The 121896-nt window shown below is 42.4% G+C and overlaps 2 protein-coding genes across 2 annotated transcripts in view; one reads left to right on the top strand and one right to left on the bottom strand.

Moving 5' to 3' along the window:
- Nucleotides 1-8981, top strand: part of EFCAB6 (EF-hand calcium binding domain 6) — a 193973-nt gene extending 184992 nt beyond the window's left edge. The window contains 3 exon segments of the mRNA XM_074983707.1: nt 1-13; nt 3920-4069; nt 8510-8981. The exon segment at nt 1-13 is cut by the window's left edge and continues 172 nt beyond it. Of these exon segments, the coding sequence (XP_074839808.1) occupies nt 1-13; nt 3920-4069; nt 8510-8632 (286 nt within the window). The 3' untranslated portion in view covers nt 8633-8981.
- A 33409-nt stretch (nt 8982-42390) lies between these two features.
- Nucleotides 42391-118555, bottom strand: MPPED1 (metallophosphoesterase domain containing 1). Its single transcript, XM_074983708.1, has 6 exons — nt 118404-118555; nt 113424-113605; nt 97508-97733; nt 54233-54348; nt 46589-46702; nt 42391-42590 (listed from the first exon to the last, which is right to left on the bottom strand). Exons 1-6 carry the CDS (start codon nt 118553-118555, stop codon nt 42472-42474), a joined length of 909 nt encoding a protein of 302 aa, XP_074839809.1. The 3' UTR covers nt 42391-42471.
- Between the last annotated feature and the right edge of the window lie 3341 nt (nt 118556-121896).

Here is a 121896-nt window from a genome sequence, read left to right on the forward strand (position 1 = left end):
GCCTCGAATATCGGTACATTCAGGGGTTTGTCTAGCTCTTTGTGGATCATTTCTGATGTGGAAACAGGGTATTTTAGGGCCTGATCATGTAGTCATTTTATGCATAAAATCCCAGTGTCTTTCCATGGAGTCTGGTGATTTCCACAGACTTGTTTTAATCATGTGTTTGAATACCTACCTATCTCAGAACTGCAAGGAACCTTGAGAGGTCATCAAGTCCAGTCCCCTGAAATCACTGCAGGACTTATCACCATCCCTGGCAGATTTTTTTTCCTTGCCCCAGACCTCTAAATGGCCCCCTTAAGGATTGGGCTTTCAACCTTGGGTTTACAAGGCCAGTACTCAAACCACTGAGCTATCCCTCCCCTGCTATTTACTTCAGTCAGAGCATCTCCACGCTGGGGTCCTGCATGTCCAGTTCAGAATACAGTACAACCTGAATTCAATTTGATTAACTATCAGCAACTGAACAGCTATTTTACCTTAAAAACATGTTGGGCCTATAGAAAAGCGCAAAGGTAGACAGTTTGAGCTGATGTGTTTCAGGATGAATGTCTATCTGAAAGGTAATAAGAGTGGGTGGAGGATTCTGTCAGGAAACTGGTTACTCCCAGAGTCTCTGCTTCGGCCCTAGCCCCACACAGTAAGGACAAGTCAGGGAGCCACTTTAATCTGTGCCTCTTGTCAATAGTCTTTTAAGGACAATCTGCCAGATGGGGATAGGCAGTGTGCACTGTACTCTGGCTACTCTTCCTGACCTGCATCCTGCCTTTCTCACACATGCCTCCTATATGCTCCCTGTACCAGATGCAGGGAAGAGAGATTCATAGAACCTAACTTTTCCCAGCTGGGCATCCTTAGCAAGGACACTACTGGCAGCTTACCCTTCAGTGGTACCCCCTTGGGATAGCTGTCGTCTTAGGAACTATCAATTATTCATTGTCAGCATGGAAACTAAGGCAAAACTATTATGTTTTTGCTTCAGAGTGTTTCTGATTTTTCACACGACGTTCCCTTTGCACACAGATGAGACACTGTAAAATTCTGTGTCATGACTTGGGATGGACAGAGCCATTTAAGCCCTTGTCTTGTTATTCATTTAGGTGTACAAAATTTAGTGAAGTGCCCGTCTGATGTTTTGTGCACCTGTACAGAATGTAAGTTTCACAATGTTGTACTAGAGTATTCCTCTCACTTCACCATATACAAGTTCACACCCATGAGCATAAGAAAAATAAAATAAATCCCTCTCCATGACAGGAGAAATAATAAAACTATCCCGTGACTCTCAGCCCCTTCATTTACTCAAAAGCCAAATAAAATTTGTAGGCAACACAGAGACTCTGGGAGTGTAAAAAGAAGGGTAAGTCTCTAATACAGAATAGTGCAAATTGGTTGGTAAACCGGGCGTAAGCACACCATAGCTGCGTCTACACGTGCACGCTACTTCGAAGTAGCGGCAGTAACTTCGAAATAGCGCCCGTCACGTCTACACGTGTTGGGCGCTATTTCGAAGTTGAAATCGACGTTAGGCGGCGAGACGTCGAAGTCGCTAACCCCATGAGGGGATGGGAATAGCGCCCTACTTCGACGTTCAACATCGAAGTAGGGACGTGTAGACAATCCGCGTCCCGCAACATCGAAATAGCGGGGTCCTCCATGGCGGCCATCAGCTGGGGGGTTGAGAGATACTCTCTCTCCAGCCCTTGCGGGGCTCTGTGGTCACCGTGGGCAGCAGCCCTTAGCCCAGGGCTTCTGGCTGCTGCTGCTGCAGCTGGGGGTCCGTGCTGCATATACAGGGTCTGCAACTAGTTGTTGGCTCTGTGTATCTTGCACTGTTTAATGAAAGTGTGTCTGGGAGGGGCCCTTTAAGGGAGCGACTTGCTGTTGAGTCCGCCCCGTGACCCTGTCTGCAGCTGTGCCTGGCTCCCTTATTTCGATGTGTGCTACTTTGACGTGTAGACGTTCCCTCGCTGCGCCTATTTCGATGTTGGGCTGAGCAACGTCGAAGTTGAACATCGACATTGCCGGCCCTGGAGGACGTGTAGACGTTATTCATCGAAATAGACTATTTCGATGTCGCAACATCGAAATAAGCTATTTCGATGTTGGCTGCACGTGTAGACGTAGCCCATCTGTTTAATAAGGCTACATACATGCATGCATTGAGGAACAATTGGGGAGTGGAGCTCATGTTTTCAAGATAAGGGACTCTGTTCTCAGAAGCAGTTACTCTGGAAGAGATTTGGGGTTGTGGTGTACAATCAGTTAAAAATGAGCTCTTAGTGCAGTGGCCAAGAGGACTAATGCAGTCCTTGGATGCGTAAACTGCAGAATATCACGTAGGAGTAAAAGAAGTAAATTAGCTAGAATTTGGCACTGGTGTGATTAGGGCTAGAATACCGTGTCCGGGTGCAGTGTCCACCATTCAGGAAGCATATTGATATATTGGAGAGGGTTCAGAGTAAAGCAGTGAGAAAGAATAAAGGGTTTGGAAACATGCCTTAAAATAATAGACTCAAGGAATCCACTCTCTTTAGTTTAAGAAAAAAGAACCTACGTGGGGAATAAATATTTTATAATACGTTCTGCAGCCTCGCTGAGAAAGGCCTGATATTGTCCAGTGGCTGAAAGCTGAAACTAGATAACTTCAAACTAGAAAAGAAGATGTGAATTCTTACATACTGGTAATTAGCCAAGGGAGCAATTTATAAAGATTGTGGTGGGTATCACATCATTAGTACTTTTAAAGTCACCAGTGCATTTTTTTAAAACAATAAGATGAGGTGTAGTTCACAAGGAATGATTTTGGGGGAAGTTCTACTGCCTTTGTTATACAGGAGCTCAGATGTAGGAGTAGCTGGGCCTTGAGACATGCACACTAGCTCCAGAGAGCAGGCTGGGTCCCTACAACCAGGGTAAAGCACTCCCTTTATGCTGTAAAAAGTCCCCTGGGAACTTCATGCTAGTTGACAGAAGTTTGCACTAGGCAGCTGAGCTAGTCATGCTTGGATAGCAAGCCCTCCCCGAGATAACAGTAAATTTCACTCTGGATGATCAGGGCATTGTGCCAGCTGCCCACACCACTTGAGCCCAAACAGCAGCTGTACAGTGCTTTCTGTGCACTGACAGGATGCTCTGATGTAACTGGAATTTCCAGTATCCTGTACAACATGTTTAAAGAAACTGTGGTTCCCCAGTGCTACTCACTCGCTGGGTGGGGTGCAAACAGCAGCCCCTATGAAAATAAAAACAACTTGTTCCAAAACAGCAAGGGGCAATACTTTCGCAGTTATAGCTACATTAGAGTTTGCCTGTTCTGCACCAGCTTTTTCAGATATCAAACTGTTGAAAGCCTGTATATAATGGGGCCTTTATTTTTTTACACTCCTCCTGGACACATCTAATTAACTGTCTGATGATTTAGCCATCACAGTCAAAATCTGAACATGACAACTTCCAGACTGAAGAGTGAATTTCCAAAGAGTCACAAATAACTGAAAACAGCAGTTTGGAAGGAGAGCAGTTGGGTAACTTTAATTGCTGGTGCTCTGTAACATGTATAAAAGCACTGAGGCCTTTGGGGTTTTGGGGGGTTTTTGTTTTGTTTTGTTTTGTTTTTTTAAAAAAAAAACTACATATACCTGATAAACAATTGCATTAATTTGACAAGCACATCACAGTAACACAAATTCGCAGTCTTGACAGAGCTTACGTGTTTCAGCTTCACTTTCTGAAGAATATTAAAAGGTAAAGTGAATCTAATAGCATTTACCCTGCACCAGTCAAGGTTATACTCTGTGTCTGTGGTACAATCAGAATTTCTCTGTATCACTTTTATATTTTAGTACATGACTACAGTTACCTACCATGCTCTTTCTAGTAAAAACTGCCCATTTTTTCCCCTCGACTTTGCTAGAGGAGTCCTGGACCACAGAGCCTGACATTTTTCAATGCAATGCTTAGAATCCAACCCCAGATCTTGCACTGCTGGAGACCAATGAGACGAACTTTCAAATCCTATGATGAAAGTGGGAGTGGGCTGTTAAGCGTTCAGGATTTCAGGCAGGTAAATTACCTTTACTAATCTAAAACTAACAGACTGAAAACCAAAGACTCGAAATTACTTTACAAAAACAGTTTCTGAAATCATGACAACTGTATGTTTGCAGAGTTACTTGCTGTGACATTGATATTGGTGCTAATTATACTGGTAATCACCCTCTTTCCCATTCATATGCAAGCACACCTCTTCTTTCACACCAGAGTGGAGAAGAGTGGGCTTCACATGCGTAGGAGGGCGAAATTCTTTCTACCAGGCCTCTCTACAGTCACTACAACAGGATCAGGATTCAGTGAAGCGCCAGCTGGTATGTTCTCTTCTGAAGGGGGAAGAACCTTGTGTACTCCTCCTTATCATAAGGCAGCCCAAGCTGGCATGCCCTCCTATTGCAGGCCACAGTTTCCCAGGAATACCTGTCTCACTTTCCCCTTCAAGTCCTAGTAAACAGTGCAGGTGGTCTTTCTTAGTGCTGATGGCCCTTGTGAGTACCAGGACCACTCACCATGTCCCAACTCTCCAGGATAGCCTTTTCTGGCCTTTCGGCTATGGTCCTCTGGCTCCAAGAGCATTTATGTATCACCCTCTACTGCTTTTAACCTTCATCCCTCTCCAGCCTTCCCTTGCTTAGGACAGACAGTTAGGTAGGAACTCTACTCGCTTCCTGGCCCTTAGCCCTTGTCAGGTCTCCTGAAACTGTCTCTGTCTTGAAAGTGGGTCTGCAGGTTAGTCTCTCTAGTAGCTTCCTCATAATTCTTCTTTCTGTTCCAGTTGTGCCTACTGAGAGTCTTCCACTCTCTACATCTTTTCTTAGAAAATACCTTCACCAGTCTCTTCCCTTCTTCTCACTCACTACCTTTCTTAATGATCTTTTGTTGCTCCCTTGAATTGGCCAAACCGGGGACAGCTGCTCTGGCACAAGGCCACTGGTTCTGCTTCACTCACAGGGACCACACCCCCTGAGACACACTCCTTGACAGGAGGAATGGCTCTGTCTTCTCTTTCTGCCCCACCCTTGCTAGTGCAACACAGATCTGTGGTACCTAGGAAACCCTCGCCTCCGCACAGGCTGCTTAGATCCAGCACCTTACCAAAGAGTAGACCCACCCCAATGTCAGTGTCTGTGAGACTGCTCCCCACCTGCAGTGCATTAGACCACTGTGAGACCAGGGATTAGTGCTGTGCTCATGGATTCACGCCACTGGGGAGTTTGATTGCTGCTTAGCATACATTTTACTTGTTGTTTCAAGATCCTTGACATTTCTGTAACTAGAAATCAGAATCATAATATGAACTATTGTCACTGTATATTTACCAGTCAAGTTGCTAGGATAGAAAAAAAATGATGCATGAAGCTGTTTAATTAACATGAAGTCCAAATGGGATATCAGTGACCTTCTCCACATGGTATCTCTGCCACTTAAAATATCTAATAAAATAATGGGCCAGTGCTCAACTGAGCCATCATTCTGCACTCAGATTCCTCAGGCTGCCAGGAGCCCTGGTGTAACTTAAAGCAATCTGAAGACCTAAGGGAAGAGGTCCCGCAGAAACTGCTTAATGCTCTGGGATCAGGTAGTGCAAGGTGTGGTCCCACCTCACCACAGATACGCTCTTCAGACGTTCCCCTTTATGAAGGTAGGAGAGTGAAATACCTAAAGCTAGATCAGCTTTTTGTCTGAGGTTCCCCACCACCATCCCATACGAGAGGAACTTTCTGGCTGCTTTGTACTATCTCAGAAGTGGAGAGCCCCTAGAGTTGGGCAGGAATCTGGCCCACTGTAATTTTTAAAACTTCTTATGTAACACCAAGTTTATTTGTCAAACATTTCGTAATAACTTTGTAACTCAAGCCGCTCTATCCCTAGCAAATAAATTAAAAGAAAAATGAAACCAATCCAGTTGTGTGATAGGAGAATATATTAGGTAAGTTCATTTTTTCCCCTGCAATGCTTAAGTGGTACTCTAAAAATTTCCTTAAGGTATTACTGACAAAAAATTAACTAATTACATAAAAAACGGTGTACTTGGCAAGCCAAATGGCTTCAGCAGCTCCTTAGCTTTCACTTGATTTCACAAGGTCAGGAATTAACTGCAGCATAAGCAATAAAGTGCATTTATGCATATTAAACAATACCCATTGAGAATTATGTGCCAATCAAGGGTTGTTGTTGGTACAGTTAAATAAGCCCACAAAGGAAGGAGAAATCAGAAAAGGGGTTGCAATGAGGTGTGTTTGAAGTGAGATGTGGTAAGGAGGCTGCGAGAGATATTTTGATAACTTATAGTAGGAAAAGCTCTCTGCTGTCAGCGCTCTCAGCTTTCAAGGCTGGGATATATGGGAAAGGGAGGAGTAAACAAACTGACCACTACTGATACCAGTGCTCTGCATAAGCACTTCAGCTGATGAACATACATATATGTGGCTACTGTAGCACCAGCACTACAGCGATTTCAGGTACTGGGGGGCTCAGACTTAACTGAGTGTCACATAAAATCAGTGGCAACCAGTAAAGTAGAAAACAGGGCAATCAGATCAGAAGGTGTCAGACACTGGTGGAGATCCTTTTGGACAACAAACTATCACAGAGCCAGTGGATGACACTTAGAGGTACCCTGCAAGAGGTTCGCTTGTAAGACGCATCTTAAACTAAAAGAAATACTCAAAACCAGGGCTGGATTAACAGTTGAGTCGCTGGGGATATTTGATTTTGTGGGGCTCCCCAGGATCCAGGGTGAGGCCAAAAACAAGAGGATCAGAGAGGGAAAGGGGGCTGCAGGCTGAGGCAGGAGGGCGGGTTCTGAGAGGGCTCCATTTAGGGGATATGGGCTCTGGGGTGTGGCAGGGGCAAAAGGGTTTGGTGTGTGGAAGCAGGCTCAGGACAGGAGGATGGGGTGAGAATGCAGGGTCTGGGCAGTGGTTAGTGTGCTGGAGAAGGTTCCAGGTTGGGGTGTGGGGTCTAGGAGGGAGTTAGGGACTTAGGGTGCAGGAGAGGGCTCCAGAAAGAGGTTGGGATACAGAGTGCCGTGGCTGGGTGGTGGGCACTTACCTGAAGCAGCTTCCCTTCAGTGAGGAGGGAGCAGATGGCTCAGCATGCTGCCCTGCACTGGCCTACAGTCACCGCCTTCACAGCTCCCATTGCCTGGGAATTAGGGCCAATGGGAGCAGTGGGAGCAGAGCCTGCAGGCAAGCACAGGGCAGTGCAGGGACAGAACTTCCTCTGGCACTCCTGGCAACATAGCTCCAGTCCAGAGGGGACAACAGCATGTGCAGCCACACGTACCGCAAGGCCAAATAATGTGCCGGGTGTTCAGAGTCCGGAGCCCAGTTCCCTGGGGTAAAGGGGCTTCACCATAAGATCTGATTAGGACTCCCTTAGCCTGGGGCCAGGGGTTGCAGCACCTAAAGCCCCTTTCTTAATCTGGACCTGCTCAGAAATGAACATTTCATTCACCTTGGTGTCAAAGGCTCCAAGGACCAGATATTTAAAGGTATTTAGGAGTCTAAGGATACAGAGACATGCCTAGCTGGGTTTTCAGATCACCTAGGCACATAACCATCATTGAATGCAGTGGAAATTAGGCACCTAAATTCTTCTGAAAATCCCACTGTGCACCTGCCTGTGTTTTGCCCGCACCCCCATAGCTTTAAAAATCTGTCCCTTCATGTCTGTAGCATCCAGAACCACCTGATCAGTAGTACTCTCAGTAAGGGTTAAGGAAAGGTCGCTTGAATTTGCTCTTAGGAGTATTAAATTACTGAGTACCCCTTCAGAAGAGCCTATCATCACATACAGATGGGGTCTCACAGGTGGAGTGAGCAGATACTTTGGACTAGATCGTTCCTTCTGCTTCTACTGGAGGGGACCCAGAAGGGAGGTGCAAGGAAGAAGCCACCGCTGGTTAGCAATATCTCCTCCTGTGTCCTGTGGTGGGGTGTTATGTGTACAACCTCCCCCAAGTGGGGAGAACAACTAGTGGCTGCTAGCTGTTCTCAAAGGGACCATCACTTGGATCCCTGTAGGGCATCCAGGAGCTGCTGTTGTTTGGGCCAGTGTGCAATAAATCACTACCCAAAGCAGGATACAGGAGCAGCAGCCTGTGAAGGGAGGCAATAGTAAGGTTCTGGTCTTCAACGATTTTTATGAAATTCAGAACTATGGGGCTGAGCCTTCAGGCAGTTTTTCAAAGACCTTGTGAGACTTACATGCTGGCATTGTGCAAGCCCTGTGCCCACTCTTGGCTCCTAACTTCAGGTGAGCAATGCTGGTGCTGAGAGGTTATAAAATCCCCTTTGATGGAGGTTTATAAGTACAGACAAACACCTGTTGGGGATGGTCTACACATACTTCATCCCGTCTGAGCCAGCCGGGTGGAAAACTAGGTGACTTTTTGGGTTCTGTCAAGCCTACGGCTCTTTGATTTTATGACATTCTGTGTACTTTGCAGGTTCTGCGTCAGTATCACATCAACCTGACTGAGGAGGAATTTTTTCACATTTTGGAATTTTACGATAAATCATTATCTTCAAAAATTTCCTATAATGATTTCCTACGGGCATTCCTGCAGTAGGAAATAGAAGGTGTCATCAGATGCAAGCAACTATAGATAACAGCTAATGACTGATTTATAACTTCTGATTAATAACTTAACCACCTACAGCCTTTTGACATCAGCAGTCTCATAATACTTACAATTTTGACAAATGTGGTGGTCACAGGTTGTAAAGCAAATCTACATGGCAGGACTATTAATGTTCCAATAATCCATTTATCTGAAAAAAATGCTATCAATTAAAGTTGTTATAGTGATGATTCTTAAGACCTTACAGGTACTTTAATAGCAATATATTTAACAAAATCTTTCTTATAATTAAAGATTTTTATTAATTAAAATCTCTTCTCAATTTCAATAAAAAGGTCTGAAAGGCATACTATTCACGTTTATCAAATATAATAGAAATAATACGCTTAGAAAATTGTATTATTCTTCATTATTAGAAAATTGTCTGCTTTACAATTTGCCTTTTGCCTTACTTAATCATTCAGTGACATATTTATATCCTCCAGTAGCTTTATGTATTGACATGGAACAGCTACTATACTCTGAACAAACTACCTGTGCCTTAGTAACAGAGAGAAAGCTGTGCTAATCTATATACTATCAAAACAAAAAAGCAGTAAAGTAGTACTTCAAAGACTAACAAAATAATTTATTAGGTGAGCTGTCGTGGGACAGACCCGCTTCTTCAGACCATAGCCATACCAGAACAGACTCAGTATTTAAAGCACAGAGAACCAAAATAGCAATCAAGGTTGACAAATCAGAAAAACATTATCAAGGTGGGTAAATCAGAGAGTACAGGGATGGGCGGGGGAGTCAAGAATACGTATCCCCCGAATAGATATGTAGACAAAGCTGGCAGTGGGCTTTGTTGCAAGGAAAAGTTGCAGGACTGGTGTTCCTGTGGTATAGACTGTGGCTGTTGGTGAGAATCCTCATGAGGTTGGGAGCTTGTCCACATATCTATTTTGGGGATACCATCACTAGACCTAACCCAGTTAGTCACAGAATCATGGGCACATTCTCATGTTCCTCAACTAACATTGTATATGCCATCATGTGCCAGCAATGCCCAGATGCTTTGTATATTGGACAGACTTCAAACTCTCTTCAACAAAGAGTTAATGGGCACAAAATAGACATAAAAACACTGCTGATCCAGAAACCGGTCAGCCAACATTTTAATGGAGTGGGCCATTCTGTTAATGACTTAAGAGTTTGTGTGTTACTGAAGAGGAATTTTCACACTACTTTGGAAAGAGAGTCTGCTGAACTCTCTTTTATATTCAAATTCGACACATTAACATGTGGTTTGAACCAGGATGTGAATTTTCTGGGTCATTATAGGGGCTCTTTTGCAAACTTGGCTTAATCTAATTATTGACTCTCCCCCCCGCCAACCCCTCTACTCTCTGATTTGCTCACCTTGATAATATTTTTCTGATTTGTCAACCTTGATTACTATTTTTGGTTCTCTATGCCTTAGATATTGAGTCTGTTCTGGTATGGCTATGATCTGAAGAAGTAGGTCTGCTCACCTAATTATTTTGTTTGTCTTTAAAGTGCTACTTTACTGCTTTAAATTATTTCGGTAGTCTTTAAAGTGCTACTTTACAGCTTTTTTGTTTTGATACCTGTGCCTTAATGTATCATTTTTTCCACTGTAGCCTTTTCCCATAATTTTCCCATATTTTAACTTGCAAATGGAAGTTAAATATAACATTGGAAGAAGCTAATTCACATTGTATTTTTCACTGCAAATGTGGACATGTACACCACCAACTTGTAGCTCCTCATCATATTAACCCTGAGCCTCATTTTTAAGGAAACACTATTTTTGTAAAAAGTAGTGTACTAAAAGTGAAAAATCCAGTTAGATGTATTGGTTTTGCAAATGTGAATAACTTGAATACCTATTAGAAAATTATGGGGTAAGGTTGCAATAGAAAAAGATGACGTGTTGAGAAAGGCTGGCATGGGTATGTCATATGTACATCTTAAAAGAGAAATTAAAAGATAATTATTTTGACTGACAGTTTCTTTGGTAGGCAATGAACTTACGATCACTGGGTTCTGTTTTCTGGGCTTATATCAATAATCAAACTGGGGCATTTTCTCATTAACTATTAGGTCGGTACATCTCTTTGTGGCAACTTGTATATATTTTCTGCCACCCTGTCATTTTAACTGATCTACTAAAGAGCTGTGGTTGCTTTCTAGGTTCTTTGCTTTCCTTCAATCAAGTGTAAAATTATCATTTTTAAAAAGGGAAAGAAACATCTCAAAGCACAAACTCTACATTTATAAGTGAGTGTCTTCACAGTCACTATACTGAAACTGAGCAGTGTCAGGATAGGTAAATGAAGGCATTAAAGATGCAAACGTGTTCCTTACCTCACATTTTTATTTCATTTATGGAAACATCTTAAAAAGAGTTGGTACCAAAGATTTCAATGCAAAGCAAAGTAACTCCTAACTGGGGATGCACATCCAAAATCCCTGGTTTTATTGCTGGTGAACTTGCCAGCCATTACTATGGGTTTGAGCCGAAGACCATTGAAGTCAGCTGAAAGCTTCCCGTTAACTTTAATGGACTTTGAAACAGGCCTTACCTGAGAGAATACTTCATCTCAGTTGAAACATCAAAGATGTTTAACAGCAACGAAGGGTCCTGTGGCACCTTATAGACTAACAGAAAAGTTTTAGTCTATAAGGTGCCACAGGACCCTTCGTTGCTGTTACAGATCCAGACTAACACGGCTACCCCTCCAATACTTGACAAAGATGTTTAGTGCACTTTAAATGAAGAGAATTAAACAAACTTGAGATTGTTTGTCTTTGATGATTTTGGTTATTGATTTTGGATATCAGTATGGTCTGTATTTTGTTTATCTTACTCATTTTGGGACACTTGTTATACATACAAGAAAGTTTACTTGAAAATTGATACACTTGAAAGAGTAACACAAATATGTTGTTACATTTTCTTTGCAAAGTATTTGCTACTTGTAGATCCATAGATCAGAACTGCATTTAGTACTTAAATAAATAACTACAGGTTGGATCTCCCATGTCTGGCACCTTCAGGAACAGAGTGGTCCAAACAAGAGGATTTGCTGGACCAGGGCAGGTCCCCTGCCACTGGCACCCAGCCCACCTCCACTCAGATTCCAGCCCCTCTATTTCCAGCCTCAGTGCTGGCTATCATCAGCCTTGGCTCAGCCGCACTGCCACCAGCCATGAGCTCTGCTGCTAAGGGCTCTGGCCCCAGCCCCCCAAAGGGCTCTGGCCTGGCCGTGAGCCCAATGCCCCCACTGAAGGCTCTGGCTCTGACCACCTCTGCCACCACAGAGGGCCCTGGACCTATTAGCTCTGCTGCAGGTGCAGCTTGCTGAGGGGTCCCAGATGTACAGCTGTGGAGCAGGTGAGGTATCTGGCTCCCAGCCCCTCTGCCTCAGGGTGCAGGGCAGGGAACTCTGCTCCTGGACATGCTACTGTGGGACAGGCAGGTCTCCTGCAAGGGACCCAGCACCAGCCCACTACTCTCTTGTCGTGGAACATCCAGATAATGACAGACAAGGGAGTACCGGATATGAGAGGTGCAACCTATAGAATGAAGTAAGGGGTTCTCCTGTACTAACCCAATGTGCAAAAATTCCAAGTTCCATTCACAGGTAATTCACATAAATAAAATAATCTAAAATGCATTCCACATTTGTTGTGTTTAACTCTGTTCTGAAAACTGCTCTCAAGATACACTTTTTTAGGAAGGTTTTCCACACTTAATGCACATGAGTCAATGAAATTTAAATGCAGTATGCCTATGCTTAGTTCTGTTATTTCTATGCTGTTTGCAGTTATAAAGGAATTGATTTTTACCAGATTTCACATTTGGCTTAAAATTAAATAAAGTATAATAAAAACAAAACCTTGGGGTAATTCTTCTGGCAATTGGGATATCTATCTACGTATACATATTACTCTCAATAAAAACAAAACAAAACTAGAATTTCAGTAAATTTTCTTTTCATTTCCTATGATGGGGGTGTGATAATTTGGTCCGATTTTAGATTAAAGACAATACAAACATTTCCATCTCTGTGCTGCATTATGGCATGTAGCACAGCTACTGTGATTCATGTTCGATACAGGAGTCATCTCCTTGCTTCCAGTCATCTCAGGATCTATGCTGTCTTTGGGAGAAATGGCTCCGGGAGGAGGCAGCTCAGGATTTCTTGACACTTCATGCCACTGTATTTTTCATTAGAGCTACTGGCAGGAGAATCAGACTCAACAGCTCCAAAGGGATTAAAGAACAATCTTTTTGCTGTAAAAACAAATCAAATCATGCTGTTTTTTTTAACTGAGTTTTTAAAGGCTTGGATGGCTTTTGCCAACTGTTTATCCAACCTCAAAACAAACTAAATTTCCACTGCCAGCATTTTGAAATAACCTGGATAATTTTTCATATTAGGATTGCCAACTGCTACATACATAAACTTTTCAATAGATGAGAGTTTGTGCATTTTGGTGGGTTATTTTTTTTTTTGGTAGCTGTTATCAGTAAACAATGGTCCGTCATGCAGGAATGATTGTTTTCAGTAGGCAATAGATAATGTCAATGGAATTGAACATTATTCTATGATAATGGTCTCCTGCTGCTATATGTAGATGCTGGGGTAAAGACAAAACAGGTACAAAAATAGATGGTAAGGTGAAGCTCAGAAATTTATTTTCAAAGTGGAAAACATTGATTCTGTGACTATTACAAGAGGTTTGCTTCTTTTATGCCATCGGCTGTCACGCTAACAGTACCAGTATCAGCCTGATAATGCTACACCAATTGCTCCCTGTTCTATTATTGGCCTGCTGTATTGACTTGCTGTGGTACGTTTCAGCTAGCCAATATATGTTGTCCAGTGCAATGAATTTTTTTAAAGTATACCTCTCTAAAATACAAACTCCTCTGTAGACTGAAGTTTTAGGGATTGAGTCTGGTTGTAGCAGACCCTCAGATGCCCTCTACTACAAAATTCCAGCCCTATTCCTACACAAGTCTTTGGTGGATAGTAAGTTGCTGATGGCCTATACCAGGGATTGGCAACCAAAATAGCAAGAGACGTTTTTTCCAATTCAATAAGAAAACTCAATAATTCAAGAACCACAATGCATGTGAATACAAGATGGTCCTTAATAAATAACATCAAACCATCCTTTTTGTAACCCCTATTTTGAGAACAGCACACACGCAATGATTTGTATTGCGATACATGTTTACTGCAGGATGTTCACAAACTGTTTACATATTCTGTTTCCTCGTACTTTACGTGTAGGTGTTTGTACCAATGTCTTCCTGACTTTGACACCTGAACTTTCTTTCTCTGGCTATGTCTACACTCGGAGATAACTTGGAAATGGCCATGCTAATGGCCAAATTGAAGAACACTAATGAGGCACTGAAATGAATATTCAGTGCTCATTAGCATGCTGCTGGCCGTGGCACTTCAAAAGTACCGCATTTCACTCACATGTGGCTCAGCTGATAGGAATAAGGGGATTTCAACGTTTCCGGGGTCCTTTTGAAAAGGACCCCCACGTAGAAGAGCCGCACGCAAGCAGAATGCGGCACTTTCGAAGTGCCGCAACTGGCAGCATGGTAATGAGGCACTCAATATTCATTTCAGTGCCTCATTAATATTCTCTGATTTGGCCATTAGCATCGCCCTTTCGAAATTTTGGCCAAATTCAGACACAGTTTCTCTGGTAGATGCTAGTGGGAGTTATCCAATGTTTTGCGATCCCATATTGTTTGCTGTTTAGATATAAGTTGCTCATTTTTGGACTTTTAGACATTCAAGCTATGTCTACACTAGCCAAAAACTTCAAAATGGCCATGCAAATGGCCATTTCGAAGTTTACTAATGAAGCACTGAAATACATATTCAGCGCTTCATTAGCATGCAGGCAGCGGCAACACTTCGAAATTGACGTGGCTCGCTACCGCGTGGCTCGTCCAGACGGGGCTCCTTTTCGAAAGGACTCCAGCTACTTCAAAGTCCCCTTATTCCTATGAGCAGATGGGAATAAGGGGACTTTGCAGTAGCTGGGGTCCTTTCGAAAAGGAGCCCCATCTGGACGAGCCATGCGGCGGCGAGCCACGTCAATTTCGAAGTGCCGCGGTCGCCGACATGCTAATGAGGCGCTGAATATGTATTTCAGCACTTCATTAGTAAACTTCGAAATGGCCATTTGTGTGGCCATTTCGAAGTTTTTGGCTAGTGTAGACACGGCCTCACTGTTTATCAAAAATAACCAGGAGGGGTTTTGTTTTTGTTTTGTTTTATTTTTACTTTGTAATTATAGCACCAGGAGCCACAAAGAAGTCTGTAAAGAGCCATACACAGCTGTGGAGCCACTCGTTGCAGGCCCCTGGCCTTTACCAATGGTAATAGGTTGAAATTCTCTTATGGAGCACCCTCAGGATGGGTGGCAGCTGAGAGAATTTTCTGAACCATGGAAGGTCAATATTGTCTACCAATATTAACAACACTTCCAGGGCTTACTGGGCTCTTAGAAGACATTAGGGGTAAATTACAACTAAATAACAGCACAGAACACTGAGAGCCAGGACTGGTGTCTGGAAACAAACTTTATGGGGCCACAGGAATCTTGGCCACACCCATGATATGTGGTTGTCCGGCTAACTTAAATCGTGCTGGATGTTGCTGGATGAGAGTGTTCCAGATGAGAGAGGTTTAACCTGTACCTCCTTTCTTGCTCTCTCTGTTGCACCACTCACTCTGGTGAGAGACTGGGAGGTGCAGAGGAACAGCTCTACCCATTTTCTTTCCCTCCCATTTTGCCTTCTCTGCTGAAGGAATAAGGTGAGTAGCTATGTGTACACTCACCTAGGTAATCTGCATGGCTGTGGTAGTGTGCTTATTCATACTGGCTTTCACACATTGTCCAAGTCACAGCCCAGCCCTTTATGTTTACCTTCCAGTGGACAGCCATCCAGCAGCTGACTGGTCTAATGTTCTAGGCACTCTGCTGTGCTTACAGTAAGTCAAAGGTGCTCATTTCAATTAGTGGGGCTGGCATGCTCTTTGACAGCCCTTTTCTGACTTGTGTGCTCAGGGCCTTTTTGGAAATCGCCCACCATTGCTGATGCAGCTCCATCTGTGGCAGCAAACGCGGAGATGTTAATGTAGCCCAAGTACTGGCAGCTGCTGGTGTTTTTGTCACCATAACCTCTTGTTAGAGAGTAGGCTAAAGAATCGTTTGTGTATGTGTGAGAATGTGTTAACCCCCACTAGAAGAAGCAAATCCATTCCTCCACTTCAGGATCTATTGCATGCGGGTTATCCTAGAAGGTTACCTCCCTTTTCCTTAATCCAATAATGAGGAGTCAAAAGCATGATTCAAAACAAAATTAAGTGTATTAAGGATAAACTTGCAATATTAGGAGAAAATCATTCATAATCAGTAATCGGTGAAATAAATATATAACTGTGGAACAGTGACCTTCTCGATAGGCACGAAGCCCAGACCCAGCACAGTTACTTTGGATAAGCAATGTGGTAAACATACCTGAATATAGAGACCTGATCTTGTAGACCAGTATGTGGCTTCCATCAGAAGGGGGGTGCTCAGGTCCTATGATCTTTAGACTCCATGGAGTCCTCAGGGAGGATCACTGAGGAGTCCCTTGTTGGTGGATCTACTGAAGGAGGGCAGCTGATGGTAGGATCTTGCATGTATGCAGATGGTATGTGGAGTGATGAACAGGTGGGATGATGATCTTCTTCTCCGTCCTTCGCAAGCAGCAGACAGACAGAGATGGATAGACAATATGCTTCTGCAGTGGATTGTGATGGACAGCCCACCTTGTGACATAAGTCACAGTCTTTTATAAACTCTTAGGCAGGAAAACTGCCTTGTGATCCCTTGGTGAGGAAACAGTTCTGTGTAAATGGAATGTTTGGAGGAAAAGTGCAGGAACAACCAGCTACTTCTGGTTCCCAGCCATCAGTGACTGACAGATCTGGAAGGCTGAACTCAACATGGAGTCTTAGTTAGGTAGTATGACTCCATTTTGAATATAACAGCATCACATGTATTATTCTTGCCATGTCCGTCTGTGTGGGCAAGGTTCTACCATGTTCCCACTCCTGCACTGTGCTGGCCCCAGCTCCTCCCCTGGCCAGTGCGAGGCCCAGTCCAGACCCCCAACACAGCACCCCTCCCAGCACTGTGTCAGCCTCAGCCCCTTCCCGGTCAGCGTGAGGCCCCGCCCTATGCTCCCCTCCCCCACACACCGTGCCAGGCCTTCCTCCACCCAGTTCAGGGCCTGGCCCAGCCCCCAACGGAGCTTCTCCCCCATCCAGTGCAGGGCCCACACTATAAGTTTCTTTCTAGCACTTTCAAGCAGAGCTGCAACAGGGCCTCCTGCAGTGACTAACTACAGAATAGGTGTTTTACATATGTCTTAAAGCAACCTCTGTCACACCAGCCTTGCTCAGATAGACCTAGCTGACACAACAGCTGCCTGTACTAATACTGCACCACGGCTGGGGCAAGGGCATTTGACTGTCAAAAAATGAAGGGCTGGATTGGAGGGTACCTTTGGGTTTTCGTTTTTCTTATCTCATAAACTGGCTGAAGGACAATGAAGTGACTGAAATCAGTACCAGTGCAAAGAAGAGCCATCCCATTGTCAGATGGCTCATCTATCCCAGCCTGTCCCCACTTGTCCTACCTACGGGCTCTAGTTAACGGCCGTGTCTACACGTGCCCCAAACTTCGAAATGGCCACGCAAATGGCCATTTCGAAGTTTACTAATGAAGCGCTGAAATGCATATTCAGCGCTTCATTAGCATGCAGGCGGCAGCGACGCTTCAAAATTGACGCGGCTCGCCGCCGCGCGTCTTGTCCAGACGGGGCTCCTTTTCGAAAGGACCCCCCCTACTTCGAAGTCCCCTTATTCCCACGAGCTCATGGGAATAAGGGGACTTCGAAGTAGGCAGGGTCCTTTAGAAAAGGAGCCCTGTCGGGACGAGATGCGCGGCAGCGAGGCGCGTCAATTTCGAAGTGCCGCAGCCGCCCGCATGCTAATGAAGCACTGAATATGCATTTCAGCGCTTCATTAGTAAACTTCGAAATGGCCATTTGCGTGGCCATTTCGAAGTTTGGGGCACGTGTAGACGTAGCCAACGTTAAGTACAGGCTGAGGCATGGAATGCAGAGAAAGGACTCACACATCGAAGAGGCTGAAGGGAATTTCTCCCTGCCTATTCAAGACTACGGCACAGAAGGAGAAGGTATTTCAATACCCTTTTCTAAAAAAGCCCAGAAATAGACTGCAAGGCTAAGCATGCTCAGTAATCAGCTGCTCTTATAAGGGAAAATTCACCCTTGTGCTGGCACATGCCGCAAGGAGTCAGATTCTCAGCTGGTGTGTATCACTATTGTGCTATTGAAGTCAATGGAGTTACACCAGTGCACACAAAATGGGCATTTTTAAAGCCTATGCAGCTTTAAGTGGGAACATAGCCATCCTCTGCCTAGTGGTGAATTTCACACACAGTAAAGAGTCCATGGGACCTGGCCTTTTATCACCCTCAGCCAGGTTTCCCTGCTAGGCTGGGCTTTGCATTCTCTGGGCTTCTGCTTTTCTTAACTCTAGGCAGCTTTTAAATCCAGAATTTAACTGTAAACAGCTGTTGCTCATTAGCACTTCCTCAAGTTCACCAGCACTGCTCTGCTTCTTTATAAACCCTGACCCCAGGCTAGGTGGCTGTTGTTATAGGTAGGGGTCTGAGTAGTAAGGAAATTATTTTAATGTCTGTTAGTTACAGTTTCTGAGTCCTTTTGGAACAGCACCTTAGTAAAAGCTGGACAGGCTGCCTTGAGGAAAATATAGGCAGACAGGGAATGTTCTCTGGCCTAAGAGAGAGGGATAGATGGGAAACAGAAGATTAAGAAGGGAGAAGAAGCTGGAGAGACAACTTCATGGAATCCATGCTCATCAGCCATTTCTCTCTTGGGTTATTAGCTTTTAGTTAATCTTAATGCTAAGAGTTTAGCATAAAGCCTTCCTTATAAGGACAGAAAAGAAGCTGTAGCTTTTTAAAGTGTTGTACCTGGTATGAAGCCATTTCAATTCTGTTTGACTAAATTACTGATATGTGCATATTAGCTCCCAATTACTGTTTTTGTCTCAATGCCATACATTGGGTCACAAGTTGTAAGGGAAGCTCCAAATGCTGCAGAGAAAATAAAATCAAAAATCGTTTTTTTAAAAGAACATCTTTTAAGTTTCTAATTTTTTCCTAAGCCAAGAGCTGCCATGCAATAGAAATAGCATTAAGCTGTGAAAAAGAGACATAAAGGGAATTTTGTATTATATCAATACTTAAAATATGCAAATATGATGTCTTCACAACTTCCCAAAATTATGCTTGGCATGAATTTTTAGTAACAATACAAATATCATCATCTTCAAATAAGCAGGTAGATCAAGCTGCTCAAGTAGCTGTAAAAACAACCTAATCACCGTTCCAGAAGCACCCGCTCACTATTAGCATTGCTGTAGCAGATTTCATCCTTTGATGCAGCTAGTTGTAAGTAAGAATAGAAAGGCAAAGCAAAAATCCTTTTATATCAACAAGGATTGAGGTCAGCTTTTAATGGAACTGCTGCATATTTAATTTCCATTAGAAAGCAAGGGACTAAGATGAGAATTGTCTTTATTGCAAAGAGGAGCTGGGTCTCTCATTGTCCAATAATGGATTACCATTTGTTCATAACTTAAATGGACGGCTTTGCTACTTGGTGAAATCCTCTTGCAGTATTGTTGTTCCTGTGCAAGGTACCCAGAGTATTTTAAATACTACATAGAAGGGTCTGAGTAACTACTGCATTGCTTCGGTTTGACTTTCCCAATGAGAGAGCCTGTTTGCAACATCAGCCACTCGGGGGCTGCTGGGGATAGACCCATAGTACTAATGCTCTATTAGCTAACGGCAATGTGGTCAAACTCAGAGGCCCACAGGAGAAAAGAACTCAAAATAAACACAAGACTTTTAGTATTTCCCATCTGAATTACAAATAAAGCCTGTTCCCAGTGTGCTCCCTGTCCCAACAGTGGGAGCCAGGGTTCCTGAAAAGAACAAGAAACTTTCAAGAAAACATATCAGGGACTGAGTACTGCAGACTTTCATTTTCCCCTGAGCCAGCGCCTTGGTACAGCAGCCTTGGCTGTCCTATGGCAGAGCTCTCTGGTTTTTCAAGCTGTGTTTGTAAGCGGACAGATCACTTTTCACACATAAAAAGCACGTGCTCTGGGATGTTTTTAATGCATTAATTCTTGTTGCCACAGTAAGCACCACTGCTCAACTGGGATGTGCACCTATACGTCCGCACAGACTGGTACCATGGCCCTACAGTATCAAAAGAATTTCTAAATGGAAAATGATTTGCCTGTAAAGACAGTTTCTGAGTTTTGGAGCCAAGATTAGCCAATCGGCCTGTTTTAGGCTATCAGCTGTGCAGCAGGGGATTAGGGAGAGCAGGGGATTTTTGCCATCATGCATCTCTTGCAACTGGCCTTCCTATGTGCCACTTCCCTCTCTACCAAGAAGCAGAGAGCTAGTCTGTGTGTTGCAGTCACAGAACTTAGTAAACAGGGAACAGCCTCATTTGCTTACAGGTGGGGGTCACACCCTCAGGGAGTTCCATTTTAAGGACAGAGCTGCCATAAGGCCTCTTAAAGCAAACAGTGGGAAATGCGTATTTGCTATTGCTGGTACTTGAGAAAGTGGAAATTGGTGGCACCTCCACTAATGGCTGACAAAGCTAACCATCTCACCTTCATCTGAAAAATGCATACAGAGTGCGAGGGAGAGATTCACTGCTGACGTGACGCTGGCCAAATTCATCCCTGAAGTGATTCCTCTGAACTCAGTAGTGTCATGGCAATGGTGAATTTGTCTGTGTGTCAAAAACTTCAGCTTTATGACAGTGACAACCATCTAGCCCCTGGTTCCTGTTGGTTTTAAGCCTTACCTCTGTCTTGAACTTTCATTTTAGTCTCATTTTGTCATGGCTTAATAGCTGTCAGTGGCCTTGTTCTTTCTTGTTTTGATGTAGCATTGTCAGTTCTGGAGGTTAAGGTCTGGCTATACAGACAATGTATCCAGTGGCTGCAGTCCAATGTGTGTTGTGAGGTTTTTTTGGTTTAGTTGGTACAAGTTGAACCTTTTTCGTCCAGCACCCTCAGGACATGCCTGGTGCCAAATGAGATAATTTGCTGATCCAGGAGAGGTCAATATTGTTAAGCACATTGCCAACACTTCCACTGCTTACTGGGCTCGTGGAAGACATTTGGGGTAAATTACAGCTTAATAACAGCACAGAACGCTGAGAGCCAGGACTGGTGGCTGGAAACAAACTTTATGGGACCACAAGAAACTTGACCATGGTAAGAGGTTGTCCAGCTAACTAAAATCATGCTGGGTTAGGGATGGTGCCAGACTAGAGAGGTTCATTCTGTATCTGCCTTATTACTGTATGACACTTAGGGATTGGTTATAGTAAAAAATAAAATAAGAGAAACTAGGATAACATGACACTCTCATAGTGATGTAAATATCCTTTCATGTCCACTTTCAGTGAAAATATGTTTTAGGGGCCTTATTCTCATCTCATTCAAATGTCAAAGTACTATAATGCTATTGACTTCCATGGATTTACTCCAGTGTACATGAGATTGGAATCAGGCCCACAAATTTTATTTTCTTTCTGTTGAAATTAGTTCCTGCAAAAGTAGCCATTCTTTCTACTCAGACAAGTGCAAAACGGGAAAGTTGATTTTGCCCTGAGAACAATGGCTCTTTCTCTGTACCCTATATTCAATTTCCATCCTTTTAATCTTGTACATCAGAATAGATGTTGAAACTGGTCTAATTACCATTTTAAATTTGCATTTTAATTGCTTGTCAGGGTGTAAAATGACATGGCTGGGTAAGAGAACATTTTCCTTAGTGGTTTGAAGCACACTCAGTGGGTCAGGGGAATAGGTTGATTTGCAGTAGTCGTCCTTAAAAATGCCAGTTTTGTCTTTGGCAAGTAAGCAACTGATGCAAAGCCCAGTGCAGTAAGTTAAGCAATGCCAATTAACTTTAAAGGGCTTTAAATCAGACTTTTGCTAAGTTTATTTTAGTATGCAATATTTCCTATACTTAGTGTCCATGGCGAATAGTGCAGGTTGAAGTCACTGTATTACTTATCAAACTCAATCATTTACTTTAATGGAATCATCCCATAACTTCGAAAACAGAATTCTACTCAAAAGACTGAATCTTTTTGCTTGTTACACAGCTAGTGTCTGAACACTGATGTCACTTGTTTTCCAGGAAAGCCTAGTTAAAAATGCCACTGTTGAACCAAACAAACCCCAACATCCAATTTTCATACAATTCTCATACAAAGACAAAATTTCATTTTCTTGACTAACATGTGGATTGTTGTCTGGGCCATGCTGCAGAGCTGATGTTTCACTTTGAAGAGCTGTTCCTTTGGATGGGTAAAATGCCCCCTGGAAAACAGCAACAAAAATTAAAGCTAGCAGGGAGTGTATCTTCAGGCATAATGAGACAGAATCTTTCATTAAAAAATGATCAGAGTATTTTCTTCTGGAAAGAAAGCTATTTCCCAGCTTTGCCAGGCAAAATGATGTTCCAGCATGTCAAACGTCTCTCAAGTGATCCAACCACAACTAGAAAATAAAAGTTTGCTGAGAGAACCAAAGCTATTACTGAAAAGTTGCTAAGAGCTGCTTAAACTTCTGTCTGAAAAGCCAGCGCTGTGGCTGAGTATGCACAGCCTATTATATTCAGGGCCTAAAGGACCACATCATATATATTTAGGCACTTGACTCCCATTAAATCAATGGAAACTAAGTGCTTAGATACCTCTGAAGATCTGAGCCAAAGTCCTTGGGCAAAATTTCCACTGACTTCAGCAGGGCCAAGATTTCACAGAGTGTACTTTTTTGTTGCAGTAGGATTGATTCTGCTTTCACACACCTGATGTGCATTGCCAGTCTCTCCATTGACATCCATTGAGTTACACTGGTCTAAGCCAGAGGAGAAGCAGGCTCAGGGGTGAAAGTGAAATACAGAGTGAACCTTTAGGTTGTCACAACATTTGTGTAAACTTAGGCTATAAAACTAGCAATCAGCAAGAGCCAAACCTTGCAGCTCCACTGACAGGAGTGGTCCTTACTCATGGGAATAGTTTTGTAACTGGCAACAGGACAACTCCTGAGTGCAGGACACAGGGCAAGATACTGAAGCTAAATATTGGTTATCCTTAAAAAAACTTTGTAGTGTCTAGAAAAGTGGATGCCTTTTGAAGCTAAAAAGAATTTTTTCCAGTAGAATTGCTTTTTTCCCCATTTATTAACAAAAAACACTTCAGCTTCTTATTTTTGACTGTGTGTGGGATGTGATTTCTCTGATTAACTGAGTGAGACAATTTTAGAGGCCAGCACCACACAATTACAGAACACAACCACTGTTAATAATGTGGATGTGGTGACTATCAAGACAACAGCAAATTTAAAAGGACACTAACATTAGTGGTTTAGAAACAGAAATGGAGCCAAGAAGCAGAAAACAATGTAATAGTCACTTCTGGCAAGTCATTTGGTTTATATACTTGGCTAGTCTTGGAACTGGGTTTTTTTGAAATTATTAATGTTACAGTAAAAGTCTTGTTATTCAGCATGTTGGAGGAATGGGGGTGGGGTGCCAGTTAGTCAAAACTTCTCGTTAACTGAGAGTTATGCTCACCTATGAAATACCAGTTTTCCAAGAATTAGAGCACAATAAAATGAATAAAATGTAAAATAGTGTATAGGTACTCACCAACCCAGCACAGGTTGAACCTCTCTAATCTGGAACTCTCTCACCTGGCGCCATCTGTAAACCGGCTTGATTTTAATTAGCTAGATGAGGACTTATCATGGGTGTGGCCAAGTTTCCTGTGGTCCCATAAAACTTGTTTCTAGATACCATTCCTGGCTCGTGTTTTGTGCTGTTATTTAGCTGTAATTTGCCCCTAAATGTCTTCCTAGAGCCAATAAGCTGTGTAAGTGTTGGTAATGCATTAGACAATATTGACCGTCCATGGTTTGGCAAACTCTCTTGTTTGGCACCGGTCAAGTCCCAATGGTGCCAGGCAAGAGAGGTACACTTGAGGGTCTTTCAGCACCTCAGGGTTTTCATTATCAACATCAGTTATCACTGTAGATATAGAAGGCATAGGAGGTTGGGCTGAATCTGTAATGATCCCACAACATACTGCGGAAGCTGCTTTTTTGAATAAATCCTTGAGATTCATGTGCTTAGCTGTCCCTTACCTCTTTTGCTTTGAAATACGATGCATCATGTGCAACTGCAGAGCCTCCTAGATAGCACACTAGTCCCGGCTGCTTGACAAGATTTGTATTGGAGGTATCAGAAATGCCAGTTAACAGAGCTTTCTGGCTGTTAACGTGCCAGGTAACCCAGCCTTTACTGTACTAATATATGGAACCCACATTTGGAAGCTTCTTTTTTTTATAACCCAATTTGTCATTTTTTTCATAAGCAAATGTTGTCTTTGAGCAGGATTTAATGTGGCTGCTTTCACTTAACACAAACTTTCCACAGGCTTTAGTCCCAGAACGATCTGATTGCTGGTGCCACTGGTGCAGGGTTGCACTTCAGCACAACTGCAGGAATTGCTTCATTAGCTTTTGCTGCTGGTCAGACTTTTGAAAGTTGGGTCACCCGCTTTCCCCCTTAACCTATGAAGCCAATTGCATGAGCCCTGCCACCTTTTCACTAAAAACCTACCCAGCTGTTGGAATTGGAGGGAAATGTATCCTTAAATGTCTGAGGCTGTGTCTACACTAGCTCCCAACTTCGAAGGGAGCATGGTGAGTAGGGTGTTGGGAGTTTATTAATGAAGTGCTGCGGTGCATTTGCAGCACTTCTTTAAGCTAATTCTCCCCCACGGCAACTCTGAAGCGTTAAACTTTGAAGTGCCGGCTTGCATGTAGCCGCGGCTCACCTGCCAGTACTTCAAAGTGCCTGTGCTACTTCAAAGTCCCTTTACTCCTCAAAATGCTGTGTAGCTGTGTCTACACGCGAGCCAGCACTTCAAAGTTTAACATTTCAAAGTTCCTGCGCGGGAGAATTAGCTTAATGAAGTGCTGCATATGCACTGTGGCACTTCATTAATAATCTCCCGACACCTTACTTACCATCCTCCCTTCGAAGTTGGGAGCCAGTGTAGACACAGCCTGAGTGAAGAAATGTTTGAGGCATGGTTATGTTATTAGTTAAAACCAAAACTAAACATCGCTGTCCAGATTTCCAACAGTAGTACTGTACATGGATTTGTTGTAATGTTAAACAGCCTCAATAATGTGACCCAAAGTCTATCTGAAGACTGGATGGGCTTGTTGCTGAAGGTCTGGAGTAGATTGCATAGGTCTTCCTAATATGAAACTTTCTCTTCATTTGTATCCAGTCATATGGGCTGATGAGCAGTGAAATGGTTCCCAATGCTGGCATTTTTTCAGTGTGGTATCTATCTATCTATCTATCTACTAGTTTCTGTTTGTAAAGCACTGAGTGCAATGGAGTCCTGGATTTCTGATGGTCCTTAGACCTACCATTACACATCGGATGAATCAGTGTTGGCATCAGAGTTAGCATGCATTGAAATGACCTTTCAGGCATCAGTTCAGGCTCTCTGCAAACTCAGGTACCCTTTGCTATAGTGGCTGCAATTATCTCGAGGATTTGCTTAGCAACAGCAACAGCAACAGCTAGGGATTTAATTAAAAAAAATGAAAACCAAGATTCTGGAGGAAAATTGAAATATCTGTCCATGTCTCTGCTCCTGCCTCAGTCCTTTGTATCTTCCGCAAGTGGTCACGCCTTATGTTTTGGGAGAGCAGCAGGCAAACAAATGTTAGTGATTAATCGAGGAGCGAATGTCTTTCATCTCATCTGCAAAGAACCCTAACTGTCCTTCGAATAATTATGCATAAATTGTACTGATCAAATACGGCTTAAATGTGGTGAAAGTAGATCTAGCCTTCTGCTGGCTCCACAGAGGTTTAAAGTGCACTCTAAATCAGCCTGACGTCCTGGTTCCTTTACTAACTGGACAGGCAATTTAACAGGATCAGCTCGTTTTGAGAAACTTGTCCCAGGAAACCAGTGAGGGTATGCAGTGCACACTGCCAGCTGTATGGCTTCATGGCTAGCAGCCGGGCAGTCCTCCAACACTAGAGGAATCCCTGTGCCACGAAAGGCAGGAATCTGTGCCACTTTATGCCACCTCCCTCTAGTTTGGGATAGGAGAACATCCTGGCTTGGCTAGTAGCATGCCTGGAGAATGGTGGATATGAACAGAAATCTGCAAATCCATGTATGTCCCCTTTACATCCATGGGTAGCTGCGGCTGTGATTGCTGCCGTCCACAGCTCATTTTTGAGGGCACAGATGCAAATACAAATGTTGTATCCATGCAGGGCTCTCTAGGCATGAGCACCATTCTCTGGGGAACTCCATGAAGCTGACGTAATGCAGGTCTCAAACTTAGCCCGTTTTCTTCCCTGCTAGGGTGACCTGGGATTCTGGCCTTGTAATTCTTTAAAAAGGTTTACAAAAATATAGCTTTGTATTCACGTTCAGTGTTTGTGGCCAGCACGGCTTCCATGCTTTCTAGACTCTATACCCTTTATTTAAGCATTCATAACCGTTGCAGAAGGCAAGTATTCTCGCAAAATCGCTTTGGGGCCATTTGTGAGTGGAGCAGAATAACTGCGTTCCGTTCTTAGCTGAAGACTGAGCCCATAACAAGGTTGCTGAGAGGTTTTCAACTGCTTGCCAAAGAAATAAATTGGACTTTTTAAACACTTGGTAACTTAAACGGTAGGTGTGTGACACAGAATATTGGTATTCAGCTGCACTGTGCCATTTTCACAAGTCATTACTCCAGATCTTAGCTCTGTCCTTCCACTGGCTAGTGCTTCTCAGTGTCATTTGATCCTTAACTCATTTCACAGAGTACGGCACCTGTACATGTGCAACCGGAAATAACCCACAACAAACCCGCTGGTTCTTTCCCTAACTGGAGCCCAACGTGAATTCAGATATTTTGAAATAGGAATACAATAGTATTGAAACGATTATGCTTAATATGTCCGGTGTCATTAAAATAAATACGTTGGCTTCCAAGAAAGCCAGACGGGGGGACATGACACAGTGGGGGCTGGCAGTCTGGAGCCCTTCGCAGGTAAAAAGGTGATAACAGGCATGACGTGTGGGCCCTCACTTTGTGCTGATCCGGCAGTGCTAAGGAATTGGGAGCTGCCCTCATCACTGTGCCAGCTGCTGACTGTAGGGGCCAGTTTGGGCAATGCTTTTCATTACCATCGTGAGAAAACTAGGGCTAAGTTTGAGGCCTGCACTACATTACAAGGCTGAGAAACTGCTGTCAGTGGTGTCAGATGGCAGAACAAAGAGCAATGGTCTGAAGTTATAGAGGGAGAGGTGTAGGCTGGATAGTAGGAAAAACTACTTCACCAGGCGGGTGGTGAAGCATTGGAATGCGTTGCCTAGAGAGGTGGTGGATTCTCCATCCCTGGAGGTTTCTAAGTCCCGGCTGGACAAGGTCCTGGCTGGGATGACTTAGTGGGGGTTGATCCTGCTTGAAGCAGGGGGCTGGACTAGATGACCTCCTGAGGTCCCTTCCAGCCCTATGGTTCTATGATTCTGGGGAATGCTGGATCTGCCTGAGATGTGGTGTTGTGTGTGTGGGTGTGGGGGTGTGTGTGTGGCATGGGGGGTGGGGAGGGGAGCTCCTGAGTGAACAGGTTGTGGAGCTTCCTGAGGAGTGTGTAAGGGGTGGAGACTGAAGGTTTTGTCAGCATAAATGTAAGATTCTCTTTCCTGTGTTGCTGTGGCCATGGGCCTATAGGCTGCACAGTAAAACCCACCAGTGAATGAGCTCAGGAGCCCGTAGGTTGGGATTTCGTTCATTCTTCTTCATGGCCTTGGCTTTGGAAGTTGCTCATCACATCAGAGGGGTGCTTTGTGGTGGTAGTTCAACAAGTGGTTTTTAGTAAATCTGTACCATGTGCTCCCTGCACTATCTTGTGGCATACAATGACACGGTGGGCTGCATTTGTCAGTGATATGACGTCCATGGGACTATGCCAGGAACAAACCTGAGCCATGGTAGTCGGGTTCCATTGCTCAATGTTGTTGACTGGAGGGAAAGGGAGAGGGCCAGTCAGTGTATTATTGTGCTTGCTGCAAGCATTGGGCAAGCAAGTCTGAGTAACAGTGGTGGCTGCACAAGGTGACAATAAGGACAGGGGGTGTGCTGAGCAGAGAAGGGTGCAACAAAAGGAAAGTTGGCTTCTCATGCAGCCTTGTAAAGTAGCTACTTGTTCAGTTTAAAATCAGGCAGCCCATGTCAGACACAGTGACAGAGCTACGCAAATGCTCTACAAAACTATAAATACGAACATGGGCACGATTCCCAGCTGCTGTTAAAATTCTTTATGCAGGTGAATGTCACTGGGTCTGAGAAATCCAGACCAAAATGTTTCGGTAGGAGGTAAATTTTGCGAAGCTTATGGTGCCCTGAGCTCCAACAGCATCAACCAACTGGCATGGCATATAACTTGCTACAGATTAGAACATTCTGTTAAATTAACTTGTCAACTGTCATCTCAAAGGCAGGACTTACTGTGGGGTGGACAAAGCCTGGCAAGGCTGGAGCCTAATAGGTTGTTATATATTCATGGCATGGATGTGTGGGACACCAGGCCACGTAGCTGAAATGGAAAATTGAAGTGACGTAGTAATTTATCTGTTTGGGCCGATGTTTACTGTTGCAATCGGAGGCTGCGAGTGCATGCTCTGGTGACTTGATCCCACACTTACCTCAGTGCATCTGAGGGCAAAATTTAACCTCCAGCAGGCCCACGCAGGGTTGCCTGCACATTCCCATGGTAACCTGAAACGATACCTTTACATTTCCTAGTGGCTGGATCCTAATATCTGCTATGACCCAGCTACACTGCTCTGGTGGGTGGCCCTCTGTTATAGCACGACACTGTCTCCATTCACAGTGCTAGTGTAGGAGGTGGTGTGGGCAGGGAGATGGCCATGAGCAAGAGGCTTGCCAGGTTGCTGTTGCACTACAGCTGATCCAAACTTGGCCAAACATCTCCTTGAGAGGCGTAACCAACCCATCCGAGAAGCCCTGATGCTGCTCGGCAACGTGCTGGAGCTGAACTGGTGTAGAGGTGACATAAGGCCATGTTTGGCTCTCCCACTTAGCTCCTGCACTGACTGCTGCTTGGCTGTGACTTGGGATGAGAGCCTTGGCTTTGGTCTGTTAAGCTTTCCTTCTAATACAGGCACCAGCATACCGTTAACATGTTTGATGCAGCATTTTTAGATTATCCAATATTTCTCCCTAAGCAAGCTCACCTTCCCCAAGCTTCACATTAATAACAACAAAACAGAAAGCCTTCTGTAATGCTAGTAAGTGAAACAGCCCACAGGACCTGCCTGTGTCTTTATTTCCCATCATTGTTCTACATAAACCACTCAGTTAGGCTGGAAAACCTGGAAAAAGGCCATTGCAGCACTGCATGTAATAATTGACACTGAGTTCTGTGTGAGCAAGAAGTTTTATTTGCAGCTGACAGGAAACAGCTGTTCAGTTAACATTAAGCAGGCACGATTGCAATGGATTAGTGAAGAATGGTTTAGTGCACGGAAACAGTGTTGCATTAGCTTAGTTGATTTTAAGTGGGGTTAACTATCGTGTGCATAGGTTTAACCCTCCCAAGGCTGTAAGCCAGCCCTGGTTTCTGGAAAGGAAAGCCCTGCCCTTTTAATCTACTCCAATCCTTCGAGCATATTAACAAAGTAGTGGGTAAAGGAGGACTGATCTGCAGAAGGTATGTGGGCATTTGCAAAGGTTTTGACAAAGCCCCTTGCAAAGGGAGCCGTTTGTGAGATGAGAGGAGAAATACTGCCATCACTTAGAAACTGGCTAAGATATGATAAACCAAGAGTAGAAGTAAATGGTTAACTTGCAACATAACCAAAAGGCTAACACTGGGTTGCCTCCCAACCTTTTATACTAGGTCCAAGCATTATGTACGACAGGTATCAAAGGAGATGAATGGATAGATGGCTAAACCTGCAGGTGACATTAAATGTTTGAGGTTAGTGAACACTCAACAGGGTCCAAGCAAAACTAGATGAATGGGCAGAGTGCCACTCAGCATAGAATTTGATGGGAAGAACTCAGGTTGTGGGAGGGAAGATTTTGGGAAGCCAGTCTTCGTATGCATGACTAGAACGCTAAAGCCAGCTACAACCTCTGTGAAAACAGATCTCACAATAAAAAGCTAGTTTCCAAACCTGGAGTCCTTTCATGTTATTGGCTAGCACATGGCACCATGGAAAATATGGGTGGCAGTCAGTGTAGTGAGATGCACAGTAAGGGACAGTATGCTAACAGGCAAACAAAGCAGCCCCTAGAAACAGAGCAAAAAGCAGCATGGAGAGACATAGATGCTGGGATTGCTGGATTTCCAGATTAAAAAAAAAAAAACCCTCCCACATGCATGGAAGCAAGAACTGAATCTATACACAGAACCAACCACAGGAGATGTGAGAAAATAAGTAAAATAATTGTTTACATCTCATTGGCAAAAAGGGACAAGAAAGTGAGACTCTGTTGCTGGGACTAATGCCCAAAACACTGGAATGGCTGATAGCAGACTATCAACAACCCAAAACAAAAAGCAGAAGGAATGTTTTCATTACAGAGTTGAGGACTCAGGCACACGTAACTTGGGGGAAATAAAAATTCCCTAATTAGAGAGAGGATTGCTTATGGGCTGCATTTGAGAAGAAAAGAACTTATCTGAGAGAAATGCTTCCAAATGGTAAGGTCTGTTTAACTGGATCAAAACTGTACAAGCTTATAATGCAGACCAAGAATACAGGCTTGAGCTAAAGGAACCCAAGAAGCTGGGCAGAAACTGACTAAGAATACAGGCATTACCACTGTGGAAAGCAACACAAAAAAAAAATAAAGGAAAGAGAAACGCCAATTTTACGGGCAGGAGTACTTTATGTTCCAATGTTGCAGTTACCCATTGAAGCAACAAGCAACAGTTCAGACAGTGATTGAGGAGGTAAATATTTCCAGTGAAGACCAGGATATCTGCAGTCAGCTGCTAGATCCAGAGAAGCTTAGTTTACATGCTCTGCTAACGAAGGCTGCCAGCCATTCAAATTGTATATTTGCAATTATGTTATTGGATAAACAGCCAGTTCAGTCCCAGATGGTTTGTGGCATCAGCTGCAAAGTAATCCCAGAAAACATGGAGAATTAGCAATATTACACTGAAGAAATATGATCAGGTAATGTATGATAATTCTGAGGCCACTGGGCAAATAAAAGCTGGCCATAAGAAACCTATGCAGTGAGAGACCTCATCACCTGGAGTTTACAGTTGGCAGGAAGGCAATGCAAGTTAGGCATTTGCTACCAGTACAGTACCACAATATCCTGACTGTGAGAGAGGAGAGAACAGTCAGCATGGGCTCTACTCAGATTATTAGGACATATTTTGAGGAGAGGGACACCTAGAAGAGAAGGAAAGGAGCCCCCTCTTCCCAACATAGTAACCAGACTACCAAAAAGTAGAATTCCTTTAGCCCTGCTGGATCCACTGAAGCTAAAACTGGAAAATCTGGAAAGGAGAGACCTCATTATAAGCATGGTAATGAGTGCAGAATGCATCAGAAGCTTAATAGTGCCGAGAACCTACAGCAACGAAGGGTCCTGTGGCACCTTATAGACTAACAGAAAAGTTTTGAGCATGAGCTTTCATGAGCACAGACTCAGAAGTGAGTCTGTGCCCACGAAAGCTCATGCTCAAAACTTTTCTGTTAGTCTGTAAGGTGCCACAGGACCCTTTGTTGCTGTTACAGATCCAGACTAACACGGCTACCCCTCCGATACTTGAGAACCTACAGGTAATCTGCACTATCCTCATAGACCAAAACCCTCTGACCACAGATTTGAAAAGAAGTCATTTCTCATTAGCAGAGATTAAGACCATAATACACAATTTATTCAGGGCAATGACCATTGTGATGTGAAGGATGGAGCTCATCGTACTGAGCAAGATGAGCCATCCAGCCACCTGGCAACCTTTGACACATCTTTGGGCAAAGGAAGTGGGTATGAATGCCACTGAGCATCAGTCCAGCCCTGGAGGTGTACCACAAGGCACAAGAGGAATTCCCAGACATCAGAACTGCAGGTGGGCACCTATTCATTGTAAGAAAAAGCAAAGTCAAAAGAAGCAATACAGAGCCATGATACATCAAGCTGAGGCAACTCCCAAATGGGAGCTCTGAGCAGAAAATTTGGCTGAATGTAGACAGGCTGAAACAGAGGTAAACTGTAACTCCTCTACATCAGACATTAGTTGACGTCTGAGGAAATTCAGCTGGACCCTGAGAACTTGAGTCTTTAGGGAGATGTCTAGAACAAAGGACATAGGGAGTTCAGCAGCTGATAGGGATGAACAATTCCCTTTCCGGATGCTGCACATGCTAAATAGACACTTGTGCGCTCTTGGCACAGTTAACACCCAGTAATGTGACTGGGAGTAGTCAGACACCCGAGAAAAGGCATTGAAAGAGTGAAGATTGTAAGCGCAGCGCTGAGTCTGATGTTTTCAAACCCTGGGGTGCAGCTACTGCTACAGAGAGATGCCTCAGAAGGAGCGCTGTGAGGCCAAGCCAGCAGTCTATGGCATATACTACCAGATCCCTGACAGAAAGGGGGAGGCTCCGATAGAAAGGGAGGTGGTGGTGACTGTGGTCTGTGGGAGGGAATAAATTCATCAGCTCCTCCTCACATGAGGTGGATGTGACTATGTCGTTCCCAACATTAAAAACAGGCAAGCCCTTTTGTCGGGAGGCAGGTTGGGATTTCATGAGGCTGTGGCGTCCCTGTGTGTCGGGCACGACAGTCGCTCTTGACTCCCCTCATGCTATTCCAAATCTGTGCTGAACCAGGCATTCGTGTTGGGCCAGAAAGTACACTCCTCAGATCATCTCAGCCACGCTTCTAAACCCAGGCACAAAATGTGTATGTGTCTCATGTTGTCAGGTCTGTAATCTGCTGGGATTACGTTTTGGTGTCCTTTCAGTAAGATCCCATTTTATACACACAGGACATTCCTCTCCAGACAGTGGGGAGTAACCTCCTGTGACTTACTCCTTGTGGTCTGGCCAGACCTAGAGTATGAACGATTTTGTTGCCTGTAGCACCTCACCCTGCCCTATGCTTGTTGGCTTCACTAGAGCCTCCTGTAAGAGGTTTGGAGCTACTGCAGAAACATTGATAAACTCCATCTCTTGTCCTAAAGAGCCACCAGCGTGGCAGTCTGGAGAGTAGGCCCTGCTCAAGTGCATCTCCTGGCGGTAGTGATTTTCTGAGGCAGGAGTTTATCCTTACGTCATGGTTCTGAAGGGTCAATAATGTGTTGTAGGCGCTCAGAGCTTCATGCTGCTTCAAAATGACTTGTGCTCAGTAGCGTTCTGTTCCCGTTTCTGGGAGGTGGACTAACTAGATGGCGTGAAAGCAAGAACTATGCTCAGGAAAGTGAAGACAAATTTTGCCAGGTATGACATACAAAACAAGCTACACTCAGACAATGGCCCAGAGTACACTGCAGCAGAATTCAAATGATTCAGCACCAAATGCGAATCTGAGAACAAGGCAGCTTCCTCTGAGTACCTACAAAGTAACAGGAAGACAGAATTGGTGGTAAGGACTGCCAAGAGACAAACTCAGCCATGGGAAGCATGGCTAGCCCATGAAGCAGACAGTGGGGTACACACTAAAATATCTTTGTATGCATGTACAGATCAAAAGCAGAAAGAACACGGTAATACTTAAGAGAGCAAAGAAAAATAGGAGTGGAGGCACTATAGGCCCGAGCATTAAATTAAGTCAAGCACTGGAATAAAATTGCCTAGGGTGATTGTAGACTCTCCATCACTGGCCCTGAATTGTAGCTTGTTTAGTTTATGCCTTTAACCGACACTGTCTGAAGCAGCCAGTTCCAAAGACCGGTCAATGACACTCTCGAGTGATGAAATATCAAGCAACATTAGTCTCTAGTCAGCCATTTTTCAACTGAAGATGTGTTCTAGCTTCAAAAAGCTGTGCTCACTAGCCATGACTGTGACCAGCAGCATGAGCAGCTGTATCGAAGCTACAAGCACATTAGGCAAAGTGTCCTTCAGCTCTGCATCAGGAACATATCGGAGAACGTGGTGCTTTCTGTGTGGCAAAATGTGACTTTTTCTTTTTTTGTCTACTTTGCCTCAGAGGTGATGTCCAAACCTGCCCCTTGTGTCAGCATTTTATAGAACTGAGAGGGCATGGCTGAAAATATTTTAGGGGGTTAGAAGAAAATGTAGTTCTCAGAAATTCAGGAAGATTCCACAAGCTTCTACACAGGCCCAGAACATTCTGGAAGGCTAGTGAAAAATTAATCACCCACCTGGAATACCTGAAATGTTGCTCGATATTTTCCCTATTTCCCTTCTTATTGCTAACAAAATCAGCACCCCAATCAGTGTCCACACAAGCCCAGCACAGCACAGCTCCTAAATCCCACCCACTTTCACGTGCTCACCTAGCACATGGTACATGAAACAACCAGGTGGCATGCTGGCAAAGGGAATTTCATGTTGACAAATGTTGAGATATGCACACTGAAAGCAAATAATTTGAACTGCTTGTGCACTTTGCTGGATTCTAGATTAAATGTCACCTCTCAAACAAAAAGACCTGGAAATCATTATAGACAGTTAAATTGAAAACCTCTGCTCACAGAGCAGAAGCAGTTAAAATATTGAACAAAATGTTAAAGTGCATAAGAACGGGATGGAAAATAATATGGAAAATATTACAATGTCAAGGTATACATTAATGTTATTCCCTAATCTGAAATATAGCCATCTGTCTACCTACTACACTCTAAAGGAATACCAGGACTATAGAGGGGCTGAGGGGCAGATAACAGAAATGTTTACTGGTAGAGAAACACACTTTTTAATCAGAAAAGATTGACTAGCCTGCAACTGTTTATTTTATACACTTGACAAATAGGAGATGACACGATCCGGCCTTAAGAAGTAATGAGTGGAATAAAGAGAGCACCTCAGCATTCCTGTTCATCCTTGCTCATCATACAAGAACAGAAGGGCTTTCACTGAAACAGAGGGGCAGCAAATTAAAATGGACACAAGGTATTACTTGTTTTTTTAACACCCGGTATACAATTGGCCTATGGAAAGTGGGAATGTTCTTAATGTTTTTGCTGAATAGTGTGTGCCTCAGTTTCCCTGAGATGTTCCTCACATCTCTAGGTTTGAGTCCTGACCCATAGGTTGGGAATCACTGAGCTAGGTGGTGGGCTAAGGGTCTGTGATCATTGCAGAGACCTCTAGGGGGCAGGTCTGATTGCTACCTGGCTGCCTGGGTACAAAGAATGGTTGACATGGCTGGACCTGACAACTGGTGGGCAAAGCCCATCCTACACAAGGAGCCAGCTGACGGTGTTGGATAACAAGGAGAGAGGGGGGGACACCAGATGACCAGTTTTGCCTCGGAAAGAGACAAAGGCCATAGCAGGGACAGCTGACGCTGAAAGCATGTTAGTCTCCTGGTCTGAGCCTGGCATGGGGAGCCCTTGGCTCTGAACGTCCCCAAGATGGACTTTGCTGCGTGTTTCTAATTTCTGTGCTAACCAGATCTGTTCTACTCTGTGTTCCGATGACTAATATGCCTGTCTGTGTGCCAGGCTGGCTAAGAAGCTCTGCTGACTGCAGAAGTGGGGAGCAGGCCAGGGCCCCTTTGGGAGCATGTGAGGCTTCCCCTGCTTCATTGCAGGGAGCACACAGTGTGAATAGTGGTGATGAATGCTCTGTTGGCCGCTCTAAGAGGTGCTGGAGCCAAGGCGGCTTGCTGTGCAGACAGTGTGCCCTGCCAGGGGAGAGACACTATGGTCGTCCTGCTGGGCTTTAGTGCAGTTTTAGCGCACTGAGTCAGTGAACCCATGACAGCAACTCACTGCTCCATGGCACCTTTGAGTCTAGGCGCTCGGTAAATTTCAGGAAGGGACTGGGGATTTCTATAGATCAGGGGTCAGCAACCTCCAGCATGGGTGCCATCGGTGGCATGTTAGCCAATTTTCATTGTCACACGTGGCAGGAGCTCAGCCCTGCCCCTCCTCCCCCACGCAGCCAGGAGCTTGCGCAAAGCCATGCCACCCGTGGATTAACCAAGAGCAAATAGTGCTCCCACTCACCACCTAAAGGGTAAAGCTCTGCATCTTAATTTATGTATTAATGTAGTTGTTCCAAATAGGACCATTTATGACTTAAAGTAGCACCCGCTCTCAGCCCGTACATAGGGGCTCAAAAGGTCAGATTTCGGCACTCTGCCTGAGAAAGGTTGCTGACCCCAGAGCTAGATGTTAAGCACAGGTTACATAAGGCTGTGCATAAAGTTATGTGGTTCAGCAGGCCTTCTGACCCCCTCCTATCAACCACCAATGGATGAAGGGAATAAAGAAACTTCCCCATCATTGGGTTATTCCAGAATTGCTCACAATGGAGGCTCTGGCTTATTGAGCATTGCATAGTGACTATTGCCAGAGAGAGAGGTTCCTGGATGGGCTGTACCATTGATGTAGGGTAACTATCTGTCCTGTTTTGGCCAGGACAGTCCCGTATTTCAGACAAGAAGGCATCCCAACTTATTTTAACAAGAGGTACAAGGTGCTGGCTGGAGAGCACATGTAGCCAGGTATTCAGGCAGCAGCAGGAGAGGGAGCCAGCAGCGGTCTGTGCCACGGGGTAAGGCCGGGTATGCTAGGGTGGAGGGGGGGGTCATGTGTGTCTCCCACAGTCCTTTTTTTGCTACCTCTCCAGCCAGCAGGGAGGTCCCTCCCCCACAGGTTAGGATGGCAGCCCAGTCCCCCCATGGTCTGGGGTGCACAGAAGCCACACCCACAGGGCTGCAGCCCCCATTCCTAGTGCCACATAGTGTGGGGCAGCCAGGGAGTGCCTGCTCATAGGGCAGTAGCTTCCGTGGGGCAAATGCCCCTGGAGCTTGGGCGCTCCCCTGCAAGGTGTTAGCTCCAGCTGCCAGCAGCAGAGGGCAGCCAAGGAGATTTTCCCCTGCAGCTGGGAGGCAGCCAGTTCCCAGCACGCCACGGTGTGGAAAAGCCAGGGCGCCCTTCAGTGTGGGAGGGCTGTGGAGGAGCCCTCCCCCACTCCTCCCCAGGGCAGGAGCCCCGTTGCTATGGGCAGCCAGGCAGACCCACATTTCTTGGGGCAGTGCCCCCCCCCCCCCCTCAGCCAGCCCCCATCTCTGTCAGGTTGCATTCCTGATGCCCCATGGCTGGGCAGTGGGCCCACACAGCCAAGGAGGACGTCTCACAGAATTGCAGGCTGTAGCTTTCATCCTCAGGATCCCCTGCTCTCACAGGGAAGCTTCAACCCCCTCTGCCCATGGCCACTACGGTGGGGCAGGAGCCCACCCCCTACCTCTGTCCAGTGCCCCACTGCAGGCAACAGCTGGGAGCGACAGGGCTTAATCCTGCATTCCCCGCAATGTGCTCCCAGTGGAGGAGAAGCCTCTGGCACCCATGGGTCAGAGTCAGGCCCAGCTTTACTTCCTGGGGGGCTTGGAGCCCAAACGTTTATGGGGGCAATGGAGCATGGCACAGGCCCTTCTACAGCGCGGTAACCATTTACTTGTAAATCTGTATTTTTAATTTTATACCTATTTTTAGTTATAAAAAAATGCAGTATGTCTTTTTAATGGGTGATCAGAAAACAAAGTTATTTTGAACGTTTGTACATCATGCTTTCCGTTGAACTTGCTGAAATCTGAGCAATTTTTACTAGGGGTGTCTCTACACTAGCTGGCTACTTTGAAGTAGCTGGCACAACGTCGAAATAGCATGTGTCGTGTCTACGCCCACCGTGTGCTATTTTGACATTGAAATTGATGTTAGGCAGCAAGATGTCGAAATCGCTATTCCTATCCAAAGATGGGAATAACACCCTACTTTGATGTGCAACGTTGAAGTAGGGCACGTGTAGATGATCCGCGTCCCGCTATGTCGAACTAGTGGGGTCCTCCATGGCAGCCATCAGCTGAGGGGTTGAGAGACGCTCTGCCCAGCCCCTGCGGGGCTCTATGGTCACTGCATGCAGCAGCCCTTAGCTCAGGGCTTCTGGCTGCGGCTGCGGCTGCTGCTGCTGCTGCTGCAGCTGGGGGGGGTCCATGCTGTGTGCACAGGGTCTGCAACCGGTTGTCGGCTCTGTGCCTCTCGTGCTGTGTAGGCCGAGTGTGTCTGGGAGGGGCCCTTTATGGGGGTGGCTTGGGGCTTTGCTGGCCCCTTATTTCAAAGGCAAGTGCTTGTGTGTGTGTGTGTGTGTGTGCGCGCGTGCGCGTGGACGCTCCGCATTTCCTTCCAGGGCGGCTCCTTTTGACGTTCTCCATCGCTACTTCGACGTTGAATGTCGATGGCACCAGCCCTGGAGGATGTGTAGTCGATATGTGTCGAAGTAGCCTATTTCGATGTGCTTACGTCGAAATAGGCTACTTTGATGTAGTGTGCTAGTGTAGACGTAGCCTCGGTGTCCCATATTTGGCCTAGGGAAATATGGCCGGCCTACATCGCTCTGCACAGTTCCGACGTTGCCTCCTCTTCTATACCTCTGCTTCCTTCCTTTTTCCTTGAGACAGGCAAACCTTCTGCTAGCTAGCTGGCCCTTCCTGCTTTCCTGCCCATTCTAGTCAGTGTCAAAATTGTGATACCTTCAGGGCGCTGGTCCAGCACATCTAGAACATCATAGCTTTAGCCACCTTGTCATGAGCCTCACCCCCACCCCCCAACAGAGCTCTCCTGGGGACTGCAACAATTTCTCCATGTGTTTAGTTCCCATTGGGAACTGACTTCTTACATCTAGCTCCCAGGCTTGATATGTGTCAGGAACTAGTATCAAGCCTGACTGGGTGACAGAGGGAAGAAATATGCCTCGGAAGGCTGGGGGGATAGGGCAGATGAGATCTGGTTGCCGTGTCTCAACTAATTTTCTTTCCTAGCAGCCAAACCCTTCCTGTTCTCCCAAGTCCTTAGTCACCCATCCCCAGAACCGGAGAGGCTTTAAATCACTTTGGTCCTCAACTATTAGCCTACAGTGACATTCTACACTAATCTATGCCCTTTCCATGTTTGGAAAGGAACTGAAATTAACTACAGTGTTTCACTGCTCTGCTGACTTGCGGCAAAGCAGGCATTCTGTCACAGGGTATTGAGAAATAGCAGTACAGCTCTGGGAGTGATGTCAGCTGATTAGTTACCAGTGTTAGTTAACAGGTGGAGCGCAAACCATTACCTTGATGTAAACATTCTTTTTTTTTTTTAAACACACATTCAAAAAACTCAGTCCACATAGACTCTTTCCTCAGTAGATAACTATTTGTAATGGAGATTTGTAAGAAAGGAACCTTTCTTAAGCTCCTCTGTGAGGTCAACACTGACGATGCACATAAACATCTCCAACACACATACATTCCTCAAAAGATTTTACCTGCATCCCAGTGTGGGCCTTGGCCCCCCCACAATCAAAATTCCCAATAGCTACTTTTGCTAAATTAATCACACTAGCATTTAAGATGTTCAATTGCAAGAAACAGGCTTTTTTTTTTTTTTAATTCTTTCTCTAACCGCCAGGTCCAACTAATTCTTTGTTTTGTCATAAGGCAAGGACGTCTCCACTAAACTGGTGGAAGAATTAAAGAGTGTATCTTTGCAAAGTTACCATGCACAGACAGCGTTGAAATGACAAATACACAAGATTGTTTGGTACACACTCACACACAACACGTAGCACCTTCAAGTCCAGCTCACCTCCCACCAGTAGTTTTTAGGTTTGCATGGTACCTGAATCGCTGTATGGAGCGCTTTGGCCCCTAAACTAAAGGGGCAGATGTGATTTATTTTACAGTAAATACTTTACTACCATGCCAAACTGAATGTCTCAGATGAAAACAGAACTTGTTTTTTAAAGATTTTATTTGTCTAACATGCTTGACAAAAATTACAACATCAAGTTATGCCAAAATGATTGACCTGTAAGCTTTCATACCGCCAAGTACTTTTAAAGTAACAGCTGCTTTCAAATATTTTTTCACATTAAAATACACAGTATTTTGAAGATACCTTAGGAAAAATTTGTTTTAAGAGCATGTTTTATGGTTGACATAGAAATTATGTTGCAGCTAATAAAAGCCCCCCCTTAACATTTTAGTAACAAGTGCTGAGAGTGAATGTAAACATTTCAGACTTCTTTAACATACAGCCAGTTTCCTGCCACACTTGTTTCATAAAACACTTGAATTGTGAGTGGCTAAGACACTTTAAGTCTAGCTACACAGTATCATGTTTCTTCCCGGTGATGGTGGAAATCAGGCTATTAAGTTCCATCCACCCTGATATTAGCTGATCCTATGCACAAATAGTTCTTGCAAAACCAGTCCCTTGCAAATCTATGGCAGACTGCCCCTGAACATGTAAACCATTCACACAAAAAAGGGTTACAGGCTGGGGAGGGGGGCACTGTCTCCTTTTTAGGTTCGGCTCAGAGCACCAACCCATGTTAAGTTCTAATTCACCAAGCAAAGATAAATGTGTGGCATGGCGGATATTTTGGGTATGCCAAGTTGTATGAAGTTATCAGTTTCAAACTCTATTGCGTCCCAGCACCAGCTGTGGAGGGGTGGGGTGGGGTGAGGGAGTTTTTTTTCCCTCGTGCAGCATTGCAAATACTTGGGGTGCAAGTGATCAGCAATAGGTGCCCAGGTTGTGCATGGCAATAACCTATGTACAGCTGCTATATGTAAGCTCACATTTATGGCTTCACACCAAGTGTGTATGCTAACCTGCACCATTACATAATTGGTATGGGCAAATACAGGCTCTGCACATGCACTGGGTACATGCATGCTTCATCAGTGGCTGCATGTCTAAGACATGAGTGTTGCCTAGTACATGTGAAGGTTATTTAACACACAGCAATTTTTAGCCTCACAGTTCTGAAAAGCCATATCCCAAGTATGATACCCAGACAATCTCAGTTAAGGCAAGCAGTCTCCTTGTGATTCGGTTCAAGTTAGAGACATTGGGTTAGGTCAGGCGAGAGGCCCCCGTTCCCCTTCAGGGCATGTTTTGTGGGTTAATGTACTTGGCTGCTTGGTTTTTAAAGTGACCTTTTCAGGCTAATGCAAAGTGCTGGAATGGAACCAACAGACTCAACCCCTCTGTGGCTCCATGGGCATAGAGCATGAGCAATGCTATTAGCAACAGTGCTGTTATTGGCATCCCCACATAGCCCTGCCAATGCACAGTAACCCTCCCACCTGGATGGCCGGTATAGTGGGGACAGGAATGATCTTGGGCTCTGGTGCTCATTTAGTCCTTGGTCTCTCTGACCACTGTACACAATGGAAAAACAGCAATGAAGAGGCTTGTGAGGAGCATACCGGTGCCAGGCAAACTGCTGTGAGCTCGCCGCTCATTTCACCCATGCTGCTGAATGGTTACTAGGAGATAAAGGGGCAAACTCTTCCTTGATATAACTTCATCAAAGTCAGGGCATTAACCCAGGGAGGAATTAGCTCAGACATTTCATCATTCCCCACCTGGACCAGATTCAAACCAGTGGCTTTATGACAAGCTGCACATCCCTTTACCAGTTTGTTAAGGCAAAGAGTCCCACAGGTCTACTTTTTAAAACAGTGACTGAACATCATGGGGCTTTAGGTCCAATCACGAATCAGCTCTCATGTTAAACCATAAGGAACTTCTCAAAGGACAAAGAAGGATTTTATTTTTCAGGGCTTCCAAATGCCTGAGTTTGTACTGTGTTTAAGACGATCTCCCTTCTACAATGTTCCGCTGCTTACCACACACTGGCAGTATGCACCATTTCCCCATCCATCTGTAATGCCAGGTGTGATGCGACTGCATTACAGAACAGCAGTTAGGACCTTCTGCAATGGCTTTGAAAACATGCAAGGGCGTAGATTTCAGAAGGATTTCCAGTAATAACTTGCTTCTTTTCAGTGGGTCAATACAGTACTTGTGTTGACTCGGTTCATATTTGCCATATTATTAATCAAAAATATCAACATTGTTTTATTTCACCAAGTACCCATTAGAAAATGTTTTCAGTGGTTACATTCTAGTCTAAACATTCATGTTTAAACTGTAAACATTCTTTAAGAAACACGCCTTTGAAAAGAATTTGTACTTTTCATAAGTTCAATATATGGTAGATACAATCCCCCGCCCCCCTCAACTCCCTTATATATGTGAAATGTGTTCACTTTTGTGAATTCACAGTTTTAATTCTGAAATTTTAAAGTCCTTAATCAGCCTCTGGCAAATATTGCAACAAAAATGTCTTTGCTTCCCATTTATTTTCACCACTCAAATTTGATTGTGAAAGAACTAAAAGAAAAGAGAACAAAGGGTCTTCATATTTTTCATTGAATGGTTCTGTATCATGTTTCTTAGCCAGCAACAGAAAATTGCTCATGTGACAGGTACATCATTAAATCCCTGAAACAATCATGTGTTCCTTGGAGTAGGTAAGTCAATAACTATAGGTGGATTGAGAGGCTGGTAATTCACAGTGCACACTGAGGCATTGACATAGGTCGTAGTTCCATCAGCCATTACACCATAACCTACAAAATAAAACAAGTTCTAGTTACTACAGTTATTCACTTACATGGAAGTGGCAGTGAATAATTTTATAATCCACAGTCTCAAGGATTTAACACAGCCACATTCTGCTCTTTCATACTAGTGACGCTTCTATGAGAGAAGTAATAATACCTGTGTATTCTTCTTAACAGAAGAATTTGTGAAGCCTTTTCTATTGTAAAAGAAAGCCAATGAGACCTCTCCAGACGGAGTAAACACCTACCATGATATAGCCACTGAAGTGTGAAGTATTCACAAAAAAAATTAGTAACTTTAATATTTCTCTTTGAACAGAAAGCTTTAAAAATATAATCTCTTCAGTTCTGGAGGAGGGTGGGAGCTTGACTGTACTTCAGAGGCTTACCATACTCAAATCCCTATTTTGCTGGAAATCTTACATTCAGAACTTTTTGAAACTGGCCCTTTGGGGGGGCTGATATTTCCTAGGCTTGGTTTTGCTTCAAGATCACGTTTTTTTTTTTTTGTTTTTTTTTTAATTTTAAGAAATGTTGAGTGAAATCCCTCCAAACATTTTTGGACTTACAGAAAAGTGAATATATATTTTCCATTGGAAAAGAATTCTAATCATATATGAAAAGGAAAAACAAAACAAACAAAACACCAATTGGGCTTAAGCAAAACAAGTGGAAGAATGAAATCCACAATTTGGCATGGATATAGGTATGCCATGGTTAGCATGAGTTTGATTTAAAGGTAGGAATATCTTAAAACTACGTATGCACTAGAAATGGCTTTTAATGGGCTCTATCCTACTGCAACTGAAGTTAATGACGACATTCCAAATCACTTTAGTGAGGACTTGAGTGGCTGCAATACGTGTGGGTTTACATTTCAATACAGTAGATATGTTACAGGTGTGTATATGCAGTTCCCATTGAAGTCAGTGGCAAGAGTCCCAGATCACATCTATGCCACAGCTGGAAGTGAGCCAGGTAAACAGACTTGTACCAGTGGGGCTCAACTCACTGCACTTAAAGCATCAGTGTGGGTGCTATAGTGCATGCAGTGGCAACCCAATCCCCTGGGCTGGGGTCTGCTTTACAGGTTGAGTGGCGACTACAGCAACATCATCCACACTTTTTTCGTGTGCTACTTCAAGCCAAGCTAGCGTGACTCTGCCCACTTGGGCTGTGAGGCTTGGCCCCTGCTGCAGTGCAGACTTGCTCTCACTGACTTCAGAGGGGATTGAATCCAGCCTAGGTGTGCTCTTGGTTCAGGAATTCCATGAAATGCAGTAACTGCACAATCTTGTTCTTCTCCTTTTAAAAAAACAACAAGCTTAATGCTATAAATTGTTGGCCCAATACATCCCTCCTGGAAAATCTCATGAAGAGGACCTCAGCAAGGAGGAAAACTATCAGGTTCCTGTCACAGAGATTTCTCCTTATAACAAACCATCAAACTTCCACATGAACAGCACAGTTAACACTGCTGGGGGAATTCCAAAATATTCTCTCTCCTTGTACTACTGTAATGCCAACAGACCCAGGCTGCCAGCACCAGGGATTGAACCTGTGCTCAAAGGGTCTAAAGCCCTGTGCTCTACTGCATGAGCAAAAAGCCAGCTGGCTCTCAGCTAAGGCTGTAGAGCAGAGACTTCACTCGTCCTAGCATGAGGTCTCAGTGCCTCTGGGTACTACATGCTTCCCTGGGCTGAGGAAGCACGTCCTGAGCTTCTGAGACCTTCCAGCATTTCATCCCGGACGAGCTCCCACTTGTAACGCTGACAGACCCTGGTGCCGGCAACCTGGGTCTGTTGGCATTACACTACTAAAGCACCCACTCACCGGGGCACCCAATTGCTAAAACGCTAATTTTTCTGCCTGAATTAATACTCTTGCAATTTTCATGCCTTCCTACCTTAACATGGGGAGATTCCTGTATCCCCTGCCCACTTGAGCCCTGGCAGAAGCATAAGAAGTAGAGCTTCAGATGACATTACTGTAGGGCTGCCTGTCACTGTGACTGATGGAGCAGCAGCAAGTATGGTTATAGATGGGACATTTTTGGCAGTAGCTGTAGTTCAGAGGAAGAAGTGGGGAGGAAATAGACAGGTTTTTTTTTTCTTCTTCTTGTCAATATTTAGTAGATGGCTGCTTACATGTGGCTGGGTTTAGTAAGGGGAGGAGATCATCTGTTCATACCAGGCACTCACTTTACAAAGAGCACATTTATTTGCAGAGGCTGCCTCTGAGAACTTGGGAATACTTCTCTGAGGAGTTTTACTATCTCACTGCAAAACAGGCATTGCAATTTCCCATTTGTTTTCTCTGAATTATGACAGTTTACAACACAAACTCCCTGTCTCTTAACTCTTGCTACTCATTGCATTTGCAATGGTAATTGAAATAATTTATCATTCTGTAAGAGTCTACATTATTTTTCCTCTGGTGAACCAAACCAGACATGGGGTAGGAAGATGCATCTCTGTTTATGTGACTGGCGCTTACTACAGGTCACTTACACCAAGATTAAACGTACTTGGCCTTTAATAAACTAAATGGATAATGTCGACTTAAAAGCTGGTTTTGTTTTAAAATGGTTCACAAAGTCTTACAAATAACTTCTTTGCTGAGGCTGAAATTGATATAGAGAGGGGTTTTCTCTCTCTATACATTCCATTTGTTTACTCTGTACGTTTGCCAGTACTTAGAAATCACTTAGTCAGAAACTTATCACTACAATGAACAGGCAGCGACTGTACTTTCATGCTATAAACCTTGCAAAGTATCAGTACACATCATAAGAATTATTCTTTCCCCCTTTCTTTGATTGTAAATATGTTAGTACTGACACTGATTTCAAAGGACGCAAGACTGATCCTGCTTAATGATTTATAAGAAGTGAATACATTTTTCCTGTTGAAAGCCTAATGGTTGAAAGAACACCTTTGGAGAATCTGTGCACTGAACCTGTCATAACCCAAAGAATATCTCACCCTCACAATAATGACTTCCTTGTGCTCTGAAACACGTCAGACAAACGCTCTGAAGAATCTGGTGTCTCAGGTTGCTGGAGGACCCCGCACCACTACTAGCTGATGAGAAGGTAAGTCGTGCATGTGCCATGTATTAGGATGAAGAGTGGAAGGAAATGCTCTGGGGTGTTATGGAGATTCATTTTAACTTTATATTTATTTAGACCCTGTTAACTCAGGGTCTCAATAATTAAGACTTAAGAATCCCAAAGGATTTTACAGAGATGGAATGTGAGATGCAGAGAGGTTATATGATGTCCCCGAAGTCACACAATGATTCAGGAAGGGACCACAAATTGAATCCTGAAGTCCTAACTTGTAGTCCCCTGCTGTAACTACTAGACCTCTACAGTAGCTTTGAAATAAGTGGAGCAATAGGTATAATCCCTGTTTCACAGATGTGGAAACTAAAACAGACGTTCAATGTTCAAACGCTCAATCATGGATGTTAGACACTTAAATAGCTATTATTCACCTAAACAAGTGGTCTGACTTTCCAAGTGTCCATTACCTTAGGTGTCTGTCTATACAGGGTGACCATATCTCCCAAGGCCAGACACAGGACGGGGGGGGCTTCCCCCCCTTCCCAGGTCTCAGGGAAGCAGCAGGGACAGGGCAACCGCAGCGCTCCCCCACTCTTCTGAGCTTTGGGGAAGCGACTGGGACAGAGAAGACACAGTGCTCCCCTGCCTGTCCCCAAGCCTCGGGGAAGGGGAAAGTAGCTAACTTCCTGGCTCCCTCTATTGCGGACAGTACGTACTGACGCACAGCACATGCTCTCCAAACACGGAACAATTAGTCCCTTTTCTAAAATAAGTCAGAACGCCTTTTTGGCATCCCAAATACGGGACCGTCCTGCTGAAAACAGGAAGGATGGTCACCCTATATCTTTAGCAACCCAAGTTTGAAAATGGTAGCCATACAGTGCTGTAATTTGCATGTGGCTGGTTTTAAAAATCACAGAGAGACAAGCTTGCTGACCTTCATGGATGTGTCCGAAAACATGAAGTCTTGGTTGGACTCTTCGCTGGACTGTGTTCAGAAGTTCAACACATCCTACCCTCTGCATTTTCTTAGGGACCCAGTCTAGGAAACCTTGGAAAAAGAAAAATTAATAAATACTAGTTTAAAAGGAGAGGGAGAAAGGAGTTAGTTACATTCTCTCTGAAACTCTATATTTGGAACACTCAAAATCATTCCTGCATTTTAATGTCGCTTAGTTTCCTATTAAGTGACCACAAGAATGATCTATTAAAATGAATAATTTCATTGCTCGGTAGAGGGGAAATGAAAAAACTTATTGGAAGAATGATAAAATATGTGATCCAAAGGGATGGGATTAGAACTATTCTTGCCAATATTTCAGTTTTAAGGAAAGATCTTGCAAGGGATTTAAATTGAAACTAATTAAACCATATTTGTTCTATATCAGGTTATATCTCTAAGTTTTAGCTAACCCTGCTACATTTTGAACAGCTTAGAGCATTTAGGCTTTCAAATTGGGATTCAGGGTCTAGTTTTAAGCTTGTGTTTTTCTTGACTTATGTAACGTATTTACTGCTGCTAATTATTAACGAAAACACAGTGGTGTTGAGAGTAATATATTTCCATTTTCATACATTAAAATCCCTATGATAGCTGCTTACAAAAATACATTTCTTTCCCCACAGAAAATACTGACTTTTTAATTGAAGGGTTCTTTTTTTTTCAGTTCTTTGGTTTTGTTTTTGCCTCTATGAAAAAAAATCAATTTTTCAAGGAAAGCGTGCACTCTTTTAAAGTTATCATTTAGTTACCAAGTTTTCCATTTGAAAAAAACATGTTTTACTTGCCCTATCAGCTACTCTAGGAAGCAGGAATAAGGGCAAATCTGAACAGAGAGCACTACAAATATTCTTTTTATGAATGGCACCAAAGTATTAAAATGATACAAAAAAGTGTACCCACATCTGCAACACCAGGAGACTAAGCTAACTTCCAGCTAAGTCATCTGCACTTTCTGTTGATCTGATGGGACTAGGATCTGGCTCTAGATGATGGTCTTAGTAGGGATGCAGGCTGGAAATTTGATTAAAAGTATCTTTTTAAACATCCAAGACTATACGGCAGCTTTGAACATGGACATACATTAGGTGGGGGAATTGGAAGAGACCTCAGTGCAGCAGGAACCCCTGGAGGCATTGTGGCCGACTCAGTCCGAATGCCCGAAGAGCCTGTGGGAGTACGTTCCAGGGCAGAGCCACCATCATTCAGCAGTTAAGCTCTACTGGCCAATGCAAAAGGAGAGTGGAGCCAGAATCCAGCCCTCGGCTTCTTGGTTTTGGGAAGTTTCATGCAACCACTAGGAGCATTGCACCTCCTCCCAGTATCTGCTGGCCCCTTTATAGAGGTATGCATTGTGACTATTTCATTTACCTGCATGGGATGCAGCGTTTTTGTAAAAGTTCTTTGACAATGAACTAAAGGCTCACTTGAAAACCAGTCTTGGCATCAAACTGTACATATAAACTAACTTACAGGGATGTTAATTGTTGTTGACTAAATCCAAGTATTTTCTTCAAAGTAGTAGTGTGACCAGAGAAAACATAATCTCCTGCATATCTACGTGAAAGACAGTCCAGAGCTGTGCAGGGAAACACTATTCTGAAGTACACAGTGGAATAATTTAGTTAATTTCTGTTGCTTTGGAATGATCTAATTTGGTGGTTCTCAAAGTGCGGTCCATGAACAACTAGTGATCCGAGATAACCTTGCAGGTGGGCTGCAGGCTCGTTACTCATCTGCCCCCACCTCCAGGCTCTCCAACCCTGCGCCCGGTCCCCCTTATATTACAGCTGCACATCTACTTTTTTTGCATCAGTAAACTAATATGAATAATTTAGTACTTAAGGTACTTAGAGATAAGTGAATGTATTTTGTCATCATAGGCGGCTGGTTGGTGGTTTGTGGAAAGGTTTGTATGGGATCGGCCTCGGGCCAAAAAGTTTTAGAATCACTGATCTAATTGTTTTGTGCTGCCACATCTCAGCCACTATCATAAGATATTACCATTTGAGTTTCGGGGCCCTAAAATAGATTATACAGTCTTCAGATTTTACTAGTCTTCAGATTTTTTTTTTATCCTTCTGCCTGCTGTGTGTACCAATTGCATATTGCTGTAGTTGCATTTGATAGGAGAGAGACATTGAAAATAAACAAGGCTGAGAGAGTAGGGATGAGCCAGTTACTTATACACACCAGATGCAGTTTTCAAATGATGGCACAATGGGCCTGATCCAGCATGGCTAACAAGGAATTAAGCTTCACAAAAACCAAGCAGTCCTGTAGAACCTTAAAGACTGACACGTTTATTTAAGTGGTAATGAGCTTTTGTGGGTAACTTCCACTTCTTCAGATTTTCAGCCACTTACATGAATGAGACCAGAAATGGAGCACTGAGTTGGAACAGTGCCTTGAATACAAAATAGATATATACCAGCTTAAGGGTAGATTTGGACAACCATATGATTGCATTATCATACCTCTTTTTAACAGGTGGGCTCGGGACATTCTAGGGTATTTTAAGGTATTTAGGGTATTTTAGATTAATGGTAAAATTTTCTAATATGTGTAAGTGACTTAGGTTCATAAGTCCATTTTTCAGCATGATTAAGGCACTCACAAGCTTTGTCTCCTTGAAAGTCAATGGAACTTCTAAGTGCCAAATCCTGTTTGAGAGAGGGTACTTTTGAAAATGTCATCTCAAATCTTTCGGTGCATATGTCTTCACAGAAAATCCAGTTATATGCAACTTAATTAAAGACACAGATGATTCCCATTAAACTCTGGTATTTGACTCTACTAGTCATTTTTATCCTCTATGACTGTTTTAAAATTTATTTATTTAAAATGTACTTAATCTTTCAGAATCCAGTTCAATCTCTTTTTCATGCCAAACAGATTATAAGACTGGCTTTTGTTATTTCAGCGATTTGAAACAGTTAACTGTCAAAACATCTGTGGTGAACATGAAGGCAAAGGTATTTCCACTTCAAAAACTTTACAAACAAAAATTCATGAAATTAACTTCTCCATTAAATTAAGCATTATTTATGTTGAACATGTTTTTGTTTACATGCATTATCACCCTTCTGAATCCTTCCCATATGTTTGCTGCTTATTATATACACCTGACTACACAAACTAAGAATAATTGATTACACCTAGCTAACAATTAGAGTTCATCTGAGGATTTTTTTTTGTTTGGTTATTTGAAACAGTTTTTTGTAACTGTCAGGAAAGTATAAATCTGTCAACAGACAATCATGCAGACAGCTACAGATAAAGACTTAAAGGTGAAATAAAATATATTTAAAAATGAAGGGAAAGAATTCTTTAAGAGAAAACAAAAGAATCCTGAACTTAGTTCTTTAAATAGTATGAAATTGACTTTTGTTAAAAAATGAAATTAATACACATTCAAAAGATACAATAAAATAGTACAGCAAAAATTATGATTTAACCATAGGTAAGAATCCCTCACGCTTCTTTTATATATCAAAATCCAGGAAGATACAGTATATCCTCATTAACAGATGGCTTACTACAATGACCACAGATAATTGCAGACTCTTGGGGAACTCTCTTCTCATTACGTTAGTACAGTGCCTGGCATGAGGGGAGCAAAATCCCTGACTGTGGCATCTACACATTACCGTAATACAAGTAGGTTGTGTCTTCACGTGCATTCCTCTTTCAAAAGAGGTATGCAATTGAGGGAAAACAAAAATACAAATGAGGTGCAGATTTGCAAATCTGGTACCTCATCTGCATATTCTTATTTCAAAATAGCTTCTTTCGAAAGAAGAAAACCAGTGTAGACACTGCTCATTCAAAAGTGAAGCCCATCTTCGAACAAATCCTTCTTCCCATAAAAAAAGAGAAGAATGATTCTTTCGAAGATGGGGTTTACTTTTGAAAGAGCAGTGTCTACACTGGTTTTTTTCTTTCGAAAGAAGCTATTTCGAAATAAGAACATGCAAATTAGGTGTCAGATATGCAACGTTGTACCTCATTTGCATTTTTGATTTACCTCATTTGCATGCCTCTTTCAAAAGAGGAATGCAAGTGTAGATGAAGCCATAATGAAGAACAGTTATTCTAAGTAGGATTTTCAGACATGCCTAAATAACTTATGAGCATCAATTCTGTTCAAAGTCAATGAGACTTGTGCTCTGGAAGCAATTCAGCACTTTTAAAATCCCACCCAAATGTAGATCTGTAACATCAGCCTTGATGATGAGGATATTTGTTTTGCTGCAGGACAGGAAGAGGAGTAAAGAAGATAGTGGGGAGAATGAAGACATCCATTTAATAGGGAAAAAACAGGGGAGCAAAAAGGGCATGATTTCATAAGGCACCAGCTCAGAAGAGGAATATAATTAGGATCAGGACTCAACCTGTTACCGTCTCATTACAGCACCCTCTCTTGGACCACATACAGAGGAGGGTAGTTGTGCTCTAAGTCATTAAATAGACAGATACCACCTATTACTGGAGTTTCTGAACCCAATATAACAGTGAGAATCCCTGGTGGCACTGTAGGCATGGCAGTAGCAGCACTTTCTGGGTCATTTGTGGCTGCCCCATGCAAACATTTAAGTCAATAAAAGGATGCTCCTTCCATCGTAGTCATTCTATTGTAAGAAGTTATCTATACTGTGTGCCTGAATTTGCAATAGCACTGGATGCTTTTATGATCATTAATAACATCTGTAATTATGCCTTCTAAGATGAGGACAATAGTAATCAAATTCCAGGCTAAAATAATTGCCTGTGAAGGACAGAAAGGCATTCTGTTCCCAACCCATCCGTGCACGGCCTGCTAGATAGCTTGGAGTAATACAGCAAGGAGGTTGTCGCTCTCTTTTGGAGTTCTGCATAGTGGCTGCTGCAGAAAAGTAAAATATTTTAGGTGGGGCAATATTTTCATCCACCTAAAAGGGATGCAGACAATTCAGCATTGAACATAATCTGTCCATAGATATTTTAATATAGATAAGCCAATTAGAAAAGAAAAAGCAAATGGTTAGTCTTTCTAAGAATGGTGGAAGATGGTTGAAGATAAAAAACAAAATAGGATAAATACTCAGACTAGTCAATAAGTAAGCACTGGATATGTAGATATTCTTTGAAACTGACAAAAGACAGAGATTTTTTCCCACAACTAATCAGATGGAGGGTTGGAACCGTAAGAATAAAACTTAAGGTATTTTAAATGATCTAAGATTGTTTTCTTTTGACTTATGAACAGACACAATCCAAAGATTCAATACTAACCATTATGCCACCAATCCATTTGGAATATCTCTTGTGCTAAACACTTAGGGTTGACAGCTCCAGACCTGGAAGTGCTGAGGGATGGAGGGGTATTGCCAATTTTTAAGATCCAAATTCATATAGGAAATAAATCTGATGGCTGGAAGTGGGTTATGCAATGCATTCTTATTGGGAGAACACAGGTTTACAAAGAAGAAACCCCTTTCCTCCAAGCGTTAGTGCAGGGATGAAGAACCTCCTGCGCGTTGCCTGCATGCGGGTTGTCACAATGGCTGTATCTACACTAGCCCCCAACTTCGAAGGGAGAGTGGTAAGAAAGGTGTCTGAAGATTACTAATGAAGTGCTGCAGTGCATATGCAGCACTTCATTAAGCTAATTCTCCCCCGCAGCAACTTTGAAGTGGCAAACTTTGAAGTGCTGGCTTGCATATAGCTGCGGCTAGCCCACTGGTACTTTGAAGTGCCCGGGATACTTTGAAGTCCCTTTACTCCTCAAAATTCTGGGGAGTACCCTGGGCACTTGGAAGTACCGGCAGGTGAGATGTGGCTAGACATGAACCGGCACTTCAAAGTTTAAAGCTTAGGAGTTGCCACAGGGGAGAATTAGTTTAATGAAGTGCTGCATATGCACCGCAGCACTTCATTAGTAATCTCCCGACACCTTACTTACCATGCTCCCTTTGAGTTGGGGACTAGTGTAGATGCAGCCAATTAGCCATTGGTGGGCCTCCAGACACTTTGTTTATCTGAGCACCCGCAGGTACAGCCATTCACAGCTCCCAATGGCTGCAATTCACTGTTCCCACCCAATGGGAACTGCAGAAAGTAGTGGCCTGGTCTGCGCCACTTCCCACAATTCCCTCTGTGCAAGAATGGCAAACTGTGGCCAGTGGGAGCTGTGGGGCTCCTAACCTTCGGGCACTCAGGTAAACTATCTGGTGATCTATCAGAGGCTAATCCTGACAAACCACATGTGAGCTGAGGGTTGGCGTTTCCTCCTCTCTGCTTTAGTGAAAATTGTTTGACAATGAGTTTACGCACGTTTACAGTTAAATGTGTTGAAAAGCTTTTCTGAATAAGGGCTAAAAAGATGTGTTAATATTTTATTTGCATAATCAAGGTCAAATAGCTATTATCAGGGAATATAGTAAGCCCTGTACTTGTATAAACATAGGTTTTCTCTCATGTTAATATTTTAAAGATGCAAATGTATGAATGGCTCTTGCTGGCCTGTACATGCTGTTATACTGCATCATCAGCATATCTTCGCTGAAGAATGGGCACCATAAGTGTGGTTATTTGGGTTCATGAGAAGAAAAGAGAGGTGGCAACTCATGATCAAAGGAGGGAAAAGTCAATGCTGTACATTTGACAGAGGGGAATACAATTATGAAAAGTTGATGGGGAAGTGATAGTAGTGCTTGGGGGGAGTTCTGCAATTTTACCACGGCTCCAAATACAACAAGTGCAGAATTCCGCCAGGACAACTATATGTAAGGAACCTAGGGTCTGATCCTCCATTCCTTGTCCAGTCAACTCTCTGGCCACGTCTACACTGTCTATCTCATGCCTTATTAGCATATTTCTGTGAGATCTCGCTTCTGGAAGATCCACTTCTGGAAGCAAAGCTGCTGTGTAGATGGGGTTCCTTTGGAAGGAAACAGGGATCCTTCTGAACGAAATCCCCCTTCCAGAAGATCCTTCTTCCATAAACGTTTCCTTCCGAAGGAGCCCTATCTACACAGAAGCTTTGCTTCCAGAAGGGGATCTTCAGGAAGTGAGATCTTGCAGGAATATGCTAATGAGGCAAGAAATATTTTAATCTGTGCTTCATTGCATCTTCCGCTCTGCTCATTACCATGCCCCTTCTGGAAGCAGGGGGCTATGGGTCTCTGATATTTCAGTGGAATTTTGCATGGGCAAGGAACACAGGATCAGACCTCTAAATTGGCTCAGTATATTAGGCCTGATTAATCACTGTGTCACTCCACGTTTGACGTCGGTGTAACTCTGCTGATTTTAGTGGAGTTTAATTGGCTTCAAAACTAGTGTGCTAGATATATCAGTGAAATAGAACCATTGTTCATTTATAACGTGCTTTAAAGCAAAATATTTAACATCTCTGTAACTGAGGTTAGGTGATAGTGCTTAGAAATCCAGGGATGAAATCCTTGCCCCAATTTAATTCAGAGGAGCTTTGCTTTCAGCTTGCCTGGGGCCAGGATTTCATCCCTGTGTCTGAAAAGAGCACATATTGATTGTATTATTATTTGAATTATGTAACTAAAAGTGCCAACGGTTTCTTACCGAGAGGTGGTCCATGTGTTATAAGAATATCTATTCCATCTGGAATAAGGTTCCATTTCTCTAAGAGTGCTTGGCCTCGTGGAAGATTAAAGCCCCAGCCATAAAACCAAGGTTGCCTGCCAAAAGAGGAGGAGAATGCTTCAATGCTACTCATCTGCATTGGTCATCTAATTAAAAAATGGAGACTGATTCTCTACTCTTATGGAATGCAGAGACACAAATAGCAGTCCTTTCCTCTATGTTCAATGACACCATATCTGCACACAGCAATTGTTATTTAATATGTGTGGGAAAGCAACTAGCTTATCAGATTAAATAGACAGTGTACTGTAAAATATTCATTGCAGTCTTCTAATCAGATTGAGAGGAAACAACTGGAAGAGTTGCAGTGCCCTATATAGTACTATGCCTCGAGTTCCATTATAGCTACTGGATCCCTATTCTGAAGCGTGCGTATGTATTACATCATGGCCTTCTCCGTCTGGTCCTGATCCTACAACTGAATTGGCACAGGCAGTCCCCTGCAGTTATATATATCCAATTACAGAGGTAGGGCCATAATCTGTATTGTGATTGGCTGACATTGGACCCATCATACCAGAAGAAACATGCTTATTACATTCATACACACAATTTTGCCTAGTTATCCACCATATTATGTTTTTAAAATAAGAGTTTTACAGTTTCAAGATTTAGTGGTTATTTTAGGGTTGTTGGTTTTTTGAATACATACTTTCTAGAACGACTTTAATATTAAGTGGTGAGATTATAACAGAGCCAGTCAGAATATAATTCATTTGCTTATGAAATTCCATAGACTAAAAAGCTATACTTCATAGTAACATTACCATGGCAAATTAGGACGCTGCAGCTAAAAGTCATGAAATGTGGGGTTAGTTTTGGGTTGTGTTCTTGACTGACTGACTGACTATTCTGTGTTTTGGCTGTTTCCCTATATGGGGATCAAGAAATTGGCTGCTGTTAGTTAATATGGTTTACAATAATTATATAATGTACAACATCAACCAGAGTTCTCCTTCAGATCTTACTTTGTGGAAGAAAGCATTTCACTCCCTCGCTGCATCAAAATGAGAAAGCAAGACTTCTTTGAAACAAACTCTCTGAACCACTCTTCGCATCATGTATGGCAAAGACAAAAGAAAATGCCTGCAAAGCTTTTCTTCCTCTTCCAGTCCTGATGCTTGACTACCGCTTCAGAAATTAACAAGTTGCCTGCAATCTTCATGATCATACATTTTTCACATCTCCCTTTGTAATGCTGGTATACATGTGTATGTTGGAAAATAACTGAAAAACACTGCATACTAAGAGAAACAGATACAGGCTATCCCAGAAGGGGAAGCAAACCAAAGTAAAAGGGCCCCTCTTACAAAGAGTGCTTCCATAGGAAGTTTCCCCTCCCCTTCCATAGGTCAGTGGCCCAACTTCTCTGCAGCACTGTTGAGGGTAGTGTTAAGCTAAGAGTAGATATCGTGGTTCTGCATGGCCCATTCACCTGACTAACAGTTAGGCTTCTGTGTGAAAACCTAACTGGAAGTTACTTCTGTTGCAATTGTAACCACCCACATCTCTCTTGGATTATTCATGTCCCTGTGATCAGAGATGAAGAAGGTGAGTGCATGAAAGAAAACCAAAGGCAGCAAGGCTGCATTAGGAGAGATGCTCACCAGGACATGAATTGGCTGGGCAGCTCTACCTAGTGAAGAGGGATTGGGGGTATAGAACAGTGAGTTTCAGATCAGAATTTTCTGATGTACTTTTACCTTTCAGCTGCTTTTACCTTATGGTGTGTGCTCCCCTCTCCTTGCAGGAAGAACATCAGGCAGCTATGAACTATGTACTTTCTCACCTTCCCACTGTTGCAGTGGTAACTCCGCATCTATTCATTGGCTTATTTTGCAAGATAGCAGTGATCTTTGCAGCCTATATACAGGTAACTATCTCTTTGGCTGTCTCATATTAGTGACTCTCTCTCTTGCCTTGTAGTCAAGCCTGTTTAGTCCCTTCAGTTGTGAAAAGACTGGAGTCAACTGCTTTTCTGAATGAAAGCAAGTGTCCTTTATCCTCAGAGAAGGAGGATGTGCCAGCAGTTAGGATACTAGCTGAAAGCCCAGGTCCAATTTCCCGCTCTGCCTCAGAGTTCCTGTGAAAACTGAGTCACTTGGGGCTCTGCCTCAGATTCCCATCTGTAGGATGAAGATAATAGTTCCTGCCCTCACAAAGTGTTGCAAAGATAAATATAATAAGAATTGTCTCAGAGAGGTAGCCATGCTACTCTGTATCTTTTCACAAAATGCAAAAGCAGTCCTGTAGCACTTTAAAAACTAACAATATAATTTATTAGCTTCCACGAGACAGACCCACTTCTTCAGATTAAGATTCTCCAGATCCGAAGAAGTGGGTCTGTCCCACAAAAGATCATCACCTAATAAATTACATAGTTAATCTTTAAGGTGCTAAACAACAGCTTGTTTTGTTTTGTAATGAAAATTGTGAGCAGCTCAACCCTTACAGCAATGGAGACCATATAAGTACCATAGAGGGTTTACAAAGTTTAGGTCTGATTCTTTTTAGAAAAAACAAATAAATAAACAAAAACCCTAAACAAGGCTGCAGCTCAAATCACACATGCCAGGTGGTCCCCATAATGCCACCAATGAAATCCTAAAATGGCTGGTATTCTGATTCTGCATTCAACACATTTTATTTAGGCTTTGTTTACCCTGCCAAGTGAGCGACGAAACTTTCGTCATTCACAGATGCTCAAACCCAACCCTCCTTGAAAGAAAAAGGCTTTGTCATGGCAAGTGGCAGTATAAACAGCAGGTTATCGGCAGGAACACTCTTCTGCCAACAATGCAAACCTCATTGATGGGGGTGGATATATGTTGTTGGCAAAAGTGCCAACAAACAGTGACACTGTTTGCCATGCTGCTAAAAAATGTGTAGCATGGATAGAGCGTTAGTCACCAAATAATGTTTGGCTACAAGCCCAAACCTAGTTTTCCACAAATCTTCATATGAAAAGACTTCACTTGCAGAAAAGTGACTATGTAAAAGTTGCCAATGTGGTACTTCACACTTCAGGCTGAATTCTTCTGAAATATTCATGAGACATTTTGCTCCCACCCTTCCTCACCCAGGCCCTATTCAACACCCTTTGCAGTTAGTGGGAGTTTTTCCACAGACTTCAGTGGGCACTGTATCAGGTCCTCTACTCACATGCTCTACAAACCTCCATGAGAAACAAATGGAGAGAAATACACCACTATTTGCCAAAGAGCAAAGGTAAGACATCAGTATAGAAAAAACAGTTATTTGAAATGTACACTGGAGTGTTTTCTTAAAGAAATAACTTGACCATTAAAGACAGCAAAGTTGTTCACCTTGGTGCAGTAACTATCGTTCTTCGAGATGTGTGTCCTTGTGGGTGCTCTACTGTAGGTGCTGGGCTCACCCCGGCGCAGCAGATTGGCCACTCATCTAGTTGTATCCAGCTGGTTTGCACATGCGCTGCCGCTGCATCTCCCTATTTGTGCTCTTTTGATCACCTGCCCAGACTGGCTCACGCCCGTTCCTTGAAACCATTCCGGAATCTAAAAATAGACAAGACAGACTCCGAAGCGCCGGGGGCGGGGGAGGGGGGCGGAGGAGGAGGAGGAGAGAGAGTGTGGGTAGCGGAGGGAGAGTGTGGGTAGCGGAGCACCTGGGGAACATATACCGTGAAGAACGATAGTTACTGCACCAAGGTGAGTAACTTTGCTTTCTTCTTTGAGTGATGCCCCCATGGATGCTCCACTGTAGGTGACTGACAAGCAGTTCCCCACTGATTAGGAGGCGGTGAAGGAGTCACCGTGCAATTGACGTGGAGAGGAAAGCTGAGGCCAGTGAAGTGTCTACAGCCCATCGGATCTGGATCATGTAATACCTCATGAATGTGTTGTGGGATGACCAGGTAGCCACTCTGCAGATGTCTTTGAGAGGAACTCCCTGCAGGAAGGCTGCAGAAGCTGTCACTGCTCTGGACGATGCATGCTGTGATGGTACACATTATGCATTGAGGTGAGAAGCATCCGCCTTTGGAGTGTTCTGCTAGGGAGACTAGCAGCTGGTCCATTTTTTACCAAGGTTTGTTTCGGTCTGTGTAAAAGGCAGGTGCCCTGCACACGTCCAACATATGCAACACCATGTCTTGTGGTGATATGTGCAGCTTGGGATAGAAAACAGGTAGGACTATTAGTTCACTAATGTGAAAGTCCAAACAAACTTTCGGGATGAAAGCCGGGTGATATCTGAAGGTCACTCCGTCCTTAGTGAAGATCGTGTATGGAGGTCCCACCATGCACGCTGACAGCTTGCTCACTCTATGTGTAGATGGGATTGCAAAGAGGAACATTACCTTCCTGGTAAGGAACTTGACGGACATGGTAGCCAGTGGCTCGAAGGGTGGCTTCATTAATGCCTGGAGGACTACATCCAGCCTCCAAGAAGGAGGAGTTGGTTTACGTGGGTGATACGTATTTGTGAGCCCCTTGGGGAATCTTTTGGTAATCGGGTGGGTGAATACCGAAAACCCTTCAGCATGACCCCTAAATGCTGTAATGGCCACCAAATGTACTCGCAGGGAGGTTAACACAAGTCCTAAGTCTCTTAGATGTACCATGTAATTTAGAAGATAACAGTGGGGCCATGTGATGCCGAGAGCACCAGACTACAAATCTGTGCCACTTGGAAAGGTAAATAACTCTGGTAGTTTGTCTTCTACTGCACATTAAGATGTCTCTGACTTGTGCAGAGTATGTGAGTTCAAACCCATGGAACCAATTAGGAACCAGGCCGTGAGGTGTAATGTCTGTGCCTGCGGATGCTGCGCAGCTCCTTGGTTCTGAGTAAGAAGGTCTGGCAGGAGGGGCAGGGGATCTGGGGGGTAAGGCGACATTCACTATAGGAAAGGGAACCAATGTTGCTGAGCCCACGCAGGGGCCACTAGAATCATGGTGGTGCTGTCTGTCCTGACTTTGTGCAGTACCTTGGGAATGAGCACCAATGCAGGGTGGAAGGCATAGAACAGAGGGCCCTTCCACGTTAGCAAGAACGCATCACCCAACGTTCTGTGCCCCACTCTCACTCTGGAACAACACTGATGACACTTCTTGTTGTGACAGGTGATGAACAGATCAACAAGAGGAGTGCCTCAATGATGGAACAAGGAATGAACCACATTGTCTGTGAGTATTTTGACTGTACAGCCCTGGATGTGCTGTTGGAAATGTTGGCAAGCCTGGAGGATGGCTCTGAGTTCCAACAAGTTGATGGGTAAGAGGTGCTCCTGGGGGGATCAACGTCCCTGAATAGAGAGTGTGTCCATGTGGGCTCCCCAACTCAGTGGGGAAGCATCTGTAGCAATGAGCTGGAAGGGTTGCCTGGGGTGAAAAGGAAAAGGAACTCCAGATAACAGATTCTTTCTGCTCTGCCACCAGAGGAGAGGACCACAGGTGAAGATGTCAGTGAGTGGTGGTGATTGTGGTGTGCATTGTTGTAAATCACTGCCACCCAATGCTATAATGAATGTAGGTGGAGTCTGGCATGTTACACAACAAACGTTGTGGCTGCCATATGGCTCAGCAGTTTGAGGCACATGACCACTTGAACTGTAGGGCTGCCCCTGAAAATGTCTATAAAGTCCTGGATAGCATGAAACCTGGGAAGAGGTAGGTAAACCCGAACCATCGTCTCACTGAGGTACACCCCGATGTATTTCACCTCGTTTGGGCTGAAGGGTGGACTTCTTCTCGTTGATGAGAATTTTCAGGGAATGGAACAAGGCTCTTGTGTTATGTATCATTTGTGCCATCTCTGAAGCAGAGGGCCCGTTGAGTAGAAAGTCATCCAGATAGGGGAATATCATGACCTCTTGCAACAAAGATGAACAGCAACCACTGCCAGAGTCTTGGAGAATACTCTGGGAGCTGCAGCAAGCCTAAAAGGGAAGACCCTGTACTGAAAGTGGTACTTCCCTATGGTGAACCAGAGGCAACGTCTGTCAGCCAGATGAACAGTTATGTGAAAGGAGGCATCGTGAAGGTTGAGAGCAGCAAACCAGTTGTTGAGATCTAGGATTGGGATTACTGAAGCCATGTTTACCATCTTGAAGTGCTGCTTCTGCATGTAATGGTTGAGCAGGCATAGGTCCAGTATTGGTCTCCAGCCACCATTCTTCTTCTGTGTAAGGAAGTAATGGGAGTAGAAGCCTTTGCCTCTGAATTCTTTGGGAACTTTCTCCACTGCTCCTATGGATAAGAGATGGTTCACCTGCTCACGCAACAATGTCTCATGAGAGGGGTCCCTGAAGAGGGACAGGGAGGGTGGTGTGGGAGGTGGGATGGAGGTGAACGGAACTGCACATCCAGATTGTACTATCTCCACTATCTACCTGTCGGTGGTGATGCAGGCCTGCTGAAGGAAGAAGGGCCACAGCCGATGGTGGAACAGAGTGGGAAGATGGCAAGTGGCATCAACAATGCTGTTGCTCTTGACCAACAAGTTAAACTTGCTGCTTGTTGGACTGTGATGACTGGTTACGTGTGTGTAGGTTTCTGTGGTGCGTTTGTCACTGTTGTGGGCGGGAATGATTATACGGCCTGGCAGATTGTTGAAATTGTGGCCTGTAGAATCCTACATCATAACGCCTCTGGTATGGATGGTATCGACGCCTCCTATAATGAGGGATATAACATGCTCAGAGTGCGTTGGGTGGTCCGTGAATCCTTACTTGAGTGAAGGACCACATCGGTATTCTCAGCAAATAGCTTCTTTTTATCGAAGGGAGATATTCTACTTTCACGTGCAGCTCTTTGGGTATAGCAGAAGTTTAAGTATGAAGCCTGCCTATCACATAACCATTGTGGTGGCTGTGGCCCTTGCTGCTGTATCCGCTATGTCCAAGGTCAGCTGGACTGCTGTCCTGGCTGTGGTGTAGTTCTTAACTGCAGACTTCAGAATCGGTCTCTTAGCTTCAGGTAGATAGTCTAAAAAGGCATCAACTTAGCGTAGTTATTGAAATTGTGGTTGGACAGCAGAACCACATAGTTCACTGTACGAAGAACCACATAGTTCACTGTACAAAGAAGCAAGATCGCAGAGGAGTACAGCTTTCTGCCAAAAATATCTAAGCGTTTAACCTATTTCTCTGATGTTGCTCCCTTAAACCGGGGGGTGCGTGATCTGTGCAGGCAGCATCTGCCACAAGTAAATTTGGTTGTAAGAGTATAAACAAGAACTTCATCCCCTTAGGAGGGATGAAATAGTTCTTGTTGAGCCTCTTCTTGGTAGGGGGAACCGAGGCAGGGGTCTGCCACATGTCATCGGCCACCTCCATAATGTCTTTTCCATAGGGATGTCTACCCTGGATGAATGATCAAGTCATAGTTTCTTTCAAAGCCTACCTCTCTTTTCCTGGTCTTCAGACAGAGGAACATCCTGGCTGATAGCTACTCTCCTGAAAAGGTTATTAAAATTCTTTAAATCATCCAGAGGGGAGACATTCCCGGGGATAATGGCCTCATCAGGAGAGGAGGAGGATCAGTTCACACAAGGCACATCAGGCTCTGGGTTCTCTGCACCTGATGCCAGTGCAATCCCTGATTCCAGACACTGGAGCGATGGAGAGTGAGTGGCAGGTGCATGATCAGAGCTGGCAACATTCAGGAAGAGGTGTAACCTGCTGTTGAAGGGGCCCATGATTGAGACCTGATGGGAGACTCCTTCCTAGGAGAGTCTCTGCAAGAGGAGTAATAAAAGTGGCGGTCTTGACAGCTAGAGTGGCGAGAATGTGGTGAGTCATACAATTGCCTATGCCAGTCCCAGGACAAGTCTCTACAATGAGCAGAGAATGCTGAACCCTGGACAACGGCAACAAGGAGGGTGACCTGGATCTGCAGTGTGACCTGTGTTCATGTGTTGGGGTCAGGAAGGGGGACGGCAGCCTGTGTAGCTCATAAGATTATGGGCTATGACTTCACCGTTTGCGAGGAAACAGAGGAAGTGACCTTGGTGCCGACACATCCGGAGATGAAGGGGCTGGAAAGAAGCTCAGCAATGGCACCTGAGGGCTAACATTGTGGTGCTGTGATTTGGTTGGTGCCTTCCTCAGTGCCGTATCATGCAGACTTCCACTGCTGACAGCTTATGTACTGATGGGCCCAGGGATCAGCGTGGCAAGACCAGCACTGTGCCATGGTCACTGGCAGGCCCAGTGACGGTACCATAGCCAGAACTGCGATCAGAGCCAGGACAGCAGTCAGTGCCAAGGATGCTGATGATGTAGGCACACTGGGCACCAGGCCATTGGGAAGAGTTATCTGTGTTCTTGGTTCCAGGACCTTTGGGCCTGAAGGTTTCAGTGCTGCTGGCATGGTCTTTGTTGGTTTGCCACTCCCAGTCGCCTTAGAACTCAGGGAGGCGATGCCGGAGGTGCTGGTTTTCACTGTGACATCAGGTGTGTTCTGCAATAGGGCAGGCAATGACCCGCTCAACGAAGCCTTGGCTTTCTTAGAGGAAATGGCTTTTGAAGAGGAAGCCCTGCATTTAAGTTCATGCTGCTCCGGTCCCTTCGTGATCTCATCAGGAGAGAGCTGAAGGGCCTTATTGAACAAGACCATCTTGAGGTGCAGCTCACGATTGCACCATGCCCTGGCCATTAGTTTAGATCAATGGTGGCATTTCTGAGGGATGTTACCCTCTGCCAGGCAACGTAGACACTTGGAGTGACTATCCAAGGAAGGAATGGCTTTGCGGCATTGTTCGCATTTCTTAAAGCCTTGTGAGCGAGACACGGTCAGTTATATAAGTCAAATGTTGAACTGTAAGTTTTACATATAACTGAGAAGAAAACTTAACTATATGATAACTGGTGGTAACAGAGAACAACTTTGAACAATAACAGATTGTCTTTTTTTTTTTTAAGGAAAGGAGAACAATGAGGAACTGAAGACAGAACAATAAGAACTACGTATATTGTGGAAAATAAGATGTTTTCTAAGTCTCATGACTTCAACGTGGAGAGGCAGTGAGCTGTGTCTGATGTCTGGGGTGGCTGAGAAGGAACTGGCTTGAGCCGGGCTGTGCATATGATCAAAAGAGCGTGAAAGGGGAGATGCAGCAGGAGTGCATGAACAGACTGGCTGGATACAGCTAAGAGTCTCTGATCTGTGGTGCCAGGATGAGGCCAGAACCCAGGCTAGAGAACCCAGGGGGACATCACTCAAAGAAGAACTTGACAGTGTCCATTTAACCCCATTGAAATTCATAAACTTATGGTATACGTATAAACTCCTAGTGGTTTGCCTGCGCTAGAAAGCCCAACATTTTTACACACACACACACACACACACACAGAGTGAGAGAGAGAGCGAGCTTTTTTTAAAGTGTTTCCCCTTCTGAAAAGGCATGAGCTTCAGTTTATTTAGACAAGAAATACTGTCCCCCTTTCCTTTCTCTTTGTTCCTGCAGTGCATATTTGCTTGTTTGATGAGATATACATGCTGGAGCTGTTCTTTTGTGAACGGGAAATGTTGGATCTTGTGTGATTTGCCATTATGCAGTTTTTTTATGACAATCCCAAGAATGCCAGAAATGTCTGAAATGTGTCTGAAATCTGAAGCCCTAGAAAGGATTCAGTGCATAATGTTAGTATTCTTTCAATTAAATAAAGAGGGATTTTACAAATCTTGCAGTCTTTTCTTGTGAAATGTGGAAATCATGCAAAGACCGATGCAGGTTGAGCCTCACTAGTCCAGCACTTTCATCTGGCAACATCCATAATCCAGCATGATTTTAGTTAGCCCAGTGACTACATCATGGGGGTGGCCAACTTTCCTGTGATCCCATAAAGTTTGTTTCCAGCCACCACTAGTGGTTCTCAGTGTTCTGTGCTGTTATTTACCGATAATTTACCCCTGAATGTCACAATATTGACCTTCTGTGGTCCATCAAATTCTCTTGCTTGGCACCTGTCAGGTCCCGAGGGTGCCAGACTAGAGAGGTTCAACCTGTATTTCAGTCCGTCATAGAACATGGAAACCCAGTTACAGAGCTTAGATCTGAAGCTTTTTTGGATTGCTTTTCTTAGTGTTTACTCAATGAAAGTATAATTTCTTTAATACTATTTTACATGACTGTCAATTATATGTTAATACATTTAGGGTGAAAACATTTACTAGTTCTAGAAAACAAAGATGAAAAAAATGCATCCAACAATTAAACACATATACATTAATATATTTCATGTTAGGAATCAAGTGTTCACATACAGAAATGTACTTCGATTTCAGTTTTGCTTTCTTACATCAAACAGTGTAGGTATCTCAATATCATATTGAAATTCAGAGCTTTTACTGTTATGACGGAAAAAATGATTGACTGCCTATAAGGCTATAGGGAGAAAAATAGATTTCAAGTGAATCTGTTTACTGCACAATTAACCTTATTTTAAAAACACACGAACAAGTTTTACAGGTCAACTAATCTTACGTACAAAAATGCCTGGATTCTCAAAATTTCTGCTAGCAGTCAGATGCTGGTTTCTATACTGAATTTCTGTCTTTCTGTTCTAAAGTAACCATTGGAATAATTTTCTTACAGAATGATGGTTGCTATGACAACCATAGCAAATTTTCCTTTTCTGAAACAGATGTCTCATTTAGTTGAAAATTAGAATGTGAAAAACCCATGGGAAAAATTAATTCAAACTTTAACAGAACACTGACTACAATGTAATCTCTTATAGGTTAACCCCTTAGCATCTTTCTGCACTCCTATAGTCACCTTCACATAAACTCTATTTAAACCATTTTAACCTCCTATAAATGACCTTCTTAGCCCTTCTTAGCTATTACTGGCACTTGAGTTTTCTTTTGAAGTGTGTATTTCTGTTCCCATAATAACAGAACAAAAGTGACATTAAAAAGTGGTCAAACACATTACTGCCTTAATTATTTACCGTTTTTTGTTTTTTTAATTCAACCACCATTAGAAAAAGGAACAGTGCAGTTTGACTGTTCTATTATTCAGTCACTTAAATGGAGCATAACTTAGTTTTACATGTAATTTACTGTACAGGGCTGGGATGCATTACCTAGCTCTGACCTGTAATTTAAATGAGAATTGAGGATTTGTGTTCTTATGCTGCTACATATCTCAAATTGCTTAGCTGATGTACTAATGGGGAGGGATACACAAAAAAAAGATACCAGGCTAGGCAAATCAAGCACTCTACATGATTTCTTTATTAAGAAGCGAGAGACTGAAATGTGATTTTTTGTGACTTGAACTTAGCTGCTCAACTAGAAGGACCCATTACTACGTTCAACTACGTTTACTAGCTAAACATAAAAACCATGATTACTGCGGGTCATCTACAGAAGTACACTGCCAGAATTCATAAGCAATCAAAAAAAATTCTAATTTATTGCATGACCCTGTAATTCCTGGTATGCTAGTATATTGTAAAGAACTTGAGGACTGCAAATTTTATTGCTGTGGCTTAATCCAGAATGTACAGTCATTTGAGCCCAATTCTATAGCTGTTACTTACACAACTGGTCTCAATGACTTCAATGGGATTACTTGCACAAACAAGGGCTGCAGGATCAGACCCAGTATCTGCAAAGACTTGAGTGACACTTGTCCTTTACCATTGCAGAATGCTATTCATTAAATTAGAAGGATGAATGAGTCATGTCCTGTGTACATTGTACAAGCAACAACAAAATACAATAAAGTTTTTGCTATGATGTTCTCTCTTCTTGACTGACTGGGCATTTCTGTGTCCCACTCAAGCAAAAGATAACGCTAATTTTCTCTTTGCTTATGATACAACATATATATAAAACATCAAAGTTAAGTGGCACATTCATTGCCTGCACAGAACTGGTATTTTTCTATTGTTAACAAACAAGAAGGTATTTACTCATCTTCACACAGAAACTCATTATTAAAAAAAAACAAAAGGTCAAACTTAATCCACTCAGCTCTTCTCCTGTATACAATTGAATTGTCTTGGCCCATGCATGTCTTATGCCATACTGGCAAAAAATACGTGTTAAGAAACCTGGGCATATGATGAACAATTAACATCCTTACTGGCAGAAATGCAGATGACAGGCTGAAGACTAAATCACAGCAATGGAAAAGACTACTTCAGGTCATCAAGGCCATCCTCCAGTAAATCATGTGGATTTGCCCCCAAAAGGTCATTTTTTTCAGTATTTTACCTGATCTCATTGTAAATGTGTCAAGCAATGAGGCTTCAGTTACTCCCGAAAAAGCTATTTTATAACCCAATTCATTTTATTGTTTGGAAATTTTGACTGCTATTCAGCCTCAATTCTACCTTCCTCAGGGACAGGGCGAAAGTCACTACAGCAGTACAGCTGCAACGTGAAACTGTAGCACTTCATTGAAAATGCTACTACATTGATGGGAGAGTGTCTCCCACCCGCATAATTAATCCACCTATGTGAGAGGTGATAGCTGTATTGATGGGAAAAGCCTGTCAACCAGGGGCTCAGACAGCATAACTCCGTTGCTCAAATTCACATCCCTGCATGATGTAGTTATATGGATGTAAGTTCATAGAGTAGACCCAGACTCAGTTTCATTTTACTATTCCTTGTAATACCCTGGTGAACCACATTAAGTATTGTCCACATTTGCTTGGAGTTTATACACGTCAGAGGTTTGTACAGATTGAACCTCTCTAATCTGGAACACTCCTCCAGCAACATCTGTAATCCAGCATGATTTTAGTTGCCAGATGTCCACTTATCATGGCTGTGGCCAAGTTTCCCATAGTCCCATATAGTTTTTTTACAGCCACCAGTCCTGGCTCTCAGTGTTCTGTGCTGTTATTTAACTGTAATTTACCCCTAAATTTCTTCTAAGAGCCCAGTAAACAGTGGAAGTGTTGGTAATGCTGCTAGACAATACTGACCTGCCACGATCTGGCAAATTCTCCTGTCCAGCACCGGTCTGGTCCCAATGGTGCCAGATGAGAAAGGTTCAACCTATAGTCTTATGTCCTGTACCCTTGCATTAGTTGTCTTTTAGCCAACCTGTATGTTTAGCTTTTTAATCTTTCCTGAAAGACCCTCCAGTCCATTAATAATTTTGTTGCTCTTCTCTGAACTCCCATCTTCAATTCTCTCCCCAGATACTCTAAGTGCCTTCACGAACCTGTCACATCTTTTGCTGGGGTTGGTTGTTCCCACATGGACTGCTACTGGGAAATCCAAAATGTTTTTACTGTGCTATGATTTGACTTTGTACCCAGAGGGTAGAAAACTATCATGAATGGGTATGGTGCTATTCCTCACTATTCATAAAGTGGCTGTTCCTCACTTAGAGATAAGAAACTTTGACAGGCCAGTGTTTGTTTATCGGCTTTTCTATGGCAAGCATCATCTTAGGACATGAGTACTGCACAAACAGAAACATAGGGCTGGAAGGGATAGTGAAAACTCCTCATGCCTTTCAACCTCCCATAGCAATGTGTGTCCAACCTGATTTTAAAAACATCCAGAGGTGGGGATTCCACAACCTCCTTTGGAAGCCTGTTATACAGCTTAACTTCTCTTACAGTTAGAAAGTATTTCCTAATAGCTAACTAAATCTCCCTTGCTGCAGATTAAGCCTACCTTCTTGTCCTGCCTTCAGTGGATGTGGACAACAACTGATCACAGTCCTCCTTATAACAATCCTTACAGGTTGAACATCTTTAATATGGCACTCTCTGGTACAGTAACATCCATATTCTGGCATTATTTTAGTTAGCCAGATATCCACTTATCATGGGTGTGGCCAAGTTTCCCATGGTCCCATGCAGATTTTTACAGCCACCAGTCCTGGCTCTCAGTGTTCTGTGCTGTTGTTATTTAGCTGTAACTTACCCCTAAATGTCTTCTAAGAGCCCAGTAATCAGGGGAAGTGTTGGTAATGCTGTGAGACAATATTGCCCTCTAGTGGTCTGGCAAATTCTATCATCGACACCGGCTGGGTCCCAAAAGTGTTCGATTAGAGAGGTTCAACCTGTACCATATTTCAAGTTTGTTATCAGCCCAACTCCCCATCTTCTCCTGTCAATCCTACACATGCTCTGTTTTTAACCTTTTCTTTTAGGTTAGATTTTCTAAATCTTAGTAATTTTTGTTACACTCTTCTTCGTCCCTAGCTTTCCAGTACTTTAGTGTCCAGAACTGGACTCAGTACTCCAGCCAAGGCCTAACCAGTACCAAGTCAAGTGAAACACTTACCTCTCATGTCTTGCATATGCCACTCCTTTTAACACACCTCAGAGTAATTTAAGCCCCCTTAGGAATTGCATCATTATGTTGACTCATGTTCAGTTGTTGACTCACTACGTTCATAGATCATTTACAAGCAGTACTAATGCCTAGCCAGTTATTCTCTATTTTGTGGCAGTGAATTTGATTTTTTTCTTCCTTCCTCTGTGTCATACATTACTATTGCCCTAATTTAAGTTTAGTTTATTGATGTAAATCAATTCTCTAATTTGTGAAGGTTGTTTTGAATTCTAAACCATCCTAGTAATCTCTGCCAGTGTGGTTTCATCCACAAATTTCATAAGCATGCTCTCCACTCTAGTTCCCAAGCCATTAGTGAAAATGTTGAATAATACCAGGCCCAGGACAGTCCCTTCCAGGACCCCCCACTAGATACACATGCCTAGCCTGACAGAGTCATTTATAACTACTCGCTAATGTGGGTTTCAACCACTTGTGCATTAACCTCCCACAGTACAGGGCCTTGGTAGTGAGGCTGCAACTGATCCTGACACATTGCAAAGTGTGGAGGGATACAGGTCAGTGTTCTGTATAAGATAAACACAGGAGAAGTTCAGCCCTATCCCCTTTTCTTTGTCAGCTCCCTCCCTGCCCAATTTCCTTCCCCTGTTCTGTTCCACCCCTCTTCCTTCCTCACTGCCTCTTTTCCCCACCTCTCTTACCCTCCCATCCCTCATTTCCTGCACACTGTTTTCCCTCCAATCCCTCACCTCCCTTACCCAGCTTCACTCCAGGCATTCACTGTTCCACAGAAAATAGGAAGGCTCCAGCCAGCTCTCAGAAGAGGTGCTCAACTGGCACTAGGACCCATGTGACTATGTCCACCTGCAGTCAGTGGCATTGAAGACTTAGCCTCCTAGAGCTGGGTAACCATGTGCTTAAAGAAATGAGGTGGGAGGGGGTGTGGCACATGATCCCTGTTTGGTTCCCGTGACTTGTCTCTGTTTGGGAGAGGGAATCCCCTCCAAAATGTGCACACGGTCATTCCCCTGTCCCACCCTCCTCTGTGTGACTTCCCTTTGCCACCCTGCCATTTTCAGCAGTGAACCACAGGAAATCTGCAATGGGGGTATTTTCTGCAGTGCGCAGGCAGGCAGAATCCCCCCAGATGTATCTGAATACATCTACCTGGCCTAGGTATTCTTCAGCCTGTTTCCCTATTTTGGATTACATTATTTTTCCCCTTTCTGTTAATACTGTGTTGAGTATCTGGTTCTCACTGACCTTTTCAGTCACGAATGAAGCACAATGGGTGTAAAGCACTTCAGCCTTCTTGATGTCATCAGGTATTAGCTCTCCTACCCTGTTACACAGAGGTCTGACACATTCCTTCATCTTTCTCTTGCCCAAATTAATTTAAAGAACCTCTTCCTATTGCCTTTTATATCTCCTACTAGTAGTAACCCGTTTTGTGCCTTTACCCTCCTGATTTTGTCCCCAGCTGCTTGTTTTACATGCTATACTTATTTCTGTACCCCTTAGAAATTACTCCATGCTGAAGTTTTTATAGGATCCCCTTCTGATGTCAGATAATCATGGAGGTCCCTATTAGCCTCTTCCTAATCTCTCCATCTTTCCTTTACACTGGGATAGTTTGCAGTTATCCCGTAATATTGTTTCCTTCAGAAGCTGCCAGCTCTCCTGAACTCTTTTTTCTTTTAGATATTCTTCCTGTAGATCCTCACATAGCAGTTACCTGAATTTGTTAAAGTCCACTTTTAAAATAATTTCATTATCATTATTTATTCTGCAGTCCTCCTTTCTTCTTTTCCTTCCTGAATGGGGTTTAGAGAATAGCAATAAATGGAGTTCAGAGATGAGAATGATTACAGGCATAGAAAATGTGCATGAGATGTACTGAAAAGATGGGGATTGTTTACATTTAAAAGTAGATCTATAAAAGGCAACATGATAGTAGTATACAAAATAGATCACTGTATGGAGAAAGTACATCAGTCACTTATATTGACTGTCATTCACCAATATAAGGAGCGAATATTATATGAAATTGAAAGGAAACAGATTTAAAACTAATACGGAAATACTTTTTTCATACAATGGATGACTGCTTCTTGGAACCCATTGCCACTGCCACAAGATATCACACAGGCAAAGAATCAAAGAGATTTGGCAGTTATAGGTATAGAAGAACGTCTAGACTTACAACATCAAGGACTAAAATAACAAGATTACTGGAAGGGATACAAACCCTCACATTTCAGGGCCTAAATCTGTCTCAAAGGCTAGGTCTAGACTTGGGAATAAAGTCAAATGTATTGAGATTGACTTTTTAACACCAGATTTTATAAAGTTCAATTTGAGTGTCAGAAACTGCTCAAAGAACAAGAAGTCCTGTGGCACCTGACAGACTAACAGATATTTTGGAGCACAAGCTTTTGTGGGCAAAAAGATCCACTTCATGAGATGCAATGCAGTGGAGATTCCACCTTAATTATACCTGAAACTATTCACAAAGTCATCTTAGTGTATCCCCACCAGACTGCCTAAATTTGATTGTGGCAGCAGTGCACTGTGGAAGCCTATTCTACAGTTCCTGCAGACCCGTTGCATTTTTGGATTTTGTGACAGTGTCTTGTTGGGGAAAAAAGTCGCCACAAGTGATTCTGAGTTTCTGATATCATCCCAGAGTGCATCTCCCTCACTTCCTGCTTTCCACTGAAAAGTAACGGACAAGGAAATTTTCATACCGCTTTTATATTGGCTGCCACGCATCATTAAAAAGGATAACATGGATCCGGAGAGGCTTTGATGTTTGGTCCAGTATTTTGTGATGAATTCCCACACTGTGATGCCATATATTCTGAACAAAATGCCTACGTACTATCAGTGAATCAACATGAAGATCTGGAGAATAACACCACAGAGTTGTTGACAGCACTGGAGTCACTGCACGCGGTGGAGGGCAGATTCTGGATCTGCAGAATCAGCTCAGACTGGTGGGATCACTTCATTTTGTAGTAATGGGACCATCAGCAGTGGTCGCAAAATTTCTGCATGCATAAGGCCACTTCAGTGGAACTTTGTGAACTACTGTCTCTTGCTCTGAAGCGCAGCAATACCAGAATAAGACCTACTTTGACAGTTGAGAAGCATGTGACAATTGCTCTGTGGAAGTCTGCAACACCAGACAGCTACTGGTCAGTGGAAAATCAATTTGGAGTGGGCAAATCTACCATGAGAGCTGTTGTCCTCCAGGTAGCCAAGATGATCAATAAACTTCTCCTACAAAAGACAGTTACTCTAGGGAACATGCAGGACACAGTGGACAGATTTGCTGCCATGAGGTTCCCTAACTGCGGTGGGGCTGTAGATGGAAGGCACATCCGCATCCTGGCACTGGACCACCAGGCCTCAGAGTACATTAACTGCAAGGGGTACTTCTCTTTGGTGTTGCAGGTGCTGCTGGAACACAAAGGTCATTTCACTGACATCAATATGGGGTCATTCGGATGGGGGCATTACATGTGAATCTTTGGGAACTCTGGTCTATTTAGAAGGCTCCAGAGTGGAAATTTCTTCCCAGACCAGAAAATGAACATTGGGGGTGTAGAAATGTCCACAGTGATTCTTGGGGGACCCTGCTTACCCTTGTCCCCTTGGCTCATGAAGCCATATACAGGCACACTGGACTTCAGTCAGGAACAATTCAACTACAGGCTGAATAGGTGCACAATGGTAGCAGAATGTGCTTTTGGCCATTTAAAAGCCAGGTTCAGGTGCCTTCTGACCCACTTAGACCCCACTGAAGAAAACATTACCCTTGTCACTGGGGCCTGTTGTATTCTTCATAATATTTGTGAGGCAAATGAGGAGAATTTCATGCCAGCATGGGGCGGGGGGCAGAGCAGAGATCCTGGCCAGAAATGATCAGCAACTGAACACAAGGGAAAATAGAAAAGCACAGAAAAAGGCAATGAAAATCAGGGATGCCTTAAAGCCAAGGGTGTTAACTAGCATCCCCCCTACACCCATGCTGTTTCCTTGCACTTTATAAAACCCCCTCTAACCATGTGACAATCCTCAGCACCACATCCAGCCCCAAAGCATGGACATTAAAGCATGTTAATAAATTAATCTTTATTTTTCCCAGCTACAATGTTTTTATTTAGGAGTCCCTAATGACAGAGTGGTGGACATAGGGAAAACAAAAGGATAATAACTTCCTGGCTCATATGTTAGCCTTTTGCTGGTGGTGATTCCCTGGGGGTAGAGTGTGGGGATCTCTGTGACCTCCCCTCTCCCTCATTCTGGGTTCCTGATGGGAGGAGGGGGCAGAATGTGCGGAGGGAGGAGGTATGGAAGGGGGAACATAGATTGTATGGGGGTTGCAGAGTCCTGAGCAGGGGAGGGGACTGTTTGTGTGGAGGGAGGTCTAAAATGAGGGGGCCTAGAGTGGCTGCAGGGTACAGGGCCCCAACCAGCGGAGGAGAATGAATATGACAAGTGTGGCATGTAGCGGAGCATGTATTGGAGAGGGGGGGTGCAGAGTTCATTGATGTTGATTTTTCAAGCGTTGCTTCTCTGATCTCAGTCTGATCTCAGTCTCATTCATTTTTGCTTGATTGTCCACTCTGTTTTTCCTCCACTCTTTCAGGTCCTGTTTTTCCTTTGCTGCCACTTCAAAATAATGCTCCGTCATTTCCTGATGTGACTTCTTCCTCATCTGCATTACTGGCAACCTCATTTCATGGGGGGAATGTGGTCTCTACATCTTGTTGCAAGGTTGTTTCCTACAAAAAAAATGTTGAAATGTTAAGGGCATTGTCAAGATCAACATTTTTATCTTTACACGAAACAATGGGCACACTGACAGAATGAATGGCTGTCTGTCTCTATGGAAGAGCACATTGTAGCTGCAAGGTCACTCTGTGGACCCTTAAGACTGAAGAATGCATGATTCCAAGCAGAACGATGTAAGCTCTTCTGCAGCTGACATTTACCTTCAACATAATGGGAAGCTATTTTCAGTTCTTAGGAAAAAACTTTGCCACATGTCCGATTAGCTGTGGCTGCTGCATGGGCTTCTTAAAGCAGTGACTTGCTTTAACAGCAGGCTGCTTCAGGTGTTAAAAAAATAATTAAAAGTCAATGCAGGCATGCACATGAACCAGGGCAGGGTCCAATCGCCCGCCAGCCCAGGAGGGATGGGGGGGCATTTCCACATATCCAGTTGCCCGCTGGCATGGCCTGGGTGAAGTGAAGGAGCAGGCTGCTGCATGAGTTTCTTAAATCAGTGCCTTGACCATCATAAGTAGGGGATGGGCCTTCTGGGTGGGCTTCTTAAAGCAGTGCCTTTATTTAAAAGCAGGCTGCTACAGGAGTTGAAATATCATTAAAAGTCCTTAAAAGTCCCCAGCCCAAGGTGGGTGTGGGGTGGAGGATTGCCACACCATGATTTAAAAGCCAGTCAGGCTGCTTGAGTTTTATTCTATGCTGGGTGGGTCACATGCAAAAAATCATTAGCGACTCACAAAACTTCCCATGTGTTCTAGGTTGCCAAATGAGACACGAGCCTCCTCAGAATAAAAAAAATGAATAATGAATAATTGCTCGTTCTATCTGGGTACAATGCTAGAAAATTTGCAAGAACACTGTGTGGGGTCATGATTCCAGATTAATTACTGGTGGCTTGGTGTGGTAAGCTGTCTTACTGTGGAGGCAGGAAAAAGTAAGGTCTCCACAAAAATCTTGAGGAGAATCCAAAAGTGCCTGTCTAAGACCTTCAGTGAGATGTCTAAACAGGTTCAGCACTCCATCACCAGAAATATTAACAAGCTGTTCTAAGGGAAATGGTTATAGAATGCTCCCACCCCATTGCACCATACTATTATCAGAAGGAAAAAAGCATACTCACCAGAAGTTACCTCTCCAGTAACCCAGTTTGCCTCTGAAGCCTCCTCCTGAGGTAAGGGGATGGGCTCCAATGTGAGAAACATGTTCTGGCTTGCAGGATCTGCTTCAGCACTTGACTGGACTCCACTGTCATCCACCTCTTCCTCATACAGAAAATCAGACCCTGCATCATTATCCCAATGAGCAACACTGTTTAACGAGAAGTCAATGTGTATTCTGGGGGAGGCGGTTGCGTCTGTCCTCAGAATAGCACGAAGCTCATCATAATATCAGTATTTCTGAGCGAATGCCCCAGACCAACCATTAGTTTCTTTGCATTTTGGGAAGCTCTGCCTCAGCTCCTTGATTTTTAACGCACCACCCCAAGCGTCCCTGGCACACCCTTTCAGAATCTTGCCTTGCAATATTTTCACATAAATATTGGAATTTCTTTTGCTGGCTTTTAGCTGAAGGAAGATAGCTTCTTCCCTCCCTCACTGTGATGATGTCCAAGATCTGATAGCTCAATGCTGGGGCTCTTTTGTGCCACTGGGGACTTATGTCTACTAGGTGTGCTGCTGAGATGTGCTCCTGATGTCTGGTTGTCACGCTAGCCAGAGAGGAAAGGAAATGGATTCAAAATTCCCAGGCTGATGACCACTGCTTCCTGTCACCTACTTCCTGCTCACCTGGAAAGCAGCAGAGGTGAAGGGATGACTAGAAAGGACTCATTGAGGGGCACTGTGGGATAGTTTTGGAGTTTAATAACATCAGTTTAAATAATGCTGCCATCTGCACTTGTATAGGTTGACACTGTAAGATCAACTTTTAGGAGTTACTCCAGGGGAATTTGGCGTTTCAAAAGTTAACCTTAGAGCCCCTTAAAATCAACCTATTGAGTGCTGGGGCATAGACTGCTGGTTTCTAAAATTGACCTAAGACCCTTAAATTTGACTTAATCTCCTAGTGTAGACCTGGCCTAATTGGAGTAGTTTAGAAAGGGAGTTTCCTGGGGATAGGTTATTCCCTAACTACCTCCTAAACCTGCAGGGTTCCTTTACCTTCATCTGGCCACTGTCAGATTCAGGGCACTGGACTGGATGGACAATTGATCTCAGCTGCTGTGGCAACTCCTATATTTCTGTGTTTGAAATATATCTCCATATGTGCCTATAAGGTAAATAAACATAATTTCCATTTTAAATAGGGAGATCTGAGACAAAGAGAGAGTAAGTGACATGCCCAGTGTCCCACAGCAAATCTGTTCCAAAACAACGAAATCTGGTTAGATTTCCTAAGTATCAGTCCAGTGCTTTAGCCACAACAGCATCTTTTTCCCATTGTGGAGAAGCTTGCAATACTTCTATTTTTGCTATACATGCTCAGTTGATAAAAAACAATAGTATTCAAACTGTCATTTCCGCAATGTCCAATACAACTTACTTAAAGGAAAGGAACCCAGTCCAAAAACTGAAATAGGGCCCTTTGTCAGTAATTATTTTTTCCACTTCTAGTTTGACATGAAAGCATTCATCTTTTGTTTAGCGAAGAACTTCAGACATATTTAATGGGAAAGAAGAAAGACTGACTGGTGACATATGGACTGACCATTTCTAAACATTAATCTGTTATAAAACAATGAAAAATAAAAAGAAATCTACTTCATCTCCCTAACAAGAAAACACAAGAAAACAGGCAAGGAGAAAAAAATCCTGAAATGCTGATTTTTAAAACAAGCTGGCACCAATGGAAGTAGATTTTTTCATTCTGTTGGAAGCCAATGAAAACCTCCCAGCTGATATTTAAAAAAAACATCACTTCACCTTTAATGATGAACTAGACAAAGAAGCTAAGAAATTGCACACTAAAGCATGTGTTACTATCTTGTTTTAAGTGGAGAGCTACTCAAGAATGAACCAGTCAGAAAGAGAACATAAAATCAAGATTCATCCATGCATTGACCCTTTTAAAGGTTTTTTTTTTCTTCACTGCTAAAAGACATGGTATCTTTGCACATTTCAGGGTCTCATAAAGCAGAGTTGGGACCTCCCTAAACAAATCAACAGGCTTCTCTGACTTTATTCTGAAAGGCTTCTCTTGTCCTTTATACAGCAATTTGCTGAATAAGGGCTTGTCTACAATTCTGTGAAGATCTACCCAGTCAGGGTTGATCTTCTGGAGTTCAATTTTGCGCATCTGGTAAAGACACACAAAATCGATCTGTCTGCAATTAGCAGTCAACCCCTGTACTCCTTGCTATTGCAAGGAGTAAGGGAAGTTGCTGGGAGAAATGCTTCCATTGACCTTCCTTAGTGAAAACAGTCACAAAAGTTAATTTCCAATATGTCGATTCCAGCTGTGCAATTGCCATAGCTAGAATTGTGTATCCGAAATAGACTTTCAGGTCTAGTGTAAGCCTGGCCTAAGACTCTTCTTTGAAGACCAGTGAAGACTTGGAGAGCAGGAGAACACAATGAGGCATAGTCCTACAGCTAGCATAGTGTGAAACTCACCATTCTGGAGAGGGACAGAAGACGACTTAAACCCCATTTACTGAAGCAGTGCACAGGTCTTGTCCTGGACCTTGACAAAGGGTGAATTTTATTCACAGAGAGGAAATATCACCACAAATGAAGGTTAGCTTCTGGCCATAAAGTGCAATGTACCCATGAAACTTCCATGGACCAGCCACTGCTGGGTTATTTGTGATGGAACAAGACAAAACAAGATTAAGTGTATTTAAAATCCATAAAAAAAAGTTTTGAACAGGAGCCACTTTTCAGTTTAGAAAAAATGTAAGTCTCACCAGATTTGCATTTTTTCTTTCAAAATTCCAGGAGTAATTAGACCATATGGACCTGCTCCCTGCCAATTTTGTTTTTTTTTTTTTAAATCAAAGCCATTTTGAGTTAAATGAGCACAAAAATGCTTCCAAAACCAATAAATAACAAATGCATATATATGTATAAAGTACATTATTTTTAACACTCATAAATTAGCAACAGCTGAACTTATTACTTGTTGAAAGAAGTTCCTATGCTGACACCTTGCATGCCAAGTTTCCACCTGAACTGAACTAAAACCAGCTCGGTTAATCATTTCCTGGAATTTAAAATCATCCTTAACTATGGCAGTGCAAATTCATTGTTACAATAATTTTCTATACCTGCACGAGTTGAGATAGTTATTTTTATTACAGAGTACACAAGAATATTCAGCTCAGCTGGCTAAGAATTCTGACACATCCTTTTGGAAAAGAAAAATATGTATGAGAGTTTCACCTAGTGTAAATTACACAGCTCTCTAGACTTTGAGGTGGCTATGTGGTAACAACCAGGTGGGGATGTGGCTCATAATGCTTTGCAACAGAATTTCTGATATATTAGAGTCACTGCCTGGGGAAGGGGGTGTTAAGAATGATGGATTTAAATTTGATCAAAATGATTTTAAAAGCCCCTCAAAATGCTTTAGGATATTGTTGTCTCTTTCTTGGGCATTAGCACAAGCAAGTTGTCTCTAGAATGATGACACAGGCATCAATAACAACTTGTAATTGTTACTGTTCCCCTCCAGTGGCTTGTGGTACTGACTCCAAAATCTTTCATCTTCCCCCAAGCACAGTGAGCAGTCTCCCACTGCCTTCTTAGGATTACCTGCAGGGTTAGGAACCCTGGCCAAGAGCAGCCACATCCTTTATGGACTGTCTGTGGATGTGCCTCACACAGGCACACCCAGCCAACACAGCTTGTTTCTATACAGAGCTACTGCTCTGCATACTGGTTCCCCAGAGGGATGGAGTAACATTTCCCTTCTCTGGAGCAAGGAAAGAATTGTAATACAGTGCATCAGAATTAGTTCCTTGCCAGGTTGATGGGGTGGTGCAGCTAAGTGCTGCCTTTTTCTCAAGGTGGACTATAAAGTTACCACTTAGCCATCTATGCACGTATCTATTGTGGCTGAATCTAAGGAGAGGTATACAAGCTGTTGGGAACATGCTGATGGTGGTGGTGAAATGGAAACAATCCTCAGCGAGGGTAAATCTTTATAGCTCCATCAAAGCATGTTTACAATCCAGTTATCTGTTTGCGTTTCTCTTACTTGGAATATTGCCAAGGGGCTCATCAGCATTCCCAACTAAAGACAAAGCAGAGTAGATAATGGCTGCCATTATGTGGGGCTTACATCCTACGGTAGCTGCTGTCGAAGACTGGAGACCCAACTGCAGATGGGCCATTGGTAGCTGGAAGTTCTTTTGTTAATGCAAATATCTAAACACTTAGAATCAGGTCTTGTTCACAAAATTAAACTTTTAAGTAAATGTGAAAAATAAAAGAGAAAATTGCTCTTGGGTATTATTATCTCACTCTTGTGGTTTATGAACTGCAGGAAAGTGAAGCATTCCCTGTAGTGAAATTACAGGTTTCTTATTCTATAGGCCTTAAATTAAAAACTAGCTGAATTCAAAGTCGACTAGTTTACTGGATCTGAAGAGACAATTATTTGTTAAGTAACTGAAATTAAACTACTTTAACCAAATACAATATACAAATAATAATTACTGTCCAGAAAAGGATATCTTGCCCAAAACTAATTAAATCAGGGTAATATATTTTCTACTATCCTCAAATTTAACCAGAATGAAATATATTTATGCTGAAGTGAGCAAATGCAAATTTCATTCACAGAAAACTCTTACAGAATATTAAAAGTTACCCTGTGTGGACAAAGATACTAAAACAAGGTAATATTTGCACCCATAAACACATGCTCCGAAAAATAACTGTAAATGATATTACAGGTTGAACCTCTCTAATCCAGAACTCTCTCATGCTGGATTACGGAGTCTGCCAGATGATTTTAGTTAGCTGGACAACCACTTACGAGGGATGCGGTCAAGTTTCCTGTGGTCCCATAAAGTTCTCTACAGTCATCAGTCTGAGCTCACAGTGTTCTGTGCTGTTATTTAGCTCTAATTTACCCCTAAATGTCATCTAAGAGCCCCAAAACAATGAGAAATACTGTGGCACCTTACATATTTACTGGAGTACAAGGTATCATGGGTAAAGATCACTTTGTCAGATGCACGTAGTGTAAGAGCCCAGTAAGAAGTGGAACTGTTGGTAGTGTGCTAGAAAATACTGACCTCCCGTCGTTTGGCAAATTCTCTCATCCGGCACCAGTCAAGTCCCAAGGATGCCAGATGAGAGAGGTTCAACCTGTAGTATATAGAAACATTCAGTATATAAACTCAGCCTCTCTCTCTCTCCCTCTGGCCGCGTCTACATGTGCACGCTACTTCGAAGTAGCAGCGCCAACTTCGAAATAGCGCCTGTCACGGCTACACGTGTTGGGCGCTATTTCAAAGTTGAAATTGATATTAGGTGGCGAGACGTCGAAGTCGCTAACCCCATTAGGGGATGGGAATAGCGCCCTACTTCGAAGTTGAACGTCGAAGTAGGGCACGTGTAGATGATCCGCATCCTGCAACATCGAAATAGCGGGGTCCGCCATGGCGGCCATCAGCTGAGGGGTTGAGAGATGCTCTCTCTCCAGCCCCTGTGGGGCTCTATGGTCACCGTGGGCAGCAGCCCTTAGCCCAGGGCTTCTGGCTGCTGCTGCGGCAGCTGGGGATCCATGCTGCATGCACAGGGTCTGCAACCAGTTGTCGGCTCTGTGGATCTTGTGTTGTTTAGTGCAACTGTGTCTGGGAGGGGCCCTTTAAGGGAGCAGCTTGCTGTTGAGTCCGCCCTGTGACCCTGTCTGCAGCTGTTCCTGGCACCCTTATTTCGATGTGTGCTAATTTGGCGTGTAGACGTTCCCTCGCAGCGCCTATTTCGATGTGGTGCTGCCCAACGTCGAAGTTATTATAAGCTATTTCGATGTAGCGTGCACATGTAGACGTAGCCTCTCTCTCCCTTCTCTGCTACCTTGAACTTTGTACAGTCATTTGTACCTGTGAAAGTGGGTATAAAATTGTACCAATCAGATCTGGTAACAATTTATAGTCATTTTGCACACATGTAAATGACTCTACAGTGAAGCATTAATTCCCTCTATAATACACAAATACATGTGAGTATGTAATCAGCAAGGTGGTTTAACTCTTGTTTTCATGGTTCCAGTATAGCGTATTACCCATCCTCAGCCTTGGGCTAATGTAATCTTGGACAGAAATCTCATTTGGGAGGAAATATTTTGCGGCAAGTTTATGAAAAATAAATAGAAAACATTCTAAATCTTGAGTAATAGGAGTTCAGATTTTATCCCCCTACCCCTTTTCTTCTACCACGGTAAATGCAATTTTTCCTACTGAATATCAGTAACTTGACTTGACTGAATACCATGGTACAAATGAAAGACCCCGTTCTGAGTTCAGTAGAGCTATTCACATGAGTAAAGGCACTCACATGATTAGTGTTTGTAGGATGGACCCTGTGCTTCTCATATTTCCAAGTAATATGATTTTTCCCCAAAAAAGTTTTACTTTTCAAAAAGGATTCATTTTAAACAATATGTCATTAACCAAAGAAACAGATTCTGTTTCTAAAAATGTATTTGTTAGTTTATGCAGATATGAGTACAGGCTCTGTGTATTTCTCAAGTATTGCTTTCTGCCATTTCAGAATCTTTTATATTTCAAGTGTTACTCAACATGAAAAAAACAGAACATCTGAATTTAATAGCGCTCATCAAAACCATTTTTGCAGGAAGTACCATTCGTATGATCTTCCAGATGCTGCAAATTAAACTATAGTGTTATGGTTATAAGCATTTTTAGAAACAGCACTTGCCAAAAATGGAATATAGCTTCTGATAAGTACAGAATAGGAAAAAAAAAAGTCACTCCAGCATTCCATTAAAATATAATTAAATCGAGTTTTATTTGTCCACAACTGTAATTAATATCATTTAATGGGATGATCAATTACTTTTTCTCTTTTCTAAAAATGTTTCTATTCCTTATGCATTTGTCACATGTTGCATTTCTTGAATATCTGAACTAAAACATCTTCAGCATTCTCACCAAAATGCTACAGTCATATCAGGCTTAAGATGACAAACCTTTCCCCAAAACACCAGTATATATGATATGCCTCAATTTTCAAAAACGAGGGGAGTCTATTATTCATACTTATGAGTTTCATTTTCCTCAAGAAACATGCCAGTCTGCTTAAATTGCTCATTATAGTGCATACCTCAAATGGCTTGGTTAAGAAACAGCTCCAATCCCATGACTTTTAATAACACAGAACATTCATCTTTTAAAACAAAATATTTCTGAGATATCAAAGCCCAGGATCCTGTAACAGGCGCTGCCAGAGCTAAACATTAGAACATACAACTAGCTTAAAAATCTAATTAAACTGGAATCTGCAGGATTTTAATGGCAATTTTCTTTTTGCTTAAGGTAAGAGTAGAGAGACAATTCTGTCCTGATTACCCTGATTCTAAATTGCTGAAAAAACTGAAGGTGGGGAAGGGGGATGGAACGCTAGATGAAAGTCTTCTTTTTGTACAGCAACCTCTGTACCATTCTGCCCCAGAGCACAGGATGGATAGCCCATTTCTGTGGTTGGTGGGCATGTGAGAGAACATAAAGGAATTACAGGAGAAAGGTTTTCTCAAATCACTTTGTGCAGTTTTTGTTTGTGCCAGTACTTGCAAGTATTGAATATTCTCACCTCAGCAGCCTCAGACACAGGATTGTTGGGAGGGGGCAGGAACCAGCTGAATACCTGTTCTTCTCTTTTTTTTTTTTTAACAGAAGAAAACAAAACAACTGACGTTGTGTATGTCTATGCCTCAGGTGGGGCTGTGTCTCCCAGCCGTAGTAGACAGATGCATGCCAGCTCTGATCAAGCTAACACACTACAAATAGCAATGTAAATGGGTGGGCTAGCAGGGTGGATGGGCCGTGTGGGCTTGTACTCACGTCTAGCCTGTGCTGAAAAATCCAAACTGCTATATTTAGCACACTAGCTCAAGCAAAGCTTGCATGTGTCTGTCTAGCCAGGCTGGCAGGCGTGCTCCCAGATAACTTCCTGGTAGAACAACAATTTGAGCATATTGCTTGAATTGTAGACTAGAAGTCTGAGATTTATCATCTAATATTGATGCCACTGTACTTTACCTGTGAGCCATATTCCCAGAAGGGTGGGGGTGGGGGAGGGACAACTAATATATTTAACATGGTATGTTAAATGGAGTAAATCTTTGATTTTAATACAATTTCACTTTAATTGATGTGCACCTCAATGACTGTAAAGATATGTTCAAAGCCTGCAAAAACAAACATTAGATGATTCATCACTGGCAAAATGAAAGTGCGTCCCTCTCATGACATGAACCTATAAATCTTTGTTACGTTATTTTACCCATGGAGACCAGGCTCAGTGAGGAATGAAACTTTGTATGGCAAGGCAGAGAGGAAAGAGAGGAGACTCAGTTTGAGGAAGAGTGTGAACAAGTGTACAGTAAACCCTCAATTTAACGGCCTAATGGTGGCAAGGGGTGTCTGTTAATGCTGGAAGTCCGTTATGTCTGCGTGATGATGCACTGACCTTCCCAGCCCATTACTCACTCCTGTCCTCTGCCTCCCCTTTCCCTTCCCCCTCTCCCGCTCCGTTCTTCCCCTCACACCTCCATCTCCCTCTCCCAATTACCAGGAGAGGCGCTGAATGCCGGCCTGGCTCCTTCCACCTCCTGCAGCTCTCGGTGCTATGGCTCCTCCAGCCCCCGGCTCTGAGTAAACAGCATGAAGGTAGAGCATGGCTGCCCCCAGCCTGCCAATGGGCAGCAGCCTCCAACACCACGGCTTCTGCTCCATGCCACTGCAGGCAGTGGCAGCCAGACACCAACGTGGTCCATGCACACAGGGCTGGGAGAGAAGAACTCCTGCACCCTGCCACAGCTCCCATCACAGCTCCTCTGGCTCCAGTGACCCCAGCCACTGCTGTGGCCCCAGCCACTGCTGTGGTCCCTTCAGCCCCGACAGCCTCAGCAGCTCCTCCAGCCCCAGCGGTGGCTCTGGTGACTCTCCAGAATTTATTTGGGAGGGGTGGGAGGGTGGGGAAGGTAGACGGCATCCATTACTTCCGAAGTCCATTATATCAGGGTCCATTAAATTGAGGGTTTACTATACAGCAAAAGCAAACCAGGCTAATTTTTCACATTGCTATTTTATCTCATCAATTCCTAACTGCATAGTTAGTTACCATTCCACTCCCTGAATGGACACAACAAAATCCTGGGGTTTGTCTCACAGCAGCCTTATTTTGAAATAAGCTACGCCAGAAAAGCTATTTTTGAATAGCTTATTTCAAAACAACGCTATACACAAAAATGCATTTTGAAATGGCGCTCAGCAGCTACACACATGGAGCCTATTTTGAAATAGAGTCATTGGACGCACTATGGCTTATTTTGAAACAGGCTCTGTTACCTGTCTAAACAGCCCCTATTTTGAAACAGCTATTTTGAAATACATGATATTCCTCATGCAATGAGATTTACCAATTTTGAAATAAGCCATTATAAGCTTTATTTTGAAATAACTTTGCTGGGTATACCTGTCCGTATAAAACAATCAGAGCTACAAATTCAGGACTACAATGGAATAAATAGTGACAGAGAGATAGCCATGCTAGTCTGCATTCTAGCAAAACAAAAAAGCAATAGTCCTTTAAAGACTAACAAAGCGATTTATTAGGTGACGAACTTTCATGGGACAGACCCACTTCTTCAGATCATAGCCTTACCAGAACAGACTCAATATATAAAGCACAAAGGTCCAAAAATTGCTACCAAGGTTGGCAAAGCAGAAGAGCAGGGGTGTGTGTTGGGGGAGGGGTGGAGTTAAGAGTTAGGTCAAACATCAAAGTATGTAAAAGAGTCCTTATAATGGGTCAGTTAATTGCTGTCTCTGTTCAAGCCATGTGTTAATGTGTCGAATTTGAATATGAATGTTAGTTATGAATGTTGTGTTATGAATGAACTAATATTAATATTCAAATTTGACACATTAACACGCGGCTTAAACAGGGCCAGCAATTACCTGACCCATTATAAGGACTCTTTTACATACTTTGATGTTTGGCCTAACTCTTGACTTCTCCACCCCACCCCCTCACCCTCCACCCCTCTGCTCTTCTGATTGGCCAACCCTGATTACAATTTTTGGATCTCTGTGCTTTATATATTGACTCTGTTATGGTAACACTATGCTCTGAAGAAGTGGGTCTGTCCCCTGAAAGCTCATCACCTAATAAATTATTTTGTTAGTCTTTAAAGTGCTCCATGACTGCTTTTTTGTTTTGATGGAACAGTTAACCTGAATAAGCCAAGGAAGACATGGCTCTCACTATTATATCATAAATAAACTGAATCAAGGGGAACAATAACAACTAGGATCACAATAGCAAATTCAACCTTACAAATACTGAAGTGTAGTGGGGATTTTGATAGTTGGCGGCCATATTTCTCCCTTTGTTAAGGTTGCTTTGAACCATTTTGACAATCGATGTAAAGTATATCAGCCTGAAGAATACCCTTCTCCACGGCAGGGCTCAGCCACATCACCCTCCTGGGTTTTACCGAGCACAGCAGATGATCCTTACCTACAGGTTAATTTGTGTGCCACTTGATGCCTATTATCAGAACAAAAACATCTTCCCACAAACTGGTGGTAAATGGTACAGTAGCCGTGTTGCTTCCTGAAAATCAGTGTGGCCCTTACCCTTATCCATAAGGGTTTGGAGGACAGACAACAAAAAAATGAAGTCCAAAATGAATGGGCATCACCCACTGCAGATCAGATACTTGTGAAGGACTCTCAAGGGTGAAACTGCCACCCTAGGGAAATTAAAGTATCTGAAGTTCCATGTGGCCTGGAACAAAAAAATACCAAAGGGGATGAGAGCACTAACACTAGTAAAAACTTAACTGCAGTCAAAAGGAAAATAATGAATCATTTCACAAGAATCACCCCCTCCAAACAATTCCTATACAATAATCCAATCTTCAGGTAATGAGCACAAGCAGAGAATTCCATGCTGAGGGCTGCTTCAGACTATCCAGAGCACTGTCTCATTCAGACTAATGAATCTCTCAGACCTCTTAATCATGATTTCCTCTAATTTTTTTCCATTGGAAATGTGCGTGTCCTGACCTAACAGAGAAAATTTTTTTCTGCCATACTGCATGTCATGGTCAGGCAGAAAAGTTCCTTTATGACCCATCTGCACAATTGGTCAGGGGAATGATAAGATTTTAACATTTGTGATATACTGTTGGCTGGTTTATTAATTATTGCTATTATTATTATTATTATTACTATTATTATTTATTATTATTATTGCCATTTCTCCTCTTCTGATGGCTCAAGTGTTGCCCAAGATGAGATCCCCATGATGAATGGTCTAACAAATGTATCAAATCCTCTGTTCCCAAGGGAGGGAAACTTGCATGTTGCACATAGACCATAGCAGTTTTGCTGTAGTCCGAGGAAAGAAGAAGCAAGGTCAAAGACATACCACTTCTCACCTACACATGGCTTCTGATTTGAGAGAGAGAGAGAGAGAGAGAGAGATGAACGGACATCAAGAGATCCTCTAGGCCATACATATGCACACTTGTATATAAATCTCTCGTATATAAATCTAAGTATACTTAATCCTACATCAGCATGGGATATGGGAAATGGACTAGAAGACCCAAAGGCCCCTTCCAGCCCTACATTCCTTTGAGTCTTTGATTCTATTACAATGAAGTCAGAGAATCTCCAACATGCTGCTACCCACCCACTAACAACACAGTAAATGGAGAATAATGTGCTCATGCATTTTGCTATCAATAAAAAAACACCATACAATCCACAAAAGCACCTCTAACTCAGACAGAAGTAGTCTGCAAGGGGTGGGCACATTTTTAAGGAAAGGGATCACACTGAGAGAAAAGGTATTTCTTCCAAAACCAGGAACCTTTATAGTCTGTTTAGCTCAGGACCTACTCCACTCTCATACCGTTGGAATCCTGTACATTAGAGAAGCAGCTAAAACAACACACAAGATCATGCATGCAAGTACAGATTAAATAAGATTTGTTCATGTTGACATGAAGCCTACAGGTGCCAGTGGGGCTGCTTATTTCCACATGGGGTGTCTGTCGCAGAGACAAGGCAATTCATCCTAGTAAACACGGGAAAGGAAACATTTTCCTGACGGGAGACCCAAGGGTAAGGCCCTCCTCACCACTTAACATCCATCCTGGGGAACAGGATGATGCTGGCAAAGTGGCCATGCAGGTGGCAGCCTCTACTCTCCCTTTAGCTAGCCCAGCACAACCAGTTTCCCCACCTCTAAGAAGGGCATAGTACATCCATACAAATCCCTCAGTGGTATTCAAAGGATTAACAAATGTCTGCAAAACCGCTTTGTTCATATAAAAAACAGGTATTCTGAACAATCAGACTCTCAAATTGGGTGCCTGATCCCCAAGGCACCAGAAATCAGTGAACATTTTTGAAAAAATTGGCCTTAATGTCTCTGATTCCCTCATCTACAAAATGGGGATAATAAACGCCTATCTCATGAGGCACTTTGAAGAAAAATTCATTAACATTTGTGAAACACGCAGATGCTATGGCGACAAATGCCATAGAAACGCCCACGAGACTATTGCTTACGTATTCTACAATGAGTTTGGTTGATGTGTGGTAAGACGGGGGCTACACGTCTCGGGAATGTTGAGGGTATAAAGAAACTGTGAACAGCTACCTTGGTCAGTGAGAACATCATCTATCCTGTGCACTGAATGAAGCTGAGGTTCTCTAGAAAAAATAGTGTGTGAGCATGTAACTAAAGATGGTATCATAATTATGTCTGAGGGAATTCTTCGCCCCCACCCCCAAAAAGACAAATGCGGCACAGAGTATTTTAAAAATCTCCAAAGTTGTACCTAATTTTGACAAAATTACAAAATATAACCATGCTAGTTTCAGTTATTTTGGCAATGTATTTCAAAATACCTGTCAGCGAGTATGCCTGTAACAATACAGACAACAAAAAGACCCAGGACTTTTTTCTCTTTTTTTTTTTTTTGAAAAATAGGCATATTAATACCGATCTCTGAGTAATAATTCATTGAAACTACAATATCGGAAACATATTCCCCCACTCCCTGAGGCAGTGGAAAGGTTTGGAGTACGAAGGAAGGGCAAGGCTGAGGCAGAGGGAAGCAATTGCTGGGCAGCAACCTGGATGTGAACCCAAAGGTAGTTCGGTGTGACTGGAAGAAGTATGGAAGAGGTTCTTCTGGGCAGAAGGGACTGTTAGGGAATTAGGACGTCTTCCTCACCACAGCCAAGTCCCTCCCATTCTGTCAGACTTATCACCCCCAGTCCCCGGGCCTCTGGATTTCGTCTCCCATGCGTGCGTCCTCTCAGCCATCCCTTCCCTTTCCACATGTGGCCTTTTACCCACTTCCCTGTTTCCATGTGTTCCTTCACCTGCATTCAGCCATCACCATGTGGCCCATTCACCAGTACTTCCAGCTGCTTCTTCAGCTCCTGCCCCAGTCTGTCCCTCGCAGGAGCCCTTCTGAACACCAGCTTATGACATCTTCTACAGTCCCATGCATGCTGCTCTGTCTGCTCTCCCACCTCGTGTCTCCTAACTTGTCCCTTCAGGTGGGCGGTTCTGAGGAACACAGCCAGCCACTAGTTGCTACTGCCAGTGAGCTGGTGGCTCTCTGTTCTGGTGCCTCAGCAGCCACTGGTGGGCAAAAAGGTGTAGCTGCAGCATCTCTCTGGCAAGGGCACCATTTCAGAGTGGATAGAGGAGGGCCTATAGTCACGCATACCACAACACTACTTGTTCTTCTTCCTCTTCCACGCCCATAAAGGAGCAAGGGGAAAGTATGCAGCTTGCATCACTTACTCCTCTGCCCTGTCCACTCAACAGCTGGGAGTGAGAGAAATGCATGCAAGTTGTGTACTTTCCCCACACCCCATAACAGTGAGGGGAAGGGGAAGAAGGGCCAGCAGTGCCCTGGTGTGCACAGCCATAGCCACACCACCCTCCCAAAATTGTGCCCTTACTCTCAGGAAGAATGTAGTTTTTTCAGAGAAAAAAACTCTGCAGGGTGGGAACTGGCACTAACCCTTTAAAAGAGAAGAGGCCAGTGCACAAAGGACTGGTAAACTGACCCCCACATACAAGAGAAGACATCTGGGGGGAACATGAGTGAATCAGGCCTGAAACAAAGTCAAGAAAGGGGCAAAGAGAGATGACCTGAAGTTCTTGATGTCTGCTCCCTGGCACTATAGAGACAGCCCAGAAGTCAGGAGGCTGAGGTAACAGGATCAGCATAAAATTCCCTGACAGTGGGTGGTACTGTTGCCTGGGTCAAGACATAGTAAGAAGCTGCTTGGGGCAAAAAGGATCCAGGAGCAAAGTCCTGAAAGGTAGGGCTCAAATAACAGAGCATGGGGAGATTCCTATCATGAGCCCTGAAGCATGAGAAATTAAGAGAAGCAAAAGAGAGAATCATCAGAAATCTACAGCTCATAGGGGATTGAGAAACTTTGTCAGGTTTTTGCCTATGTATGAGAAATAAAACTGCCTACAAAAGAGCCTCTGGGTGTGGGAGAGGGTCTTTTACAGTACATTTTTAAAATCGGTAATCTATACTCACACACACACTTTTGTAAGGTAGCTTTTAACAGATTTCATTGTTTCACATTACCCATTCAATGACTGGGTCTGTTGTATGTTTCTGTGGGCCATGCCCTCCAAGCAGTAATACATAGGAGAACCTTAATTTGATGATGCAAGGAACACATTGTGCCGTTTATGTTAAACTGTTTTATTGTTATCTTATCTCAATTTCCCCAACCCATTTATCTGTGTTGTTCACCTGCTGTATCCTTTCTGACTCAAAACCACAAATTCTTTGGGGGAGTAGGGCAACGCATTTTTTTAAATTAAAGATTGAATAGCACCTAGCACAATGAGGTTAGATCCATATTTGGGGTCCTATGTGCTCCTGAAATAAAACCAATACAAATAAACCTTTGAAAAAAAACCTGCTTAATCATTTGAAAGTTTTCTATATTATAAATGTTATCACAAAAGTTTTATACTTAAAAACAACATTAGGTTAGTTCAAACTAATTGATAAACTTTCTCAGAATAGCCAGAAATAACTTACAGAATATGTACTACCTTATACCTCTGACATTTGCTGATTTGCAGTACTTTCTAATATGCAAGCAGTCTTTTTCCTCCCACAGTTCTGATGCTAGTCTTTTAAAAGTCAGCAATATCCAGTGGCATCTGTGTGTCAACTTCACACACTCATTACCTATTCTAACGTTACTAATATATGATAAATGTTGACTTTTTAATAGGTCAGTATTATACTTTATGTCACAATGTATTTCATGATGACTGTGAACTGTTTGATTATCAATTATTCTGAATGATATTGAAGATTGTTTAAAATCTGGGGTTAACCATTAAGAACCCAATCTTGTACCTTGCAGTCAATGGGAGTTTTGCCACTAATTTTGCAGTGAAAAGGACAGCACTTTATTCTCTTTGTAAATAGACTAAATTATTGTCTTTTAGATTATATTGGAAGTGTCAGATGATGACAGTATATTGTGCAACTAAAATATTAACCACATACAAGTGGTACAAGTCAAAAGACTATGTGAGACTGGTAAGTCATACAAACCAATTCAGCGTTCATGGTTCATTTTGTAACTAAACATCAACTTCAGTTTATACAGCTGAAAATACGTATTACATAAATCAAACCAAATCAAATAAATAAACAAACAAAAAAAACCCCTGTATTTCCCTATCACCATTTACCTGAGGTTCACAAAGTACTCTGCAAACATGAATTATCCTCAACTACCTCAGAGATGGATGGTAACTGTGGTTTATATTATTTTTAGAGCAGAACTAATGGAGGCACAGGGTCAGTGACACAGCTCAGAACAGAAACCAAGGAGAGTACTGACACTCCCCCCCCTCCCCCCCGTTCTAACAAGGGCCTTCAGTCAGATTAAGTTGATTGAAAAATACATAATTTAAATCCACCTATATGCAGAGTAATAACTGTTATAAGGGTTTTTAAAATGTAAAGGGAAAGAACTAGACTACATATATCCCGAAACAGCACATGGGAACATTAATTGGTACAGAGCTAACCAAACTATTTTAAAAGCTAGTTTATAAATATAATCTCAAGAGCTGGTATTATTAAAACACAAAGGCATGGCACACAAAAATTTAGGGGGTAAAGGCACTTTGAGGTAGTACGGGCACTTCAAAGTGCCCATGGCTACATGGCATGCCAGCACTTTGAAATTTGACACTCTGAAGTTGCTGCAGGGAGAATTAGCCTAATGAAGTGCTGTATATTCATTGCAGTACTTCATTAGTATTCTCCAATCAGGCTGATTACCATGCCCCCTTCGAAGAAGGGGGCAACTGTAGACATAGCCAAAGTGTTTCAGGAAACTCTGCAAGAAACTACAAAGAATCAGCTTTCTTGATGAAATGAAAGTTTTAAGAACTAATTTGAGGGATCAACAAGGTCTGTGGAGATTATCAGGAACGTAAAATTGTATGATGCAAGGCAAGAAAAAAATCCAAGGAAAGTTTTCACCAGCCTCCTATAATTCTTTTGAGATTAACGTTAATATTGTGTTAAATGGGAGTTAAATGAATTTCCCAAAAAGGCTGGAACAGAGATTCCAAGTCAGGATGCATAAAGATAAAAATAAGAATAAACTTTAGTTAATCTTCACTGAATTCATTACACAGAAAATTTACTTTATGTTTAGAGTAACCTTAGTAAAGAGTAACTTTAGTTAATCTTCACTAATTCATTACACAGAAAATTATCCATAACTTTTACATAATGGTTCTCTCCTGATGCTTTTTTTTGGTTTCGTTTAGTTTCTTCTACTGAATGTGCCATTCTGGTGGTATAGTTAAGAGTGATTTTTACTGGACATGTCATGTATTGTATGGAAACTGTGATTAGTGTTCCATAAAACACAGTGCTCACCTGAAACGTGAGCAAGACTTTGGGTCTAATTCAGCAGAGTAAATACACTGAGGCTTGTCTTCCATCCGAAGAACCTTACAATTAAAGCTTCTTGCTCTCTGGGGAAAGTCACCCCGTGGGTGTGGAAGAGCATATTTAATTCCCATCATATTTCCAGCACAGACACTTTTCCAGTGGGAAAGTCTCCAGACCAGTATTGAATCAGAGGACTCCTTATATATATGCACACATATATATAATTCGAGATACACACCTCCTAGGACTGGATGGGACCTTGAGAGGTCAACTAGTCCAGTCCCCTGCCCTCTTGGCAGGATCAAGCACCATCCCTGACATCTATTTGCCCCAGTCCCTAAATGGCCCCATCAAGGACTGAGCTCACAAGCCTGGGTTTAGCAGGCCAATGCTCAAACCACTGAGCTCTCCCTCCTCACACTCCTAAGCATGTTAAATTTTTTTTATTCTCCGCTGGGCTGAATTTTTGTCATATCCCCAAGAAAGAGACTGTAGTCACTTTGCTCCACTGTAATCCACTCTGACCTCTTGCATAACGTACCACAGCCCTTCAGTGAAATTCTTCTTGTTTATCTTTGAGCACCATAATAGACTGAAACAACTCCTTGGATCTCAAGTTGGTCAAACAACAGGGAAGTTTTGACCCAGTTCTAAACACTACATCTTAGAAACTAACTTTATCATAAACCAGTACATGTGATGAATGGGAAGCAACATAGATTCATATAGAACAAGGCAGACCAACCTGATAACTCTCAGAACCTGAGAAAAATTACAGGGTGAGTGAACAAGTGAAAACAAGAGACTTAATCTAACTGTAACATTACACAGGTGTTGTTGGCCAGGCAAAGATTTCCCCAGAAGACCAACATATTTGCATCGGTACAGGACGTTCAAATGGATTTCTTGAGCCTCTACTTAGTTATTCCATAGATACATTAAGTTTTAAAAAAATATATTTTGTCTTTTAATGAGAATTTTGGTGCATTATCGCTGAAAACTTAATACTAATATTGGAAAAGTGGTGATGAATTAGGCTTATTATAGTGAAAATATTCAGCTCTCAGTCACACTAAAAACAGAACATAGTTACTGTCCTTAAACATAAATACCAACCTGGGAAGAGGTGCCAAGTGTCATTCTACAAGTTTATATTGGGACGGATACTATTTAACATCTTCCTGACTAATTTGGAAAACAAAGTAAATTGTACATTGATTGAATGTACAAGAGACACAAGATTAAGTTGGCTTCAACGCAGCAGGTGGGTAGGCTGAAAATAAAGAACAAGCTGGAAAGCTGAGAGAGATGGGCGTATTTAAGGGGGATGAGATTTTAATATAGATAAACGTAGAATAATAAGCTTGGGGAAAATTAACACCCAGCTCAAGCAAGAAAATGGGAAAATGCCAATTTTCATTAAAAAAAGTTTCCAATAGATTTCACAGTTTATTCACACTATGAGAATTCACACTGGGTATATGCATCAGGTCTGACAACTTGTTTGCTACATTCCAGCCTGACGTGATTTCAGAAGGAAGAAAAACAGATTCCCTAAAAGCCTACCTTTTAAATAGAATATTAATTTCCTTTAAAAGATGTACATAACGCTCATGAAATGTACCAGATTTACAACTTCATTAACAGAAGTGAAAACTTCGTTTTATTTATCCATGAGTGAGAGACAGAGGGACACAGGGAAAGTTGGGCTGGGGGGCAGAGACAGCTAGGAGGATAGCTGAGTCTGCAACCCAATTCACCTTTCGGTTGATCTGTTCAGCCATCATGGGTACCAACAACCACCAGAATTAAGTGGCAAGGCCCAGTCCTTTGGGAGCCACTGACCAAGAGTTTTCTCCTTGCTATCACAAAAAGTTCCAAGTGGACTCAGAATAAAAGAGAAGGAAAGCTGTCAAGCACTGGGTAGCCACTGATTGGTTACTATAGATGCCAATTTTATTCCAATAACTAAACTGCAACTTAATGAAGGGTATTCATAGAATTATCATAGAATCATAGAATACTAGGACCGGAAGGGGCCTCGAGAGGCCATCGAGTCCAGTCCCCTGCCCCAACGGCAGGACCGACCACTATCTACACCATCCCTGATAGACATCTATCTAATCTGTTCTTAAATATCTCCAGCAAGGGAGATTCCACAACCTCCCTTGGCAACTTATTCCAGTATTTGACCACCCTGACAGTTAGGAACTTTTTCCTAATGTCCAACCTAAACTTCCCTTGCTGCAGCTTAAGTCCATTCCCTCTTGTTCTCTCCTCAGAGGCCAAGAAGAACAAGTTTTCTCCCTCCTCCTTATGACACCCTTTAAGATATCTGAAAACCGCTATCATGTCCCCCCTCAATCTTCTTTTTTCCAAGCTAAACAAGCCCAATTCTTTCAGCCTTTCTTCATAAGTCATGTTCTCCAGACCTTTTACCATTCTAGTTGCTCTTCTCTGGACCTTCTCTAATTTCTCCACATCTTTCTTGAATTGGGGTGCCCAGAACTGGACACAATATTCCAGATGAGGCCTAACCAGCGCAAAGTAGAGCGAAAGAATGACTTCTCGTGTCTTGTTCACAACACACCTGCTAATGCATCCCAGAATCATGTTTGCTTTTTTTTGCAACAGCATCACACTGTTGACTCATATTTAACTTGTGATCTACTAGAACCGCTAGATCCCTTTCTGCTGTACTCCTTCCTAGACAGTCTTTTCCCATTCTGTATGTGTGAAACAGATTATTCCTTCCTAAGTGCAGCACCTTACATTTATCTTTATTAAACTTCATCCTATTTACTTCAGACCATTTCTCCAATTTATCTAGATCATTCTGAATTATGACCCTATCCTCCAAGGTAGTTGCAACCCCTCCCAGCTTGGTATCATCTGCAAACTTAATAAGCGTACCTTCTATGCCAATATCCAAATCATTAATGAAGATATTGAACAGAACTGGTCCCAAAACAGACCCCTGTGGAACCCCACTTGTTATGCTTTTCCAGCAGGATTGAGCACCATTAACAACTAGTCTCTGGGTACGATTAGCCAGCCAGTTATGCACCCACCTTATTGTAGTCCCATTTAAGTTGGACTTGCCTAGTTTGTCAATAAGAATATTATGCGAGACCGTATCAAATGCTTTACTAAAGTCTAGGTATACCACATCCACTGCTTCTCCCTTATCTACGAGTCTCGTTATCGTGTCAAAAAAGCTATCAGGTTGGTTTGACATGATTTGTTTTTTATAAAACCATGCTGGCTGTTCCCTATCACTTTACTACCTTCCAAGTGCTTGCAGATGACTTCCTCAACTACCTGCTCCATTACCTTTCCTAGCACAGAAGTTAAGCTGACTGGCCTGTAATTTCCTGGGTTGTTCTTATTCCCCTTTTTGTAGATGGGCACTATATTTGCCCTCTTCCAGTCTTCTGGAATCTCTCCTGTCTCCCATGACTTTCCAAAAATGAGAGCTAACGGCTCCTCTACCTCTTCTATCAGCTCCTTGAGGATTCTAGGATGCATTTCATCAGGCCCTGGTGACTTGCAGACATCTAATTTTTCCAAATGGTTTTTAACTTGTTCTTTTTTTATTTCAAAAACTAACTCTACCCCTTTTCCACCAGCATTCACTATGTCAGGCATTCCTTCAGACTTCTCTGTGAAGACCGAAACAAAGAAGTCATTAAGCATCTCTGCCATTTCCAAGTTCCCCGTTACTGTTTCTCCCTCCTCACTGAGCAATGGCCCTACCCTGTCCTTGGTCTTCCTCTTGTTTCTCATATATTTGTAAAAGGCCTTCTTGTTACCCTTTATGCCTGTAGCTAGTTGGAGCTCATTTTGTGCCTTAGCCTAATTTTACTCCTGCATTCCTGTATTTGCCTATGTTCATTCTTTGTAATTTGTCCTAGTTTCCATTTTTTATAGGATTGCTTTTTTAGTTTGAGATCATGCAGGATCTCCTTGTTAAGCCAAGGCGGTCTTTGCCCATATTTACTATCTTTCCTACATAGGGGAATAGCTTGTTTTTGGGCCCTTAATAATGTCTCTCTGAAAAACTGCCAACTCTCCTCAGTTGTTTTTTCCCCTCAGTTTTTCCTCCCATGGGATCTCAACTACCAGCTCTCTGAGTTTACCAAAATCTGCCTTCCTGAAATCCATCATCTCTATTTTGCTCTTTTCCCTCCTACCAGTCCTTAGAATTGTGAATTCTATGATTTCATGATCACTTTCACCCAAGCAGCCTCCCACATTCAAATTCTTGACCAAGTCCTCCTTATTTGTTAAAATCAAATCCAGAACAGTTTCTCCCCTGGTGGCTTTTTCAACTTTTTGGAAAAAAAAATTGTCTCCAATGCAGTCTAAGAACTTATCGGATAGTGTGTGCCCCACTGTATTAGTGTCCCAGCATATATCTGGATAGTTAAAGTCCCCCATCACCACCAAATCCTGGGCTCTGGATGATTTTGTTAGTTGTTTAAGAAAAGCATCATCTACCTCTTCCACCTGGTTAGGTGGCCTGTAGTAGACTCCTAACAGGACATCACCCTTGTTTTTTACCCCTCTTAAACTAACCCACAGACTCTCAACACGTCCATCTCCTATGTCCATCTCCACCTCAGTCCAAGTGTGTACATTTTTTATATATAAGGCAACACCTCCCCCCTTTTTTCCCTGTCTATCTTTCCTAACCAGGCTGTAGCCTTCAATACCAACATTCCAATCATGTGTATTATCCCACCAAGTTTCTGTGATGCCAATGATATCATAGTTGTATTTATTTATTAGCACTTCCAGTTCTTCCTGCTTATTACCCATACTTCTTGCATTGGTATATAGGCATCTTAGATATTGATTTGAACTTTCCCCCCCAGTTTTTTCCTGGCCCTCTTTTTACTCTGACATTGGTACCCATGCTCCCTCCTACTTCCGACCCATCTCCCAGGTTTCCATGTTCTCCACTTACCTGTGGGCTTTGCTCCCCTGTCCCCTGTATTAATAATATATAAAAGACAATAAAATTGTGAGGGATAACAGGTCACACTAAAGAAAGACAGAGAAATATATTTTCACTGAAGGGCTAATATATCTAAAATAGCGAGCACTTAATATCAAAGGACAAACTCAAGAAATACTTACAATCCACTCAGATTAAACAGTAATAATGTAAACTTGATAAATTGCACATCTTCTTCATATAACAAATTAGTAACATGGAATACTTAAATAGCTCACCCTTAAGAACACATTATAGCTGTGTCTACACTATAGAGTTCTTGCGACAAAACCGATGACTTGTTGACAAAACTCATGGATCATCTACACTTCAAATGCATTCTGTGGAGAAACTGTCAACAGAATGCAGCAGTTTCTCGGGAGATTTCTATCACTCCCATGTGAGGCAGAATGCCTCTGTTGACAGAATCGGTCAATGAAACTATAGTATACTGCTCTGGGAGACCCTCTGTTGATGGAGAGGGCAGCTGGTTCACCAGGCAGTCTTGTTTGCAGAGCTTCATGTCAGCCGTTCTGTTGAGAGAGGGATGGGCACTCTGGACACTCTCTGTCAACAGAGCAGGTAGTTCTTTTGAGCTGTTTTTATATGTAGACGCAATCTGTCATCAGCGGTTTTGTCGGAAGATATCTTCTGACAGTAACCTCTATCGACAGATTGCTGTAGTGTAGATGTAGCCTATCTTATGTTTGTTTCATTTATTTAATGATTCATACTCTTATACTCAGATATTTTGCCATCAGAAAGATGAGCTACAAAAAATAAAAGTTATAAAACTTTTTATAAAAAAATAAAAATAATAATTTTATAAAAAATACTAGTTTTTTATTCTCACACTAATCCAAATATGACTGCAGGGCATCAACTGGTGGGTGTGCTAGTACCCAACACTATAATTTTATTTATTTATATTAAAGAGCTGCTTACCAAGGAGACCCATATATTCTGAAGCCCCTCACCGTCACTTCAGAGTCTTGAAGATAGATGCAATTTGTTAGAAGAGACTGCACATTTTCATAGCTCTCTGGTTTCAGCTTAGACACAGAAGGGAAATAGTAAAAGTCCTGTTTGATTAAGTCTGCCATAAACTCTTGGTCAAAGGTCAGTTCATGATTTCCTGCTATCACAATCTTGTATTCGTATGGCAGGCTACCTGAAATAGTGAAAAACAACAACAAACCTCAGTTATCTTTTCAGTTTCTGAAAACTGAATAAAAGAAACAAACAAGAAACACACAACAGTACCACACATTCTTACACATTCCAAACAACCAAATTCTGTTCTGAGATGTCTGAACATAACTACCACTGACTTCAATGGGAATAAAATGCACCTTCCCAATAGCAGAATTTGACACAATATACATGGAAGCAGTATGACGACTCTGCCCTAACTATTTTTTTTTAAATATGCACACCTCTCTATGGTATTTACTTACCAGTGGTTACAGCTGCCACTTGTCATGATGACAAAAAATTCTCAGAAAATTGTTTGGGTTTTAAAGCCACTAACCGTAACACTTATTGAAATAAACACTACCTCTAAATGTCCTGCAACCTGCTAGCTCTCAAATATCATGGTAATGAGGCACTACAAGTCCAAAGCTTGTGCCAGAGTAACAGACCACCTTTGAAACAATCCAGAAACCAAACCTTCAGTCACGATAGGGCTCAGGAGTACCTACTGGGATCGTTTCTATAAGTCCCTAATTTACCTGCCCCAATACCTTTTAGCCCTACCCAGTTTCAAACTTGCATCCAGGTTTTGGGAAAGGAGTTACATTGTGATGGACGCTTGCCCTCAAAGCTGCGATAGTAAAATTTCAAAACTCTATGATCAGTGTATCCTAGAAAAGTTTGGCCTGCTAGCAAAATTGTGTGAACTCTTGCAATGAGGAATGCTAACAAGTTAGCCATTGAAGCAGTGAAGAGCGTCCCATGATTCCTCTGCTGACAAACTCTCTCTCACACAAATATTCTCTAAAAGCAGCACTACAAAAATAAAAAAATCCCCATCTGAGTCCACTTGCGGTTATCAGCAGGACCCTGGATTTGAAAGCAGGGATCACCAGACTCAAGCATACTTGAAAGAATATTAACACAAAAACAAGAAGTTGTCCTGTTGCACCGTATAGACTAACAGATATTTTGAAGCATAAGATGGGTCTTTGCCCACGAAAGCTTGTGCTCCAAAATATCTGTTACTCTATAAGGTGCCACAGGACTTTTTCTCATTTTTGAAGACACAGACTAACACAGCTACCTCTCTGAATCTTAAAACACACTTTCTGAACCGGCTTGCAGAGGACAGAGAGGAGACAAAAAAGATAAAAACCGATGAAAACACTCTGAACAGGTCTGCTCCAAGCAAGAATGTGTGCAGGACCTACCATTGCTTTTCTACTAGCAAAGGTGGTTTGCAGGAAGAAAAGAATGACTTCAAGGAAAATGCATGGTAGATAACTGTGCACTGTAGTTAACTAAACTCACATAAACCTAGTGGCTTTTAATTAAAAAAATGACAAGGTAACATTATATAAAACTTTACTGATAACTTTGAGCCCAATTCTGAGCAAGAATAAGTGATGATAATATACATCTTAGGCACATAAAGTGGCATAAAATGCGCTATGGTCAGGACTGAGAAATGAAATGCACCCACATAGGATTTACAGCTAGTGAAATAGTAATTAGAGAAAGCTGGTGATTGTATACAGATTGTTTGGAAATGGGGAAAAGAGGTATGGCTTACCAAAGCCCAGAATGGTAAGTCCAACAGCTGTCATAAAAGCAAACCACCCTAGTCTAATGTTTCATGGGTAGAGATAACAACAAACATCCACACACTGCAGACTTACCACATTTTCTCTCCAAGAGAGTATGCCACAGGGCAGTAAGAAAATAGTAACTCTTAAGGCACAGACAGTGGAAATTAACCCAGCAGAGGAACAGAAGAGTCCTCCAGAAAAGTAAGTTTGCAAACATCTTAATCCCTGAGATTCCAAATGGTCAGACACACCCCAATACCACTTGTCTAGAAGTTTCACAGTCAACTCCTACAAACCAATTTAGGCCATATACAATTCATGTCAAGACCCATAACCATTTATCAGCATAGAATAATAAGATCTGAAATGCTTTCTTGGTATTAGAATATGTAATAGATAACCAGGGGAGTCTTGTAGTTGAGATCCATGAACTACAGCATCAACTCTCCACAACACACCACAAGGTTGCACTTTATACATGCAAAATGAGGAGGACTGAGGTGAAAAGTTATCAGAGTTGTATAGATGACTCATGCCTTTTGATGGCAACTGGGGGGAGGTGTCACAATTTGAAGACTTGGCGGTAACACCTGACTGTCCCACACAGTTCCTCCAGGCCCTTTCCCACTCCCCTCCGATCCTCACACACTCCAGAGACTTCCTTCCTGGCTTATGCCTCCCACAGTGAATATGGCATGGGCCAGAGTGGGCTCTAGATACCTAGCACCAACCAGGTAACTATGGTTGTGAGTAATGACAGAACAGGACTCAGAGGGCTTTCCCACAGCACCCTCTGGTGGGGCTATACTTCCAGCCCTATTTCTCTTCCTTGTCCTGGACACCTTTTAGTAGGGCCCAGTTGGAGCACTACATGCCATTCCAGTGCCTCTCTAAGACATGTTCCTCTCAGCAGCATTCAGGCTGATTTCATCCCTGGCAGAAATTCAGGGGGTGGGGAGTGGTGAAGCACAAGTTTTCCCCTCCTTGAGTTATGCATCATTTCTGCAGGGTCAGATGTCAGTGTTGCTGGCCAGCAATACAAGGATGCTGCCAAATCACAGAAGCTCTAGAAAAAATGCTACACTAAGCACTCCATAAGCAAAATAAATAGGATAGTACCAGTAGAACATAGCCTGTAGATTTGCCCTATCCATACAGGCATTGACGTATGGATGCACTGGTTGAAATCAGCACTTAATCACAAATCCACTCCCGAACACAAATCACCACCTTAGAGAATAGAAAGATTCTTTCCTTAAAGGTCCTGGGCTGATAGTGAAACTACTCCATGGCTGGAATACCAGCCTTTGATCCACATCAGTGGAGGGTGGGGCAGAGGAGGGAAATGACCTAAAATCGTGCACTTCCTGATGACCAATATCAGATCCGTCACCCTATATCCTTACTGCACAGCGATATATTGTGTGTCCCATAGAACTAGGTTTCATGGTGCTCCTGGCAGGAGCACGTTCTGCACCGACTCTTCAACACTACACAGCGCAGCTGTACCAGTTCTGCAGCATAGCACTCCATAACAACAGTACTGGGAGCACAATCAGCCCCTCAGTCCAGGAAACAGCAGTGAAAACACAGAGGAGACTCACTGTCTTCAAACAGCCATAGCCAACACAGCTACACATCATAACGATGGCCTGCTCTTACTGAACCTTTGCTCTGAGCCAACAGCCATTACGATTTTTCTTTTGACACTAAAGAGAAAGCTCATGATCACAAAAAGCACTCTTTGATTAAATGACTTTTCTTTCCACTTGCACATCAGGTGTATTTTTAATCCTGCTTAAACTTCATACGTTCTCCTAAGACTAAGATTTTTTAAAATAGAAAAATCAGCATTTACACGGAGTGGCACTTCTGTTTCTTTGGGCAAAATTAAAATGAGGATACCATGATGCTGTGTTTTGGTACACTTTGGAATGCTGAGCTAACATTAAAGATTTAAGGTTTGTACTCTCTTTTTCTGCCAATATTATGTTAATATTGAATTATTTCCTGTGGAACATAAGTGGAATTCTGCATGGCATAAATATTTTTCTGATTTATGATTTTCTGGTACATTTAGATGATGAATGCTGGAGAATTAATTAGTTATTTAAGTATTTTTGAAATTCAAATATTTTTATTCCCAATTCTGAAGCACTTAGCATTCTGCAGAACGTCTAACACATGTCCATATATCTCTCACACTCACACGCACACACACACACAGAGACTGAGAATGTCACACACACACACACACACACACACACAGAATGTAACATAAGTATTATAATATGTCTTGGCATTCCCAAGTATGATACAGCAATACCATTGCCTGTGACAAATATTGAACAAAATTGCATGCCATGGTATTATTAACAATTCCATTTCTATTCTGTTTTCTAACTCTTTTCCAGCTCATCTGATCCATCCATCTACTAGCCAAGAACCTGTATGAGCTGGTTATAGTTGGTGCTTTCGCTAATGTATTTATGTCATGTTGCTGTCTGTGGGTGTTACTTAGGCAAATTAGCAAATTACTCTAAACGTACAGTAACATTTATTATATTGGCGGCCAGAATCTCTGCTGTAGTTACAGGTCTGTCAGCTTTTCAATTAACAGCTCTGTTTTTGATGAGTTTGCAGCTCAGCTTTCTTACTTTCATTCCATACCAAGCTGGGACTTGCTAAACCTATTTCCCTGCTTATCTAAGCCCTCACCCTTCAAACCTTCTTTTCACTTGCTTGGAAAACAACAAAATAGATGATTTTTCACATTTTTGTTGCCTTCTACAAAAATCTTTAAACCCAAATCTTGCAAAGATTTATCAGTGTATTTAACCTATTGTGTCAATTACTTGTAGGGTGTAAATTTAAGTGCATGTGTCTTTGAAAAAAATCGGGGTCTTCATTTATATCTGATTGATTAGGGTTGAATCCATAGGAGTGAGGATATTGTCTGCAACAGACAGAAGCACCGGATCATTCTTAGTGCTGCAGAATCTGGTACTCTTATTCCTATGTTTCCTTTCTGCCTTGATCTTATCATTCTCACGCACAACAGTGCTCAGTTTAAGGCAGATAAAGAGATTTTTCTTACAGCATTATGCTCTCTATTTTCTGAGCACTGTACAGATTTCTTTGCCCTGTGGGCCTGATGCAGTTCTATCTTTGAAGTCAATGGCAAAAGTCCCATTGCTTTTAGCAGGAACAGAATCAGACAGTGTGAGCTCAGCCCTGTGAGGTATGGAATGCTGCCTTAATGTGCTATACTGCATCAAAGATCACTAATGCACAACATATTTGCACATTAAACATTATGTTAAATCAGCTACTTTCTTGTTTAGTACTTAGAATGCCCTGAAGCAAGCCCCTAAAATGGTTGGCTGGATTCTTGTTACAGGGTTATTTTCCTTGATTGCTGCTATTTTATATATGAGGGTCATCTGAAAAACAAGAAAAAGAATCTTTAAAAATGAAATGGTGATAATTAGAAAAGTTCTGATTTAAAGGTAAGAATACTAATTCTCATTTGGCCAACAGATCTTTTGTCAATCTTTACCTTAAATTAATTGAAAATTTCGCATGAATTTTTAAAAGCTTTGATGAATGACAGCAATGTTGGGGTGGAAGGGATTTCAAGAGCTACATCTGGTTTTTCCTCCCATGATAGGTCAGAACCTGGTTCATTAAGCTATTACACTGCCTTTCTTCTATTTTCAGCAAAAACAGATATGAATGAGTTTATGTAATAATCAGAAATGCAACATTTAAGAAAAAGATTGTTATTGTCATTGAATGTATGGTCCCTTTAACAGAACAACTCCACTGCAGAGAATCAATTTAACAGGAAGAAATTACAAATTCTGCTTAGTACAGTAAAGGATTCTTTTATATCTGGATGCTTTTAAACATGTTGGTGTTAGTGTTTGGCTCAGTTAACAGGGGTGCAGCTGACCTGGAATGGAAGGGAGGTAGCTGTGTGTGTGCAAACAAATTTGAGACCTTATACTGCTCTCATGGGAATTCTGCATATGGATTCAGTACAAAATATAGCTCCCATTCAGAATATAAGGCACATGAGAGCACATAAGAAACAGATACACCATTCAGGGATGCTATAATATAACATACACAACATGTTCGGTGTGACTTACAGATTTATTTAATGCTAAAGGGAAAGAAGGAAGTCTGGAACTGTAGGAAATTATATACTTTCATGACTGCTTATTGTAGTCTGTAAGACTTTCAGACTTCCCCTAAGGTGGATTTGTGAAGTTGCCCCCTGCTGGAAGACAAAATATACTATGCAGGGAAAATATACTGTGCAGCTATGTCTGCACCTCAGCCTATGTTGGCATAGATTGTGTTGCTCAGGGTGTGAATAAACCACCCTGCTGAGCGACATTACTTCTGCCAAGATAAGTGCTTGTGCACACAGTGCTATGTCAGCACAAGACCTTCTCCTGCAATCCAGCTTCTGCCGCTCACAGACGTTTATTTTTTTATGCTAGTGGGAAGGGCTTTCCCATTGGCATAAAGTGTCTTCACTACACTGCGCAGCAGCAGTGCAGATATACTGGTTCAGCTGTGTCACGACCGGTTGAGCCTCTCTCTCACCTGGCACCCTCAGGCCTGACCAGTGCTGGACAAGCGGATTTGCCAGATGATGGGAGGTCAACATCTTCTAACAGTATTACCAACACTTCCACTGCTTCCTGGGCTTACAAGACATTTCAGGTAAATTTATAGCTAAACAACATCACCATACAGTGACAGCCAGGACTGGTGGCTATAAACAAACTTTATAGGACTACGCAAAACTCGGCCACACCCATTACAAGTGGTTGTCCACCTAACTAAAATCGTGCTGGATTATGGGTGTTGCCAGACGAGAGAGTTCCAGATTAGAGGGGTTCAAACTGTACAGCACTGTATGTAGAGACATGGCCTTTATCAAAATGGTTTTCCATGTGAAAATACTGTTTCAACTTACCATTTTTGTGTGAAATCATACAACGTTTTGACAAATTTCCTAGGGTGAAAATTTTTAGAAAAAAATCTAATTTTAATTACATTTTAATTGCTTTTTTCCAAAATTAACTTTTAACAAAAAAAAAATCAGACTCTTCTATTCATTACAAATACCCATGATATTTAGTTTTAATCCAATATGGAATGAAAACACATTTTGAAATGTCATGAAAAATGTGCCTTTCAAACCATGCTAATTCCAGCTACGTGGCTCTGTAGCACCTTCTTTTTCCTACGGAGGTACACATCTCACAGAGCTGGAAGAGACCTCAGCAGATTATCTAGTCCAGTCCCCTGCCCTCTTGGCAGGACCAGGCACCATTCCTAACATCTATTTGCCCTGATCCCTAAATGGCCTCCTCAAGGACTGAGCTCACAACCCTGGGCTTAGTAGGCCAACGCTCAAATTGCTGAGCTATCTCCCCTTTGCTTTCAGGCTGCTTTCAGTGCTTCAGTTCTGAGAGATGAGACTCGTTGCTTTCCTTCCCCCGCAGCCATTTGCAACACCACTGGTTGATGGTGGAGATGGGAATTCAATGGTTCCCTATTCTCCTCTTCCTGTCTTTCCCTCCACTTTTTCCTCATTTCTTTCCTCCCCCTTACAAATAAAAATATGTTAGAGGAACACTGGCCTGGACCTAAGCCAAGCAGTTGCTATAACAGAAGAATGTTTTATAAATAGATATTACCACAAACCCTCCTATTTATTAGCCTATGGGGATCTTGTTACCTAAAAATCTTGGTGATCATTTTTGATTCATTTGTAAATGAAAAAACCTTGCCTACTCTTCCCTCACCCCCCAAAACGATCTTCATATACTGTCTCACGTAAATACACATTTTTTTCCCAGTCTTGGCAAAGATGTGTCAAAAAGTATCTGATTCTCTGTTCACTAAGTGCAACAAATTGGAATAGTCTTTGTAATAGAATAGAACCTCAAAATTACAAGTACCTCAGGAATTAAGGTTGTTCTTAACTCTCTGAAACATTATGGGGTTGTTCTTTCAAAAGTTGACCACTTAATAAAGGTTTAAATCTTTATTATACAAAAGAAAAATGCTGCTTTTGACCATCTTAATCTTTTTTAACTTTCTCTTTATTTTAGTAGTTTACATTTAACACATTCTTTAATTACAGTAGCTTACTAATTAAGGAAATCAACTGAACAGCTAATATTTATGTGACAATTGTCAAATTATTACAGCAAGTCCCCGTATTCAAGTCCTTTTATAAGGAAATAATTTTTACAGAATAACTTGAAGTGCTGGTTTAGTGCCACATGAACGACAGACTGCACATTGGAAAATACTAAAAATCCCTGACACTTTCATTCTATTTCACTGTCTCAAAGTTATCTGTAAGTGGAACTTTCTATGTGTTTAAAGGTGAATCATCCTATGGAAATGCTCTTTTCTTCTCAAATTAGATAAAACACTGCAAATAATCCAAAAGCAAATGCACAGTTTTTGTATTAGAGACTTCACGTGTACTAAAAAGTTAGGAGTCTTTACCATTTACGCACTTCATTTAACTAAACACACAGACTTAATTGAATCCCCATGCAACTTCAACAAGATAGATGCAAAGTCCTAACAGCAGCTGTGCTTTGCTTGTCTCTCAGTATTGTGTTAAGCAGAATTTTTTAGTATTCTCTAAAAGCAGTGACAATCATATAAATGCCCACTTAATGCTTCCCCCCTCTCATTTCAACCTTTTAGAATACAGCAGTGAGTGATATAGTAAAAAGACTGTATAACAGTCTCAGATTGCTTTTTTAGCATCTCTTTGACAGTTCTGTGTTTAAACAGTTGGCTGATGTCTGAGAAATTTACATTAACATACTTTTTTGTATGGTGTATAATCTTGAATAATGTTGTAAATCAACACTCCTCCTTAAGTCATTTGTAAACTGTTAGATCTAGCCTTTTCTGCAACATAAAAGCCAGCAATTAAATCAAACATGAAAATAAAAAATAAATACACTCTTTTTCACCGCTACATTTACAAAATGGGAATTCTTTAAATATATAGCTCTAGATAAATAAAACTAAGAACATATGTTAGAAAAAATATGCTAATCTTCAAGCATATAGTCTAAAATACTCTGTTACATGTATAGTAATTGAGGACATTTATTTCTAAAAGAAAATGGACCCCATTCCACTCTATAGCCGACATTTGCAGATCCTTGGTTCCTGCTTTAAACCACCTCTGCCTATGCAGAGGCAATGCATAGAAGTCTTTGTGCAGCACAGTTCAGCCTCTACATCACGGGATGAATTTTAAGATGTACGAGTGTTCTCTTTATATTTAAGCTACTGCATGAAATTCTATTCCCATTTCTACCTCTGGAAAAAATCCTTAAAAATTCTTAATAGGGATTAAAACATTCCATAGTTACTTTAACTTTTTAAAAACACACACACACACACACACACACACACACACACAAAGGTGAGTATTATGTCAGTACATGCACACCATTGATAATAGTGTTTTATGCTTTATGGTATATATGTTCAGAGGAATGTACCGATAGTCACTAATTACTATCTCGGTTTGGCATGTGGCTGGGCATTATTACCCCTCTTTTAGACATGTGAAACAGGACAGAGGCTGTGGTTTTTAACGGTGTCTAACGGAATTAGGTGCCCAGTTCCTATGGGATGGGGCTTGGCTGCCTAGCTCCCTTAGTGAACATTCTAGCTAGAAGCCACAGACACATCAGAATTAGATCTCTGGCCTCTCAATCCTGCCTTTCTATCTCCAGACACAACTGCCTTCTTGCACATCTCCACTGAATCCAACACAGTTAAACACCGGGTTAAAACTTGTGGGTCCAGTTGTATAAGGAGTCCAGTTGGATCAGACCCAGTGTTTGCAACGATAAAAACTAAGTTTTAGACAAGAATGAGGAGAGAAAAGAAACAGGAGCCATTCTGAGGTTCCTACAACAGGAGAAATCAGAATTTTGACTTTAGCAATACCATGGCTGTAGAATACACGTCCTGAATTTTAAACTGCAAAGGTACAAAGTGGCCCTAAATTTGGTGTTGATAGCCATGGGAGGATGACTAGGTGCAGCAGAGGAGATCCTCTAGAATAGCAGAACATACATCACAGGAGGCACGGCCAGAAGAAAGGTGACACAGGTCAGTTTCCTTACATGCTGGTGATCCCCAGCTTCCTTATTTGCACTTGAGGATACTAAAAGCTGCTGTAATACATGGAATTCCTCAGGCTGCCTTATGTTAGGCCAGAGACCTGGCCCAGCATAGACAGCCAAGAATTGTGAGAGCACTATACATTTGTCTCTGCACCCTTCTCTCCTGACCTACATTAAGTGCTCCTCAGCTGTAGCCAAGGATTTGGGACACTGTACGTTAAAGAAAAAGTGCAATGAAAACCAACCCTTTTTTTTTTTGTATGCCCAGTCTTTTAAAAATGACATCTGTTCTAAATCCCTATACAGCTCTGTGTTTCTCACTGCATTTCCAAAGCCATTCTTTTGTAAATAGATAATTAGTACTTAAACACCCCTTTCAAGGGGTTTCTACATTAACATAAAAATAGTATAATTACTGATGGTCAAAATGGCAAGACTACACTTTGTAAATTCTAATTTCTTTTGATGCTCAGAAGGATGAATTTCTTCTTTACCACCATTTTAAACTGTCTTAAATATGAACATTACTGTACTTTACAATATATAATACATATTAAAGCAAAATGGAAAATATCTACCATCACTGCACAAGTTTCCAGTTTAGAAATGCTTTCTTTGATGAAGATTTGTATCTTTAAACAACAGAGATACTGACCGTTGATCAAAATTAGCGATTTTTATATAAGCAGCAATGCCATAACAATCAAACACTGTGTAATTATAGCCATGTAGAATATTGGTATAATTCTGTTCAAAGGCACTTCATTCGAAAACTATTTTCAAATGACTTCAATTTGCTGTGGGATTTTGATCCATTGTGGTGAAATTTCATGTGGTAAATCATAGCTCTGAAGTGAATTTGTGTTGAGAAGCTTGATAAAATTCTGCTTGTCCATTTTTATAATTTGAAAATAGCACTAAAATAGGGGTTTTCACCAACTGGACGTTCCAGGTGTTTCATTTTTGCACTGTAACTCTCAGCCAGTTTTACTTCACATTTGGCATGAACTTCTCAAAAGAAGAAGAATCCCTTTGACACAGATGAGGACATTCCATTCCAAAATAATGAAGCTAGGAACAGTAGACAATGTGCAGCATAATAAAGTAATCTTCTAAGTCTATGCACAAGATTACAACGGGGTGCAGATCTGGTGCATCAGACTGAGTATTTAACTCAAATTCCACTTGTGTAATTCAGAGCCATGGTGTGCACTAGGGACTTGGAGTATGTAATATTTGGAAACATTCCTGAAGGCTGGAGCAAAGCGAACCACACAGGCTGCTGAACTACACAGACCTTTACCAATGCCATCATTAAAGAATGGATGCGGTGGAGAGCTGCATGCATAATTTGATGACTGCACTACAGCAGAGACAATGTTTTTGTGTTTGTTCTGTAAAGCACACCACGAATTTTTAGTGTCAGACAAAAAACTTTAATAAAATGGTGAGAGGACTGAGCGCAGGGGACAGCCATAGCATAGAGAGTGTTCCCAGCACTTAAGGATAAAACCCAGCATAACCATCCTGAATTATATATTGATGAATACCTAAGAACAGCAGCTCTGGGTTATCTTCAGTGCTTAGTGTGACGTCAGTATGTGAGGAAAATTGAAAATCTAGCATATACTCATATTCTCTCCCAACCCATTCCTTACGGTAGTATCTAAAGACTCAGTGGTCTTGTGATCCCACAACACCATCTGTTCCATATTCAGAATCTTCTGAAATCCCAAGTGCACTTTGGGCTCACCAGCGTTTTAAGAAAAATGAGCTCAGGGAAGCAAGTGGGACAGAGGGGAAAATAAGAGAAGTGACTGTACAAAAGGGGGCATATCAGAAAAAAAAAAAACAGTCTTGAAGAAATACAGAAAAGGCTTAGCTCTGCTCTATTTTGCACAGCACTTAAGTGCATATTAAACTTTAAGCCTTAGCTTAAATTCTATTGAAGTCAGTGCTTTTAACATAAAATATACTTGACATCAAAGACAGGGAGCCTGAATTTGATGTGGCGAATGAGGACAATGGAAAAGCAGTGGTAGAATTTGTCCAAGTAACCTCAGATGGATCCATTAGGTTGAGAGCAGGTTGGAGGCAGAGACTGGAATGTCAGAGAGGCAATTGAGTATGAGAGAAGAGGAAATGGAAGAGTTGCAGTCAGCATCGCTCACAAGAAATCTGGACATGAAAAGAAGATGAGACGCTCGGTGATAGTTTGAAAGGCAGGTGAGCAAGGGAAGGGTTTCAGAGGATAGAGAAAGCCATGGTATGCCTGAAGGTACCAAGACAAAATAGAGAAATGAAGATAAGGGAGAGTTCTAGGATCAGAGTTCTGAGAGGAGAATGAAAGGCAGAACGCAGTCTGGAAGGCAGCAAGAAAGGATGTAAAAGAGGGGCTAAAAGTTCCTGCCAGATGGTGTCAGTATATATACACACACACACACGCACACACATGCTTATCCCTTGCTATATGAGCACAATTGATTCCCAAATTTCTGCTTGTTGGCAAAAACTCATAACAGCAACACTAAATTCCCATTAAAATACATGTAAAAGTCTCCAATTCCCTCCAAGGGCTCATAACTTGACATAAACCAGTTGAGTTTAGGTACTTTTCTGATGCATTTGAATAGTTTGGCACCAGAAATAGGATGTAGTATATGTATGTAGAGCAGGGATTTCCAACCTGTGGGTCAGGGCCCAAACATGGGTCCCATTAGGTTTGTTAAAGGTCACCAGCTGGGCAGTTTCCAGCTGCATGTGGCTGTTAAAGAAGCCATTTGCAGTTTCTTAACATTGCTGTCTCAGGCAGATACCTAGCAATAGTGGTAACTGTTGGAGATGACAGCTATCTCTAACACTAGAGATAGCAATTACCTTGTGCCTAGGTGCTGAAACCTCAACATTTGAGTTAATTCCTGGGAGCAGAAGGGCTGGGGGAGCCACCCAGCCTAGCAGCACCAGTGAAGAGGCTGCAGGAGGAGGAGGAGGAGTGTTTAAGGCTGGGGCTGTTGAGGGATGCCGAGGGGCTCTAAGACAGGGGGAAGTTTGAGGCTGCAGGGAGAGTCTAATGATGGGGGTGGTTTGGGGTTGCTGTGGGGGGTGTAAGCCTTGGGACAGTTTGGGGCTGCTGTGGGGGCTGTAAGGCTGGAGGAGGTTTGTGGCTGCTGGGCAGGTTTAAGGCTGGAGGTAATTTGGGACTGTGGGGGACAATTAAAACCTGGCTGAGGGTGAGGTCTGTGGGGTGAGTGTGGTGTCTAATACAGTAAACCCTGGAGTTACCCAGGGGGTTGTTCCTGCAACCTCTGCATAACTCAAATTTTCCTGCAAAGAGGGTGGAGCCAGGAACCACCAGGACTGGTCAGTTTCCTAGCTCTCAGAGTGGCAGGAGCTGGGAACCAGGGGCAGGTTGGTGCCAGTCTTCCCATGGCTTGCAGGGACAGGAAACTGACCAGCTCATGGCTGGTCAGTTTCATGTTCCTGCCATTGCTGGGGAGGGAAGCAAGCTAAGAGCCTTCTCCCTCTCTTCCCCCGGCCAAAGGGCTGTCAGACAGCTGCATGTCTGAGGGAAGGGAGGGAGAAGGCTCCAGATGCAGGTCTCTCTGCCCCTAGCCAGGGACCCCATGGCTGGAGCTAAGCCAGCTGCAGGGCAGCGGGTCTCCCTGCTTCTGGGCCAGGGACCCCGCACATATAAGCAGGGGAAGTTCATTCATATAGTGAATAAAGGTAGATGTATATGTTCCTTGTTTTAGTGACTACGCATAAGTAAAGTATTCATTAAACTAGGGATGAGTGTGTGTGTGTGTATATATGTATATATATGAAAAAGAAAAAAATTATCAAAATCCTAGGCAAAGAGGGAAGAGGTGGAGAAGGAGGTGGTTGGGGAAGGAGGAGGCTCTAATGGCTCTAGATCATTATGAGTCAATAAGGAAGGCAAAGTGCAGCAGGTTTTCAAAGAACATGGATGAATTTTGTATATTAATTAGGCTAAATCTCATGCCCCGACCCCTATTCAAACCCTCTAGACACCTGGACAGAGATTTAGAATATAAATCCAGAAAACAGCACTAGTCCCTTCAACTACTGAAGAACCATCACAAGAAAAGCAATCTCCCTCCAGACCCCACAAAACTGTGCCACTCCTTACGAATCCTACAAAAACCTCAAACAAAAAAAAACAACCTCTCCAGCCTGAAATCCCATGACCCACACACTTCCATCCTCCCCAAATAACAATTCAGAGAAATCAGCTGGGTAGGAACCCTTAAGGGACAACAAATTCTCAGAGTATTTTGGAACATGGAGGAAAAAAAAAATTATTCATGAGCCCAGCATGAAAACGGCCCTGCCAGCACCTCCCTCATCCATAACTATAACTGAGTGGATTTCAGCTTGAGGACTTCTGCTGTTCACAGTTGGGACAATAGCATGGAGGAGGCCAGGTAGTCTGTTAGGTATATAAGAGTTCAATGACAACCAAGACACATCAGCCCCTTTCCATGCTGAGTAACAATGCTTTAATATTGCTTCCCTTCCACACTATTGGGTAAATATTGATTTTGTGAACAGCAGATTACCATGGTGCTTGGAATAGATTTTGTGCCCTAATGTCTGTACATTATTGTAAGATAGTGCAAAGACTCAGAGCAGATATGAACATTGCTTGCTGATGTCAGAGAGTGGCTTATTGTCCTGTACCACCTGGGCACAGAAAGATTAAAAATTACAAAGCTTTTGTGTGTATGTTTCCACCTTAGTACATTGTAATTTTTTTCTTATTTTATGCTGGGCCTATTATTGGGCTTCCAGAATGAAAACAATATTTACTGGCATGAGACTGCCAAAATTAGGGAAAGGCACACTTGTAATTTTTTTAAACTTGAAAGACCTGATATTTTTCTCATTGCATCTCTATCTCCATGCTTCTAACTTTCAGCTTTGTACTCCTCCTAGCCATTTCCACACCGGGAAATGCCATAGCACGTAGCTAAGACAACAGAAAACACAGAAACATGTAAATTAGAGAAAAAAAAGCCCAGATCCTTAAATGTGTACTTCATGCAGAAGGGGTTTTTTTGTTTTTTTTTGTTTTGTTTTTTTTGTGTGTAAACCCTACCAACAAATATCTGATAAACAAGTATCAAAAGTATCAGAAACAAGAATTTACATTTATGTTAAATGAGGTACCAGCACAGCAGGAACACAGACTGCGATTTTTATCTGGAAGCAGCATACTCTTTCCAATCTCCACTGTAATTTTTTTTTTTAAACAGATACATAACACTATAGAAGTGCATGTAAATCACCACTTGCCTGCTCAGTGGAACAGAATTTCAGCTATCAATACCAACAGTTGCCCACAGAAGGCACCTACATCTGGTCTGCCACATCCAAGACAGTAACCACAGACAGGCATTTTGCTTTGTTTGGGATTCATTGCTGCAGCGCAACTGAACCTCAAACAGAAAATCTATCAGCCTCCAGGGTTAAACAGACGCATGCTTTTTTCACCACAACTTTTTATGGGGAGGGAAAGCTATAACAATGTATGTAAGAATTCGTATTCAAATCATAAAACTCCCCATGAATCAAACTGCAGCTGACACCAAAAGTTGCTTATTGTACATTTTCTTCCACTTAAGTGTGAAAAGGCAGAAGGGGCAAATGGTCTCATGCATCTCATTTGTTCAGCTAAAAAGTACACAAATATTTTTAAAAATCCAAATTCTAATTGTTATCATTCAAGCACAAAGCTAAATTAATATTCATATATTCATCATTCCCAACGGCACGATGTGTATTGGGAGGAAGAAGGAGTTGATACATTCATTAAATCACATTTACATCCAAAATGACATGGAATCTGAGACTTACCTAACCATTCATTGAATTTTTTAACTTCGCTAGGAAGTCCCAGTTCAGTGAAGTCACCAGCATGTATTAAAACATCTCCATAGGGCATTTGGATTGGATCAGTTCTTGAGTGAGTGTCAGAAATACAGACAAATCGGGTATATCCTGGAGGTTTAGGGGCATCATGGGGCACAGGATCCACCCTATGCAAAATGCATCATGAGAAGTTTATAAAATAGTTTATTACATAACCAAGTATATACTTTGCAATTCCAATACAATTTTCACTCTTCTTAAAGATGACACTGTATTTGGATATCCGTGGTGGACATCACTTATCACGAGACACTCACGCAATTAATAGGAAGTGTAAGAAATTAGAGAGTTCACATCAGAGTGTTTTCAATATTGGCTGGATAGATGCATTTGTATAAATGTATTACGGAAGAGGGATTGTTTCAATTTTATGTTCACATTTCAGATATTTACAAATATAACAAAGGCATTTCCAATTTCAAAAGAATACCTATCCTGTGTTCATTGTTTAAATAAGATTGCACCCTATACTGAGAAAAGCATATTATCACATATAAAAATATATTTAAATGGATTTTCCTAATCATATTTTTGCAGATTATAAAAGTCCAACAAATTTAATTAACACATTTTTGGAGATATGGTTCACTGTGCTAATGCATTGGCAGATAAGAAATCTACTGACGGCTGCTGCATATGCACATTCTAATCCCACTACTGTCAGGACAATTGTGGTAAATTTTGGGGCTTAATTATACTAAGTAAAATCAGATCCAGTAAGGTGTGGCTCTGCATTGTAGAGTGCCCAATTTCCAGATTCAAACTGAAGACAAGAAATGATCTGATGCATTTTTGCGAAGCTTCTCATGATTTAGGTATGGAAGGCTGAGAACAAAAATCTGCTGCATGAACTATCCTTATTTGCAACTCATTAAACATCCTTAACACATTTCCTTACAATATACAGAAGCATGTATGTTTAACTGTATGATAACTGCAATGGCAATGTATCAGCTCACAATACATGTGCTTTACCTTATGCACACTTTAGAGTTTAATTTTGTGGGAGCATTTTCCTATTCACACAGGTCAGCCAAGATACGTATTGCTTTAACATATTGTACAAAGGGCCAAAATGTATTGGGTATAAATAAATATGATAAATAAATGAAATGCAGGCCATAGAAAAAATGCACACATTGAGGATGGGTGAATTATATTTGCAGTACAACAGTGCAAACATATGTCAGCTTTCACAGAAACATAATTATTTGTACTGTAGGTCACAGTTCCTTAAAGCCAAGATTGATGTCTTTGAGTAGCACTTTGCTCTCTGAGAAGCCCCTACTGAGGCCCAAAGAACTGACTGCGCTGACGGTAATGCAAAATGAAGAATGGGGCCCTCATGGTCTGTGTGTGTTACTTTTTGTAAAATAACATATAAACTTCCACATAAATTGAAAAGCAAAGCTAAAATTTTAGGCCAACAATTGTTACTGTAGGTTGATATATACTGTACACAGAATTTCCATGTTGTTTCATATAGGAGCAGAGGTCTGCCTGTATACAGCCAGGATCAAGACCTTACATTTTCAGGGAATGACTGTCATGATTTATGTCTTCTATAGCTCTGATCATATAATCAGTGCTTAACAAACAGAGACGGTAATTATTAAAAACAGTGACAACCCAAAACACCTCACCAGCAGAGTAACAGGAAAGACAAAGATGGACCCAGGGAAGTGCAGTGACAGGTTGGAAATAGTGCAGTTGAGGCAGGACCAGCCTCAGGGCCAGGCAAACTGGGCCCATATCTAGGGTTCCATTGCTAGGGAGAGCGCCACAAGGGGCTTAGGCTTCCTTTCACGTGCTACAGAGGGGCTTCACTTGACCACACACAGTGTAGACTCCTCTTCAGCCCGTCAGCTTTGTCTTGGCCCTGACCCCTGGCACCTTCCTTTGCCCCACTCACAGTACCACCATTCAGCTGGGCAGCATTTGAATCTCTCCTGAGTGGCTGCCCAAGTGCTCAGGGAACACTGGAGGAGAGCAGATGGGAAAGGGGGCAGTGTAATCTCTCACCTCTATGCAGCCAGTGTCCAGTGCTTACAGCTGCCATGCTGGAGATTTATTGACAAATAAAATCTGCAAATTTTTGTAGAGTTTTAAAACACTATGCAAATAATTTTTAATTTTTATGCTAAACTCCTTTAGAAATATGGGGTTCTGGGCAGGTTGCGGGGGGGGTTGGGTGGGAGAGCATGAGTCATAAGGACCTGTGGTGGACATCTCTGGGTGATGGACCAGTAGGCATGGGGACTGTTGGGCATAAAGGGGTGGGGAGTACTCTGCAGCGGGTAGTGGGGGTGGGTGGGGCATGCTGTCAGCACAGGACTGGAGGCACAGACAGGAGGGAAGTGCAGAGGTTAAGCCTGAAAATGGCACTGTGCAGAGGTTAGTGGCAAAGTGGACACAAAGCAGTGGTTAGTGGCACAGGGGGAATAGGACAGGGGTGCAAGGGATGGGGAGCCTATAAGGGGGTGAACTGGGCGGTGCCACACCTATGGGGTTCAAGGGTACAAAAACACAGGTTCACCCAAGGCACTATTTTCCCTAAGGTTGGCCCTGAGTTAAGGTAAGACATGGAGTGCAAGATAGTACCAAGGACCAGAATGAAGCATGCACTAGCTGTAAGGCTAAAGCCAGAAGAGCCTTTGGAAAAGGGCCAAAAGCCCCGAGGAGAAAAGTGGGTAGGGCAAATCTGGGGGTGAATAAATTTTATACAGAGTTTGTTCATTATTATTTGCATCACTAAACTTGTGAACTTTTGTGAACTGCTTTCTGTAGAATATTCACTGTGTTGTATAGTGGATCACCAAAGTTACATGCGATTGTATTCACTCATTGGCTGGATGACTGCAAGGGTGCATCTACACTAGCCAGTTACTTCAAAGTAGCTGGCACAATGTCGAAATAACACGCGTCGTGTCTACACGCGCCATGTGTTATTTCGATGTTGAAATCGACGTTAAGTGGCGAGACATCGAAATTGCTATTCCCATCCGAAGATGGGAATAGCGCCCTACTTTGACGTTCACCGTCAAAGTAGGGCGTGTGTAGAAGATCCGCGTCCCGCTACTTCGAAATAGCGGGGTCCTCCATGGCGGCCATCAGCTGAAGGGTTGAGAGACGCTCTGTCCAGCCCCTGTGGGGCTCTATGGTCACCGCATGCAGCAGCCCTTAGCCCAGGTCTTCTGGCTGCTGCTGCTGCTGCAGCTGGGGGTCCATGCTGCGTGCACAGGGTCTGCAACTGGTTGTTGGCTCTGTGGATCTCGTTCTGTGCAGGCCAAGTGTGTCTGGGAGGGGCCCTTTAAGGGAATGGCTTGGGGCTTTGCTGGCCCCTTATTTTGACGGGGAGCACTTGTGTGTGTGTGGATGCTCCGCATTTCCTTCTGGGGCGGCTCCTTTCAACGTTCTCCATCGCTACTTCGACACTGAAGATCGATGGCACCAGCCCTGGAGGACGTGTAGATGATACGCGTCGAAGTACCCTATTTCAATGTCCTTACTTTGAAACAGGCTACATCGACGTAGCGTGCTAGTGTAGACGTAGCCCAACTCTAAACAGGAGAATAAATAAATAGCAAATGGCTAAAAATTAGTCGCTATCTGAATACTCACAAATAAGGAATATGCCCTACAGATCTCAAAATACTGAACTTGGTACTTCTGTTGGCCAAAATATTTGTGAATCCATTTTTTATTTGTTTTTTGTTACCATTTGCCAGCTCTGCAAACAAAAGATGTTCTCTGATGCAGATTTGTTTTATTTATTATTTGTATTGGGATATTACCTAGAAGCCCCAACCAGGAGTCAGGAGGACCCTATTGTGATTGGCATATATAGCAAAAACCTGTACCAGAGAATGGCTGTTCACCTAGTCTAATTCCACCCACATGCAGGCATATGTCCACATTAGCCACTAAGTTTCCTTCCTATGGTGTGCCAGTTGTGCCACAATTTGCATGTAAGATATCACTGAATATATACATACACACACACACTATCCACTCAGTTTTCTTTTTTAAATGAATCATTCCCCGTGTTTCGAAATTACCAAAATATATTAATTGTACTGGATTTTATTCAGTCCTGCTAAAATAAAGTTTTTTAAATGAAAATCAGTTCTCTATCAAAATGCAAGATTGTTTCTCTTTTTAAAGAATAGAATAAAATACTACACTTGGTTTCCTATAGAGTATTTTGCAATGGATTTATATATTTCATTTATTTATAATGGCTTAATAGTTTTGCTCTTCCTTCTGGCTCTCTACTTTATGGCAGGTTTCATTTTGCAATTATGCTCTCACACTTTACATTAAAAGTAAATCACCATATAGAGCAGTTAACTTTACTGATGTCATCATTATGTATACAAAGTCAAAAATAAACACATTATTTTAATTACATTTTAAGTACTCCATATCTTTCACACTAATATTAAAGTCGGTTGTTGGATGGGTACCAACACTATTTTATTTGCTGCTGCCTTTTTTTTTTTGGAAGTACATAGCTGTAGTATAGCTAAACAAACTGCAGGAGAATGTTTATGCTGAATACTGTCTCGGTATTTCAACAGCTATTTACATGTGATGAGAATTCCAGTTCACAGTGCTGATGAATAGTACTAAGATTGCTGAAAATACTATCTATATGAAACCTTTTAGATAAATTACATTGTTTGTTGTTGGGTTCTTTTTTATGAATATGAATGGCATAGTGATTTTTCTCCTATCCTATGCGTCCCCAGTGGACTGATTTGTATCATTACAGTAATTATTATTAAAAAGACAAGCAAAACCTTGTCTGAATTCTTTCTGACTGGTCCATCAAATATCACATTGACAAGGCAATAACAATTCAGAAGGCTATGTTAGAGCAATAACCAAAACTATAATACTTACATTTGCACATGTGGGGGCTGAAAACGTCCCTGGTTAATGTTGTAGAACGTGAAAGCCTGTGTGGGGTTTGAGCTGTACTCATCCACTTCAATTATGAGTCTACTGTGTTGATGCCTTCTAGCAGCCATAATGTGCGACTGGGCGAAAGCCATGCTTGCACTGCGTAGTATGGCTTTTTTCAGACAATCATCTGTGCTATCTTTCTAAATCCACAGAAGAAGACCATGTCATCTCCTTACCTCATCAATACGCTCCCCTTCTGAAACCTAAAATCAGATTGAAGAGATGGAGCATAACCATTTGACAGTTAATCTGTCTTGGATTTGCTTTATTTAATGTCAGAAGAAGATTTAAAGGGGGTGGGAGAACACTCACATCTCGAAGAACTCATTACAAACCTTTCCAACTCAGTAATTTGATTAATATATTTTAGTCTGAGTTTGGAGGGGAGGGACACTTGCAAAAGAAAACATGGTGCAACGTGTTCAAACAGTTGAGACATTTAAAACGCAAACGCAGCAGCTTGCCATATGCTGGGGAAATATATCAAGTTTTAAGGCTTTGTCAAGACAACTATTTATGCCCCCATCATCCTATTAGTAAATATCCTAGACCCCTTCAAAAATGTTCAAATGATTATGCCGGATTAAAGAGCGTTAAGAAGCACCAATTTAAGGCCTGTATTTCTGTAGTACTACGGCATTTTTGAAAGACATTTGTTGTCAAGCAGTGCTCCCTTGAGACTAAGAAATGTATATCAAACTGGGCTTCCCTTTCACATTTTACTGTATTATGCCTGGCTTTGAAATAATTTATAATTAGCCTCCAAGTGTAGATATCAAAGCTCAATGCTACTGCTCCACCTATCATAGGTAGTTGAGCCCAGAACATAGGATTAATTGGAAAATGGGGTGTTCAACAGCCATCATATCACACTAGAAAATCAACTGATACAGTTTGGGATACTTCTTGCAACGTATCCAACTCAAAAACAATATCAATTATTGTTTATGAAGTGAAACTGACTGAAATGTTAAAACTACTGAAAATAGCAGAAAGTAAAATAGATTAGATTTTATCACCCCCTCCCAGTTTTAATAAACTATTTCATTTTGGGTAATAAAAGTAAAGCTCATTAATAAAAATATATAATTGTAAGTGTCCTTTAAAAATTATGGTATTTTAAAAATTCTGCTTACTGTCAGTAACTCACAGGTTGGTTTTTAAATACAGCTATATCTACTCTAGAGTTTGGTTGACAAAACCCCCGTTTTGTAGGCAAAACTTGTGGAGCTTCCACACCAAAAATTCATTTTGTCAACTTACTCTTGACAAAACTTGGCACTTTTGTCGACAGCCTTCTACCTCTTCCCACATGAGGCTGAAGGCCTTTCTCGACAGAATGTGTTGACAAAAAAGCTGTGTGGACTCTCCGCGGAGCCCTCTGTCAACAGACAGGGCTTCTGGGTCAATGGGCTGCCCTGTCTGCTGCACTTCCGGTTGGCAGTTCTGTTGAGAGAGTGGCCAAGCAGTCCAGCTGCACTCTGTCGACAGAGCAGATCAACAGAGTGGTCCGCTTTTGTGTGTGGCCGCGATCTGTTGACAGAAGTTGTAACTTCTGTCGACAGATTGCTGTAGCATAGACATAGCCTTACTGAAAAAATTACTTTGCTTCCAAGGAACTAATTTTACTAGTATTCACATTAAAATACACTTATTTACTTAATATATAGTGCCTGTAGGCAGTGGTACTGTAAGTATCCCACAAACACAGTCTATGTCTCTCAGTTCCACTCTGACAGGACCACCACCAGACATAATAGGAAGGCAATTCAGGGTCTGTAGACCAGGCCTATAAAGCCAAATCAGGAATGAGATTTTGTAAGGTAGAAGCCTGTCTTCTTTGAAAGTGGGAAGAGCCCTCTAGTTTATTTCATGCCACTTACTGAATGGCTGTAAGATGATGACAACTTGCTGTCATTATCAACCTGTACAGACAGAGCCTGAGAAGTTAACAGAGAGAGAGACAGAGAGAGAATAAGAGAGAGAGAGCAAGCAACAGCATATATCTCTCTGACTCCACTAGAAATGAGTGGTAAGGAAATAGTAAAAATGCAGCCAAGGGAATTTCAGATTTTAAACAATCTCAGAAACTGTATTTATGCATTCTGTGAAGTAGGCAGCAGAATGGCAGTGTTTGAAAGCAGGGGGAGGCAAGAGAGGGATGATTCTTGTAAGAATACCACCACACGTATTTTGGCACTTAAGAAATAAGGCCTGATGTACACTTAATTTTAGGTTGACATAACTACATTGCCCAAGAAAAGTCCACACCCCTGAGCACCATCACTATGCTGACCTAAATCTCAGTGTAGATGCAACTAGATCAGTGAAAGAATGCTACTTGTCACAGCAGGCTGTGTCTATGAGGTTATGGCTTCATAGCTATGCCACTATAGTCCCAGGAATATAGACAAGTCCTAAAAGATTAAAATGGCAGACATGGGGTCTTCTAGAAGCATTATGTGTATGTCAGTGTCAGACATTTTATGCTGGACCAGCTGCTCAGACGAAACAGACATCTGTTTGAAGTAAACTAATATAAATGGTGATTTTTAGATTAAATTCAGAACAGTTAGTCATTTGCAATTCTACAAAAGGGTCTTGCAATATGTTATAAAACATTGTGCTTCAACAACACACTGGTGAGGTCAATAAAAGTCTTCCCCATTTTACAAGGTTACAGTGTGGTTGAGACAAATATTTTCAAAATTAGGCGCCTAACGACGGACTTCTAAATCTTTATTTAAATACCTGCCTGATCATGAAAATTGTTCAGCATCCAAAAGCTCCATTGACTTCAGAGAGAGCTGCCTGGGTAGTCAAAACTCTTGAAAACATTGCTAAATAAGCTTAACTTTAGGCTTCTGTTTTTGAAAATCCTGACCAGAATGATTCTCTATGTGACCTTAGAACAGGCATTCATTGGCAGAGCCCTGGAATCCTCACTCTGAGTTAGATATTCTAACTACTTCCCCCCAGGACAAGGTGGAAAATAGCACTTGCTAACTCCACTAGCATTAGTTGCTTCCGGTAGAATTCATTATGCTTTGTTCCCGAACACTGAGAAAAGTGTACTGCTCTGATAGCACTTACTGTAGAAGGGTTTTCATAAGACAGGATCCAGTGTCCTTGCACATGGGAGAGCCTGTGAATCACAGCACTAAGCCAGCATACATGGACGCTAACCAGAGACACTCAGCATGATGGTCACCCTGTAAACAGGCAGAAAATAAAAAGCAAGTATGTCTCACTTAAGAGGAAAAGATTGTATTGTCATAGCTTTACTGAGCTCTCTACCAAGTAACAGCCATACACTGTCCACCCTGGAGACATACACAAATTGTCCAAGATAGGTAAGAGAACCAAAAAGCCAGATCTTACCCGAAAAATAAAATACCTAGCAATCACATGAACAACTAATACTGAACAG

Source organism: Carettochelys insculpta, chromosome 1 (assembly GCF_033958435.1).
Source record: "Carettochelys insculpta isolate YL-2023 chromosome 1, ASM3395843v1, whole genome shotgun sequence".
Taxonomy (NCBI): Eukaryota; Metazoa; Chordata; order Testudines; family Carettochelyidae; genus Carettochelys; species Carettochelys insculpta.

What these genes read in the sequence shown, in the direction of transcription:
- MPPED1 (XM_074983708.1), bottom strand. Translation starts at nt 118,555, where the DNA reads ATGGCTTTCGCCCAGTCGCACATTATGGCTGCTAGAAGGCATCAACAC. An exon ending in CAGCCCCCACATGTGCAAAT is followed by an intron (nt 113,606 to 118,403) that starts GTAAGTATTATA and finishes CATTTTGCATAG; the next exon opens with GGTGGATCCTGTGCCCCATG. An exon ending in AGAATATATGGGTCTCCTTG is followed by an intron (nt 54,349 to 97,507) that starts GTAAGCAGCTCT and finishes CTCTTTTGGCAG; the next exon opens with GCAACCTTGGTTTTATGGCT.